The sequence below is a fragment of the Chelon labrosus genome, assembly GCF_963514085.1.
Source record: "Chelon labrosus genome assembly, chromosome: 19".
Taxonomy (NCBI): Eukaryota; Metazoa; Chordata; class Actinopteri; order Mugiliformes; family Mugilidae; genus Chelon; species Chelon labrosus.
Genome location: NC_140352.1, coordinates 17,950,278 through 18,093,293, shown reverse-complemented (window position 1 = coordinate 18,093,293; position 143,016 = coordinate 17,950,278). Strand labels below are relative to the sequence as shown.

At 41.9% G+C, this 143,016-nt stretch overlaps 10 protein-coding genes across 15 annotated transcripts in view; 6 read left to right on the top strand and 4 right to left on the bottom strand.

Annotated features, from left to right (window-relative positions):
• Positions 1-10,362, bottom strand: part of tex2l (testis expressed 2, like) — a gene marked incomplete at both ends in the record, with an annotated part of 12,305 nt that extends 1,943 nt beyond the window's left edge. The window contains 8 exons of the mRNA XM_084567159.1: positions 1,048-1,185; positions 2,341-2,476; positions 3,083-3,182; positions 3,273-3,422; positions 3,515-3,771; positions 5,197-5,527; positions 6,107-6,307; positions 8,965-10,362. Of these exons, the coding sequence (XP_084423285.1) occupies positions 1,048-1,185; positions 2,341-2,476; positions 3,083-3,182; positions 3,273-3,422; positions 3,515-3,771; positions 5,197-5,527; positions 6,107-6,307; positions 8,965-10,362 (2,711 nt within the window). The remainder of the gene's footprint in view (positions 1-1,047; positions 1,186-2,340; positions 2,477-3,082; positions 3,183-3,272; positions 3,423-3,514; positions 3,772-5,196; positions 5,528-6,106; positions 6,308-8,964) is intronic.
• Positions 10,363-16,901: 6,539 nt separating this feature from the next.
• On the top strand, positions 16,902-18,855 carry neurl2 (neuralized E3 ubiquitin protein ligase 2). Its single transcript, XM_084568208.1, has one exon. It carries the CDS (start codon positions 17,880-17,882, stop codon positions 18,705-18,707), a length of 828 nt encoding a protein of 275 aa, XP_084424334.1. The 5' UTR covers positions 16,902-17,879; the 3' UTR covers positions 18,708-18,855.
• A 942-nt stretch (positions 18,856-19,797) lies between these two features.
• msrb1b (methionine sulfoxide reductase B1b) lies at positions 19,798-21,437 on the top strand. The gene is made up of 3 exons (XM_084567937.1): positions 19,798-20,177; positions 20,956-21,098; positions 21,199-21,437. The coding sequence occupies exons 1-3, from the start codon at positions 20,123-20,125 to the stop codon at positions 21,349-21,351; spliced, it is 351 nt and encodes a 116-aa protein (XP_084424063.1). The 5' UTR covers positions 19,798-20,122; the 3' UTR covers positions 21,352-21,437.
• A 22,668-nt stretch (positions 21,438-44,105) lies between these two features.
• LOC311504520 (heparan sulfate glucosamine 3-O-sulfotransferase 6) lies at positions 44,106-63,596 on the top strand. The gene is made up of 2 exons (XM_084567676.1): positions 44,106-45,001; positions 61,942-63,596. The coding sequence occupies exons 1-2, from the start codon at positions 44,529-44,531 to the stop codon at positions 62,558-62,560; spliced, it is 1,092 nt and encodes a 363-aa protein (XP_084423802.1). The 5' UTR covers positions 44,106-44,528; the 3' UTR covers positions 62,561-63,596.
• Positions 63,597-85,407: 21,811 nt separating this feature from the next.
• On the top strand, positions 85,408-91,156 carry meiob (meiosis specific with OB-fold; the record flags this gene model as incomplete). Its single annotated transcript, XM_084567021.1, has 13 exons — positions 85,408-85,470; positions 85,701-85,758; positions 85,952-86,083; positions 86,339-86,411; positions 86,558-86,753; positions 88,516-88,616; positions 88,843-88,895; positions 89,071-89,166; positions 89,370-89,462; positions 90,158-90,302; positions 90,382-90,568; positions 90,719-90,805; positions 90,889-91,156. The coding sequence occupies 13 exons, from the start codon at positions 85,408-85,410 to the stop codon at positions 90,994-90,996; spliced, it is 1,392 nt and encodes a 463-aa protein (XP_084423147.1). The 3' UTR covers positions 90,997-91,156.
• Positions 91,157-91,680: 524 nt separating this feature from the next.
• mlst8 (MTOR associated protein, LST8 homolog) lies at positions 91,681-95,639 on the top strand. Of its 4 annotated transcripts, none has more exons than XM_084567673.1 (9): positions 91,681-91,853; positions 92,121-92,280; positions 92,478-92,529; positions 92,612-92,774; positions 92,858-92,933; positions 93,143-93,295; positions 93,386-93,510; positions 93,627-93,790; positions 94,181-95,639. In XM_084567673.1, exons 2-9 carry the CDS (start codon positions 92,152-92,154, stop codon positions 94,297-94,299), a joined length of 981 nt encoding a protein of 326 aa, XP_084423799.1. In that variant the 5' UTR covers positions 91,681-91,853; positions 92,121-92,151; the 3' UTR covers positions 94,300-95,639. The 4 variants fall into 4 exon arrangements, with proteins under 4 accessions (XP_084423799.1, XP_084423797.1, XP_084423800.1 ...); XM_084567671.1 differs by having other exon boundaries at positions 92,093-92,280; XM_084567674.1 differs by having other exon boundaries at positions 92,090-92,280.
• Positions 95,640-95,683: 44 nt separating this feature from the next.
• bricd5 (BRICHOS domain containing 5) lies at positions 95,684-100,872 on the bottom strand (the record flags this gene model as incomplete). The annotated part of the gene is made up of 6 exons (XM_084567675.1): positions 95,684-95,778; positions 97,498-97,648; positions 99,234-99,341; positions 99,425-99,574; positions 99,677-99,814; positions 100,819-100,872. 6 exons carry the CDS (start codon positions 100,870-100,872, stop codon positions 95,684-95,686), a joined length of 696 nt encoding a protein of 231 aa, XP_084423801.1.
• A 379-nt stretch (positions 100,873-101,251) lies between these two features.
• On the bottom strand, positions 101,252-103,598 carry pgp (phosphoglycolate phosphatase). Its single transcript, XM_084567370.1, has 2 exons — positions 102,742-103,598; positions 101,252-102,392 (listed from the first exon to the last, which is right to left on the bottom strand). Exons 1-2 carry the CDS (start codon positions 103,334-103,336, stop codon positions 102,067-102,069), a joined length of 921 nt encoding a protein of 306 aa, XP_084423496.1. The 5' UTR covers positions 103,337-103,598; the 3' UTR covers positions 101,252-102,066.
• A 713-nt stretch (positions 103,599-104,311) lies between these two features.
• On the bottom strand, positions 104,312-107,191 carry zdhhc4 (zDHHC palmitoyltransferase 4). Of its 3 annotated transcripts, none has more exons than XM_084568205.1 (7): positions 106,850-107,191; positions 106,446-106,639; positions 106,267-106,340; positions 106,005-106,183; positions 105,336-105,461; positions 104,831-105,075; positions 104,312-104,739 (listed from the first exon to the last, which is right to left on the bottom strand). In XM_084568205.1, exons 2-7 carry the CDS (start codon positions 106,566-106,568, stop codon positions 104,440-104,442), a joined length of 1,047 nt encoding a protein of 348 aa, XP_084424331.1. In that variant the 5' UTR covers positions 106,569-106,639; positions 106,850-107,191; the 3' UTR covers positions 104,312-104,439. The 3 variants fall into 3 exon arrangements, with proteins under 3 accessions (XP_084424331.1, XP_084424332.1, XP_084424330.1); XM_084568206.1 differs by having other exon boundaries at positions 106,446-106,575; positions 106,891-107,191; XM_084568204.1 differs by having other exon boundaries at positions 104,313-104,739; positions 106,891-107,190.
• A 777-nt stretch (positions 107,192-107,968) lies between these two features.
• Positions 107,969-142,742, top strand: grid2ipb (glutamate receptor, ionotropic, delta 2 (Grid2) interacting protein, b; the record flags this gene model as incomplete). The annotated part of the gene is made up of 26 exons (XM_084568300.1): positions 107,969-108,047; positions 111,676-111,929; positions 112,675-113,004; positions 113,626-113,780; positions 123,620-123,901; positions 125,975-126,060; positions 127,573-127,642; positions 130,010-130,162; positions 130,254-130,409; positions 131,240-131,391; positions 131,583-131,717; positions 132,694-132,779; positions 133,025-133,175; positions 133,754-134,055; positions 135,871-135,915; positions 136,414-137,166; positions 137,964-138,116; positions 138,450-138,537; positions 139,015-139,092; positions 140,711-140,907; positions 141,001-141,156; positions 141,246-141,332; positions 141,421-141,550; positions 141,720-141,838; positions 142,150-142,314; positions 142,584-142,742. The coding sequence occupies 26 exons, from the start codon at positions 107,969-107,971 to the stop codon at positions 142,653-142,655; spliced, it is 4,434 nt and encodes a 1,477-aa protein (XP_084424426.1). The 3' UTR covers positions 142,656-142,742.
• Positions 142,743-143,016: the final 274 nt, after the last annotated feature.

The window sequence follows — 143,016 nt, the reverse complement described above, 5'->3', positions numbered from 1 at the left end:
GCCTTTGGGTCCTCTGGGTTGAGAGGAGGGGCCTCTTTGGATCATGCCACAGATACTTGATCAGTTTGAGATCTAGTGAATTTGGAGGCCAGGTCAACACCCTGTGCTGTTCTTCATGTTTTTTGAGTTATTCCTAAACCATTGTTTTGTGTGTGTCTGTGTCAGGCTGCATTCTGCTGGGGATGGCTGCTGCCATCAAGGGGTGTCATTGATATGGGGGTGTCTGGTCTGGTCTAGGCGGGTGGTACATGTCTAAGTTACATTCATATGAATGCCAGGTCCAAAGGTTTCCCAGCAGAACATTTTATTGTCACAAAGATGATTGTGACAATACATTGCTGCAATGCTTATGCAAGGTGGATACTGTCTGCTATCGAGAGATAAGGTGTTTTATCTTAGGTCTATTAAGCTCACATAGACCTAAACACTGGTATACTCTTTTCTTGGTCTGCCTCTATATTTCCTTCCAAGACTTGTTCCTACTACCTGTCCCTAAAATCCATGCTGAAATGGGTGAATTTGGGTGTCTTTTACATACTCTAAATTTCAGGGGACAGGTATCACTAAATGCATTTAAAGTACTTTTAAATAATTTGGGAAGCATGCAGACGTGGCTGTAAATCTTGTGATTGCTTCATATCTTCCCTATTATCTCTGATCTCTACTTACTGATGTGTGCTATATTTGAGCAGCTGCCTGTCTTTATAATGATAGCCATAGAGTGTAAATAAAAGACTGACAGGGTCACAGCCACAGGGTCTGAAAATGAAGCCAACGCAAAAGTGACTTGAAGTGCAATAAAATGGGTGAACACTAGGTGCTGGTTCCAAAAAACTCAGCAAGATGGCGATGGCCAAATTCCAAACTCTAGACCTCAAAATAGTAGTCTACATATCAGTGGGTGGCATCACTGTGGCTACGCCCATCCATTATATACAGTCTATCTACGAAGATAATATACAACCTTTTGTATTTAGGACATTTACACACATATAGGCAGTTATTTCATTTTAATTTAATACATGACCTAATATGCTCAGCATTTACCCTTCGGTTAATGGTGTGGATCCCTTTTCCCCAATCAGACCCTGAGGTTCAGAGAGAAGAAGTTCCTCTTCATCAGAAGAACCGGCACTGGAGGACTCCTCATCACTGTCTGCCAACACACTGAGAATGGGCCTGCAGCTAGAAGTGTAAGTCAGGGATGAACAGATTGTTAAAGAAATAAAGATACTGACAGAAACATCAGCACTTCTGAGTAATTTATACCTCCATGGACTTACATATGAATGTACAAAGCTTGACCTTATTATTATTGGCCTGATCCACAGCTTCTGTGTCAAGCTTTAGCAACACAAAGAGAGCTAATGTGCTGCTTTGCCTGGACTTTAATCCCAACCACTCGTGGGTTTAAGAGAGGCAGGTCTACGCTGATCAATGTAACGTGAGGCTCTGTAGATCACAGAGGGATTAGAGGAGAGAGAAGCGTAAGTGTGGGAGCTGTAGAAAGGATAAAAAGGCAAATCCCACATTTGCTGTTATTTTAGACATCGCTCATGCCGCTTGGCTACGCCATGGATTTCACACTTTAATGGGCAGCCTACTCGCCATGATGAGTTCCTCTTTGGCTGTAAAATCAAATGTGAAATGTCTCCCTTTCTAGAGTCGGAAAGGGGGCAAATATAATGATGCAGTTATGTTGCATTTTAGGCTCTCAAACCTGCCATAAAATCCCACGGCCTCCTTCCTTCCTTCCTTGTCTCTGCATGTATTCGGTTGTTGCAGACAGCGTCACAAGTCATAATTTGAGTGATGCGAATATTGGATTTATACAGTCATATGCTGTAGATCTACATACATCTATGTGAGATTATAGGTACAGTAAACTTTGTTGATGTTGGTTACACCTACAGATACTGATGCTATCATTAGCTACTGCTAATGGCAATATCACAATCTATTGTTGTAGGAAATACTGTGTGACAGATTAAAAGAAATGATGGAAGTATATTGTACATAATCTAACACGGAAATATAAGTTAAATCAAAAGTGAAGTGTGCCTTTATAACATGTTTAAGCTACATTAACATTAGACTGTGAAATACTTTTTAATAAAATGTAATCTTAAACCCACTGAAAATATGTTCATTGGGTTTGAAGCAGAATGTGGCCTTCATAGAAAAGTGTGATAGGACATTTCCAGAAGTTGGGAAACCATTAGAAGATGGTTAGAGTGCACATACAGCACAGGTGATGCTACTATAACTAGAACAATTAAGGAAAGCATTCAATAAGTGTCACGTGTGCGTAGTGTGACTGGCTTTGTGTGTAGAACTGACCGCGGGCTGCCAGTTTCTGTCGCACATTGCATCGTATCCTGACCGCCCTCTTTCCCCAGCTTGGAGAGGTTGAACTTGGTCTGCAGGGTCATCTGCAGGTTACCGGTGTAGACCATCTGCAGCTCCAGCCACAGGCCTGCAGGGGGCACCACAAAGAGGTCAGCAACGGAGTGCCAAAACTAAGATAAAGCTGCTACACGCAACCTAATCTGGACATGCACTGCTCAGTGGGAAGATTAAACAGCTTTCCCTGCGATTATCAGGCCTTGAAATTAAATTTATAATAAATTACGACGGACTGTTAATCCCCTTTAGGACCTGGCACATGTGGGCTGAGCAAGGAAAAAAAGAGGGAAAAGCTGAAAACAGGATAATTTGTGGACGCGAGGTTGTGTAACAGTTAAGTAGGAAAGAGAAAAACCATGACGTCTCACACTTGCCCTTATGCAGGTCACGCACCTGCACCTAGGAGCTGCAGAATTGCTTGAGTTTAAAGCACACATGGGTCAATAATAAACCCAACAGGCTGTAAATGTGGACGGTAGATGTGTAATGGCCACCTCTGTGATATTGGGACAGGAATAGACTTGCCGTTGCTCTATATTACTCAGCTACCATCATATGCAAAAGGGCATTTTCTCCCTCACCTCTTGCACATACTGCTTTTGTTCACTGGTGTATATTTTTACGTTATTTAGGTTAATTATGTGTAATCTAGCATTTAATCTCAGTCTGCACTCACCTCTGTGGTTCACCTCTGGTCTGGAGGTGGCAGTGATTTGCGGCATAGAGCAGCCCATGTCCAACTCAGTGAGAGTCAGTTCATTCATGAAGTAAGGCAGCTGTAGAGAATATAACATACTTCAAAATGTTATAAAATGTGGTATATTTATAATTCACCATCCTGTGACTTCCCCTGTAACTGCACTCACTCTGATTTTGCTAAGCTTCTTTTGAATTTTGTGGGAGACGGCGTCGGCCCAGTGCTTCTCTTGCAGGAAATCCCAGAAGATTCGACCAATTAGTGCGTTAGCCCATGCTGTCTGGCTCTTCCCAGGATACTCCGCTAAATCACAGATGCACTAAATAAGAAGCAAGGGTGAGAAAAATGCATGTATAGAGCAATTTAGAAATAAATTGAGGAAGGATTGTTCACAGTTGCACTTTCTCTTACATTTCCTCTGATGGTGGGGCTCGCCTCTGCACTGCTGGCTCCGGGACTAGAGAGGGGGGTTGACTCCTCCGCAGCCAGGAGACGAGCCATGTAGCTGGGGTAGTCGAGAACTGAAAGGCCCCTGGTGCTCGTGGATGGAGCGGGGATGCAAGAGACTGGAGGTGTGGTGGGGGCGTCATCGTCGCTGCTGCCCACTCTGCTGGGGCCTCTGCTGCTTGGGAGATTGACTTGTGCGGTAGCACTCGGTGTCGGGTCAGCTGGAAGAACACAGGAAACATTTACCAGGCTGGTTGATCCTTCAGTAACCACTGACAGAAAACATAAGAATGGGGACTTAAGAGCAAGGTAGGATGTTAAAACTTGAGGGTGCACAAACTAATAATCTCTATGACTGCACACGTTAAAAAGTGAAATAATGCTTTCTGTAAGAAGAAACTAGCTCTGAGTTGTTCAACTTCCTAATCAGCATGTGATGACTATATATTTTTTTCACAGATAACAATGTAACACTGACAATGGGCTGGCTCTCTAAGTGTCAACAGAACCTGCAAACAAAAATGATCAGTTCACCTACGAGGGCTGCTACCAAGCTAATCCACTAGCATGTTTAGTTAGCTGCCTTGTATTAACTTCACGAACAATGGGTGTGACTTTTCCACCTTAATATAAGGTAAAAGCTTGGGAAAGTCGTCCTCTAGCTAAATTGGCTAACTACAAGAATTTTATAACTTTGCAAACATTTTTTGAGATTTTGTGGAACAGTTTGTCGCAAGCTGATGTCAAATATTATGCAGCGGGTTGATTTCCAAGCTTGGCATTCTTTCTCTTGCTGGAGAGTTTCACAAATTTTCCCTGCACGGTTGTGCTAACTAGCAAGACTAATGAAAATTAGCTGCCTGAAGTAAAGCCCTCGACTACACATAGCAACTTTCATTTCGTAAGGCTAGCTGTTTTCTCTGTCCCAATCGGTAAAGCTGTCGTAATGCTAAGCTACTGCATGCTAACTGTCTCTGTAACTGTATGCACAGACATCAGACCATTATCATGCTTCTCGACAAGCTCTTCATAAATGTGAATACACATATTCCCCAAATTCCAACAGTTCCTTAAAATAACTAAAAAAGGAAACAGCCTTTCCCTGGGGTTTGACAGGACAGCTATTTTTATACTGCGTCACTAATGAATGACATAAGTACAAGATGCATAAAAGTTAAAAAGAAATGTGACAGATGACAGATCAATGACAGATTTGTCTGTGAAGGTTCTCAGTCATCCAAGTCATAATATATCTAAAAAACAAGCTGAAACAAGGGCAACTGTGTCTCCGAAGAAGAAGTTACTTGGATGAGTGGATGAAAAGCTAAAAAAGTCTGTTGCCCTAGTTTCAACGTATTCTTTTCTTGGAAATTATAGATTTGTTTTAGAAAAGAAAAAGCCTGTTCAGTATTATATATCTGCTCTTCCAACACAGCATTTTCTCCAAAGCAAGGCTGGTGTTTTTTTCTGGTGCCTTTGCCCCATTAGATCAAACAACAACCATGAGATCTGTGTGTTTCCTTGAAAGGCTTTGTAATGCAAAGAACTGGAGCATATAATCCATAATCCACACATACATGGCATTTGTGTGGATGCCTTATCTGGAGGCCTTCGCTTCTCTAATGCGTTACTGTCGTTCCTCATACCCGATTTGGACGCACATCTGCCAGGCCTCGGTGCGCCCCCCTCCTTTTCCCCCTCTGTGTCCATGGACGCAAAAAGGAAATGGCGAAACCACTCTTCTTTCTCTCTTCCTGTGCGGCCGAAGAGGTAAAGAGTGGCGTGAAGGTCTTGGGTATATTTGGAGGAAGTTTGATTTGGACTTGTTGGCTCAGCTCCTTGGTCTTCGTCCCTGGGTTCTTCCAACCTTCCTCCATCGTGTTCCTGGGACTTTGCTCCACTGGCTAGCTGGATGCAGATGGGATATTTTGGGTTCCACACCCTCTTCCGAGCCAACCCTGATGGCAGCAGGAATACCTTTGGGGAACAGCGGTGTTTAGTTGAATTAAAGCAAAGCAGAACTGTTGAATAGGCAATGCAATCAGATGTTACACCTTTGAATTCATAATCAACACTGAATAAATTATTTTCCTTGCCAATTAACCATCATTTCAAATGTGTTTTTTCTCCATCTTCGGTTCTTGCAGGCATCACCAGCAATGACATGCTCTGCACTACAAATGCCGGCGTAAATGTCACTCTCACATCCATGCATTAATAATTCAAAATCACATGCACTCATTAATTTGATACTGAACACTTTTATACAAAGCTCCTGCTCACTGTTTATCCTTTTAGCCATGCTGGAAAAGGGGCTCCAGGGATTTCACTGTCACATTCATGGTGGCCAGAATGTCCCCTTAATTTTCTTCTAGTGCCACCACGAGGCTCCTTCTTAGGATATTTTTTTTGTAAGTATGATCCTCCATCAATGGTTTTCCATCAATGGCTTAAAAGCATGAACAGAAAAATGTAAATCCCATTTTAAAAAAAGGCAATAGTATCAGACAGGACACAAATATTCCTTGAACACTGTTACTTAGGGAGTCATCATACCTTGCTATTTGCGAGCTGAAAGGAGCGTGACTTGACAAAGGTGGCCTCATGCACTCTCTCATCAAACGTGGCCCTGCGGCTGATGTTGGTGCGCGGGGAGTCCAGACGGAGACAGGAGCCCTCCAGGGTGGCAAACACGGAGTGAGTCAGAGCTGGATGGCACGTTTCTGGGTCGTAATCATGTATCTCATTCATCCAGCCCTGGAAAAGCAGAAAGTACTTAAAATCAACACAAGTGTGACGGGGTAAAAAAACAACAAAAAACACTTCAGAGTCTGGAATAGCTCCAGTCGTGATGACTTTAATGAGCCTGAGAGAAGAGGTACAAAGCAAAAAGTAAATTAGTTTTTTAATGTTTGTTTCTGTGAAAGTTTAAGTGAGTCCACAGCTCTGGAGGGTTTCAGAAATATGGTAAAAAATAACATGGTAAATTTAGCGATTTTATTATAACTGAATGAACAGTTTAGTTCAGTGAATACTGCGAGTCTGGAGGCTTCAGAGGAATAGTCATCCATAACGAACTTATAAAGTCACTGTAGAATAAATATGCATTAAATATGACAAAGGCTCTGTCAACAAACTCTACTAACCAGGGGCTTTAGGATACAGATGTTAAGAGCTAGAGCTCTTATTAAGAACTACCTGGCTCGGCACATAACACAACTTTGCTTGGAAAATAACCTCCTCTTGCTCTTTAATTACTGTACAAGAACCTGGAGGGTATCAGCCTTCTTGTCAATTTTTTTGTAGCATTGTACTATTTTTTTTAAAAAAATCTGAAAATAGACTTGATAGCTTGCTCCCTCTTAATGGCAATGTACCAACTGAAATGTCATTTTGTCCTTACATACGTAAATGGTGTTAATGTTGGAGTCACCCTCTGCCATCACTTTTGATGTGTGCCTGCAGTCAAACACAAGAATTGTTCTCATTCTGTTGCCGGATCATCAACTGATCCTTGAAAACACCTCACAAACTTTGAATCTCTGACGTTCCCTTCTTAACAGCCAAACCGCTAATGACCAAACGGGGGAATTATCTCAACACTGAGACAGTGATCCCCATTTCCACCACTTCACACCCCCAACCTGCCAAACTCCCTGACAAATTACAGCTTATTCCAGCCCGTATTTCCCGGCTAATTGCCTCTGGAACTGGCAGTGTCTTGGTTGTGGTTGTGCTCTCTGGTTGTCCTGTTTCAGACCTCAGTCAGGAGGAGAACAGTAATTACCACGGCAGTTCCAGGATTTCATTATTGAAGGTTTTAATTGCATCCTGCATACCTCATGTACTGTAGTTGCAGGCCACTTTCAGAGGCTTTAATCAGCGGGAGAAAAAAAAAAGATGCTGAAGCGACTCATCAACTTGATGCTGTTCTGTTTTAGAACAAATTAGAACCAGAGGAAGCTAATAACAAGCACTCTGGTTAATTAGTAGCTTTTAAACAAGCATCGCTGTAACTTTCACTGAGTAAGTGAGGTTTTCTTGGGAAGTGTTTTATAAGAAAGGCTGCAAATCAGTATAACTCGCAAGTATGCTATTATAGAAGAGGAGTGAGAAATATATTGAATATACTGATAAGAATTTTTTTTTAAACAAAGTGCCTCTCTAAAAGATTATTTCAATTTCTACTTTTCAAAGTGAATTTAAAGCGATGCAGCTCTGCACTGCAGCTTTAAGCGTATTTCACCCAAACTATTTTATGTGCATTTTCATTTTCCACATTGAAAAACTAGAATGGAAACACCTCATTTTAAACATGTCAGGAAAATTGGATATGGTGGAAACATTGGGGATATCAATGGGGTCACTGGGTATCAAAAATAAGTATAATAAGAATAAGTAAATGCAATAAAACAGACTAAATTAATCCTTATTCACATGACATATGCGACAAGCATTTGGAAAGCTTCCAGCCACTGGATAGCTAAAAAGAAAAACATCACATCTATGCAGACTGATAAGGAGGTTGTAATCTTGCTAAATTTAATACATGTAGCAAGCATAAATGCCATATCTTACTAACGTTTTCCCCATTGTCTCAGTTTGACTGGTGCTCTTTTTAAAATGTCATCATGTCGCCCTTTCTTCTTTTGCAACTGCTTAATGGCTCCCGACTGGATGTTGTGCCACAATTTATTTATCTCGATGAGTTCACTCCTCATATTTGCACAGTCGTGAATGGAAACGCACAATAAAATTAGTTTTCTTTTCCCAGTTTTCATGACATTGCATTGCATGAAAAACTGCATGAATTTCAACACTGGGTAAATAGTTCAACAATGGGAGTTGCTCCTGAACAGCATAAAAAGCCATTCTTCTATTTGAAGATACACCTAGCAGCAGCAGTTATCTTAGCTTTAAGCATGGAGACTAGAAACATCCATGCTTGGTCGGAAGGTAACAATATCTGATCACTACCACCAGCACCTCTAAAGATCACTGATTAACAAAGTATAAAACAGAATGCCATAGTCTGCAATAAGCTGCCAGGGACAACAGTATGCTACAACTTAGGCTAGCTACTTCACCATTCTCCAGTCTGCTAAATTAAGCCAACCAGACTAATAGGTGCGACAAACAACGACCAGAAATATTAGGGATGCTCTGAACGTTAAATAGTTTTGGTGCTCTTTTTTTGCACATCACCGGTCTTTGTTTGGTTTGGATGTGCATGTAGTTTGTAATCAACGCAATTCCTTGACAAAGAAATTCAAGTCAAAGTGTGATGATTCTTTATTGCACCTACAAGTGATCTTTAATTGGAAATCATTGTGAGAATGTGTGAGTTTTGGAGTGCGACTGAAGTGACTTAAAATAGGGTGGCATTTTTCGCATTAACAACTCATATATTTTACCTTAAGGGTGTCGGACTCCGTGCTGACAATGCCACCTGCCAGAATCCCTTCTTCTTTCCCCAACAGCGTCTGTGTCGGTCTGCAGCAGCTAGACCTGGAGGAACCCATCCTAATGAGCAACAGCCCTAGCAAGAAGCCCAGTGCCAATCCCAGAGCCAGGCCAGAGAAGTATGGACTGAGAGGTAGGATAAAGTAGCCGTAGGACAGCACCGCCACACAAAATAAACTCATTCGTGGCAGGGGACGAGGGGGCTGAGGAACACTAGATGTCCTTCCCGGGTACGCTGCTAAGGCCTGAGAACTAGGCGACCTTCTCGTCTGTCTGTGAGTCTCGATGGCAAACACTTGCATCATATCACCATCTGTGCATATCTCCAGCTCCTCATCCTTGTGATGCTGTCTGTGGTGATGCACGGGGCAGGGGCCTCGCTGAGTTCTCCCAAGATGCTTCACAGAAGGCCACTCAAACACAGGGAAAACTTCCGCATCTGTTTTTCTAGCGGTTCTCACAGGAGACTCCGAAAGAACAGTGTCTGTACTACCTTCCCGGCCCAAACCTCTGGAGCTCATCTGGTGAGCCCCCTGGGTCTTACACTGGTGTTTGGGGCTGCCCGCACTTTCCTCTCTCATGATCTTATTGAACATGCTGCTCAGAGGTTCGTGCACAGCCTCCGACAGCTTCCTCTTGGTGTCTTCCAACTCCATTTTGAAGAAGCCCCCTTTCGGACCCTCTCCACTTGGGGAGAGTGAGCTAGGGGATGGGGGAGCAGTACGAGAGTCCCCATTGCTGCGGGATTTAGTTTGTTTAGGCTGGGTCAGCTGCTTCCACAAGTGGATATTAAGGCGGGAGTCTGATTTTGACTGCGACACCTCGGGTTCTGAGCGAGAAATCTCCGTGGAGATTGACTTCACGAGACTGAGGAAGGGCTTGGGTCTGAGCGTGGAACCCTCTTTCAATTCCAGCTCTGTGGAGAGAGACTTCACCAGGCTAGCCAGGGGTCGGTGGCTGGGTGAGGAAGGGCCGGGGGTGAGGAGGCTAGGACCTGCAGCGGAGCAATTACCCAGCGATTCAGGGGAAGAGGGAGAAAGAGGGACATGGAAAGCTTGGGACAGCGACCCTCCATCATCCTCAACGGAGAGCTGCCTCTCCTTAGAGAGTGATATAGAGGGGTAGTCCTCATCATGGTCAAGGGAAAAGATGAGCTCACTGTCATCTGGGCTGTCCCACTCTCCCTCTGTCCCTGTCAGCTGGATCACAATCCCTCGGGGGAGATGCTTCTTTGTTCCAAGAGAGGTGGCTCCTACTGGGGACAGGCTGCATGGGTCCTGGAGAGGTCGGCCACCTCCTCTTCCTTTGTCCTCTCTTCCTCTTTCCCCATTTTTTCCACTCTCTGCCATTTCTTGACTTTACATGTCTAAGCCAAGGCAGCAACGTTTCACTGAAAGAGAACAAATAAAGAACACGGTCAGCTACATTATCAAGCCCCTGAGGCAGAGTGAGTGAGGGCAGTCAGGGAATGTGCTGCAGAGAGAGAGGGGTAGGACATATTTTCTATGCCTGTGCCTCGTTTTCAAAGAAACTGCTTACGCTCACCAACAGCGCCTTAATGTGGAGTTGTGGAAATGAGCCCGAATCAAAGGCAAGCATGCACCTCTCCCATAGCTGTCGCTCCACATACTGAGTGAGTTTTAGAAGCTTGCAAAAATAGACAAGACAGACTTTCTCCCCCATATGTTGCACAAACTAGGACAGCTCAGGCTTGGATCTAAAGTATTTTGGGGCTGACTGGATGTCTATATAAAATTCAGAAACAATCTGGGCACACCCAAGTATAATTTATAGATGTAGTCTTACATATTACAAAACAGCCAGAGTATATTTGTAGTACTGACTGTTTTTTAATTCTCCTTTCTGGATCAAATGCTCCATGTCTTAACTGAAAGTAGCAAATTCTCAAACTCACTCTCTAAAGTAGTATTCAGCCCGTCATCTCCCCAAGAAAACAACTACAGTGTCTTCCGGCCTCTTCCCCTAAAGAGCCGACTGTCAGCTGTAGAAACCCGGAGCCACAACGCTCCCTCTGATGTCTTCTCGAGCTGCTTAAAGAGTTACTTATGTAACCATGAGATGAATAGTGAGGGGAGTTCAAAGATGTTCTCTGTCATTACCCCCGTGTGGCTGTGACGCCAGCATTGCGTGTTCCTTCATAACACTTCCACCATACATCCACCACCTACTGACTCGTCAAAATGACACTTAGCAGAAGCCAGCTCAGAGCAGGCTGCCGTCATATTATCACCTGTAATTCTGCAAAAGAAGAAAGTAGTTTTGCATCACTGGACAAAAGCTGGGGCCCGGCACAAAGGCCCAGTGGGAACCCTTTTCTTTGCTGCCTCTTTGGGTCAAGTGCCCTGCTCTTTATGCAAGTTAAAGCCTACCTTTCACTGGTCAGATTTACGTAACTGTATTACAGCCCTGTGTGGCACAATTTCAACCAATTCCACAGCAGCTGGTGGATTCTGACTAATCTGCTCTTGCCCAAAATGGACGACGGGGAGATAAATCTAACAGACACACATGCAGCCAGACGGCATAAGACCCTCCTCACAGCTTTTCACAGGATGGGAAAATTGACCAGAAGCTGCAAGGTGCCTAATGCGTTCACTCATATATTAGACTAGCAAAACCACATCTCTAGCTAACAATTTCCAGTCCAAGCTGGCTGTAGAAGGTTAACAGGACAGCCCTGCCTTATTGCCAGGCATTTTTGAAACTGATGCACAGTATATGATCTCCAGATGCTGCTGCTTTTTTTTTTTTTTTTTCCTAATCCAGATATTTTTATATCTATCACTGCGGCTATAAATCGGCTTTTGTGTAACCTCATTGTGAAGGGATATGAAATAAACATTTTCTGATACTGAGAGGACTAAACCAAGAGGTGCATCTTTTGGTTGAGAAGTATAATATTCATCGTGGAGGGGTTTGGCTATCAAAGACAAACACAAAATAAAATAAATAAAAGTCTTAACAGCACTGATTGCTCTTGGAAACTCTATTAATGCCATGTTAACAGTAAAAATAAGAAAATTACAAAACGCTCAAATAAGGCTAGCTAATTTGTTGGCTATTTAACAACGTCCTACTCTTGTGGATGTTGTTATTTCATCACTGATTCAAAAATTAACATGTGAAACAAATAAATATGACTGGTTGATGCTTCATCTCATTATTGGATCCTAGTTGCAGTCCTGCAGTGACAGGGATCAGTAAGTTTCATAATGCTAGCTTCCACTGAGAATAACCTGCTGCTCTTTCACCGGTAGTGTGAACACACCAATTAGGCAGAGCTGTGCTTTACACCAAATACATCAGCTAATAAGTTTGCAGTTACAACATGTAGCAGGTGTAAGGTTTATTACGTTCACCTTCTTAGTTTGCATGTTAGCATGCTGACATCTGCCTAGCAGCAGATAGCACCAAGTCCAGCTGTACAGATATCTCATCACAAACCAGAGTAGCGGACGAATTAAACTTTTATCTGGATGATAGTGCCAGAATAACAGTAATCACATCAGAAAAGGAGGATTCGTTCTCTGGGAGGATCCATCAATGTCTGAACAATTCCTATGTGGCTTGACTGATACGGGTAAAAACCTGATGCCAATGAATTTCTCAGGTTTTTTTTTTTAATAGGACTTATGTGTGCACTAATTATTTCTGAAACCAGAAAAAAAGTGTGACTTCCCCTACTCTGTCTGTTGTGTTGGTTTAACTGTGATGTTGGAAGCATTCAGCTGTGACAGTCCCAGAGGCCTCAGAAAGCTGGTTAATGAGTACGTGGTTTAAAGAATGACAAGCCAAGAAAACAGAAGGATGAATGCTGTTAATGGTCCGGTAAAAACATAAGGCAGATTTTTTTTAATCAGTATCTGCACGGCTTCAAAGGCAGTTGCCTTTTTAAAGTCAGCAAAATGCTTGATCATAATCTCCTGCGGAATAAATAGCACACCAGAACTGTTAAATCTCTCATATGGTTGTGTGTGAAACAGAGTGACCGTGTGATCACTGTAACGTGAAACATGGAACAAATCTGCTCTTAGTGCAAAGTGTTCAATCAGTCTCTTACGATGTCAGTTAGTGAAAGTATCAGTCTAACCCACATGTCTATGATGCTGTCTGGGTGCGTCTGTGTGTGTGTGTGTGTGTGTAGGGGTTTGTGTGTTTGTGTGCCATGCACTAATCAGACACAAACAGTAACAATCTCAGATTAACATTAATGCAGGGTTTTACTGTGAAATCTGACAAATCACACAGCTGGATTACGGGCTAAACCAACATTCGGCGGGTGCGTTTCCAAGATAGCTCATCTTAGCCCAGTGTTGATTGTAGTTATTAGTGGGCATCCCAGTCCTTGCTACTGGTGAGCTTCTTCTTAGGAACCAGGAATCAAAACTATGAGAGGCAAAAGGCTGAAAGTTGTCTGAATCACATCTTGTGTAGTCTCCAGATTGAACATATATAGGAGAATCAGGTCTGACATATAGTTGTTCTGGAAGCTTGTAGTGATACTAAGATACCTAACATCTTTTACATTATAACCTCCACAATCAAAGGCAGCATTAAACTTAGTGGAAATACATCTTGGTACCTGCAATATAAAATTAGCCCCATTTTCACATCTATCATCTCTGCTCTTCTTTAGTGACAATATTTAAGGTCTGGGCTGTTAAATTTGTCACCTTTTCACTGCTTTCTGACAATGATCAAACATGATTAATCAGTAAACTGGGGAACTAACTGACATAAGTGTTGACACACTAATCTGGGCAAAACAAATGTCTAAATGGAGTTGACCAAAATCTATAAACAGCTGTTTCTGCTGTAAAATATAAAAACACAAAATGCAGCATGTGCAGCAGGTGATTAAAATTAGGTAGACTTTTCTTTCACATGTGCACAGGACATGTGTAACGCGAAGACGTGACAACAGAAGTGGATGTTGAAGTGATGGAGAGTGCGCACCGAAAGAAACCAGTGCCAAAGAGCGAATATTCTCCACGTATGCGTCGCATTACTTTCGGGTAAAAAACTGCACGTGTCTGCAGCTATGGTGAAAAGCAGGCAACATAAATGTAGACGAGTGATGTTTACTTACCGGGAAAATGATTTTGTGCAGCAGTTCGGGCTAAATGCGCAGGTCGGTGCAGTCTTCTGCTGCTTCGCTCTCCATTTGTGCGCGCAAAGACAGAGAACTCTCTCGCTCTCTCTCTCTCTCTATCTCACGCAGTCGCTAGCACGCTCACCTCCCCACAACCGACTGCCCGTATCCAGATGTGTCATGCGCTGCCGAGAATCACAGCTCACCAAACTGATTATGAAAAGCATGGCCACGCTGCATGATAATCCAGATTAAGAGTCGCGCAGCCCCAACAGAGGCACGCACCCACACATATGCATGAGTGTAAATGGCACAACAACAATGTGACAGACATTAAACTTCAACCTGAGGGTTAAATACCACACTCTGCTGCATTAGAAGGCAAAACTGAATTACTCACATTACAGTCAAATGCTGCACCACCCTCAGACCTCTAGCACCGATCATCCCGTGAAACTGGGATATATATATATTTGTATGTATATATATATGTGTGTGTGTGTGTGTGTGTGTGTGTGTGTGTGTGTGTGTGTGTGTGTGTGTGTGTGTGTGTGTGTTTTAGTGCCTTCGTTACTTTGTCCTGTGGCAAAGATGTGGTGACATACCAAGAAGGAAAGAGGAGGATAGAAGAATACATTTCCATTCTCCCTCCTCCCTCCCTTCCTTCTTGGCCTACATAAACTACAGTGGAAGACCTAGAAATGACAGTGTGAGGAAAAGGCCAGAGTGGATAGCTGCAGCTGAGGTGAGAGACAATGACTCTCATCCATCACGGACTCAGTCAAGGCCCGTGTTTATACACTTTGGTGAATTTAATCATTTGTAGTTTAATTTCAATCTGCCAGCCTTCTCTCACATCTGTTTTATGTTTCCTTATAATGTGATGCTGTTTTGTCCCACTGTGTCGTAGGTGGGTGCTACATGTCTAAGTAACAGCCACATGAATGCCAGGTCCAAAGGTTTCCCAGAACACTGTATTGTCACAAGATGTTATTCAATGTTATTTACTGCTCCTGACAGTGGTTTTAATGTTGTGGCTGATTGGTGTGTCATTGTTAGACTGACTGTTTGTGGCAGCACTAAAGCAGAAGGCCAAGATGAGTTCCAGACCAACCAAGCGTTTCAAGAGATCGCACAATTAAAATATTTGAACATTAACTTGGATATGTAGTCAAACCTTTTGCTTTGCAGGATATACATTCAATGTCTATATCTGTGCAGGTATTTCTTCTGACTTAGCATATTCATAAATAACGAAGTACAGTTAATGTGTTGTGGTTTAATGAATCAGAGTAACAAACAGGACTTTCATTACATTCATTATATTGGACCTGTTTGAGTTTTCTTCTAAATGACATCTGGGCAGTCTCATTTTTATCGTAGATGCCATTTTTGCACATTTGTTGTTAGTGCTTCATATCATTGCTCAATTCAGTGTCTTATTCTGCACATACTGTATATCCTTTTACCTTACTATCTACCAAGGCCTCAAAATGTTTCCGATTACAGTAAAACATTAGACCCTCCATCACTTAATAGTAAGTCTTATCAAAAATATTGTAGGCATGTATTAAACTGTGTGTTTATTTATTAATAGAGCAAGTAGGTCAGATCTAGGCCCAGATCTTTCAGCTTAACCACCAAGATAATGTAAACTAGCACATAGCAGTTGTGAAATGATCATTTTCATTAGGTTAATACGCAGTGTGTTCATGTCCCTTTCTAATGACGCCATTATAGGCTTTGGTATTTCATTACAAGGAGAAAACAGCGTAATAGCAGAGCAGCTGCCGCGGGAGGCGTTCAGGCACATTGCTGAGTGTTGGTCGTCGGCACGTTTTGTCCCAACACACAATCACTGTAAATGAGAGAGAGAGAGAAGCACTGGTTCAGATCGCAGCAGGGGAGGAAATGCAAGGCAAGCAGAGATGAGATGTAGCTGAGCTGATGACAGAACTGCACCTGGCGACGGAGACTTTTGGACGAGCATCATTTAATTACTACAATAGTACTCCAGTGGAGGAGTTGGTAGAACTGATACTTTACTTGATTATTCCTACTTTGTCAACAGACAACAGACTTTGATGTCACTACATTACATTAGGAAACACTGAAAAAAAAATTGAGACTAATATCTCTGTTAAAGCCCCAACAGAATAAACTGATGCTATTTAAAGTGCTCGTTCAACACATTTGACATATTTACATGAAAGAAATAGTGTTTTATAGTAAATCATTGTATTTAGTAGCAATGCAGCCTTTTTGTATGGGACATTTATTAGTTAAATTAACTTTTCACCCCTAAGAGATTCTCATATCTCTGGTAAAGAGCAACTGGTGCTATTGAAACTGCTATTGTCTCATTATGTAATGTGAACTGTATGATAATACAAAGTGACCCAAGTGACCCAACAGTGTAACAGCAGGAAGTAGAGAAGTGTCTAACGTGGTTGTGCTTGTCAGTTATAAAGCAATAAACTACTCACTGTTGGTAACATTTGCTAGGATTAGTCACTATTTGCTCCCGGCCATACCAAACTGAGTTTTTGTTTTTTGAAAGCTACATAGTTTGTCTTTAAACCGCTAATTGTGGTCAGATATTTATTTCAACTTATACCTTTTTGTAGGTTTGGCTAAGATCAAGGGTGTGAAACATAAGGCCTGGGGGACAAAACTAGCCCACCAGGAAGTCCAATGTGGCCTGCCGGATAAATTTGCGAAAATTACACAGAAGAACCTTTGGCTAATATGTCCACTAGCGGTCAAACTGTTTTAGTCAGAGTGGTGGACATAACACAACGCTGAGACCCAGAACTAAAAAGCAGATGACATCAATGCACCGACATTGTACTTATTTTTCTCAAGACCTTTCAGGTAGTTCATAAAATGTTTTGTTATAGGATAGTTCTTTCAATTTAAACATTTTCATAACTTACTTTACACTTTGAGTTTTTGTTATTTCTAGGATATTATGCTATAATGTTTCTAGTCCGGCCACCTTGTAATCAAATTGGTCTGTATGTGGCCCCTGAACTACAATGAGCTTGACAATCCTGGATTAGATTATTTAGACTGAAATGAAATGTATTGTAAATCTACAGCTGGTAAAAGAGAGTGTTTCTAGGCTCAGGTATCCATAATTATTATAAAGATTAGCTGCTCATAAGTCACAATATAATTCCTCCTCATATTTTAAAATGTAATAAATCTCCGCAGACCTCTCTATCTGGGTGACTTTAACTGCTGTTTTACATAAAAATGAAATCCAGCCAGTATGTGGATGGGCTATATTTAGAGCGCGGCTGTGAAAGGTGTGCGGTTGAATATGATAATTACGTTGTTATTACTTCAGTACATGGCTTTGTGAAATTAAATGAGCACCAAGGGCCCAGTGAGCCTGACTGCTTCAACTCACCCCAATTCAGTGGGTGTGCAAGTCTGATGTGTGAGCATGTGAATGCTGGCCACCCCCCACAACACACACACGCATACCTTGCCATCTGTTGACACACTATGCAGCTGTTCAAAAATAGTCCTACCAGAAGCTTCCCTAAGTGGCCCACAGATAGGCAGAGCAGAGCTCCTGTCGTCCGTGTGTGCAGGTTGTTGTGTCTCTACACTGAGCACGTGTTTGCCGGCAATCCTACAAAACCACAGCGAGTCTGTTTGATTGGAGAGTTTCCTTTACGGCTGTCTGTTAAACACATCTGACTGAGGACTTGACGGATTGAACTGGTGCAGACAAAGTTGGAAATGGAGCCCTATCCCGACCAGTTCATGGAATTCCATCCGATCCATGGTACCAACGTCAGACTTGACTACTCAGGTACCCAGGCCACTCGGGTAGAGAGCTTTGCGAATGGCGTTTGTTTCAGCAAACACCCCCTGAAGCCTGGGGAGATTTTCCTCATAGAGATCGAGGACAAGGAGCTGGGCTGGTGTGGCCACCTCCGGATTGGCCTGACAGCCAGGGATCCCGGGGACTTGGAGGTGGTACCTGAGTACTCTCTCCCAGACTTGATAGACCTAGGGGACAGCTGGGTGTTTGCCATCACTCGCAACCACAACAAGATCATAGAGGATGCTGAGGGAGCAGCAGCCGGGGGTCAGAGGCTTGGTCGAGGAGAGGCAGAGGACGGAGGTCAGGGAGATGAAGGCAACAACACAAAACCTAAAGCTTTCTTCACTGACACGCACTTGTTCATTGACAATGTCCGAATCCCCAGAGACAAGCTGGTTGGTAGGAGCCGTCCGGGACGCTTCAGCCACATTTTGGATGACTTGTATAAGACCAACGCTCTGCCTCCCACAGCCAGGCGGAGCAGGATAGGAGTACTGTTTGTGTCTACAGGGCAGGGCCTGGGTGATATGCACATAGTGATCAACGGTGAGGACATGGGAGCTTCTGCAAAGGGGATACCCACCATCCAGCCGCTATATGCAGTGGTGGACGTTTTTGCTGCCACCAAGTGTGTCCGAATTGTCCAGGTGGAGTACGGATGTGAGTGTCACGATGATTCTTCAGATCATGGAAATGTATTTATGAATAAAACATATGAAGATGTTACTGTCTGTTACTGAAAGAGATGCAGAACGACTAGAAATTACTCATTGTAGAGTGTCTGGCAGTGTTATTTTGCAGGCGAACTCAAGTTTCACAATCTCTGAGACACAAAAAAGTAATTTTGCTTCTTTTTGTGGCCATTTTACATCTCTATGCGGTTGTTAGTGCCTCCTTGTGATAATTTTGTGTCTGTCTTTAGATGGTTTGTGTATCTGTGTTGTTGTATTGGATTTATATGTATTTTTTCTTTGTAGTTGCTGTCTCTGTTGTTTAGTCAGTTTGCAGTCTTTCTGAGCGTCCCTGGCTCATAGCCCACAGAGCTTGTGGACGGTTTGCATCATTGCACCATTTATGCTTTTAATGCACCTTCTTTCATTTCATTTTTGTTCCATTTTTATTCTGCTAATCCAAAGTCTGTTTGTCCCCTCCTCTCTGTCGCTCCAGTCTCGTCCTTGCAGACGTTGTGCAGGAAGGCCATCCAGAAGCACATTGTCCACAGGATGGCCATCGACTGGCTGGAGCTGCCAGAGGCTCTCAAGCACTACTGCAAATACGAATGAAGGACGCAGACCTGCAATAGAAAGAAACATCATTTCTGACCTGTCTCCCATTTTCTAACAAGAAAATTTTATTTATTTTCATGATGGAACTCATGGTGTGTTCATTTGTAAAAATCAAAAAGTATTTTGTTATATCAACTAGATAAACTAATATACAGACACTTGTCTTGTGTATCTTGCTTGATTTAACTATCACAAATCCAATGAGCCATATATATCTATTTACAGTATGCATCATTGCAGTGAATAATTCAAGCTTTTGTGCAGCAGTGAGGGTGAGAGGTTGGTTTGGTCACAGACGGAGAGTTTGGGCTTTCACAAAATAGGCTGGGAATAATGTTATAGCAGCTTACATATCCCTGTTTTCAGAATAGGTAACCCTTAAATAGAAATGCCATATGGTAGGAAATATATTTTTGTTTTTTCTAACATTACTAAGATTAGACAGACTGTGGAAACAAAGTGATACATCTTGACGCTTCTCCGCGGTCAGTGAATAAACAGCAGCCACGGTGATGTTACCTGGATGTGGGCACATTTACTGATTTCCTGCACAGTTTAGTCTGTGGATTTTATTTATTTATGCACTCAAGCTAAATCTGTTTTTAGTTCTGTTTGATCATCAGGCTTATCAGCTATAATGGAGACTAACAGACTTTCAGTAATGGACGTCCACCTGTGCACCTGTTGTAAGACACTGACATCTAGTGGTGGCGCTGATAACAGCAGTGGGCGGAGTTCCCTTTTAAATCTCCAGCCAAACTCACTTCACGCGAGAGGAGGGAAACGAGAGGTCGTCCAGTCATCTCTCGCCAAAGAAAACCAGATTAAGATTTATTTTGGCTGCAGTCGATCTCCGAAGACACTTCACTATGTCTTTCTGTCGGTTTATTGGCAGCGAGATCTACAAGGATCATTTTAAAGCAGGTGAGCAGGCGGTGGAGAGATGTTATCCAGGAAAACCGTGATGTGATGTGATGTGATGTAACCTGCCTTTAGTCTGGATTACGCAGGATAAAATTAGCAATTTATTTTTATTTAAGGGCTTGTATAAAACTCATTATGCGGTTCGTTTAAAACGTCTTATTAGGGATTTTTATTTTATTTTATTATTATTATTATTATTATTTTTAATAATTGTAAATAATGAGTTAAATCTTGTGTGACATCCAGTGGAAAGACATGTGACAAAATAATTTTATTTACTCCTTCAGAATAAAAGCGAACCCTCACAAAAATACGGAAGTGAAAACAACAACAACAATAATATTAATAATAATAATGGTCGTGGTAAAATATAAACAATAATACATTTTCAGGATACAATTAATTTGAAATCCAATTTTTAGCATCAATTTAGCATCAGTAAAGTTACAGCAACCACTTTAAAACATCACAGTTTGTTACTGGCCTTAGATTAAATATAAAACCTGAAATTGAATGCTTAATTTTACTAATGTGTTAGTTTTGGTTAGTGGGCAACTTGTTCCACATGCCATGTACAATATGATGTGTATCAGCTGAAGTTTCCAGAAAACAGGAATAAGAAAAGAAAGGAAGGAACTTTTTAGTGTGTCTACTTTAATCTTGAACCACCTCTGATTTACTCTTGCAGGTTGTCCATCTGGTAGATTATTAGTAAGTATAAGTGTCCTTTTCAGGTTGGAAATGTAATAAATGACTGACTTTTCACTGTCCCCTGCAGGAATGTATGTGTGCTCCATGTGTAACCATCCCCTGTTCTCCAGTCGGTCCAAGTTCCCTCACTCGTCTCCCTGGCCGGCTTTCACGGACACCATGAGAGAGGACAGCGTCACCAAGATGATGGAGACGCTCACGGCCTACAAGGTCCGGATCACAAGTTGAACGGTTGAACGGTTGTTGAGAAAAGACAAATAGATCTACGTATCAGCTATGACAGGAGTCTGTATGTGTTGCGTGTACACAGGTCCTGTGTGGAAAGTGTGGCAGCGGACTGGGCCATGAGTTTGTGAACGACGGGCCGAACGAGGGAGTGTCACGTTTTTGAATATTCAGCCACTCGCTCAAGTTTGTCCCCAGCAAAGGTACGGTGAAGTGTGGGCTTTCTGCTGTTTCATAACAATTTAATTTTAAACTTCCTGACATGAATGTCTAAAGGGTTAGTCCAAATAATTTAACATGCCTTTCCACAATGTATGCTCTGGGTTATTGAGGACGATCTACAAACCAGAAGAGTTTCTGCTCAAAGTAGAAAATAATTAAACTGTCCACAAAGAGGTCTCTTGATTGTCGCAAATAAGTAGGACATTGTTGGTTTTTAGAAAGTTTTTGGAAGTTTTTTTTTCTTTTTACAATGCTACGAAGAAAATAGTAAGCTAAATACATCCAGAGAACAGATTTAGAGTGGAAACTTGCAGTGTTTTGCTGCGTCAGAGTTGCTTAATTAAGGGCAGCAACACGCCAAGCTGTTGATCTGGTGTCAGCCCACAGAGTTGGTACTAGTGGCCTTTAGTTTTGATCGCCATTGTTACAGGTAAAGGTGCCACACCAACGTGAATTATCTTGTGGCAACAAAGGGCGGCTGTGATGTCAGCTCACGTTGCCTGTGCCTGGACCAGAAAGGAAACTTTTAGCTGGGAGGCTAGGAAACCAAACGTCACACAGAGCTGTCCTCTCCTGAATCATCAGCTGGTCTGGAGTTTATTACTTCTAGATGATCATGTTGTTGTGAAACACAGGGTGGTGTGCACATCAAAACAGTGTCCAAGAAGTAATTTAAAGAGTTTTTTTAAAAGAACAGTAGCGACATGAATGGTGATGGGTGTTTGGATGAACAGGTGGACATGTTTGAAAGATTTTTTCTGAATAAAAGTAGAAAGATAAGTTATGACAAACTGAATATAATTCAACTCAAAAGGTCAGCGTTTTAAAGAGAAACTGAGCTGACAGCTCACTAATGCATCAGTTGTCTTTCAAATCTTCATGTTAATCTTTGCACAATGCAAGAAGCCAAATTAAGACAGAAAGATCAACAACTGATAAACACCATCAAACCAAATAAACAGGTTACAGGTTATTTGTTCCCTTGAGGGAAAAGGCTTAGTGGGCCACAGGAGGTGCAGATTAATAACCTCCTGGGGTGGTGTTTTGAGGCTGACCCGTGATTTCACAGTTAAGTGCGTTTCTCGTTTCGCTGTCTCCGCTCCAGGCAAGGACAAGCAGTAAAGAGCGAGTTGAGGGGCTTCCACTCCAGCTGCTGTATCTGCTGCTCGGTCGGAGTCCAGCGAGCGGGTCGGGTCAGTCAATGACGTGGACAGGAGCAAAGGCCCGAGAGGGACGTCCTGTCTGCTGAAGGATCTTTGGCCTGCCTGTGACACTGGGACCAGGCCACACCTCTGCAAATAATACTTTATTAACACTTGGTCTCATTACTTGAATATCTTGCAGTTAAACACACTGACCACACGATTACTAGCATGTCACCCTTAATGAAATGCATCAATAGATGCATGACGTTGTAGCATTTAAAAAAAAGCTTACAAGAAATAGTGCATCATTTAATCAGCTGCACTGGAACATGCAGAGTACTTTATATGCATATTTAACCATATAAGCTATGCACTAAAGTCCAGATTGTCAGTCTGCTATTTTATTTTAAGATCTTATAGTTGCAGAGAAACTACTGTACTTGACAGCTAAACATACTGCAATTATTTTTTTTTTTTGTTGGTTTGTTTGAATGACCATATTGTCATAACTTTGCATTTCTTGAATAGCATAGATGGGACAAATGCAATTCTTTTTGTATTGTCTAGATTTTGATGCTCATTTGAAGGAAAAAAAAAAACCAATAAATTATATTTGATAGATATTACACTTGTGTTTTGCCTTATTTAAAATTATGCTGAAAGAATTCAAAGGGAGGACTTTATAACATTTACATAAAAATGAATGCTATGCCAATGAATTTGTTAGGTGCACTTGTTGAAAATGTCTAAACAAAATTCAATAAAATTCAACATGATTATATTTAAATGTGATGTTTTACTGTATTTGAAGTCATTTGCCGCCTTTATATGCATGGGCACAGCAGAGCACTAAATACGATGCAGTCCAGCGCAGCATGAGCACAAACTCTACCCTCAGTGCTAAAACATCCAATAGAATTATCTAAAAACCTAAAAAAATAAATAAATCAGACACAGGCTGCTGGACTTGTTTGAGTTGTCTTGAAGGTGTTTCACCACCCATCCGAGCTGCTTCTTCGGTTCTCCTGCTCTGAGCACTGGGGGTGGACACAGTTTAGAAACCATTTACAAGCCCATTCATGCATTGAGTGAACATTTGTGGCCATTAATGTGTCCTCATTGTAAACATGTAGAAGTCACCCAGGTTAATCCGAACAACTGTCCTCTAATTGCAGGTAATATTCCGTTTCAGGTGGGCAGATGTTCCAGATAAAAACCTTAACTCCCCACCAGTCACTTAGAACGGAGGAAGCTACATGGATGAGTGGTGAAATGTCTTCAAGAAAACCAGCTGCCTTTGTTTCAGCTTTGTTTTGGAAGGACCATGACATGGATGGCTGAGAATCTTCATAGACATAGACCAGAATTAACATCCCTCTGACAGTGTGGACGGAAATCTGCAAATAAATCTGTAAATAAAAGTCGTTGTTAATGTGGATTTTATGGAACATGAGTTGGGTTGAATTGCATTAGACTGTATAGTCATACAGATCCTAACTCAGTACTTAATAATTGCAGTAGTACCAAAGTGAATAGTTCTCCTTTCAGAGAAGCAGAAGCTCTGATGTTCCCTAGATTGACCTCTAGATGGCGAGATCCTCCTGCTTGATCACGTTCACTTTGCCTCCGCTAAAGTTTCCCTTCTTTTCTCATAGACTGAACCGTTGCTGTAAACAGTTCGCGATACCATCTCTTCAGTTGTCCTACCTGCATGTTTAAAACGGATGCGTGTGCAAAAATGTGCTCGATATAAATACAGACGCGTTGTCTGTTGCCTGGAATTAATCATGGAGGTCGTCTGCTTCAGTAGCCAACAGGGACTTAGGCGCTCTCTGTGGCCCAGCTGCAGGCCATATTCTCTGGGCTTCCAGGGTTGGCAAAGACCCTGAGGTTTAGAGGAGTAGCCTGGCCGCCTGGTGAGAGACCGAGGCCTATCATTACAAAGGAAGTAAACACACACACACACACACTCATAGCATAGTATACACACAATACTAGAAAAACATGCATGCCAGTCATCACTCTCCTCTTGCACTTCCGACTCCAGAGGGGATCTCTTTCCACCTTGTGTTATCACATGTGCTGATGCCTCACGCACTTCTTTCACGTACACACACACGCCAGAACACACGCAGGAACACGCACACTGTACTCCATTTTATTGGTTTCACCACAGACAAGTTGAGCTCGAAACGTATTTTCTTTCAAAACATCACTTATTGTAGTGTGCAATTACGAGAGGTCACGACAACATTCGTAGATGTCGTTGAACTCGGAGAAATTTAAATATTCTGGGCCGCTTTGACGCGCCGCCAGGGGTATTCAAATGAATTTTAGCCATCAGTGTGGCGGAGGAGCCTGACCTTGCATTGAGGTTGTTATGGCTGAGTTAATTTCCTCTTGTGTTGTATGTGGCGGGCAAACGCTCAGCAGCTTACGCTCTCAACATAGTTTATTTGGTGGATGTTTTCACCCGAGCTGTCGTACTGTAGTGCATTTTTAGCATTGGTGTTTCCACTAGTAGTCAAACCCACAACATTGGCAGTGGCTCCGTTTTGCTCCTGCCCATCGTACTGTACAGGAGTGGCTATGTCCGATAAGCACAAAGCAAATACGGAGAGAGGAGAATGAGATAGCCAAGGTGAAGCTTGTAATTAAAGAGAAACGCACCCCTGGATCATGTTACTCAGTATTATACTCACTGCGCGTCAGCATTTCATTAATATTATATTGACTTTGGCTTGTGTTTTGAATAGCTTTCCTCGAAATCCTTTCAGGCTTTTTTTTGCACAGTCTTTTTTCATTTCTTTTCTTCTTTCTTTATTTCTTTCTTCCATGCTTACGTAGGGAGCCAGGACCAATAAAAAAAAAAACACAACTCTGGGAAGTTTGCTTTGAAATGCAGTGCACATACTAACCTAAATGTACAGATCCTCTCAAATCAGTACATTTACAAATTAGTCATTCACAAATATCCTCTTTTAAAATCATCTCTTCTTGTAGTGTGCGGTAACAAAGCGTCATCGTAACCTTCACAGGCGTAGTTGGACTCTCGACAAATTGGATAACATGTAGCGTCAACTTCGTTCAACTTTAATTCTGGGCGCTGTTAAGGTACTGAAATGAATTTCAGCCTATATTTGTGGTGGCCCCTTCTTATTTGTACCTCTATAAACTGCTGAAAACTTTGTGCAGCCTTTGTTTGCTCCAAACAGCCAATGCGCCAAGTACACAGATGCTAACTGGGAGCTAGCTAGCAAAATGTGCACCAGTTGGGCTTGTAGTAGTGGAGGTGAAGTTCCAGTCTATCGCCTTTTATCTCTTGAATCTATGCATTCATTTAAAACATCACTTCATGTAGAGTGGTGTGCAGTTAGAGTTCAAGTGGCCGACACATCTCAGCTTAACTGTTCAGAGGCGACTGCGTGATTCAGGCCTTTATGGTCGAACTGCTGCAAAGAACCCACGACTGAGGAAGAACTACGAGCAGATAAGTGCCTGGGCATCAGTTGAAATCTGTACTTTTGTCTGATAAGATTTTTGGTTCCACCTACCTTGTCTTGTGAGACGCAGAAAAGGTGAGCGGATGCTTTCTGTATGTGTGGTTCCTACCGTAAAAGCATGGCGGAGGTGGTGAGACGGTGTATGGCTTCTTCGCTGGTAACACTGTTGGTGAGTTCTTCAAAATTCAAGGCACACATAACCAGCATGGCTACCACAGCATTCAGCAGCGACACGGCGGGACCACCAACAGGACAATGACACCGCCAGGCTATGTAAGGGCTTTTTGACCAAGAAAGAGAGTTATGGAATGCTGTGTCAGATGACCTGGCCTTCACAATCACCAGACCTAAACCCAGTTGAGATGGTTTGGGATGAGTTGGACCGCAGAGTGAAGGCAAAATAGCCGACAAGTGCCCAACATGTCTGAAAACTCCTTGAGGACTGTGGGGAAAACCATTCCAGGTGACTACCTCTTGAAGCTGATTGTGAGAATACCAAAAGAAAGTTTGACGAATCTAAAATATATGACATATTCTGACTAGTTTCACACTTTTTTTGTTTAGTTCTTTGTTCCATATGTGTTCCTTTATAGTTTTGATGTCTTCAGCTATTAAACTACAATACAAAAAATAGTCGCTAAAATTCTCAGTTTGAATTTTATGGAACACTACTCCAACTTCACATTTCATCTCTTCCAAAGGTATTTCATCCTTCGGTGTGCTGTTACCTGCCCGAAATGGACTGCTGAAAACTTTAAATGCTTCAAACAGCCAAACTATACGGATGCTAGCCGTGATGGTAGCTAGCAACATGTGCAAGAGCTGTTCATGTGGTAGCGTACAAAGAGCTTCTGTTTCCTATCAAAACTATATATTTACTAATTATCTACCATGTTGTAAGCGTGGTTAAAGCCTTTATCTTTACTTGACTAAATGTGTATCGTACACTGTATATCTAGACTTGCTTCACTATATGATTTTGAATGCTTCCCAGAATGTTAAACCTTTCTCTCTGTTTATTTCTTTGTTCAATCATTTTTCTTGGCCTGACTGAACACAGCTGTATTTTAATGATATTATGCAATCTAACCTCTGCCGAATATCCTCAGGAAAAAGAAAATGGATTTTGAAGCGTTGTGCAAACATGTTTTACAAGGATTTATTCTATTAGGCTGGCGCGGGTAAACAAACGCAACCTTCCCGTCAGTGCTTTACAGCGCTACTTCCCAAGAATTCAAAGGAGTGTCGTGAGAATAACAAAGTGGCATGAGTCTAAACCACAAGTCTCTTAACTACCGTACCGGTCTGAACAGCAATGTGGTTCACAATACGCTTCCTCTTGGTGTTTTGTGCAGAACTAGTAGACAGACACATCAGCAATCATTTATCACCTCATTACTGTCATTCCCTCTGTATGACTCACATGCATCATATAACATTTAGTTTTTTATTTCCTTGATGAAATGAAAGAGGCTACTGAGAAGAAGTGTTTTCTTGTTGCAGCATGACCTCAGGACATGTTTTTCACCACTGAATTTCAGGTAAATGGTGAATCTCCTCAAAGGACAGACAGTACACTGCCGGCCCACATTAACTTGGCTGCCCTGAGACATAAAGACTGGGTTAATGTTTGATTCAATGAGAAAAATATCGGCAAAGGCATGAAAGGGTTCAATTATTATTGCTTCTGCAGTATGTTAGAAGGAAGGGGCATTTACAGGGCTGCCACATCTTCAGAGCCTTTTCCTTTTGTGTTACATTCAGAGACCTGCAGTTTTCTTTTTACAACTCTACAGGTGAATCTTCCATTAAATATGAACAGCATGACTGAAAGTGTAAATGAAAGCTAATCAGAGTGCTTCATGAAAGAAAATGTTTTGGTCTACAAAGCAAACACCCTTCAGACGCTCCAAAGATTATCTTAGAAAAACACTGAGAAGAAAAACCTTTCCCCCGGCGTTTTCCCAAAGTAGATAAATATATTAAAGTGTCTTGGAATAGGCGACTTTTAACGTCTGCGGTTCGTGTTTTCTCTGAGTTTTAGCTTGTTAGCTCCAGATCAGATAAGATGATTATTCAAAATTGTCCCATCAGTCATCGCTGGCCCCGGAGACAAAAAAACAGGTGGATGACATCATGATTATTAGGGCCTGTTAAGAGCGGCCCGCGGTGCCAAAACACACACAAACACTGAGATCCTCATGCACACACAGGTAATACTTCTGCTGTGGGACGATGAAGGACCATTGTCTCGATCTAGATAAGGAGCTGGGTTTAACCGTTAAACGTTCAAACGGCAATGCCTTTTCTGATAGGGGCGGCTGTTTCACACGGAAGGATTAACCCCACCAGCATCATGGTATGTTTGTGGAGAGCTAACCTCCTTTTTTCAGGAAAATTACACCAGCCTGATTAAAGTGTAATGTGCCTTTGAGTGCTTTATGGAGGACACAATCAAGATTATTGATGCTGTATTTTCATGGGCACTAGTATTCTGTTAATAATCCAAAATAAGGTAGAAGCGGACACACAGGTCGCTAAAGCTGTTGATCGCAATAAATTATTGTGATCAACAGCTTTAGTGCTGAGAACCGTGTGAGAGGCGTGTCCTAGCAATATATGCATCAATGTATATGCATGCTATCTGTTGCCTGTGTTTCTGTTTATTATTGTGACCAACAGCTTTAATGCTGAGAACCGTGTGAGAGGTGTGTCCTAGCAATTACCTGCAGACCTTCAACACTGATTGTCAGCACCTGTGTGTCCGCTTCTACCTGTGTGTCTTTGCCCTTATAAGATCAGTTTTCTATCTGCTTCACTATGCCCTGAAGAAGGCCCCATGCCGCTACGCATGGGCATTTTAAAGTTGTCCAGTTAGGACATGTCATTTTTGTAATAAAGACATTTTAATTAAGGAGTGCCTCGGCTATCAGAGAATTCCTTCTCTACACTGCCTCTTAGATGTTCTACCTTGGACCGAAGAGCACCCAAATCAAACTCAAAAGGAATTGAGCACGCCATTCATCTTGAATCTGAATAGTACTATTTAATGCATTTCCCAGAACACTTCACTTGGTGTATGATCTCAGCAATAACCCAATAATAAATATATGGTAGGTGAACACTGCTGTAAACGGTGACATTATGGCAAGGTGGAAGACATCAGAGAACAGATGTACAGTACATTCATTTGGACTTTTGTCTGTACATTTTCTATTTAGTTCTGTACCAATTTTCAATGGCTAGTAGGTAAGTAAGGTGACTATAGGACTTCTGCATTGTTGGTGGTCAAAACTGTCCAAATGAAGGCAGCAGAGGCTGAGAATCTGGCATTTGTTCTTGCTCTAGTCGTTTCCAGGCTGGTAAATACCATATACCTCAAATTTGCAGCACAAATTTTCTGAAGAAATTTAAAGGATTAATGTTTAAGATTTAGGGGGATCCATTAGCAGAAATGGACCAGTGTTCATGATTAGGTTTTTATTCACCTACAACTATGATTGGTTGTGTTTTTTATAGAATTAACTTTTCATATCTACATCTCGTTTCCTCTGCATCTAGAGAGGGCCTTTAAAATGTTAAAGTTGATGGGGCAGTTTGAATTTGGTGACACTATAGAGACAATGACGGAGAGGAGATACTGGCACCTCACAGCTACTGTTCTCCTACACGCTTGAGAAGAGCGGGATGAGGAGGTGGTTGCAACCTGCCACCTCACAACTAGAGGCCACTACATCCTGGACACTGGAACTTTAAAGTCTTAATTTTGCGCTAACCTTGGCTGTGTCTTTAGTGTAATTTTCCTAAACAAAGCTCCCCCAAAGCCAGAAGACAACATACACAAAGGGGGGTTGCACAGAGACAAGGAATCTGAAGAAAAACTGTAAATTAGTCTGAAGATGTGAAACCATCTGAGTGAAAATAGACAAAGTGCGTTTTAAGGCCCATTGCTGCTGGGTGAAGGTGGTGTGGCCGGCTTGTTATCTGCCATGGTATGATTTAATACCATGGCAGATAACAAGCCGGCCTGTGGAACAGGATTCACTGAGTATCTGGGCTAAATTATGCCCCATCATCTGGACACGGAGCAAATCTCCACCATCCATCTTCATGTCCTGACGCGCAGCGCCTGTCGACTGCAGTGCCCGGCGCACCGGCCCTGCCGTGTGTCCCCGTTGTCAGCGGCATCTCTCAGATCCCTGCGGACCCCACACATATATCCCCATACATCATACTCTTAAGGTCCAGAGCATTGAGCTGCTACTCAATAAGTCAGCGGGCAGGCGGCACAGACAGCAAGGTATCGACACCTTTCAGCTCCAGATGGGATTGGAGTTAAAAATGCAAAGGGCTTCACTGACTTATTGTTTTTCTTCCCTCAAGTCTCACAATGTCTCTGACTCTGTAAAAAGTGTTTTTCTAGTTACGTGTCTGTATACATGTAATGTCCTGGTGTGACGCTCGTAAATCTACTGCCACACTATTCTACATTATTTCTATCAGAGAGGAGTTAAAAAAGATGTTTTGGCAAAAGAACTACTCAGTCTGGCGAACTAAAGCGGAGGTCAGTGGTTGACACAGGCTACTTAGTGCAAAGTGTCACCCAGCCACGTCTAAAGGCGTTATTATGCCTCTTTGAAATGAAAAACCAGCAGTTCAAATGGGGATAAAGAGTACATACAGACTGTTTTCAAAATTTTCACCTTTGTTCACCCAGAAAGTGACAGAACTAATGTACACCTGCATGGCCAATCATTGCATGTGGGCATGCTCTTTTTCAAAGAGGGGGGGTTTCATGTGCTGTATGACAATCTGAAAAAGCACTTTACCTCAATCACTACGGCATCTCAAAGCCTTCATCGTGACGATACTGCTTCAGATTTCAGTCTACACCATGTAACAATGTGATGAATGAAAAAAAAAATATTAAAAACCCTAAAATTATAATCATATCATAATTTCATATGGTTAAACCATCCAAATTAATACAAAAAAAATACATACATGCTCTTCCTGTGCTGCATTTTCTGGAATTTGTGTTGGACTAGAGTGCCACAAATGAACTTCCATTCGCCTCCAGTGTTTTGGGACCTGGGAGGTGAGCGGAAATAAGGGAAAATTGGAGAGCATTCACACGGGAAAAGTTAGATTCATAACCCTTGTCCGACTTTACAAATTCAGGGACGTGTAAATACATTTGGGGGATATTAGTGAGAAAAAAATGTTTTTGGGAGGGGGTAAAGTACAAGTTTTTGCAAAGTTTTACTCAGAAGGGCTTTATGGCATGTCTTGCAGCAGCAGGTAGAAGCATGTACAGGTTTCAAGCTCCACAATCGCTGATCTTCCTCTTGCTTCGCCGTGGATTTTCTCCTGACAGCGCGGATTGCTGTTTGTAAACATCGTCTCTGAGCGATGTCTAACTGCGTTATCTTCAGGCTGAGGGCAGATAGAACAGAAACACAGAGGCTGGCTTCAAAGCAGCCGAGCTCCCTGGACCAGAGAGATACACACCCCAAAACTATTTAATCAGGCACTTTTCTCCTGGCCTCTGCTGCAGACCTGAACTCTGTCGCTGGCGTGTATGTGAGTGTGTGTGTGTGGTGGAAGTGGTTGAGGGGGTCATGTTTGTTTAGGCTGCGTGACTCTTTCAGTGGGTTCGGCCCAGGCTCATAGAGGTATAATTCTGTGGTAAAACTGCTGAAGGTCTTACAAGTTTTCTGAGTTTTCCTGGGGCGCCACATGCTCCAGTCAATTGATTTCTGCTCAACTTGTCAAATAAAGTCAAGCTGATGAAGTTCCGCTCCGAAAAGCTGCTGTATTCAAAAGGCGGGCATCACACAAACACCATGGCCAAGCCCAGTGCTAGCATTAGTCATTTTTATTTTGTCCCAAAGGTTCTACTGCCCCTATAAGATGGCCTCGTAGTGCGGCCTGTCTCTATATTTACAGTCCTGTTCAGCTTCTTGATATACCATCATCATCCTTTGAGGAATTTCATAGCAGAGAGAAGAAGTGACCAGAATGATTATAGGTCGCTTCTCGTGGCATGAATGACATCACGGCTGTAGATCACAGAATCGTATGGTTTTGGAAATCCTCTCCGCAAGGCGCAGTAAATCCAACAGTAGCTGTAGCGTGCAAATCCAAGATTTTCGCCTAAATGTCTAGATTTGATGCAGAGAAAAGTGGAGGGTCAGCGGAGGAATGCCTGCATGCGAGAGTGCACAGACAAACACATGAAATGGACTCGCGTAACCTACGAGCTGCCGTGTGACTCTAATCGGAGCATTTTGCACGGTGGTCTTATTACTTGGAGTTGCGTTTTTCAGATAACTTATCAGAGAGGCTGATTGCTTGCTGCTGTGAAGTGCAGCTCAGATCAGTCGACTGCTCTGCTGTCATTAACAGCCCCTGACGCCACCTTTAACTTCAAACCTGTGTTGACTGTTTTATGAAGTTCTTTTTGTCTTACAGGTTGCTTTGATGTTGGCAAGTCGACCAGAAGATCAATGCATCTCTCGTAGCTGTTGATGATATGACACTTGTTAGCTTAGCTTAGCTGTAGAGCCCCTAGGCACATTTACATAATATTTTACTAACTGTTTACTATTTTTGGAAATGTGTTGGTTTGCGTTCTTGCCAGATGTTAGATGAAAAGCTCAGCAGTGCTTTTGGTAACAACTGGAAATGTTGGTACAGTTATTGTTTGCTAAAAATACTGTACAGGCTAATGCATTGTTATGAACTGGTGTTGCTTACAATGGCTAACCCAGCAAGTAATCTTACTGTATTCCGAAAAACTGTACGTTGGTTTGCAGTCCAAAAGCTCGACGACACTTTGTATGTCTCTTGGTAAACATGAAGCTACTAGCAGCAGACCATTAGCTTAGCTTAGATTACCCAGTAACCCAGGTCTGTTGGTGACAAAGTCAACAACACGTAGAGCTGATTGGCAAATTATTCATTGTTTAAGAGAATAAAACATTTCAAACGAGGTTGAGAACTCTTCAATTTAGGTTTTGTGTTTAAATGGCTTTGTGCTATTTATGAATTCTGCACATGGCAGTTGACAGAGTTTCACTCCTGTTCCTCAAAAGATAGCTTTTTGAGCCTTTCTTATGCTAATAACACTAATTATATATTTAGACATGACTCATCATCTCCTGAAAGTCTTTTTCCAGCCACTTTCCTCTCTTGATCTTGTAACAACAGCGATGTCGCATGTCAGCAGATAAGCTGATCTCTCCCTGTGTTGTTTTGTCTGAATCTGAAAACTGCGTGGCACACCTGAAGCCTTATCTCATCCTGTATTGTTACTCGCCGGGGTTATGAATGGGCCCAGAAAGCTGGGAGCGTGCGATTGGTCAACATGCTGTCAACACAGCTCAACAGATCCTCATGGATTTTCCCCACTCCTATTATGCAGAGAGTACATTTATAATGACTAAATGAGAGGCAAAATATTTGTCTTAGAATAAAACCAGAATGTTTCCGCTAAGCCGCCATCTGAAGTTCATTTGGTCCCTTTCAGTTTTTCTCTCAAACCAAGAAGCTTTTTCTTTTTCACAGTTTATACAAGCAGGAAATAAACCTACATAAAATTGAAACAAGTGTCATATTCAAACTGATTTTATTATAGATAATGGCCTCTGTTTAATCATATTGCGCTGTAGTAAATCTTTAAATTTATTAAGGCAGACAGATATACAGTTGCATCGTTTTGCCTGTCACCTTTTTCCTTCTGTAATAATTAATCTTTTAACTGCCAACCAGCTTTAATTGTTGCCCTCGGATTACTCCATGTCACACAGTGAGGCAGCAATCGTGTGCAGGCATGCCTGGCACTTTACGTGCCTTCTTTACTCCTCTACTGAAAACATTTTTTTGAGCACCAGTGCTCAAAGCCACACCCATGTGATAATGTACACTGCTGTCGTGCCCTATACTTACCCAGCTCACCGCAGAACTCTACCCTGCAGTTATGGCTGAGAATATGGCCCGGCTGCCAATGGCTTTCACGCAACACACAAGCTCCCCGTGCGCAGATGCCGAGACTGTTGGTGTCTGTGCTTTGTTTGTGTGTGGAGTTTTCTTGGTGACATCTTTGGTGCTGAACAGAAATTCCTCCACTTTTCCTGTGATGAATGAGAATGCTGAAAGCTGGTGTTTTCTTTCTTTTGTTGACGGTGTAAGGGGTGCGCCCAGACCAGTTTATCTCACAACAACAGACTGTAGCAGCAGTGGGTGACGCACAAATATATTAGCATGGCCGGATACAACTAATAAACCACCGGGCTGCAATTTTTTGTCCCAATGCCAACCATGCAACTGCAAAAACAAATCCCTGGAGCTCCAAAAGCCCTTTTCCCATACATTCCCATTGTATAAGAAACATCTGGAAAACTACTGCACATGGTCCCCAGAGGATAAAAACCTAATGTGATCACCTGATGTTAAATCTCTTAAAACTATTTGAGAGAAAAATACATTACATTAAGTACACTGAGTCAAATGTAAACAATAGATTAAACTAATTAGAACAAGCTACACACTGTTAAAGAACTCTTTTCTCTCATTCTGCCTGTGTGAATACAGCGTTGAAGTAATTTATTCTCTTTTTCCACGAGGGAAAGTAGCTAACATCTCTTCAGACGAGCTACCAGTGGAGCAACATGCTAACGTAGCATGCCTAACCTAAACTTGTTTTCTTTGAACAGATGTAGCATCTCCGTTTTTTTTTTTTTTTTTTTACCTCATATAAGTATTTTAAGGGCGTTCCTCAGCTGATGTGGGCCTGATTTGGGTGTGTAGGAATTCTCCTGGGCCTGCTACTTGAACAGTATCTTCACACTTGTCCTCTCAGCTAGCTTTGTCGTTGTCATTCACTGGTTCTGTTTTTAAATCATCCGATTAACCAGCAGATAATCAGATGATCGTTTTTAGTGCTATTGTCCTCAAAATCTACATCTACAAGTTACTGTGACTCTAGTTTTTTTAAGGATTTTGTCTTTATTTATTCACAGTAATAATCATAGACCGTATATAAATATGGATAATGCGTCTCCACATCCTTGCATTGGTCATACGGACATTAGAATTCCAGTGATATGGGCGATGCCATACAGTTGCCATACTCTTTATACAGTCTATGGTAATGATAGACAATGACCTGGAAAACAGTTTGAGTAACATAAGACAGTCTTTAAGATAATTTATTATTCCTATGTTATTAACCCTCATACCTGATATGGACAAAAGTGTCCTTTTCTGATTTTATTTTTTTGATTACTCAGTGTTGGTTATGCTTGCTGCTATGATATTTGGTCAAGGTGTGTATTTTTGAACAAATTTTGATATTCCAAAAACAAATCCCATAATACTCTATTTTTACAGTGTAATCTAAATACTTACGTTGTTACCACTAAGGGACAAAAGTGTCCTCTTTTAAAATGCCATAAAAATGGCATATGTTAATATTTTTTTCTGCTTTTTTTTACATAAATCTTTTCATCTACTTCAGTCCTAATCATAAATACCAAATGTTTGATTATTTTCAATATTTTAACCCTTTATATGCTAGTGTTTGTGATGGCATCCAAAATTTATCGTAAAAAAACACACAAAAAATGAAATATTTTCAATAATCTGAATGCAAAACTGATTTTTCTTGGGGGGATTATTAGAGCCTTGGATATGACAATGAACAGTAGCAAGATTGATTTTGATGGATTTTTAGTTTTTTTGTAGTGTCAGATTTACAAAAATAGTTACGTTGTTACCACTAAGGGACAAAAGTGTCCTCTTGTAAAATGCCATAAAAATGGCATATGTTAATATTTTTTTCTGCTTTTTTTTACATAAATCTTTTCATTTACTTCAGTCCTAATCATAAATACCAAATGTTTGATTATTTTCAATATTTTAACCCTTTATATGCCAGTGTTTGTGATGGCATCACAATGCATTACATACAATGCATTTCAATTAGGAGTGCAGTGTCCAACAACTTCGACCTCTAGAAGTAAAACATAAATACATAAATATTTAAAAATGTGGAACAGAAAAGTACATGAATGGCATCAGGAATGTTGTGTGTGTTTGTGCGTGTGTGTACATGTGTATGAGTTCAGTTCACCCTCATACACAGGAACTGCAGCAAAAGGATGTGTGAACTTTGCAAATGTGTTTTCCACAGTTGCTGTGATTTGCAGCTCCCAAGTTTCTTATGATATGAAAGTGATGTTATTGGTCATGAGGAGAAAGGGATCCTTGCATTGATTGTGTGTGTGTGTGTGTGTGTGTGTGTGTGTGTGTGTGTGTGTGTGTGTGTGTGCGCATGTGTATGTTCAAGATTCAAAGAGTTTATTTTCATGTGCTCAGTGTAGAAACATGTTTCCCTGTACAATGAAATTCTTCTTTTGCCGTCCACCCAAATGCCTACGAATATAAAACAATCTTACAATTAGAATATAAAAAGATACATATAATACAAAAATATAAGATAACTAGTGCAAATATTGTATCAAGTGAAGGTAGGAGGGAGCAGGAGATCACCAGGCGGATCGGAGCAGTATCTGCAGTGATGTGGATACTTAACCGGTCGGTCGTGGTGAAGAGAGAGCTAAGCCGAAAGGCGAAGCTCTCAATTTACCGGTCGATCTACGTTCCAACCCTCACCTATGGTCATGAACTTTGGGTAATGACCGAAAGAACAAGATCGCAAATACAAGCGGCCGAAATGAGTTTCCTTCGTAGGGTGGCCGGGCTCAGCCATAGAGATTGGGTAAGGAGCTCGGACATACGGGAGGAGCTCAGAGTAGAGCCGATGCTCCTCCACATCGAGAGGAGTCAGTTGAGGTGGCTAGGGCATCTGGTAAGGATGCCTCCTGGATGCCTCCCGGGAGAGGTGTTTCGGGCATGTCCCACCGGAAGGAGACCTCGGGTCGGACACAGGACACGATGCTCCTCCCCGCCTCTCGACGTGGAGGAGCATCGGTTCCTCTCGACGTGGAGGAGCATCGGTTCCTCTCGACATGGAGGAGCATCGGTTCCTCTCGACGTGGAGGAACCGATGCTCCTCCACATCGAGAGGAGTCAGTTGAGGTGGCTAGGGCATCTGGTAAGGATGCCTCCTGGACGCCTCCCGGGAGAGGTGTTTCGGGCATGTCCCACCGGAAGGAGACCTCGGGTCGGACACAGGACACGATGGAGAGATTACATCTCTCGTCTGGCCTGGGAACGCCTGGGGGTTCCTCCGGAGGAGCTGGCTGAAGAGGCTGGGGAGAGGGCTGTCTGGGATTCCCTGCTGAAACTGTTGCCCCCGTGACCCGGACCCGGATAAGCGCGAGAAGATGAAGACGAAGTGCAAATATCGATATGCAAATGAAATGAAAACAATGTACTGAAAAAATTTAAACAAAAGCTGGAAAGTGAACATGGCATGATTTTAGTCTGTGATTGTAGACTTCTGTCAGCTCTTGAGGACTCTGATGGCAGTGGGGAAGAAGAAAAGTCTCGAGGTCTTATATTTCACACTCCTGTACCTCCTTCCTGAAGGTAGGGGTGTGAACAGTCTGTGTTGGTGGCAGGTGGGGTCTTTAGTTATGGAGGCAGCTCTCCTGCGGACTCTATGCTTGTAGATATTCTGCAGAGAGGGCAGTAGAGTCCTGGTGATCCTCTCTGCAGGCGTTTGGGGTCCCGGCCATAGTGCTGCCATACCACACGGTGATGCAGTATGTGTCTAATTGAGGCGTTTGATCTATAACATGTGTCCTTTTACTTCAAAGACACACAGGTGCAGGTGCAAAGTACAAAACAGTAGGTTCATTGGATTTCAATGGGAGTTGTTTGTACACAGCACAAAAAAACAATACTAATACTACTAATAATAATCCATCAAAATCAATCTTGCTTCCATTTATTGACATATCCAAGGCTCTAATAATCCCCCCAAGAAAAATCCACTTTGCATTTAGATTATTGAAAATATTTCATTTTTTGTGTGTTTTTTTACGATAAATTTTGGATGCCATCACAAACACTGGCATATAAAGGGTTAAAATATTGAAAATAATCAAACATTTGGTATTTATGATTAGGACTGAAGTAGATGAAAAGATTTATGTAAAAAAAAGCAGAAAAAAATATTAACATATGCCATTTTTATGGCATTTTAAAAGAGGACACTTTTGTCCCTTAGTGGTAACAACGTAACTATTTTTGTAAATCTGGCATTACAAAAAAACTAAAAATCCATCAAAATCAATCTTGCTACTGTTCATTGACATATCCAAGGCTCTAATAATCCCCCCAAGAAAAATCCACTTTGCATTCAGATTATTGAAAATATTCCATTTTTTGTGTGTTTTTTTACAATAAATTTTGGATGCCATCACAAACACTGGCATATAAAGGGTTAAAATATTGAAAATAATCAAACATTTGGTATTTAGGATTAGGACTGAAGTAGATGAAAAGATTTATGTAAAAAAAAGCAGAAAAAAATATTAACATATGCCATTTTTATGGCATTTTAAAAGAGGACACTTTTGTCCCTTAGTGGTAACAACGTAACTATTTTTGTAAATCTGACACTACAAAAAAACTAAAAATCCATCAAAATCAATCTTGCTACTGTTCATTGACATATCCAAGGCTCTAATAATCCCCCCAAGAAAAATCAGTTTTGCATTCAGATTATTGAAAATATTTCATTTTTTGTGTGTTTTTTTTACAATAAAATTTGGATGCCATCACAAACACTGGCATATAAAGGGTTAAAATATTGAAAATAATCAAACATTTGGTATTTATGATTAGGACTGAAGTAAATGAAAAGATTTATGTAAAAAAAAAGCAGAAAAAAAATATTAACATATGCCATTTTTATGGCATTTTAAAAGAGGACACTTTTGTCCCTTAGTGGTAACAACGTAACTATTTTTGTAAATCTGACACTACAAAAAAACTAAAAATCCATCAAAATCAGTCTTGCTACTGTTCATTGACATATCCAAGGCTCTAATAATCCCCCCAAGAAAAATCAGTTTTGCATTCAGATTATTGAAAATATTTCATTTTCTGTGTGTTTTTTTACGATGAATTTTGGATGCCATCACAAACACTGGCATATAAAGGGTTAAAATATTGAAAATAATCAAACATTTGGTATTTATGATTAGGACTGAAGTAGATGAAAAGATTTATGTAAAAAAAAGCAGAAAAAAATATTAACATATGCCATTTTTATGGCATTTTAAAAGAGGACACTTTTGTCCCTTAGTGGTAACAACGTAACTATTTTAAAATCAGGTATGAGGGTTAATGCATTAAAGGACTAAACAAAAACTGGTTCTGAACTTTAGTGTGAATCATTCATACTGACTTAAAAAAAAGAAAAAAAATCCCTTGTGTGTAACTCATCCTTTAATCTGCACCTTTAATGGTAACGTCTGGGCGGGGGGTTGGTGACAAGTTTCTTTGTGTGTTTGTCCCAGACTTAGAGTGAATCACATTCCATCCAGGTGAGTTAACAAGCCGCGTGAAGAGGTGCTCTTCAGTAGCTTGTCGCTTGTATTGTATCTTCAGCGAACCGGTACAATACTTATACAATGCTCCGTATTCTTCTGGGGGATAATGTCTGCAACGCCCTTCGAGACAGTTTGAGAAGTCCGGTGACCTGACACAGTAAAGGGATTAGCTACTGTGAGAAAAACTAAAACACAAACATTATTAAAAGAACCCCCACAAAGGAAGTCAGAGCAAATACAGGCTTAAAACTAATTGTTATATCTCAGGGAAATCTATGCGACACATGCGTTGGTCCTGAATCAGGAAGTAAAGGGACACGTGAAACAGATCCCGTCTTTGAAGCTGCCGCCGCAGGTCGTCGCGGGGACTTTGTACAGCTGTCGGGCTTCCCACAGACACAGACCTTACAGAGGTGTGCAGGAATTTAACACAGAGGATGTCACTCACAGACACAGGTGTGTGTGAGATGGTGTGAATACCTCGGTTCAGATGTTCCCCCCTGAGCTGTCAAAGCGAGCCAAGTTCCCATACAGTAGACAGATACTGTACATGGGGCTGATACTGGCCCAAATATTTGACCACATACAGTATTACACATAGGATGAAGAGTTTTGGCCTTTAATTCAATTCTTTCCATGTTGTATTTTGGCATAAATCTCCACTGACATTAATTCCATTTTATATCACAAACTTGGCTGCAGCGAGATTTCTAACAAGAGGATGCAGGAAATGGTGTGTATTTAAAAAATCCAACTGAGGATTTTATGCATCTATATTGGATCATTCAAATGACGAAATATTTGAAATTGAAAAAATATCCCCCCCCCCAAAAAAGACTATCAAGCTAAAGCTAACATTCTCTGGCTAAGGCTAACTAGCCTAGCGAAGAAGCTGTTTCTGTCATTTCAGCTTTTGACTAAAGAAGAATTTATGTTATTCTGCGTTATAGACGAGATCACATATTTAAATGTATTAAATTGTCTAATATAATTTCAGTATATTTGCTTCACAGTTAGCCTAGTGAATGTGTCAATAATCTTTTTGCACAGAAAAATGTTGTAAATGGAAGAAAAATATTCTGTTATTTTGCAGTCAAGTCAGGATATTCAGCCATTAATTTGATCCAGAGTGCCAGCATTAGGTTAGACATTTTTCAAGTCACATATGTGTCCCTTCCTTTGCATTTCTTGGGTCATCTGCAGTTGGAAACTAAGGTCAAATTTTGTTTACAAAATTACCTCAGATTTGATGGTAGTATGAAGGTACTTCAACTACACACCAGCTGGGATAAGGCTGGTCCAGTCAGTCTCTAGCAAAGTCCTAAGTGTTGGGAGGTTGTCAAACATGCTGATGTCCACTGTCTGTCCCCTCCCCACAGCTCCAGTTTGGTTTTGGATGCAGACACTTTATCAGTCAACTTAAAAACAGCCTTTTAGTCTCCCCCCTTGAGTGAAATTTAGTTCATTCAACAACTTAAAGACGTTACTCAGGTAAGAAAGTTTTGTGCTCATCTCCCGGTAGCGCACCAGCAGTCGTGACTTTTTCTCTGAAACAAATAGCGCTTAAAAAGAAAAAAACGGTGAGCTCCCCCTTGTGGTGAGCAGAGGTGCAGCACAAACAAATCCTGCCAAGTTTAGTGTAATTATCGCACAAATAGCCTACAGTGTTGTATGTTTATTACTCAAGATTTGTTGCCTGTCATCTCCTCGCAGCCTGGTAGGAAATGCTTTGCGGGCAGCTACCACTCTGTGACCCAGATGTTTGAGACCTGTGGTCGAGCAGACTGTCAGAAAGCTCTGCCTACGAACTAGTGGTTCTAATTTAACTTTACTACAAACTGAAAGCTGACACAAAACAATATGTTTGTAGATTTGCACTCTCCCCTTTCAGTATATAAAGTACCTACTACTCTATGCTGAAACTAATCACATCCACTTTGATGTAAAATGATCAGAGCACAGTCTTCCTCCACAAATTTAAATCCTTCCAACCCACTACCAGTACAAGAACACTACTCTGTATAGCCCACATTAAACGACAGAAAGCAGGCCCGCCTTATTGATCACTTTGACAATGGAGTGGCACGTCTCTGATTGTTTTTCAGGATCACAGCAGATCAATATGAAGGAGTGCTTGAAGAGTACAGAAGGGTAAATGATGTCTTCTCTGTTTAGAGACTCGGGGTAATTGACATACTGCCAGGTTGGAGGAGGCCCGGGTCGATGGATATTGTCATCCCCTTCAGATTTATCATCCGTATGGATGTGCTGCCATGTAGCACCTCGCTTATATTCCAACATGTAAGGTGAAGGTGCCAATATTTCCTGATTTATGCAGTACATACAGTAATGTCAAAAACTATTTTAGGAAAATGGGATAAGTATCCAGCAGCATCCATCTTAAGTTAGGTTTGGTTTTTGGTGTAGACTTGTCTTCAGCCCAGATCAGCAGGATAGCTCCACTATGGCATATTGAGAATTGTTGTGAAAATGTCGGATGTCAAAGACTGATTAAAAAATGTATGAATGAAGAAATATATATTTTATATGTAAGATTACCGAAGCTGTGTTGCTGTCAGGTCTGGTTTTGGAACTGTTCCCTCTCTGATGTTAATCTTCAGTGTCAAATGGAAAAGATAAGTCTTAATAAAATGTCCAAGATTTTGAGACAGATGTGTGATTTATATTGTTTTTTTTTCTCGTTACTCTCCACCTTACATGGATTTCGAATAAACCAGTTCAGACACGGTTATTTGAATGTGTACCCAGAGATCTGATCACAAGTGACAAGCAGGAAACACTGTGTTCACATTACCACTGTATCAGGACTGCAAACGGTGTTGTTTGTTGTGTGTGAATCAAGAATTGAGGGGGAGGGTGACACAAATTTTGTGTTCACACCAAAGAAATGCAATCGAATGCGTGGCAGACCAGCTCCCAATGTGGTCTGAAATCAGATGACTCAAACGTGTCCTCAGTGCATCCTGGGTGTGTTCACACCAGTACCTCGATCTGGCCATTTTTGATCAGTTCAATAACCAGGTCTGAGCAGGGTCAAACATGCTCTGAGGCAAACAAAATGTTGCACACATGTTCTTAGAATGAGGGCGAAAAAATGCCTTTAGTTAGTATGTACAGTACGCTAGTCAGTGAACATTCAGTTCATATTAAAGAGAAGTAGTCGTCCTGTAGGAGCTTGTGTTATACAGACACACAACAGCAACACTAACAAAGACCACGTCCTAATAGATGCAGGCAAGTTTATTAATTGACAGGATCTGGGGCTGAGGGGAGAGAGGACTCCAGGGAATGTGATCAGTGAGGTCGGATGTGGAGAACAGAGACGGAGAAACCCAGGGAGCGACTAGCAAACAGGAAATGGCGCAGTTGATAACTGAGCCAAACAGAGAGAGAGAGAGTGACTTGTTCCTGAACCTGAAGTTGTATTAACTTCATTCATTGAATTTCATTGTTAATTTTGAACTCATGCCACTAAATTTGAGAAGATAAGCTGTGCAGGAAAAATGTTAAGCCACCCGACAACGCATCACAGTGCTTTGACGTGCACTGAAATGACTGCTAGTCGAAATTGTTCCACCTTTTTAGAGACACTCTGGCACCACGGGTCATAATTTGGACTGAAAGTGCTGTGTCTCAGAATGAAGAGCAAATCTGAAAAGAGCCTACTGCAAGAAAATTTGTGTAAATGAGTTGGTGGATTGGACAAACACAGAACTCTAATCTCTAATCTCTCTAAACTCTCTCTCTACTGTACTTCATATGTTTAGTTTTGAAGCCTCACCAAACTTCCAATCTGCAGAAGTGAAACAGGGCCGTTTTTAAAATTGTAACAAGGGTGAAGTGATACAGACGTTTTGAGCTGTCTCTGCGGGATTCAAGAACCGATCGTTCCCGAAATGCTAACCTGTAAATTTAAAACAATTCCTCTCATTCCAGTGGCCAGCTTCTACATTTAAAAATATAAACTGACGCTTTGCCTTCGCTGCAGAAGAGAAAGTAGACGAGGGAGAGACTGATGGTGGTCTGGTTTACTGCATGTTTCCCATAGTTTACAATAGTCTCACATATGCACACACACACATACACACTCAAGGAGAAAAGGAATAGAGAAAGCTGATGACACCTGTCTTGTCCCAGTCGCCTAGGAGTGACAGGGTTAAATGTGTGTGTCATGGCTGGCACCATGGGGGTGTGTGGTCAGCCTGGCTAGCAGACAGCAGGTGGCCTCTGGCTGGGCCATATACAGAGCCACAAGGTCTGACCAAAAGAGGGTACCTGGAGCTCAGTCAAATAAGGTTTCCAAATATGCAGAAAGAGTGGATGTGGTGATTTAAGGGGGAAATGAAGGGAAATTGCATCCTCAGTCTACAACCCAGAAATTAATATCCCCTCTTCATCATTTTCCTGCCGTTTTCTCCTCCTCCAGTGCATTAAATACAATTAAACTAACGACCATATTCCTCTGAAATTGCTTTCAAAATAATGCAACGCGGGCTTCTCTTCAGCTGGGAGAGGGTGCATTGTCAATTATTTTCGATGTTATTTTAGCGTGGCACGAGCTGAGGATCGAGGGGGGCGTGTGTTTGATAAACAGGGCGTGGATTTGAGACGAGACTGGCTGCTGAGGGTTTTCAATAGAGCCGCTGCCAGGGAGCGAGAGGAGCGCACAGGAGGCACGGAGCGCTGCGCCATAGAGAGCTCTGAGCCAGGGTCTTGCTTGGACTCGGCATAAGTTATTGAAAAAAAAAAAAAAAAAAAAAAAAAATCGACATGTTACCTTTGATGAGTTGACAAGCAGCATAAGGAGTAAAGGGGAACATGTGGAGCGTTTTGACGCGCGGTGGTCAAGTTTTGCGCCACTTGCTATTGTGGCACAAACGCGGCGATTTTTGTACAAGTGGCCTGAGTTTGAGTAACTGTTAAAAGACAGTGGTATGAAAACACTTGATATGGCATGTTTCCTGCGTTGTGTCCCCGTGCTCAGGATTGCGACCCATGGGATGTAGTAAATGGAGAGCTGCGTTCAACTTTGGACACCTGAAGGTGCAGTCCAAGCTGTCCGTCTTCTTTACCATGATCATTCTCTTCACTTACCTCTTCTACTGCCTCAACGGATACTGCGAGTCCCTGCCAAGGCCAGTATATGACCAACAAAGCCATCTTCACAACAAAATCATCTCAGATGATGGACGAGAAACGGAGCAGCTCGGCGCGTACGACGCGTCCCCGGTCTCGTTTGTCCGGGAGCAACTGTCGGACTTTTCGAACAGCGGCGGTACATCCAACAATATATCTATAGCTAATAATTTCGGCAGCAAAAAGTTTCCCCAGGCCATCATCATCGGGGTGAAGAAAGGTGGCACTCGGGCTCTGCTGGAGTTCCTGCGCATCCATCCGGACGTGAGAGCCGTGGGCGCTGAGCCGCACTTCTTTGACCGCTTCTACGACAAGGGGCTGGAATGGTACAGGTAAAGTTGATTTTCACTTTTCATATAAGAATTCGTGAAATGTTTTCTTAAAGCCACAAGTTTCCGTGCGGCCCACAAACCAGAAATTATCGGGATAATAATGATTTTGTAAGGTTCAAAGTCGAAGTCAGGAGTCCTGGGAGCCTGAGTGGAAGTTGTACCTGCTGTCATTTGAAATACACATCTCACTTAAGAGTTTAAGAAGCCTAAACTGAACTATCCTCTGAAAGATCTGTCTAAAATGTTGCTTTCATCTTGTGGTATATCTGATCCGTGGAAGGCATTGACTTATATGAATTAATAAACGGAGATAATAATGCACAATTCGTAATCCTGGGATAAAGGTAGCATATTTTCTAATTAATTGGTTAAAATACACAATAATGATGTATTCATAAGAGAGCATGCAGGGGAATTGAGACCGTGGCCCCTGAAAAAGAAGGGCCTAAACCCTTCTGCGTCCTCCTGTGGATTATTTTTCATCGCTTATATTTGCTCTGTCATCTGGTTTAATGCAACTTGTCTGACCAGTCTGAAGGGGTGGAGGCCTGATTAGGTGGATTATGATTCAGAGGAATCAAAACTAATTTTCTGTCGGACCTTTAAACTGAAAAGTACTCTTAGAAACACATTAATAAAAGATCTGAGATGTCGACAGTAATTTCTTTCTTACACCACCCCATGATTGGGCCGCACGAAATCTGTCTGAGCCGCATATCCACAAGCCATACTGTGTTTTACTAGTTCCCTATTGAGTTCCACTTATTAGTGCACATAAAGTCTGTGTTTTTAGTAAACATGTCCTATGATTCTGATATGATCAGACCCTCCTCTCCTCTCCCCTCCTCTCTTCATTAATATCTCTCAGCGCCAATAAGGCGCTCTGCTGATATCTTCCAAGGATGGCAGTGTATTCAGTCCCCTGCCAATAAATTGCTGTTTATTGAGCTGACACGCTGCTTCCTTAAGTGTCCATGTTGCTCCCCCGAGAGCCTTTGCCACTACTAGCCCCTGATCACACAGGGGGAGGATGGGTTTTTGCTGTGTGGTTGAGCCTATAGTCAGGTGGCCAATGTTGACAGAGATCAGCGTTTCTCTATTCACAAATTGCAGTTTTAACCTAAAAAGATCTACAGATAACATCATGTATAACCACCTCACACCTAATGATGAAAGAGAGGAGACAGTGAAGGAGGGAGCAAAGAGAAATATTTACAGAAGTAGAGTGAGGCTCTGCAGAGAAAATGACAGTTTGATGAAGAGATGTGGAAAAGACAGAAAAATACAGGGCGAGAGAAGAATCAATAGAGCAGGGTGATGACTGGATGGCTTAGGTGGAACAGCGCTAAGTGACATCAAACACGAATGCGCTTTGGTTTCGTTTCTTGTAATGCATAGGTTTCAGGAAGTAGAAGGGGATGGGGTTTTCCTGTTGCATACGAGGGGCCTAGGTTAAAAGTGGTCCTTGAGCTTCTTGAGGCAGTCTGAGTTTAAAAGCTGCACCTTAACCTATAATTACTAAACCTGAACCCCTGATGTAGTTTGACGTGCGTTGTATTGAAACAGTTGTGAAGCCTGTAAAATAGCTGTTTGCATTAGTTTTCATAGACAAAATACCGTCTTTCCAGAGTGAGAAGCATGTGAGTGGCGCTTGATTTCATCCTGAGTGTGTTCCCCGATAAACACAAGCGTCACATTTTTGCCGATTATAAAATGTGACGTTTGTGTTTATCGGGGAACACATTTTCTTCTTTAAATGACCATTTAAATGATTAGTGGCATCTTCAGTTGTTAAAGGGGATTATATAACTTGTAAAATGATGAAATATACTGTATTTGATGTAAAAGTGAAACTACAGAAAAGTGTATTCTTGCCTAAGAAACATAAAAATGTATATATTATTTTCAGTATATTCTATCAGTGTAATCAGGTTCATGTTACATGGTCAGATGTCATAGGGATTATAGATGTTCAAGAGGGCAACTGAGATATCAGCATTACTGTATCATGTGTACAGTTAGTTCTCATCAACTGTGAATGTATTTTTAAAGGATCAATCTACCACATGTGAAGTTCAGAATAATCATCACCAGGAATGCTGCAGTAGCACAATGTCTTAGTCCTGAGATACAAACTGTGGAGAAAGTAGACTGAATTTACCAGAATGATGGGTTTAACGAAGCTGAGTTGCATCATGGGAAACGCAGCGTCTGTGGGGCGCTATTTTTAACCAGATGACATATGTTAGAATTGCTGACAAGTTAAGGCATTATTCGCTCCTGTCTGCTGGTTCAAAGCCGGTTTCTAAATGAACACTGCTGGCTTTAAAGAACTGTAAATGTCAGGATTTGCACCAATGTGAATGGTGACAAAGCTGCACAAGATAAAAAGTGAGAAGACCAGTGACCTATATATGTTACTTTTACTGCTTTCTGTTGATAGGAAACTGACATTACCTTGTACTGTTTTAATGCAGATATGACGTAAAACACTTCTTTTTTCCCTTCCTCTTCTTCTCTCTTTTGAAGGTATAATGAAATGTGTGTTTTTGCTCCATCCTAATCTGCTGACAGCTCGTGTCAACACTGTGCGAATTGGACCGGTGTAATGACAGGTCAGGCATTAACACGGACAGCTCAGGGACATGCGAAGGGGCTGAGACGGATTAGGCCCCCGGTTGTAGTTAAACAAGGCCTTATGAATCATTAGTCAACACCCTGTTCAACCACCCCCTCACCTCGTAGTGCCGGTCCTTGATGAGCGCTTCACTCTTCCTACACCTCCACATTTTGTGCAACAGTATGGGGGAACGCTTATTGTACCCTAGGGCCGTGTAGTCCACTGGCGTTCAAACAAGCCATAAGAGCTGTAGGGACTTTTTTATGTGAGACACATCAATGTTTGAAGCCAACACAAGCGACCCCTTGTCCAATGAGGGCTAGGTGTACTCCTGTAGTTACCAGGGTGCAGGCCTACATGAACACACTGAAGTAGCTCAAGAAATATGGGGAAAGAAAATACAAATTATGATTAATTTTTAAGTAATAGCCACGTGTTGAATCAGCTTTACCACCAGAACCAGAGTGAGGTGATTACAGACAGAACACAGAAGTCTACATGGTTAGCAAAAGATAGATGTTCAAAATAGTCACAAAAAAAACTGTATCAACACATTTTTTTTATTTATTGGCACAATGTCAAACAAAACATTTCAGCTAAATGTTAGCAAAGTAGTTAAAAATAACCTAATGGCGGTTTAAAATACAACAAAAACCAATGGATAACTGGTCAAAATATTGAGCTGTAGGTGATCGATAAATGGGTCGAACAGCATCAGAAACAAATGTTAGCTAAATGTTAGCAAAGTGGCTGAAATAAGCTTTTAACTGTCAAAAAAGTAGTAGATGAAATATGTTTTTGTTTGTATTTGCACAACATCAAACTGAAATATTAGATAAATGTTAGCAAAGTAGCTAAAAAAGCTAGCGGCTGGTTTGCTAAAAGTAGGCTAAGTGACAAACATCTAAATCACTTAGCTAAAGGCAATAGATGAACGCTACAAAAACTGATAAAAAATATTAGAAAAATGTTGCTAAAAGTTGGTTAAGTAGCTAAAAGTACACGAATGGATAGTTAAATAAACAAATGGTTGAAAAAGATAGCCTAGCTAAAAGTATGCTAATGGAGGAGCATGAAGTGGAGACTTATCATAAAGTCAGTTGATGTGAAAATTCTAGTAATGTCAATTTCCTTTCCCTTCCCTTCCTTTCCTTTCCTTATATCTGTTTCTCATGCCAAACATAATTTTGAAAATATTCCTTATTTAATGAAATAACATACTGCTCATACACATATCTCAACTTCATTTTTCGAGGGCCTGAATGAATGATTACTAGACACACCGGTCTTCTTTGTCTCTTCTTCCTGTACTGTCTACTTTCCTGCTTCCATACATCAGAATATATGATCTATTCGCCTAAAAATTATTATTAATTTGATGTAATTACAATCAAAGTACCCACTGATTCACATATATCAATTTGAAACAGCATCGTTGCATGTGAAGCCAACAAAACCATCTGAAACTGGCCTGGAAAGTATCACTTAAACATTCATTCTCTGACAGCGCTCTTCATTTCAAAGTGCTGTCTTTGTCTCTGAGCTGGGAGAGAGGGAGCCCTGGCCCCTGTATTCAGCTGGTAACCAAGTAAAACACATGGACATCCTTAAAGGAAGCATTTGGCAAATTGTTTGAAAAAAAAAATGCTTATATGTGGAAAAGCCTTGGCTCAGCAATCCGCTGGAAACGATTCTGTGGTTTTGTGGTGGAGAATGAGGCTTCAGACAGCCATGGTGTGCAAGTGTGTGAGTGTGAGGATGTGCGAGCTCGGATTCATTCATGCTACCTGAAGTCCATTCACATTCCCCGTCTTCTTAACGTCGCTCCACCGTTTCTTGACACTATAAATATCCCGCAGATATAAATGTCATTTCCAAATATCGATCACCTAAAATAGGTTCTTTCTATTGATCCCCCTCTCTCTGCCTTTATCACGCTGTTGCGGCAGAAATGAATTAACTTCTGAATATTCAATCTTGTTGACAAGAAGCTGTCCCTCCCATTCCCAGCTGACATTTATGCCCCACAGTCTGAGTGTTGCAGAAGTGGATTTATTGGCTTGTTCAGGTCACTCAAACTGTGTAATGTCACGTCTCTGGACTCGTTCAGGCTGCTGTTAGAGACTCTCTCTCCTCCTCTGAGTCTGTGTTGTTTCTCTTCACCTTATCGACTCATTTCTTTTTCTTATTGTCTCAAGGAGGAAGTGTGTTGTATAATTCTGCCGAGCCCTGGATGCACTACCTAGACAAGAATGTCCAGGTTTTATTTCCTGTCAGACTTGTCTACCAATCACAAGGGATTCTCTGGTCAAATTCCTCTCTGCTCACATTCTTGGAAGCTGCATGTTGCAGAGAGTGTTTTTCAGACTGACAAAGGGTTTAAGGGAAAGGGAGGTTTTCGGGGAAGAATTTGGAAAAAATAAGAAATGTATTGAAGAAAGAGGGCTTTGTGCAGAAGACAGGGTTCAGTGCTTTGTGAGTATCTGAAGCTGGATCTGAGTCTGAAGTAAAAAGAACAGAGGGTTATATGAACAGGAGCAACGCTATCCAGCCTGTCTGTCAAAGCCCATACACGTAACATGACATTCCATTTACATGTAAAGGGATTTTAATTAGAATGAATGCAACATGTAAATTAAGATGGAAAAGCTATTATGGTTTAATCAGATGTGATCAGTTGTTAAGAAATAGTTATCATTTCTGACTGCTCATCATTGGACCCTTCCCTTCCCAACATGCCCTGTCTAATCCAGTCAGAAAAAAAACAGAATTAGACAACGAGAGATGAACAATGAGATGAAAGCACAAAACTCAGAAAGAGAAGTCTGTCATCACCATTGCTGACTTAAAACTCCACTGTTTAGGGTTTTAATCCCAGACTGTCAGACTCAGAATGTGCATTTTAAGTAAAAAGGAGTAATAAATCTAACGGCACACTGTCAGTTTCCTTCAGCCGCATCGAAATCTGCCCGTCTTGGTTTAAAAAAAATTAAAAAAAACGACAGAACACATGGTGAGGCTGCGGAAGATCAGGGTGACGGATGAGCTGCCATGTTTAATGTTCGACGGCATAATAATCCTTTACTTCTTCCAGCTTCTTTCCCGCACATCATTTTCCTTTACTTCCAACCAACCCCTTGCTTTGTTCCTCTTCCTTGATTCGTCTCATTAGAAACTCATTTTGATGAGTGTGCCTACAGTACATAGGGAAACATGAGGGGGAAACAATGAAAAGTGTGCGGCTCGGGTACATATATCATATTTCACACGTGACTGAGCCGCACGGCTGAGTCATAAAAAGAGAAAACGACAGAGGTATAAAAGAAGAAATTAAATTGATGACACAGTAATTAATTTACAGTTACAGCCGTTAGATTGTGCAAGGTCGTGGAAAGTAGTCACCTTATGCTTTTATACTTTGTGCTTTTTATTCCAAAACCCTCATGGAAAACTATGAATATATTTATTAATATGGAAGAGCTTCTTCTGCATAGTGTGCACTCTTATTTGAGATAATTATGCAACCAGTTATTTTAATACTGAGTGTAAAACTTTTTAAAAAATCAAGGTTCTCAGTCATTAAGGTCATGGTGTATCCAAAAAACAAAAATCAAACAAGGGCAACTGGACTTGTTAGGTTTCTCGAAGACAGTTTCACAAGCTTCTAAATGACTGGTCAGCATCTGGTAGTTACAGACCCCAGTCATGTAAGTTTCAGGTGGACAGCACTCACGGATGTCCTCTAAGTGCCACACTAGTCTTTCAGAACTGAAGAAGCCACTTGGATGAGTGGGGAAATTGTCTTAAAAAAAAAGGAAAAAAAAAGAGTCCAGCTGTCTTTCATCTTTATTTTAAATAATGGCCCCTATTAGTTCTTCTACCACCTGGTACAATATTATATTTCTTAATTGTAGCAAAGTCAGATGTTGTAATTATAATATAAGATTGAAAATGCCATACGATACCTTTGCTTCATATCATAATTGAAAAAGTGTGAATGTAGTTAGTAAAGTGAGGCTTAATAAAGATATTAAGAATTTTGAAAAATAAGAAATGTAATGAAGAAAGAGTGCAGAGCCCTGTAATAGATTGGTGACCTGTCCAGGGTGTACCCAACCTCTCGCCCAATGACAGCTGGGATAGGCTCCAGCCCCCCGTGGCCCTTCACAGGACAAGAAGAAGAAGACAGAAGATGAATGAATGAATGAATGAATGAATGAATGAGAATGCAGAAGACAGGGTTCAGTGCCATACAAGTATCTGATGCTCGATCAGAGTAAAATATTGTTGAGATTGCCATATGGACATTGAACATATTTTGCCTGCTCTAATCTTTCCTCCTGTTAATGTTGGCTATTAACACCAACATTGCTACTTGAAAGCAGCAGCCTGAATTTGACAAATAAAGTGGATTTCCTACAAATTAAGTTAATCTTATTTTAAGTGCAAACCTCCCCCTTTTTACTAGAGTTCACCTGCAGTTTAAAAGATTATATAAAAAATAAATGGAGAAATTTGCACCTGACAGACATTGACATTAACTGCAGTCAGATACATTTCTCTGCAGGACAAAACAATTATTTCCTTTCTTCCCCTAGTTACACCAGAAAGTTCAGTTATAATCGGGTATATATTTGCTAAGGATAATTTTTCTTCCAGCTTTACAGTATATATCCTATTATCATGTCCAGAAGTTCAGGAATTTAAGTCTCCTTTTTACTCCCCTCTTAACTCTTTCTATAGTATTTCTCCCCCATTCACTCATAGCTGCAGCTATTTGGTTTTGTTGAGCCAGATCCACCCATCCACACCCAATTTCCCATCACTGGTGCGTCTGGAGAGGCAGGTAATTACAGACTGTGTGTGTTTGTGTGTGGCCGTTGACTTCTCACTAGTGTCCATCTCTGTTTAATGTCTGACAGCCTGACAGGGTTGGGGGGGGGGGGGGGGGGGGGGGGGGGGGGGTCATGAGAGCTTGCAGCCACCCTGAGTATTCTGCAGAAAAAACACACCTTTCTTTGTCTGCCATAAAACCTTTGTGGAAAACTCCCATCAGTTTGACTTTAAAACTTAAAATAACCGGTTGATTGTCGGTGACGCTTGTGCTGCTTTTGACAGGAAATTAGGTTAATTATGCCTGAAACCCTGGCACAGAGAAGGCGAGCTGAATTGGAAGACAGGGGAAACATCAAACAAGACACGGTGATGGGAGGAAATCTGGAAACCAACACCAGCTCTCGCTTCATGTCCATCCAAACTCTACTCCGTCCTGTATGTTTGATGTGTGTGTGTAAAAGCCCGTGGAGTAGTCCACCCTGAAGAGCCTGATAGATGGCACTAATAGCAGACCGCTGAACGGACTGTTTCCAGTTGTAAAAGCCGGGCCTCTGCCAGCACCGATTTCCGTTTTTATTCTTAAGACAGTGCTAACAATGAGCTGAGAAACCACAAGGATGAAGGCTGAAAGTGTTCGGAAGTGGGGTTTTTGGAGATCGGACCGTATAGGGTGTTCTTATTGGCCGGGATCTTGGGAGTTGCCAGGCGAGCAGAAGTCCATATTGAGTCAATTACAGTGTTGCTGAGGTGTGTTTGTTCCACATGTGTCTGTAGTCGCTCAGAGCTGTTTAATTAGTGGAACCGTGTTTGTGTTCTCTGTCGCCCGAGCAGAGTCAAAGAGGAGGGTAAACATTACAGCATGTCCATGTTGTCACACGTTTAATCTTTAACCGGACTGACTGAAATAAAGGGCAACCTAACTGCAGGTCAAAAAATGATCTATCTATCTATCTATCTATCTATCTATCTATCTAGCTATCTATCTATCTATCTATCACTTGTATTTTAGAACACTGACAGATAATGCAACCAATATATGTTGTTTCTGCGTTTAATTATATTATATTATATTATATTATATTTTATATTTTCTCAAATAATATTTTAATTGCAAGTAAAATTTTCCAACAAAAACCTACATCAAGCCTTTACAGAAACCAAACTGGTCTATTCAAATATATAATATATAACTTAACATATTTTTATTCCATTAAGCATTCCTCTTGATTTCACATACATTCCCAACTGATCACGTCCCCCTGCTACTAGCCTAAATATGTAACCACGGACATCATGACATCACTGAGGTTAGGATGCAGGAAGCGTCCGTCTGTAATCTGTGCCATCTCTCCACCCAATCTATCTGTCCATCCCTCCCTCCATCCTGTGTTCAGGAGATCGGATGAAGGCAGGGTGGGACCCCTGAGGCCCCCAGCTGCTCCCAGATAAAGCCACACAAGTAGGCCACTGTGGGCCCAGCAGGAACACAACTGCAGATTTTCCCATTTGATAAGTCCGGAGGGGTGGGAGCAATCAGTGGCAGTGACACACACACACACTTCCACTCACTCATATGAGCACATACAGGACAAATACATTCAGACACACATGAAAGACCTTATTTCCAGGATCTGCCATTACAGCCAGTTGTGCTATCAGACAGATATAATCACAACATCCTTTCTTCCTGTTCTTCATCCTGTCTTTGTCCTGTTTTTATTTGTTAGTATTTTGATGAGTGTGATGCTTTATATATGGCAGGATAAAATCCCCCACAAAGATTGTCCGTCTAATATGTCTAATTTTTCTTTGTTCAGAAAAATTAGACATAGCCTGCATCATGTTTTAAGTGATAAAAAAGGTTTGGGGAAAAAATGGGCTTGCCAGCACAGGTGCTATCATTAGCTTATTGCTCTCATCCGCTTGGTATTAGACAGTCAGATAGCTATGTCATCATCCATCTCCGTTCCTGTCCACCTTCTTTTCGTGCTTCTTTATGCTTCTTCCCGTTTCCCACTTCCCAAATTTGTGAGTCATAAGCTGACGTGTACAATACACTTTCACGAGAACAAAGAAGTGTGCACTGCATAATGCCAAAAATAAGAGCCATTATGATCGACAGGAGAGGGTACAGACTGCTTGTGGGAATTCTCAGAACAACAGGAAGTCCCAGTATGCCAGACGGTATAATTTGGAAGTGGACGTACTGGAGCATACCGGCACACTTAAAGCACCGGATATACATGCCAATTAGTGACCTTTAAAAGTGCTCATATGCTAATTTTGCTTCCTCAAGCTAGCTGTTGCCACCCATTTCCAGTCTTTACACTAAGCTAACCGCCTGCTAGCTGGCATATTTCCCAGAATGTCAAAATATTTCTACTAAACTAATTACGTAACTCTGTAGTTCAGTAGCAAACAGCTCTTCGCTGCTAGCACAGGCACTATCGTTAGCTTTAGTGCTTTCAACCGGCTTTCTCTCGCTTGGTATAACTGTTCGAAGAGCTATGTATTATCCAACTCTGTTCTGCTCAACAAGTGAGTGTCGTGTAATGCCAGCGACAACAGAAAGAGATGAGCAACACACAGTGTAGTTTGTAGTTTAAGTGTCATTAGGAATTTTCAGGAGGGATATGGACTGCCAGTACAACAGGAAAAGTCCCAGGGTAGTGCATACTGGAGCATACCAGCCCACTTGGAGCACTGGATTTACAACATGTTAGTTAGTGAGTGCTCATATGCTAATTTTGCTTCCTTTTTGCTTCAATCTTTTTCCAGTTTTTATGCTAAACTGTCATACTGATAGCTGTTGTTATGCTAAATGAAGGGGCATATTTCCCAAAATGTTGTTTCTAAACTAAATGGCATCTGGCTGTAGCTGAGCGCAAAACACATCAGTCTGTTTCAACACTAACACTAAGCAAAATTCACACACAAAAGCACAGGCAGATCTTCCTCTGTCATTAGGACCGCCCCTGGTTTCTCAGGGGAAACTCTGACTGACCACTTCTCACTCGCCCGCCACTCTCAGGCCTTGGGATGTGTCTATTAAGTGTTACGCCTGTATTTTTCCCTTCAGCTAGGCGCATTCTTCAGCTCTTTTCCTACCGACCTACACCAGTGATGCAAACCTCCGCAGTGAAAATAGTCGTCACCACCCCGGTGCGTCAGCCAGACAGCAGCCTTCGCAGTGTGTAACGGTCCGCCACACACACGCTGAAGCAAAATACAGTAATGTGAGCTCTGACTGGTATAGATTTATGTCATGCAGATATTGTGTAAGAAGCTTGTGCCAACGTTTGCTGTAGGGCAGGGTATTTGCAGGTCTTGTGAAGTATTAAAAGCCGCCCACAATCCAAGTCCTTCAAAAAGGCCTTAGAAATTTCTTAGAAGTTGTTTTTTTTTTCCTCATGGAGACAGCAGCCTGGAAGCTCATTGTCTCCTAATGGGCAAGTGTCAGTTTTAATTACTCCAAGTCATTCAATTTTTTGCAGTTTATGTGGTTCCAGGTAACATCAATTACTTATACTGGTAGGAATTATTATTACATCCAGCCAGCACTAACAAAATACATTATTATTGCTTATTCTTTGATTATGAAAAAGTATTAAATTACAGTCTCTAAGGCATTCTTTCAAAAACTTTAATTACACAAACACTGCTGAAACAATTTAGAAGTTCACTTCTTCCTAAAACTGCCAGACATATATATTTTTTTTTACTTTACAGGAAAAGTCTCTGAAACCTCTACACAAAAACTCTTGCGATTACTCATAATTGATTAAGCCTACGACTTAATCTTGGCAGGCGGACAGCCAGAAATGTTAATACCTGCAGAAAGGAGAAAAAGTGTTCAGTATTTTTACATGGGATGGTATACATTTAAAAAAAGGCCATAAATTGGACAAAAACATCATCTAACTAATGCAGTGGCCCATCTCCAATCTACACAAAGAGAAGCACTACTTTACCTCCCCTTTTATTGAGCTGCTTACAGTCCCTGCTGACTTCTAATCAGCCCACAGAAACTCCTCAGCCCTGTATTTGCCAACAGTAATGACAAACCTCCTGCTCCACGCAGCAGCTCTTACCGGCCTTTGAACCCACACAGGCAAACTGTATCTGTCTTCATATGTTGTGGTTTGAGGATGTCAGTGTGTTTAAAAATTCCTTCACACGTGTCAAATGCGCTCATAACATTTTCACTTTGAAGGATACAGTGAGGGCCAAGTGGAGGCTTTGAAGCCGTAAGAGAAAAGATCAGGAGTCAGTCGGGAAAGTGGAGAAAGGAGAGGAGGTGAGCCAAAGAGAAACGGTGGGATCGGGAAAAGAAGCGAAACATGTAGGAGAGAGAAATCTGCCCACGTTGACATGTTGCATTTACTTGATCCCCGTGATCCCCGGTGGTCTCGCTCTCTGAATCACAACCATGTGCCGCTGACCTTAAGGGTGGAAGAGTCCATTTCCGTGCAGTGCCGGCTGGTGGGGATTAAGAGGGTCCGTGGGTCTGGCCTCGGGCCCAGCAGAGCCGGTACGGATCACAGCTTTAAGAGCCCTGAATCCCGGGACCAGAGGGAAACTTCCTAACCCAAGAAACACTTCCCTCATCTCCGCCGCACACACACACACTCACATGCGCCTGCACAAACTAAGAACTTCATTACTCCCAGATGTGGGAGTCCATCCTGTTGAGGGCATTTTCAGATAGTTACTTTATGCACATGTGTGCGTCGTGTTTACATGTGTGACAGAGGAGACGGTAGAGAGAGTCAGGCGGGGTGTGCACACGCAGAAACGAAAAGAGCTGGTGGATGTGCTTCCCTCTGGAAAAGTGATAATGGGCGCTTTGTTTACAGTACCTGCAGGTGTCATTTTTACTATAAAAGGTTAAACAGTTCTGGTTAGAGTTCCGCAAACACAGAAACACTGGGAAAAAGCGAGAGATTAAACAACTGGAATCATTTACTCTTAATAGTGTGCATTTCTGAATTTGGAGAACATACTGAAGTGGCATAAGGATTTACGCTACAAATTAATATTAATTAAGGAAGCAGGTTTTAAACTGGGAGGTAACTTTATGACTTTATATTTGTATCACAAAAACATTAAGTCAACTGAATCGAATTTGTAAAATCTGTGAAATGCCAAAATACACAGACCTTATAGTGTCAATTTGATTGTAACCAGACGGCCAGATACTGCCTTCATATGGGCTCATGTTAACCATGTTCACAAGAAAGGACCATATGAACATGCCCCTCTTCAGGTATCATTGTGTTCTGAGTTTACAAGTTCTGACATGTTTGCTGAACCTTTCTTTGTTATGTATAATATGGCTGAGAAACGTAGTATTCCCTACGGCTTAATTAAGAAACCCACTTGGTAGCTTCCTAAAGTGTGAGCCCCTGTGGCTTCTAAACGCCACCAGTTACCTAGCACAAATATTCTGACAACGGCTGATGTTACCACGTCAACTCCAACAATTCTTTACTCTTATGTCATAATCACAAGCACACAAGTTCCATTTGAAAACAGCACAGCTGCTGGTCTGCAAAGCTAGGCGAGGTACTGTGAACTTTGGGTTTCTTTTCACCATTTGATTTAACAACACTGAAGAAGTCAGGTCGTAAAAGTTCATACTTTTGATTTACACTTGGCAGCTAGTGGTAGGTAAAGCTACTAAACACATTTACAGTTTGTTGGAGCTGTTGCTGTGTCACCACTAGCCATCTTAAACTTGATATACAGTGGCTGTCTCTAAGAGACAGCGAAACCAGATTTTACCAAGACAGAATGGCATTGCGGTTTGGCTTCGCTTTTAGCTCCATTTTGCAAATTCTGCACAGTGTCCTCATGGAAAATGCACATTTCATGCAGAATAATCACATTTTATGTTGTAAAAATGTCAGATTCAGATTCAGGTATTAGCTCAGTTTTGCCCAACTGGGCTCGTAGAGCTGGGATGGAAAATGCGAGTCGAATAATGTGTTTGTCTACCACCCCCACATTAAGAAGCCCCTGCTCTTCTCTTGCTTTTTGAGGTCAGCACACTCGGCTCACTCATGTGTCCTCATTTTCTAGTGATAAACAGTAGCCTATGAGGGAGCAGTCCCTTAAACAGGGCCTAATAAACCTCAGCCCACCCACACAGGCTGCAGCTAAATGTGAGTCGGCCTTTTAGTGTGTGTGTGTGTGTGTGTGTGTCTACGAGAGTGAGAGGGAGAGAGAAAGAGGGACCGGGCGCATTTGTGTGCACAGATAGACGCACATCTGCGTACTTTCAAAACCAACCACATTCCTCCTCCAGATGCTAATAAAGGTGTGATGAAAACAAACATCGGGTCGCTAGGTTTCCCTAAACTCTTTGGCAGCGTAACTCAAACAAAAGTGCTATCAGACTAAAAGAACAAATGCTGCGTTTTGTTATCTTTTGGAGAGCTAAGGTAGATCAGACGCTTCTGAACGGTGACTCAAGTTTAATGAGAGAATTTGGTGCCTCATTGAGCTGCTGTGGTTTTCACTCCTCGCCTTACTCTTCTGCCCCCCCCCCCCCCCCCCCCCCCCCCCACACACACACACTTCTAGCTCCCCTTTGTCCCCCCGATCTCCACCGCTGTGTGGCCTCCTCCTGGGCTTTTTGTTGTAGTCGGTCTGTTCTGAGATTACAGACTAGTGGTCCAAAATGTAAACAAGATGTCAATGGAAGCCCTTCTAAGCCTACAATGGGACGCCATTGCTTCCATTAGCCTAACTGCATGGAATTAAACATCCTTTCAGCACTATAGACGCTCTCACGAAACGCCAAACAACCCGAACACACTGGCACCTCAGCTACCTGCCAGTGACTGAAGATCTGTCTCCTACACATTGCTCCATTTCGTCATTTCTTTCTTTGTATTCCTTCAGATATAAAACACAGATTACGTTCATTCAGGGTTTTCCAGGATCAAACTGTCAGGAAAGAAATTAATGGCTCAAGAAGCCGACTCCTGTAACAGTAATATTAAGGGGCCTAACTGCATTGCAACCAAAACTATGTTAATTAAAGGATGCAACTCGGCTTTTTTCTCTCTACTGGAAATACTTAATTGCTCACGCATGTTCTCTGTTGGATTTTTGAGAGTCACTCTGGGAAATGTAGGAAACACAGGTACTGCAGAGAAGGCAGGTTGTCAAGAAAAGTAGAAGCCCAAAACAACACAGCCACAAAATACCTCACAGATTGATGACATATATCCAAGGGTGGAATTTCCTCTCAGAGGCAGAGTTATTAAACTTTCCTGGGATACAAACGAGACATTTAGCTTTTTTTTTATTTCTAGGACCCAGATCCATAAAAACTATACTACCACTCACATCATGCGGTGACCAAAATTTGATCCCGTGACCCAGAGGCTCAGAAACCTGGCCACAGAGTTTGTAGTTTACGCTCTGGCTTTCTTTCATTGCGATATATCGAGGGGAACTAGTCTCCATTTTTGCTCAGTTCTGTTTTGCTCTGCAAAGCGACGACTTCTTATGAATACCATAAGTTGTGTATTTGGTGTTACCCTCATAGCTTCTTGCCAGGGGACATGCCGGACTTGGAGCCGAGTGTGTGTGTTGGATCAAAGAGAGAGAGAGAGAGGAATGGAGTCGGCCTCATCACCACACACCAGAGCCCCATAAGCCCTTCACTTAGAGACCAACCACGAAGACTCCGACCCAACCAGCACCACATGCCTGCTGAGCATGGGAAGGGGAAGCATGGAAATTAGCTGGGGGATCTCTCACAGTGGCAGCGCTGCTTAGATTTCTGCCATACATACTGAGCCTGTGATTTGAATCTCCTCTCAACCAGAGGAGCAGTATTTTGTGTTGTTTTTACAGGGGAGGAAAATTGGCAGAATATTTTTCACTACGGAGGTCATTAGATTCCATTTTAGCGTTACGGTAGCATTTGAATGAGGTAAACGACACGAGACAAATAGGTTTTCCTTTCCCTCCCATTTCCTTCAATTTATGCACGATCTGCCCTGGCACGTTACGAGGACCGTCAAAGACAGGCTTCGGTCAGGGTTGGTTTGTTGAACTTTTTGAGGTACTATGCTACATCCTCTCCATCTCTGAGTCATCTAAGTAGGGGTAAAGATCAAGAGGAAGAGGGCAAAGTGTGCCTAGAATACCTCAAGCACTGATGATAATAACAAGCAGAGGGCCAAAAGCAATAACCAGGCTTGGACCAAAACACATGGTATTCCATGTCATAGGATACGTCTGGCGTGTGTTCTCTGTAGGCATCGCTGATTAGACTGTTGCACCCAAAATATCCAAAAGATCCTATGAACAAAACAACAGCTTTTTTTGGGGCGGAGGGGAGGGGGGTTATGGTGAGGATTATGTTGATGGTCACACATGTTACAGACAAATGAGATTCTTGCAGACTTTTTAAATCGCGTTATTCAGAGGAATCATCTGACTATGTTTCCTTCCCTGTCAAACTTTATTTTTTGAATCAAATGTCAGCAGTGGGCTTTTCTCAGTTCAGTTCTAGTTCATCATCACATTTGTATTCCATTAAGCAGTTTCTGGGTTTGGTGGCTGTGCATGCTGACTTGGTGGCACAGTGTCAAGACCTGTGATTTTCCTGCCATGACAAGTCAAATTTCCTGCTGTAAACAAAGTCTAAGAACGAAGGGGATAGAATATTTTTTCATCAAAACGGTGCCAAAAGAACATTGTATTCAAGATGCTGTTTTCTGTACTGGTTCTTGCAGACTTTGTATAGCATGCTCTGCTTTAAATAAAAAACCCACTAGCACTAGAACAGTTTAAACCTTGTTTTAGATACAATAGCACAATAGTTAGGATAATATTAGGACTGGAGTTGTGGAGATGCACCTAGCCTATACCTGAAGACTAGAAATGGACCTCCTGACTTATTTCAATTAACTGACCCCGCACTATTTTCATTATGAGATAAGAATAAGGGGAAAATATATAGAAGCCGAGGCAGTAATCCAATGCTGCTGTACAAATAGTGGTATGACAGCTATGTGACTGTTATTTCAGTCTAGCGGGAGACTCTCCCACCATCAAGGAACACTGTGAGGAACGGGAGGAGCAGTTATGAGCTTGTTTAGGAGGAGGCAGCGGATGAGAGGAAATTACTTTTCTGAGGTTAATATAGCCTTGCGGTTTTCCTACAGTAGCCGTTCAAAAACTCTCTCCCAGTTTGGTCACTCCATCAATGCCAGCAGCTAATGTCATGTTTATCTCCCTCTAATCACAGATTTAGCCCTCTAATTACAAAGTAAAATTGAAAAGCCTTCAAGTCAGTTGAGGCATCAACAAAGGAATGTACTGACAATATTAATGTCTTTCTAAGATATACTCTAGATTATATTTCTGTAACATAAAGCGCATGTTGGCATTTGGTATACTGGAATGTTCAGAGTATTAATACAATAGTTTCTGTTTTCTTTTTCTCTCTTCATTCATTCAGGAACCTGATGCCTCGTACTCTGGAGGGTCAGATCACCATGGAGAAGACCCCGAGTTACTTCATCACCAAAGAAGCCCCTCGCCGTGTCTTCTCCATGAGTCGCCACACCAAGCTCATCGTGGTGGTGCGAGACCCCGTGACCCGGGCTGTTTCTGATTACACACAGACTCTGTCCAAATCTCCAGGGCTTCCATCCTTCCAGAACCTGGCCTTCCGCAATGCCACCACGGGCCTCATCGACACATCTTGGAGCGCCGTGCGCATCGGCATCTACGCCAAGCACCTAGAGAACTGGCTGCGGTACTTCCCACTCTCACGGTTTCTCTTTGTCAGTGGGGAACGCCTTGTCACGGACCCAGCAGGCGAGATGGGCCGGGTTCAGGACTTTCTAGGGCTCAAACGCGTGGTCACAGATAAGCACTTCTACTTCAACCAGACCAAAGGTTTCCCCTGCCTAAAGAAGCCAGAGGGGAGCAGCAGGCCGCGCTGCCTGGGGAAGTCGAAGGGCAGGCCCCATCCCCAGATACCCTCTGAGGTACTGCTCAGGCTCAGAGACTTCTACAAACCCTTTAATCTCAAGTTCTACCAAATGACTGGCCACAATTTTGGCTGGGACTGAACGGCTATGCACCAAAGCTCTTTAAAAACTCTCAGTACCAGTCTTATTTGACCAAGAACCAAACCCAGAAAGGGATATCATGTGTCATATTGTGTGTCACCAAAGCTTCTACTGTGCAAAATATGCCTTTCCTACATTTCTGTAATAACACAATGCCAACACATACTGTACAACTGCCTTCCACTAGGTTTACAGCCATGCTAAAAACGTCTGAGAGAGCTTCAATCCCATCGAGCCAGTTTTTCAATTAATGTTCAACTAAAGCCTGTGAGAGCTTTTGATTGTGCGTTCATACAGCTGCATTGAGACAAGCACAAGCCAGATTGAAGCATACTGCTTATTTGTGTAAAACTGGAACATGTAGCACCTTTCCGTCTGAGGAAGCCAGTGCTGCAAAGAGGCGTACCAAAGTTAAACCTACAGGCAAAATTGTAACAAGTCGTAGCCTTAGATAGGCAATGGTACAACAAACCAAACAACAAATGATAGCAAGGAAAGAAGCAAAAGGTTTTGAATTATGCACAGTGGCACTATCACAATAGACGTAAATGTGTGATGATCATGCAGAATCACACTGGCGTTGTTTGATTCACATCTGGATGAATTAAATGTCTATACAGTGTATGCTTTATCCCTTTTTTTTCGGTAGCTATTTCGTTATTTCAGTGGAAGCTCCCATTCTGAACTGTCATTATTTTTTATATTAAATCTGTTGCAACAGTGGAATACCTGGTACTGGTGAAAAAAGGGTACCATAAATGTAAAACAGTCCACTATACGCTGTAAATGTGCTGTTATTTATGTCACCTATGTGATGCTTGCATATTTACCGACCTGAAAAGAACATTAACTACTTGTAAACCTGTGACTTTGTTTCAGTTATTTCACACTCAACTCTACAAATGGTACTTACAAACAAATGTGTATTTCTAAAGGCCTAATTTATAAGAAAACAAACTGCTATTGAGATGTTTTCTCTGAGACTTTTGTATTTGATATTCCGCCGAAAATTCTGATTAAATCTTTTATTCTGATACACGCTTTGGGGTGATTAGCATTTTTTTTTTCACTGTATTTCCGAGAAGTCATCCTCCCTCTATTTATCTTGAACAATGCAACATTGCTTCTACCAGGAATACAACATACTGTACATCTGCTGGGCAGATTATTTTTCTTTTCTTTTCTGGAAGAGACCCGCCAGCCACAGGATAATTAGAAAAGAAAATGTTATCAATCCCTATTGTGTTATTTCAAAGGAGGGCTTGGTATTAAACTAACATTTATTTACAGCAGATGCTGTTGTGTTTGTTTAAGCTTTCCATATTCATTGAATCAAGTGCTGAGCTTGTGAAAACAGTCGATAAATTAAAGACATTTCTTTAATCTGGCTTTTTGCGGAAAAACCTCCAGGATTTATCTCCAATACTCTAATCCAAATTAGCTCACACCATCAGAGTTGCTAAACAAAATTAAAACCTGTATGTTTTTCTTATGTCAGTGGGATTTTTACAATTTCCTATACTTCTGGAACAGATGCGGCCCTCAAATAATGTTGTGTTTACCGTGTTCTCAAGTAAACTCCATAAAAATGTCCCACCCTTGTGAAACTCTCAATCTTTGTAAGTGGAATTTTTTTTTTTTTTTTGTATGGATAAGGATGTTGAGTTTACCAGTCGTATAAAAAACTTTCCATGTCATAACCATGAGCTCAGAAGTGACATTTGAAGGCAGCAAGAAACTGGAAGTTTCTGTTTTACATCCAGAGTCAGCTTAGACAAGATTAGCCTAGCATAGCCTAGCTTAACCTATCTTTAAGTTTGGAAACAGTGGTTAGCCTACCTCCCTAGGTGCATCTAACTATCACAGTAACAACATATCACTGAATTGTGGATAAATAGGATGCTACTTTGTGAACATTTGATATGTTATTCTGCTGTTTTTGTGGGTTATTTTACCCAGTTATATTACACACCAGTGGGTGAGGTCCTTCACTGAGACTACTTATCTTGATTTCACAGGTTACAAAGTGCTGTTCAGGGAATTTACAACAAAACTTTCCTGAAATTTCGTGCCATCATGTTGAGGTACGCTAATTGGTTGCTAGTCGTACCCTTATATCAAACAAATATGTGTGTAGTGTCTAAATAATAACCATGTTTGCTGTCAAGCTACTCTATTAAGCATAAGTGAGTGGTCACTTCCGAGCTGAAGTGTGCACAGACTGAATGAAGTTAGTGGGGAGAGAGGGCAGTGGTTGTTGGGGTTGAGGAAGGGTCATACGGCGGCAGGCATCCGAGGCTAAATCTGAAGTTAACGCGGGACTGTGGCTTTTCTGATGTGTAAGCAATCAATTCACTGGGGTGATTGGAGACCTTTTGGGAATGGCAATCTTTGACCTCTTTGCTCCCCCTTGACCTGTGAGCCTGGGCGCCATAAACTGCTGACCACTACGGCCACGCTGGTTAATGGAGTCGCCCCGCATGAGCTATGAGCACGGAAGCATGCTCTCACACACATGCACACACTCCCTCACAAATAAACACACACTCACAGGCATACCACGACTCCCCCCTCAATCCATTAATATTGCATTCTCAACCTCTGGGACCTCCACTGAAGGGAGATGGTAGGGATCAATAGCTGCCTATTTAGTTTATAGGTGGCGGGGATATGTGCTCATAGGTACCATGCTCCAATGTCATTTTGATTTAACTCTGGGGTCCAGCATGGGTGGCTATCATACATTTGTAAAATATTATTTAACAGCTGATATATCTCCCATACACATGCAATCGATGGAGGACCTCAACACAAATACACAAGGGGGGCATACGCGAACGCTGGACCAGGTTATAAGTTTAATCTTTCCAGAGCTACACAGTCAGTATAGGGCATCTGTGACATTTATCTTTTTTTCTTATATGTGCAGTTCTTATTTAATTTCAGCTGAGATCAATAGTGGTATCAGTTTGTTCAAATTCCCAGCAAAGTAAGGCAAGATGGATTGAAGATGGCAAATGCACGGCTTATATCTTTTATTTGGTTTTGTGGAAATTTAACACAGTATGTGAACTTAAAGTTGCATTAAAAATTACTTTAGCAGCGGATCAAATGACTGCATGCAATGACAAAGGAATCACTCCCAGAGACAAACGTATAATGAATCAGTTTCCTTTTGCCTCTTTCAGCTCTTTCTTATGGTTTTTAGGCCCACAACTTTCAGTGTCGGCTACATTTTCAGTGACCACCTACCTTCACAGATTTTTACTAAACGTTGCTAACATCTGACAGGTGGGTGGTATTCATTTTCCACCCTGCATACTATTCAGTTATAGAATATCTTCAAGTCACAGAATCCCATTCACGGGTGAGGAGTGCGTAAAGGGAACCAGCCAGCTGTGTCGTCGAGTTTCCCTCCAGTGAAAAGTTTCCTTTATGCCTGCCTCTGCACCAGAGAGCCCTGAGACCTGAGATAGCCGCAAATCTCTCATTCATCAGCTGACTGAACTTATTCAGGCCTGAAGGTATTGATATGCAAACAAGATGGTTCAGCTACAGGTCTGCAGAGCGGGCCTTTATCCAAAAAATCCCCGGCTCCGTTCCCGATACATTTCTCTGTCTCTCACACAATGGCCCCTCCTGTCAATGGTCCATGTGAGCGTCTGGCTCCACTGAGGGTGGACAGGCTCCAAACACACATGGATTAGGCCAAACCCGGATACCGGGATGGATGGACGAATGTCACTCCTTAAGATCTTTACACCAGTAATGAAAGTGACTGGTGACCCCTGTTGAGGAGGTCAAGTGTCCTCACTCAGGCGGAAGGGGAGACTGCATGAGGACTGCCTGCCAGTCTGCCAGCCTGCTTACTGGGCACCACGCAGGTTCAGTCAAGCGTTGAACAGCAGGAGGATGTAGGGATATACAGCTCATTGAAATGCTTAATGCATGTCTACACTGAGGCAAATCATTTCTTAGTTTGTCTGGTTCAACTTAAACTATTTTTACTTTTTGGATATAATGTTATTGGAGATTGTTGTATATTCTTTGAAAGCTTATTTAATCATGCATTATTGAGTTCCATTTTCCAAATCCAAATCCAGAAAGAAAATGTGCAACCCCACACATTTGCAACCTAAGTCCAGATTAGGTCACAGGATGTCTTAACATGGCCTTAAAGACACAAACTTGTTCCTTATTACATACATTATTTCACACCAACAGAGGTCTGCGTATAAACCAAACCATGAGCATGAGCTGCAGGATATTGACACTGTTTTTTTTTTCCTGCTGGTCGCACACAGCACATGGACAAGAACAAGATGACTATGTTGACATGCCAGTATTTTGAAGCACGCTCATCTCTCTAATTTAGCCTCTCAGTGGGCTAACATTTACTAATTAAATTCACTAAACACAGAGTATACAGGGAGTTCATGGAAATGTCACTGTTTTTTTTTATTTTAACCTAATGAGAGTGATAAACAAAAGTCAGTGATTAATGGCACGGTGCCTATGCCAAATTGTTCGTACTAAATTCTGTGACAATCCATTCTGTATACGCACATTAACTTTACTGAATAAATGAATACTTTGACCTGCTGTAGAGGCAATGTGAGGTGATCGCCAACATACGAGGAAATTTTCCTGTGAGAACCATGAAAGTCTGTAAGTTCATGGGATGACATCTAAAATATAAAATTGGGCATATAATTAGCAAATAAACCCAAACAGAGTGACAACAGCCTCCGGTAAACCAAGTCATTCATACTCCTTAATAGGATGACCAAATCCTGCCATTGTTGAGCTCTATAAAACCTACTGAATAATCACTAAAATGTCCAGGCTTGTTTGCCGCAACCAAACTGAGAAACAAGCCTTTTCTGTTCCTACAGCAGAATACTGACACACACACTGACCGTCTACCATCCGCATTCCCCCTTAATCACCCAAACAACATCTCCTCTCACTCCAGAAGTGATTGGAGCAACTGGTCAGCGCTCCGTTCTGCACCATGCTCTTCTCAGTAGGGGTCACGATCGGCTCTCCGGCCTGCCCGGAGGTCAGAGTTCAAAGTGCATTCCCCCACTAGGGTCGCTTATGGTCCTTTGACCCTCATATGCTGAGGGTTATTCTCAGACCAATGAGTAGAAAGTGATTAATCTGTTACAACCTTCGTGTAATGGACTCATTTACTGTGAGTGACTGAGCTACATTGGTCATTATAGCTCGGGGTTAAACCTTTCGTATGACATGATTATGTATGATCCCGTATGTTTTGCCAGATTGTGGTCGGGTGCGATAACCTGAGACGGAGCAAAAGAAACAACTGCCTGCCGAGTGATTTCTCTGTGGTGGGTGTGTGTCCTGGTGGTCATTTGATAGAGGAGTCATCTGTTGCCCTTTGACCTCAAAGTATTTAAGTGTGAGGAAGAGAGAGAGAGTCTGCTGTCAGCCAGACATACCTGAGTCTGACACCTCAACTCAACCACTCTCAACACCAAGAATTTTTATTAACATGTACCACATCGTGTTTGACTCTTTTGGCAAAGGCTTCAGTGCTAAGTGCTAACTAGGCCATTGTTATATGTATTAATGGACTCCAGAAACCAAAGGATACATCTCCAGACATGGAATGTTTAAAGCTGGCCACAAGTGGCCAGTCAAATGTAAATGGTAATGATGCACATAACAAGCAGACTTTATTATTGCTACAGACATTTTTAAACCGTGCAATCACTCCCTCGATTCTTTTTTAAACTCACCTCTCGAGGGATCGTCTTGACTTCATAAAGAGGCCCAGTTTGTCAGCAAGAGAGGGCTCGTATCTGCTAACAAGATCTCGGTCAGCTTAAACAGGAACTGGAATCAAAGCCTTGAACAAGAAAAGAAAAAAAAAAGTGTCCTTCAAACCTTCGCTCCAGCTGTTGTGTGTTTATCATAACTGCCCGAATCAATGCCAAATCATACAGCGTGTGATTGGTTTAATAGGAGGCTTTCCCCACTTTGACGAGCAAGCTTCAAATTAGGAGCAAACACTCGGGCCCTGGCTGCAAAAAGCTGCATTCCTCCGGCAAAGCAGAGAAAATTTGCACCCATGTTTCCTCTCTAATTAGAAGATCAAGGGAGGAACAAAGTTGTGCAACGTGCATTAATGGGAATAAATCCAAGTTCCTGCGTTACATGTGCTATGTATGTGGTAGTTTCCACTTGAATGGCCTCCTGATGACAGTTTGCTTAATGAATGGACCCTCACATTGATTCCACCATATGTTCAGCAGAGCCAGGTCAATGAGGTTTTGTGTAGTTTCAGATCCAAGACTTTTTTTTTCTTTTTTTTGTGGTTTAGTCATTCTGTGTGTTTGGAAAGAACAGAGAATGCGTCAAAACGGCCAGATGAACAGTCTCACAAAGCATGATTTGTTAATGGCGTGGATTAACAGGTTGTAGTTTAACGTAGAAGAAAAGGGGGCAGAGTTAAGGAAGAAAAGCTAGAAGCTGACAACCTGCCCTAAGGGAGGATCATTACCCCCTGATGAAGCACGCAGTGGGTATCTATGGATGACCTATGACCCTTAAAGTGCATGTCAAGCTCCTGAAACAGTCAAATTCTTAGAGACAGGACAGTTATTCTTTTGGGGATATGCAGTTATTTATTTTAGTGTGGCTATTAATAGTTAATAGTTTATTGATGATTTCTTAACAAAGCTGAAATGAGACAAGTGTTTAAGCTTTGCAAATAAAGTTTATGTTTAGTCTCTGTGAGCTCCATTTAAAGATACAGTACAAAAAAAGCATGAATACTATTAGAAATGTTCTAATTGATCTACAATAAGACAATACAATAAAGAGCTGGATCACTTGACTTTTACAGCATACATAAGAAGCTAGAATCACACCCACACCTCTCCTGCTGACTCTTCCTCTTGAGTTAGTGTGCAACTCTGTGAGAGCGACTTGCTATTACACAGCTGTTTGTGGATCCTGTGCTCTGTGGCTTGCACCCAGTCAGTTGGTACAAACGGTGCAAAGTGCACTTAAGCATCTGGTACCATGTGCTCAGACATGTGCAGCTCCACTGTAAATTAGTGTGTTTAAGAGTGTGTAATGTCTCTGTCATTGGATTGTCTTTTTCCCAAGTTTCTTATTCTGTATATCCTAAAATAGCAGATGAAGATTGTGGATGCCTATTGGGCTATTCCTAGTCAGGAATGGGGAGTAAAAGAAAAAAAAAAAGGACATCTATTCTTATGAAAAAGTCTTTTGTCTTGTAGTAATCCTCCCATTCCCAAGCCTAATTCTATACTTCCCTTCCACCTCGCACCTCTCCCCCTGTCCTTTGTTTTTCCCTCCGCACCAAAAGGTAAATTAGATGCCATTCTACATGACAGATGTCTGGGGAGTCAAGTCTCCTCTTGTACACTAGGGTCTCTCTCTGAAGGCTCTCTTAGGTCAGATGGAGTTTCTTCTCACTCCCACCGACGAGACGGAGAATGTCTTCGGGGACCCGATCATCTTTCAGCAGCTTGGAGGACGATGCAGAGAGGAAAAACAGAAACACATGGTCATATGGAAACAAAAACCTGCTTTCTTTATTAGTAACTCATCCCTAACAACAATTAAAGTTGCTGCCTCTTTCGCTCTCGTGTAGACATTCATTTATTGATTGGTTTTGATTAAGAGAACAGCTAAACCACAAGCATTTCCATTTGTTTGTTTTTATTTAATTCATTTTCTTAAGGTTTGTTTCACTTTTTGTGAATTTGGTCTACCGTGATGCTGTTTTTTGAAGCTCCAAAAGTCACAAAATGTCATAGTTTAAATAACTCAGGTCAAAAGTATAAATGAATATGAATATAAATAGTTCTATTTATTTAGGTAGATAAATTAGTACAAACAAAAATTTAAAAAATACTTCGTTTTCTTTAACCTCCAAACTGTTTTGTTCCCCTATCACCAATAAGATCAATTAAAACATTTATTTTGCTATTATTTTACTCTTGGATTTGGGTTTGGGGGGTCTAGCACTAATGGTGCTTAAAATATGTTGTGTTCACCACGTTTACAGGAAAAGTCTTTCCTTTAGCAGTATTTACAACTTTGAAAACTGACATTTTTGTTCAAGTGGACATGTGGTGACATCTTAGGAGCTGGACGGTAAGTTATGACATTGTAATTTAGTCCTATAAAGCTTTATTTATAATTTTAAGTTTGTTCAAATGTCATAACTGTGAGCTCTGAAATTCCATTTGAAACCTGCATAAAACTAGGTAATGCTACCTTGTAACAGTAGCCTAAGGTTTTTAGCTACTAAGCTAACGCCAACAAATTTAGCTAGCTCGTCACTTTCACAGACAGGGTCTTTTTTTTTTTTTAATGCCATCATTTGATAAAAATTATTTCACACAAAATTTGCACATTGAGGCCAACACATTTTATTTTCTGTGAAAATTCACAATATTAGACAAAATGGAGTTGTCAAGCAGCAACATTTCCTGCATTAAGTTAAATGGTCATTAGCCTGTTAGCTGTTAGCCTCAATGGCTTCTAGACACCAATGGTTGCCAGCAGGGTTGTTCTCATGACTTACAGCTGATGATAGCAATTCAACGTCAAGCATTTTGTGTTCACAACTTCTCACGTCATAACCGCAAGTTTACGAGTTCCATTAGAGCGCAGAGCATTTTTAAACTTGAGACAATTTTGAACGATATATTTGTAATTGGTGTAAACTATATCCATCTTCAGGTGGATGTTTATTGTTTTCAGCAGAATAAGTCTTAAGTTGTCATAGAGGGCTTTTTCTAAATGCATATTGTCACTGCCTTTTTAAAACTGCCTTTTCATTTTTCAATATAAATTCTTGCAGTGATTCAGTCCAAACAAATGTGAGATGATGGTGTCCTCTTCTTGTGTACTGCTGGGAGCAGGCTGCAGTTAATTCCTACTTTGGAGGCAGAGATGGGAACAATATCACATCTCATCCCTCAGGGGCCTGACAGAGTACCAGATCACCTCCCAGAGTCTCATTATTTAATATCAGAGCGCTTTACTCAGAGGCTGCAAGGAGGTCAGAGATTTATGGTCAGTGTTCAATAAGAAGCATGTCACACACACACACACACACACCAGAAAAGTCGAACACGAAGACACACCAGCCCAGGATTTACAGACATTAGTTTTGCTGCTGAGGGGGCAAAGATATGGAAAGATAAAGAGACAGATTGATGCAGATTCAGGCGGCGCTGACATGTAAACAGTGATGGAGAAAGAGAGTCAGAGCAAACAAGACAAGGCTGGAGAGAGAGGGAGAGGGTCCAGTGTCCAGGTCAGGCCTTCAACGCCGGCGAGAGAAATGAGATGGGAGAACCCAAGAAAAATAGAAATGGTTGGCCACGTGCATTTTCCATCTTTCTTTTCCTTTCTCAAACACTGAAATAGGGGATCGCAATCTGTAACTACAAGCAGATGTGGCTGTCATTTACAATTTAAATCGCCAGTAACAAATTATCTGATATCGACGCACTGACAATGTAGTTATAATTACTCTTCATCTACTATACATCTACATCTAAAATATTACGTTATTTTCCGACCATAATGGCCGCTTTGATATGTCTGTTACTCTGCTCAGACATCATGATGGCTTGGTTAAGACAAACCAGGAACTGACAAAAAGAAGTCTGATGAGGAAGGAAATACAAAACATTACCACCAGAATCATTATCTTAATTGTATGAAATAACTTTTCTAGTGTTACTGGAGATCCTGATAGTCAAAACAGACATCAGAAGTATCGTCTTTAGTATTTGGATACAGACACAAATGGTCTAAAGAAGAAAAGACTGAGGTATATTTTTTAAATATATGTTGTTCCTCACTGATGTGATGGGGGCTCTGAACTTATTTTTTTCTTCATGAAGCCCACACTCCGTCCAGATGCATCAGTATGATCTGAAATTAGAATTTTAATCTATAGAGAGATTATTTAAAACTAATCTGTATTGTTATCATAAGAAAGATATTATCACTCTTAATAGCTGTTAAATTCTTATAGCTGTTAAAATCAGGTGCTAAAAGATTTGACGCAGTTGTAAAATCAGGTGCTAAAAGATTTGACGCAGTTGTTCGGTCAGCCACGTTTTTGCCTGTTTTTGTCTGTAAATCATAGTCATAGTCGTCCTGTTAAAATAGTCAAGAGGTAAACTACTTTGTAACATGTTTAAATATCTAACCTGACTACTTAGAGTCAGAGTCTGCTTCTGTGAAAGTGGCCCCGGACTGTGATGAAAGTCAGTCCCTCCTTGCACTGTTTTCAATCATTTCACTTGGGCGCTGGAATGCTGGTGCAAAATATGAAACCACAGCAAATGTAATGTCAACAGGTTGTCCTTTGTCTACAAGTTTATTTCGCAGACAAAAGACAAACCCCCTAACGTCAGTGGTTTTAAACCAGTGTGTGGCAGCTATTTTTATTTTTTTTCACTGCCATACACTGTTTTTCTCAAAGCAGCCACGCCTTAATTATGCACAACTTTAGGCCTTAATACAATTAAAGGGATGAGTTATTTAGTTGGCATACAGTTGGCATGAATGGGGAAATTAGTTTTAACAGATGAACAACAGCCAGTAAACATGTTTATTTCTGCTATAAAGTTTTATTCTTACATGGAGGTCTATGGTTACTGACTCGCTGCTGTTTTTGGCTCGTCCGCGTAGGCTTCATTTTTTATTTTTCATTCTTCAAGGGCAGGCTGATGGTTTAGTTTCATCATGATATCAAATCTATTCATTTGCAATAAAACGATTCCAAAAAAATAAGATTTATATAACTTCATTCCGCCTTTAGAAATTGGTCAGCAAGTCACTGATAGTTTGTGAGCATGCTAATGTTAACCTTTCGCTCAAAGCAGCTCTGAGCTTAAGTGTGCAACCCTGCAACTGTCACTGATGGTGAAAAAATAATTGTGATTGTAAGTGTCTGAAATCTCAATTTACTGCTCACTACGGCCTACACTGTTGCATGTTTATTGTGGTGGGAATAGTGAATGACTATTCACTAGGAAGTCATTTTGAACATGGCTACAATCAGTGTTGCTTTTGGCATTGTAATGTTCTGTTTAAGATACAATAAATGTTAAAATTGAATGTCATCTTAAGCACAAATCCATCACTTTTAGTATCAGCCTGTAGAAATCCATACTGTTTAAAACCCACATCCCATACCGGCCACTATAACATGTACCATAAAGTGTCCATCTGAGACAGAGGCACTTCACATTCCCGGAGATCAATGGACAAACCATAATCCTCCCAACCCTTTGATTCGTCTGCGATGCACAGCCAGCCCCTCCGCCTCGTTCTGAGGGGCTGACACTAACGCGCAGGTAATAGAGCTCATCATAACCGGCGCATGAACGGCTGCAGGCTTGATCAATAGGTAGCTGCAGGAACAGGTAATATGATATTGACGGAGCCACGATTACAAGGATGGTGAGCAGATGTTTGCGATTTCATGTCTGTGTGTGTGTGGCTTCTCTGCGACCGGCCATGCATGCATGTGTGTCCGGGTTAATATATCTTCTTTACAACGCAAATGTATCTTTTGACATGCCTTTGCATTCGCAACAGACACACTCCAGGCTGCAGCTCGCTGAGGTTTAATAGTCAGACACACTGGAGTAGTCATGAGGCCTAAAGGAAATCAATTCCATAGTGACTGTGTTGTTAATATCAGGGCTACATTGGCATTTATTCATGAATGCTTTTACACATATATCAAATGTTATTGAAAAATAAACAAGCAAGGGAAAATCACATATTTTATACTCCATATTATTTTATCATCAAAATAATATGTACTAGCTGACAGGAGTGATCAGCAGTGAGCCCCTTTTAGCGAAAATCCTTCTGGATAAAATTATTCTTACATATAGCGAAGGTAACCCAAGGCCAGAGTGGAATACCAGAAGCCCAACTCTGGTGGTCCAGAGTATAACGTCACTGACAGTGAAGGGGAAAACGACTCGGAGGCCGAAATAAATGTCCCAAAAAGAAAGAATGAGAGCGCAAATCAGGCGAGCTGATGTCTTCAAATCCAAATATAACAGACATGTGTGTAGATTCAATAAAACACAGCGGCTTTACAGACAGACCGTATTTAAGCACCAGAATAAACCGAAGCGCAGACCTCCGCCGGGCAAATATAAGCCGGGTGCCTTTACAGACTTAATCACGCGTTGAAACAGTGACATACAGGTCAAATTCAGAGGATGGCATGTAACATAACAGACTGTGCACTTGTCCTGATGGAGCCATTAGGATTCCCTCCATGCTGTAGGTCTGAACTAACCTGCACCCCCTGCACTGGCAGCTGATCTAAGGACAGACATGTCACTGCATACAGAGACAAGGGTTAGGCCCAGGTCTGCCCACCCATATAGAAAAAGCACCTACTTTTACTGTCATCTTCTCTGTACGTCTCTCAATCAAGCTTGAAATACATTTCACATTTGCATAAACAGACAGTCATTAAGAAAGTGATCACTGAGGTGAGACTATTCTCAGCAGGGCGAAGATCCCTGTGGTGAGACTATTGTACATTACAAAATTAGGAACACAGCTCTTTGGCATAACATGTCAGTTTTAATAAGTGCGTGATATTTTAATTGGAGTTTTTCTGAAGGACAAAAACAAGCACAAAGACGCCACATCGTTTTTGCTGGAATATGGAATGTGAAAATCTGTCAAACTGAGCAGTTTGCTTCGGAGGGAGAACGTCTGGTAGATCATGACAATGTGTGCCAGCCAACACATGGAAAACATCACCAGAGTAAAAGACATGTTTCTAGAAAAGGAGCCACTTTGGTCCAAACATGAGACGTGGTTACGTATAGACTCTCTCAGCTATGCAAAAATGAAATACATTTAACAGGATTTTTGATTGCCACAGCTTAAATTTATTCCATGGTCCTTAGGCGTTTGTTATTTTGTCTACTTCGCTTTTTGAGCGGCCATGTGGCCATACGCAGACTTTAAATTCAGATGTCACAGAGTATTATATCAATTCACAAACAATAACAGCCGCTTGCATTTACTTGCATTTATCCTGTTTGCAAAAAGCCCACTTGCCGGTGAGCTGGGAACCACACTGAGAAAGGGAGAAGCCACATCATCTGTGTTTGTGTGCGTTTGAGTGGACAGTTGATTTAATAAAAACAAATGTTCTAAGAGATTTTTGAGTGCTTGTCCTTCGAACTATGAGAGACTATGTGTGTTTCTGTCTCGTTCGTGTGTGCAAGTAAATGGATTGACGGTAATTTTACTGACGGCAAAATTACAGTGTAAGTGGTTACCCTACTTACGTACATGTTAATTCGGTCAATTGCTTAGTACATTATATATTCAAGGTTTTTATACTGTCAGTCTACAACGGAACAGTGTTTTTTAAGATCCCACATTTCTTTGTATTGCACACACACTATGAAGATGATATACGCACATGTGGGAGGTGTGATTCACACCTTGCGATTGGTTTCATCATTGGCTAGTCCAATGATCAACATGTGGTGGCGGTGAGGTGAAAATAAACGCAGCTACATGCTAACAAAGTCAATGAAAAAGAATGGTAATACTGAATGTGGATGGGCGCAATGTGGGATTTAAAAAAATCCAGAAACATCGTAGTTGCAAAAAAGAAATACGGATTGGTGAATGTACTCGTCATGTCCGTCACCTTAGGGATACTGTGTTTAGGTTGGATTAAGAGGTCCAATTGCAAAACTGTCTTTGATTCGTTGTCCAAACCAACTTGTGCTGCTTCAAAAGTCTTTAAAATTTGAATATAAAACCAATGAGCTCACTGCTTTCTGCTTGTAATTTAAGTCACTAACCGGATCAATGACTCTGGAAATTAATCACCTGCCTTCAATAGAGTTTCCCTTCAGTTTTACATTCCTTTAGCTGTCTCTGTTTTTGTCTCGTTCTCATCGCAGACTCCTTGCATTCCCAGTATTTCAGTTATTTAGCTGAGCATGACAGTTTTACCCCCGTTTTAATAAAGGCTCAGTTCAACCTTCGTCATGCTGCCGTTGACGTCTCATTACCCCTGGCACAGCCCATTTCTGTGCTGCCCACAGACTCTACATCTCTCTGTGTGTTCCCCCTCTATACCGCAGCACTGAGCCCCAAGAGTTGGACTGGTTATTGCTGCGAAGCCTGGCCCTTCCCAGTCAACCTCCCATCCTCAACTCCCCCATCTCTCCTCTCAGTCTCGCTGGTCTGGACTGGCTGCTGAAGCTACGCTAATGTGCACCAGTACATGAAGGCCCTGACTAGGATGGGGCCATAATTCGTTCCATTCCTTTTTATTAAAGCCATAGCCGCACTGTTATTAGTGCATGTTGAGGAGAGCTGCTCTGTAACAGCGTGATGTCTTCCATATGTGATGTTACTACCATCCCCAAGGAGAGAGGACTGAAGAGACAGATGAGGTGGAGTCTTTTCCCTCTAATGGTAGAGTTTGGTTTGAAGAAGGCCTAAATGACATCCAATCGGATTTGGGATCAGAGCGGCACAGCTTGCTATTACATACGTCTGATTCTTCAGCAATGCAGGACCTATTATAGCCTTGTAGAAGAAATATCTTCAATGCCTACATCTTGCATGTCTTAACATAAATACAATTTTGCGTCCAAATTGGTTTGCGCTCACTCAGTGAATTTCCTCCAGAGGATCCTCCAGAATATTTTCTATATGAGATTGCTCCATGCCATTTCTCCATGCAGTTTTGACTTTAACCTTTTATGTAACTGAGGGGCTGCAGGTCACTCATCTCATGCCAAGATGCAAAGATGAAAATGTGCACATTATGTTGAAGGGACATAGTTCGCATAAAATAAAATTAAAACAATGACTGGTCTGTGGTGTGTGTATTATTTTATTTTATTTGTATTTTGTGGTTTCAAAGCTAGTGTTAAAAGTGTTTGCACTCCTCTGAATTTTCTACATTTCTGCATAAAAGTTTCACACAAGTCCTGAAAGTGGGCAAAGAGCACAAAATTAAAGCAAAGAAACAACAGAAATAATAAACTTGTGTATTTGTTAATTCAGGAAAATGACCCAATATTACATATCTCTGAGGTAAAGTCCACCCCAAGGATTACAGATTAATTTCAAGACCAAATTAGAGTCCATCTGTTCATAAGTGTTTCCAATCAATGTAATGAGACTCAGGTGCCGTTCAGTGCACTGTTTAGCTTTTAAGAAATTCAGAGATTTGTCACAGTCTGAACTCCACAACATATGTTTATTGAAGTGTACGATGGCACGGACAAAAGGAGCTTTCTGAGGGCCTCAGAAAATGAGTTGTTGTTGATCATCAAGCTGGAAGAAAGGGATTACAAAGCCATCTTTTAAAGAGTCTGGAAACCACAAATCCACAGTCAGACTGATTGTGAACAAATGGAGGGAAATTGAGAGTCTGAGAGGCCACAGAGGAACCAAGGGTAACTTCTAAGCAACTAAAGGCCTCTCTGACACCGGCTAATGTTAAGGCTCGTGGGTCCTCCTCCTGGAGAACACTGTGTGACAATCTGCTTATGTTTTTAATCCTTTTTAGAAAATTATGAAGGGTGCCAAAACTTGTAAGCGGCACAGTGTGACAAGCTAACATGCTACTGTCATATATGTTTGAAATACAAAGATTAGCCTAGCTTAGCATAAAGATTAGACCAAAAAGGAAAGATCATGATGGTAATAGTTTGCTAGCATCACATTTAGGGATTCGAACAATGTATATACAGGGATATCACACTTCTAATATAAATCTCTGCAAAATCTAATCACTTTACTTACCCAAATGTCAAACACTGGAAGAAATACAGATATACAGACCTACAAACTGTAATATTTCTGGCAGAGCAATGGATTTTGACAGGATGTGATACATCGGCGCGAGGAGCAGAGAAACCTAATGAATCCCCTCAACATTGTTTGCAGAGATTGTTCTTTGGCAAGCAGCAGAGCACAGACGGCAAATATCTCCTATGGGCAGAACAACTGAGATCAAGAGGATTGAGAATATCCATGGATTTGTTACTCTGCATATTAAATCCTTCATTAAACATCATCACAACTGAGTTACTTGACAGAGAACAAAGGAATCGGAAAACCGGAGGCGCAGTGGATATAAATTGTAGATATACAGAAAATATAATGATGTAATGTTGTTTTAAATTGTTACAGTGAGATTCTCCACTGAGCATTTCTAACCATGGCACCAGTAAATTAGAGGACAGGAATTCCAGTGTTCCGCTTTTGGAAAAAAAAACTAAACAAATGATTCATGCTTAAATCTCTTTGGAAAGTCAAAGTCTGACAATATTGCAAGTCCAGTAATAACCCTTGATGAGTTTTATATTCCAAACAGTAAGTATTTTATTAGACTTGATGTCACTGTTATTCAAACGCCGCGTGTAAATCGTCCCGTATTATGTTCCATTATAGATAACAGACAAATCAGTTTATCTGCCGATGTTGACGCCATACAGATGTCGCTTTACAGAGATCATCAGTCCCACATGCAGTAAACTCAGCACCTAATCAAAGCAACACTGAGATCATTTAACAATCAGCTCATAAATGGCACAACTGTCATATGGCATGAAACTGTGTCCTGCTTTTTACCACTTTTAGGGTCCGATGCTCCAGAATATAATGATTTCATTGTTCAGGGGAACACATGCGGCAAAGAAATGAAAGCTTCTGTTTCATATATAACTCAGCGATAATTGAAGAAATGTGTTTCTCTCCTCATTTGAGGAAGAAAAATACATACTTCAAAGATTTTTTTTTTTTTTTTAATTTTTGGGGGGAAAAAAAGGCAGTTGAGGTCAAACGTGGAGCCAGATATTTTTGTCAGGGCATGTCAGAGGGGAACTACTTAAACAGTGGATGCTGTGAAGACACTGGTGATAGACTAGGGCAGCAGGGCGGGCTTTGATGTAGCTGAAATACAGCTCGGGGTCTTTCCACAGTTAAAATGATGTATTGATGAAAATCTCTCTGGCAACATTAAATTGCCAATGGCAGTATATCAGGTGGGATTTTTGTCCTATAGTGGATAAAAAGTTTGAACCGAGTGATGCCCTTTCACCCGCAAGCACACACTCATACTCACTCACACATGGAAAATCTAAATCAGAATGAATAACGCAATGCCCCGCTGCTGTTCATACTAAGACATGTCATACCAGAGATCTTGTATCTTCCAAATTCAGATCTGAGAGTAATGATATACAGGGAGCTGAAGGGTGTGCGTGTGTAGATGTCTATACACATGTGGAAAAGGTTTTAGCCATGCATAGGAGAGACAATGATGATCTGTTTGGCGGTTGGTTGGTCAGTCAGCAACTTTGATGCGCACGGAAGTAATTTAAAAGCTTTTGGACAACTTGTAAGGAAATTTACTACAACCATTCAGAGAATGAATCGTGCAGATTTTGGTGAACTCCTGACTTTTCCTTTAGATGCAGCATGAGGTTGCCATCCAGGATAAAACGTCTCAAGAACACTACTGGTGATCTCCTTAAGATGAATTGCAGTTTTTTTTTTTTTCTAGTGCTATCATCAGGTAAATTAATATTTGTCAGCTGCTTGCCGATTATCTGCAAAGCTAAGGAGTTTTGTGATTCATGCTAACTAGCAAATGTTAACTTACATGGCAAAAAAAGGCAGAGAACATTAGAACATGTCATGCTGAGTACATTGTCAATGAGCCGTTAGAATTAAGTAAAGTTGGCCATATAATTCTGTAGAAACTTACCCTCAGTGGGCCGATGAGGATGATAAATTTCTGTGCAATGACTGGTGGACAAAATGTGCCATTGGCATTAAGACTAGAAATAGTTGAAAGCTCAGCTCAAACCTCTGCTGTCAAAAGGAGTTAGACTGTCCGCCAATAAAAAAAGGTCCATGGATTATCACTGCATGCAGCTTATAATGACCCTGTGTTAATTCTAACTGCCACAGCAGGAGCAAACAATGAAGTGAGGTGGTATAGTTATCAAGCCATAGTCAAAGAATGAGGTTTGGGTGGAAGGATGGATCAACAGAACATTTGCATTTAACAGGTGAAACTACTGCTTTAACATGCTGGTCAAGATTATTTTTTATTAACTTTCTCATCTGAGCTGTAAATACACAGCAGGGACACATTCAGGTGGAAGGACTTGTGGAAAAGTACAGTCTCACAGAACTGCTACAATGAGTGTAGAGAAGAGTGTAGATGATGGGACCAGACATGGTTGCCAAAAGATTTGTCAAGATGCCACTGACTGAATTTGTGTATGAGCACACACTGCAAAATTTGGATTAAGGCCAGACAAGCAGCATGATAGAAAGCATGCCTGATCTGGGTGTGTAGGTGGCTGTACCTGTTTTGTGTAAATGCTGACATAAAAGCATTTGCCGCAGGATTCTCTTTCAGATTGAGTAAGTTTTTAATCTGAAATGTCTTTACCCACATTTAGTTTTCATTTTAAGAATTGTTTCGGAATGATTCCTGTCGAACTTGTGTTTTTAATCAGCCAAACAAGAAAACACTAAATCAGCTAACAGTACATCAAAAAGACAGTTGTAGCACGACCATGGCATATGCCACAATGTTCCTCCCATTACCTAAGCTTGGTGGCATAATGATGGGAGCTGACATCATGCACGCATGCCACTGATGCCGCCGCTTTTCAACAGCATGTTATTAACATCATTTAAGGTTTCCTCCACAGTCACATACCCCCATCTTACTGGACATGTGGATGAAGAGACAGGGTACATTGTTCTACCAGAGCACAGCTGGTTTCAATGGCTTTGAGCAGTCCCAGTGCTGCGGCAGCCACAGTATAGTCAGTCACACAGGTGGCAGGGAAATTACAGTGTACACATACTTGTAGTTTGGACGTCTTCCACTGGTGGAAGCCAATAAAGTCTGCATAGTCTCCTGCCAATGACTGCAAAAGCTATAGTTGGATGTAGACGTCTGGGTTATGCCAAGATATTGCTCACTCTGCACAGAACAATATGTTTTAATGGTCTGATTCAATAAAATAATGAGAATTGGTTCCATTAGATCGTCACAGAATATCTCATTCAGGAGTCAGTCCACTGAAACTAACTTCATTTTTAACAATAGGCCCAGTGTCTTTGCGTATGTGTGCTCCTACATATGTGTGCATGCTTGCATGTGGACTGAAACCAACTAAATACTACAACTTGTCTACCCACTTCCTGCAAAGCAAATCACAGCACTATAAAACCCTGTGGAGGATTTTTTTTTGGGAACATCACATATTCTGGATGTAGTGTAAACACCAGCTGTTAGGCTTCCTCATCACAGATGGTCATTTAGAAATAAAAACACATGGACAACTACAAAGGAAATATGGAGCTGTCACATCCTTTCGGTCCCTGCAGCTCAAAAAGAACTTTCGGTTGTCTTTTTTTTTAGCCATGTCTCTGAGCGGTCTACGCTGTCCTTCCTTCCTCCTCTGTGCTCATGTTTTACCAGTTTAACTATAAATCTCCTGTCTGGTGCCATCGCGGAGGTCCACTGGACTGCTGCTAAATTAGAACAGCGGTGGAAGTAATATTCATTTCTTTTACTTTAAAGTAGCTAAAGTATATCATTATAGTGACTACTGATGTGTTTAAAATGTGAACTGTATTTCAAGGTTGTAGGTGGTTGAGGTGGCTTTTTTATTAACACGGAGCAGTTTAAATGTTCTGCACAATGATTCATATTTGATATGCTCAGGTACTGCAAAGTAACGATGAACAGGTTTCTGAGCCAATGGCTACAGGAAAACCTACTTTTAACAGGCTTTAGAAAATTAGAAAAAAATACAAAGTATGAAAAAAAAATATGAATGGATAAAAAAATATGAATGGACAAAGAGAAATGCTTCAGTATATTTTAATTCTACTTTAGCTGCAGTGCATTTGTTCTTGTTTTTCATTTTAAAGGACTCGTGTGTACGATTTTGTGCCATCTAGTGGTGATGTCGCAGATTGCCGCCAACAGAACACCCCTCCCTCACCTGCCCCTTTCACAAGTGTGTAGAACTTATGGTGGGCACAGAAAATGTGTCCCTCTTCAGAGCAACTGTTTTGTTTTGTTTTGTTTTTGGTTTGTGCATCCTGGGTTAGTTTAGACACATGGTGCTGGATTATGACCACTCCCTATATACAGTAGATATGAATGGGTGATTCTAGCATAACAATGGCACCATGATTCATAGTTACAAGTGATTATGAAGTGCTAAGTGAAAAATAACTAAATGTTTTTCAGTTCAGAAAATGGATAAAAAGCAAAACATTTTCGAAAATGTAAAGCATGTTAGGTTGGAGAAATGCCAGAGGCTACAATGAATGTAGTGTCTGAATGCCCAGAGTCTTCAAATTAAGTTTGTCTTTTCATTTTGTTGTATGGTGCACGTGGAGCAGAAATACATTTTTCTTTAGAAGTAACATAATTGTTCACAACAAGACATCTGTCTGACAAGAGCTCTGTAAATCAGAAAGTTTGTGATTGTACACTGTTACGGCCACATGGAGCACGACTATTTCAGCTATTTTCTTTATTTCTTTCCGCTTTCAACAGTTCTTTGCTCCACCTGCCTTTATGACAACAGCCGCGGCCTGTATACACACACAGACACACTTGTACGCACGCAGTGAGATGATGGATTAATAGTCGAGGAGTGGTCAGACGACTGCGGGCCCTCCGGGGAGCCGACCTGAGGCAGAGAGGCCACCGAATCACAGCACATTCCTGCAGCGACCGTGTTTGCAACCCTGTGGTTATGACACCGTGCAGACATAGTGCTTCCTCCTTGGCTCGCTCCGCATGAGGTCATGCTCTCGGAGCTGACAGGCATACCTTATCTGATACAGACATAGAAATAATTATTCAAATCACCTCAAACGAGCCAGCCGAATATTGGATCAAAGTGTGATTGATGACAGCTTAACAGGAGCTGTAAATTCATTATGAATAAATCATTGAACCGAAAGTAAGTTTCGCCTGATTTATCTGATGATACTTTACAGTGGCGTTGTGATTAATGGACTCACAAACTGTAGTCAGAAAAAGCTAATGAAATTAGAATTTGAAATTTAGTTTCATTTGAATGGTCGGCCACTGGTGCAAATAGCAAATCAATTCCTCTGCGTAGGTAAATGTTCAATGAATGTAATCACTCCAGTTTCACATTATACAAAGCACATCAATACATGGATGGAACATCAGACTGTAGGGCCTACAGTCTGATGTTCCATGGTAAGATTATTTCTTAGCCTACACTGTAGGCCATGCTGACTTTCCAATACAGTGTGTATAAAACACATTTATGACCTCTACTGCACGTATTTTATGTTATGTCTTTATCAAAGGTTAAGAACGCATTGCCTGTAGAATCACATCAACTTATGTAATACCTGAAAATCAACATTAGTCACAGGGATAAGGTATCTGATCCAAAGGCCCGACTGTGAGGATTAGTCATAATGGTGGAGGAACGAGGCAGTGTAAAGCTGAATGAGGGTTTACTGTTACATTGTCTGATTCCTGCTTAGGTGCGTGTAGACAGTATCGCATGTCAAATACAGCTTTGTGCTATCAAAACAAACCGGGAAACTGTCAAATGAATCTCAGCATAGCTGTCTAAGAACAAACCCCATGCTGTGAATCATGGCTGGTATGGATATCAAAGTCTGGGGTGCAGGGATATGTTTCACAGTACAAAGAGGTGGCTTATATAGTGTACAAATATAATATGTCAGTGTGAATGACTGACAGCTTCAAGTCAGCAGCTTCATCAGTGACAGTGGCTGTACTGCCAAACCGTGTGGAGGTCTACCATACCCTAAGTGAGTTGAAATTGTAGTTTTTATCCTTGAAAACATCACAAAAACTCCATCAAAATATAACGTCTCAATTCAAGACATTAAAATTTAACTGATCACACTTTTGTAAATTAAGGAAAATAGCTAGCAAGCAGAGTTTTTACTGATTACCAAAATTACCTTATTTTATTAGTAGATTAAATTGTTAACTTGTTTATGGAGTAAAACATACTTTTCATACATAAAAAAAAAATAAAAATAACCTTTCTCCAGTTAATGAACTAAAGAGTGTGTGTATTCAAGTGCTTCTCATAAATTTCTGTTTCCATGGTTGAACACCAGCTTGTTGTGCCACAAGAATAATAAGGGAAGGGCAATTTCACATAAGTCATATTTGGTGGAAGTTTTTTTTTTTTTTTTGTTTTGTTTAATTATTTATTTTTATATTTGTTATTTGAGTTTTGTTTAATTTTTCCTTCTATTTATCTTGTCTTGTTGTAGTTGGGACAATGCGTCAGCGGTAAAGTTTGAAATTTCCGACAGCAGTAAAGGCAGCATCTGAAAAGCTGTCAATAACTCTTAGCAACGGCGAAAAGAAGAGACCTAGCTAGGTAAAAAATAGTGTTTAAAAACACTTAAAACTAATTCAAATAGTCGTATGTCTCAGGTATAACTGAAATAAGGCTGTTTTAATCAAACTTGTCTTTAAAATATAGAATGAAGTTCCCCAGGTAGTTAACTGAGTTTTAGCTAATAAAGTTGTCTGTTAGCTAATGTTTAGTAATAGCTAATGCTGAGAAACCGGAAATACTTAGATAAGTTTCCATTGCGGTGGATTTCATGTTAATTGTTATTGTTGTGTTTGGTTTACTTCATTTTACAGAGTCTGCTGATGTGATACAAACTGGGCTGGACTGGCATAAATAAAAAAAAATAAAAAATAAAAAATGAATATGTCTGCTCAGACCTTTATTGCCATCTCTGAGCTACATCCTAACTTCTCTCATCCAGTAAGTTCAGATCATTTCCAGCCAGTTACTGTTTCATTTAATGTAAATTCCTTCATGCTTTAGACCTTAGAACAAAATCATCCTCTAATATCCTGGGATATTTCCTTCATTTATAGTTGGGCACGGATGGAACATGGTCTATTATCAGGCCTGAGATAGTCCTGAACTGTGACGAATTTAAAATCCTCATGTACCGTTACAGTTCTCATTGTCCTTGTGATGTTTTTCAGAAAGTGGCTGGGATTATCATTGGAAAAACTGATGTCAGAAGCTTCCCTGACAGAAAAAGTCAGTACTAATTTCCTTTTCTTTGTTGGTGGCCTTAAACTACTTAGTGCTAAGTTCATCTGTCCTCATGGTACCTCAGTATCTTGTACAGCAGCGCCCTCTGTTGGTGATCATTTTAGATCTTTCCTGTCTTCTTTTCCTCACTCCAGCTTTGAACTGCATCACTGAACAAACCTCAATATCTGAATTTCAGACAGTGGTGTGGACAGATTCACTTTTGGCTTCACCATTAAGGACTCACCTGACTTCTTTATTAACGTGACCGCCTGGGGAAACGATGGATATGTCAACGGGCTCGCCAACAGCTTCAGCACTGGAGACTGTGGTGAGGAAGTCTCTTTCAGAGTTCCCGCAAGTCCTTAACATTAATCAAAATATCTAGATATGAGGAGAATTAGATTTAATAGGCGCTTTATTTACTCCAAAATCAGCTTGAATGTATCAATGTAATGTCGTCATGAGACGATTAACTTCCTGGTACCTTTAAATCTAAAATTTACCCATGGAAATTTTATATCCTTGGAAGCAATGTACAGAATGAAATATCAGTGATAAGAATTGTTTCTGTTTATTTTTCCAGTCACAATTGAAAATCCTTTGGTTACCAACAAAGACCTGGAGAAGGGAGACAAATTCTGCCCTACAACACCAAGGTAATTAACACTTGCTTTTAGATGGCTGGAGGAAGTGGATGCAAACCCTATGTAATTCTATGTAATATGTGATGTAACAGTGTGTAATATATAATGACGGTGTCAAAGGAGTCCCTTGTTTAAAAGTCCTGTACCTGCTACCTCAGCAACTACAGGCTGCTGGTGACGGAGGCTCATTCCCAGGTGTTTTTGTGCGCTGACATGGACACTACTGACAGGCTGCTGCCGCTGCTTCACCTGCCTGTCAAGGACTCCAGAGACTTCTACTCCCTGGGAGACATAGTGGCCAACGGGCAAAAGCTGGATGGATCTGTGATTAATATACTGGCTGCGGTGAAAGTGGTAGGAATCATTAAGGCCGCAGTCTTTCTGTAAGAAAAGTTCATCTTAGAATATGGTTTTTAAGCATTTTCCACATGGTATTGAATATGCTTTTGTGTTGTGCCCGGATATATCTAAAACCTACCTCATCTGCTTTTGCTGACTGCGGAGAACGGGTTCGATGGGAACTAATCTGACAGCAACACTGTAGCGTGCAGTGAAGAGAGTCTTATCCTGGCAAGAGACTGAGGAAAATATCAGCATCACTTAGATGTCTGTATGGTTTGCTAGATATCAAGATCTGGCTCTGTCCAAAACAAATAAAATCTATCTGTCTGCAACTCTAAAACTCGCTAACGTTTTTAGTCAGTAGAAAAAGTGTAAAAAGGAAGTTTGTCCTACTGTTTTCCAGCCAGGATGACATTTAACATGTTAATTATTGAGATTCAGCAGTTCTGGATTTTGTCACCTAAACGAACGCTGGCAGTGCATTCATACAGTAAGATAGGATGAGATGAGATGTACATTTATTGTTTTACTGAGACTGAGAGAGAATGTGTAATTGCAGCACATGGAGTTATTATTAAGAAAGAAATATCCATAGATGAATCAAAATGTCATCAAATTGCAGTAAAAGAGACAGAATATATGTAATAATGCAATAACAGAAACACTGAAAAATGGAAATCTGTTGTGTGTGCAGAACATGTGCCAGAAAAAGGTCGTATTTATCATGTAATCGAACTCCCAGAAAGAAAGACATTAAACACATTTCCCAAAAGTCCTTATATTAGAAAATAATGGTGCCTGTACATCTATCAAGAGGGAATCTGGAAGTATTCAAACTCTTGTTACTTTGTTCAGATATTCTCCTCCATCTAATCTGAGTGTATTGTTTTCCGATATATATCATTTTCTGAATCCCCATTTTTCCAAAGGTTTTTGTGGTCATTTCTATAGTTAAATTCATTAGCAAGAAATATAATATGTTCATTCACTTATAGCGTATTTATATGATCAACGGAGCAATGTAAAATAAAATGCTTCTAATCCGACTGAAATTATCTTTGTGGTCTAACAGCCATGATTTGAAACCCAATAAGAGTTGGTTAACGAGTCAGTCATGGTTCAGACTGGTTATTAAATTTGTAGGATATCATCATTTTTAAGAGGTGTTTTTCCAAACATGAATAAAATTGATAAACTCATTTTGAAACCACAGTATATTTTCCAAATCTTCTCTCGCACACAGACAGTATGATGTTATTTTCTCCGCAGTTAGGTCGGCTATGGTGGAAAATCGGTTGTTAATGTTTCCAGAGCTGAAAAACAACATTAACAAGAAGGGAAGGGCTGTTAAAGAAGCGGTCTAATGTCACATTATGAAAGTGGAAAAAGTCCTGGAACCTGTCAGTGACGCAGTGAAGAGAAGGCCGATAAGCACGAAGTTGGACGTTTTGGACAATGACTCTGGATACAGAGCAAATATTTCATGTGTTGAGACAACTTTGAAAACCAAATATACCAGAGCTTTCTAAATTTACCCAATTCATGTCTTATAAATTTCTAAATAGACTCCAGTGCGTCTGTTTAGACTGTGTGGTTTCATGGTGAACGCTAGTTGTTGGCTTGGAACATAGCAGCTCTCCATAAAGGCCATAAAGACTCGCTCTAGAGTTCACGGAGAGGCCAGACCCACCCTGCGCTTAATGTGTCTGAGTTTCGTGACATGAAGGGATGATGCTGTGATAGGAACTTCACATGATTCTGTTTACGTTTTCAGATCGGAGAGACGAAGCATTTTACCACTTCAGACGGACGCAAAGGGCAGAGACTGGAAGTGAAGCTCTTTGATGACTTTATCTCCTCCTTCCCCCTCGTCTGGTGGGTCACGGTCTTTTATTAATTTGGAAAAGGAATAAAGATTTATTACATTTGTTGCTTTTTGCGCCATTTTCCATCTTATTGCCTCTTGGATTGTGTGTCTTTAAGTTACCGCAAATTTACTTTGGTGACACGAAGCTTTAAATTAACCCGCTGCCGTGCATGTGTGTTTGATTTTCACTGTGCTCTCCCGTGAGTGACTCCCTGACCTCCGTTTCACTCACAGCTGGGACAGAGAGGCCATTCAGCTCGTGCAAGCTTTGGTACCGAGGGAGACGGGTAGGTTAACAGCTGCTGCTCATTCTCAGTCACAAAATGAATCTTTAATTAACTGTTATTCCTGCCTGTCAAGTCCTATTAACATACTGTACCGAAGAGAAACGTGGCCGAGGATATCTGAGAAGCGACTGCATGTTTATGTATAAGATAACTTGATGTTATTCTTCATTTAAAGTGCTCTTCATAGCCGACGCAAAGATCAGCTTTGACAGCTTTCGCAGCGGCATGGTAGCGACCGTTAACTCAAAAAGCATTATCACTGTCAACCCTGGTAAGAGATCACAGCAGCATTTGCAAAAAAACTGAGAGTCTGATAGATATCCGTTGTGCAGCTAATCAAAAACAAGACTGAAATGCTCTTTTAGGGTCCAGCCATGGTGCATAGTGCAAGATAAACATATCACCGTCCTGCTTTGCAAGTACAATATTTCCAGTGTGGGATACATTTCAACGTCAGTCTTGGTTTGTTCTCAGACACCAGGGAGGCCAGCTCGCTGTTCAGGTACGCCAAAGAACTGTCCGAGTCTGGAGCTCTGGATCAAGATGAGATGGCAGAGGATATGTCTGGTAGGTTGTGGTGAAGTTCATTTTTATCACATCCAAATACTGTTGTACCTTAAACGTCCTTTAAATTTGAGGCATTATTAGCTTGATATTCTCTTCTTTATTCTTTTAAATTTCTTCTTGGATCAGCAAAGGACTAAAATAAATTTCACCACTCATCCAAGTAGCCTCTTAAGTTCTGCATGACTGGTAGGGAGTTTTTATTAGGAACATCTATGGGTGGTGCCTACAACTCACCTGTAATTAGAGGACTCGTTCAGATTAATATGGGTGGTGTCCTGTTAGCTCACGATTAGTGGCCAGACACTCTAGACTCAAGCTTGGGGCGAAACTCTGTAGTAAGTGGCTCATAAATTTTGTTTCCGTCCACCTCCCCTGTTCTGAGACATCATTCACCCACAGACGTTCTGAAATAAAAACTTAAACCAGTCATTTAGAACTGAAGAAGCTACTTGGATGAGTGGCAAAACATTTTCAAGAAGACTCAAGCAAGTCCAGTTTCCTTTGCAGACATCATTTTGTAATTTCTTCTCTGCGCATCTCAAACTAACAATATTTTGATCCTACTAACCATAGACTGTATAAAGATACAAATACACAGTCAATGCCGCTAACAAGTGCAGTCAGTGTTTCCTGTGGCCTGGACGTCCATCACCCATGCTAAAACTGGGAGTTTGTTGCTGTTCCTGTCTCTGCAGTGGATTCCATCACTGACGTGTTCACAGTGAGCCAGCTAAAACAGAAGGCCTATGACTGTCCCGAGGCTTTCTTTGGCATCACTTACAGCTTCATCTCCAAGCTCGACCTGGACTCTTCTGTTTCAAAGGTCATCAGGACACGCTGGTAAGTTCATGGAATTATACAGAGAGTGAATGGATTGTAGTAGTGTTAGTCTGTATGTCCATTTTCTCTCGTGTCTCAGCTCCAGGTGTAAGTTCCTGATGACTGAAGACATGCCGAGCTGCACCAACCAGCTGTGTCCGGGGAGGGATCAGCCTTTTTCAGCCACCGTAGGCTTTGACCTTCTGGTGGACTTCACCGACCACACGGGCACCCTGCAAGCCTGCGGCCTCAGAAGCCCAGTGGCTGAAAAGACACTCGGCTGCACGGTGAGTACCACTTCACGGAGGCGTGATTATTCCACCTCAATTCTAAATGTATTGCACCTGCTGTATGGAGATGTTACGTTTGCATATAGATTTACAGTCATCAGTCAGGTTAACGTCCAATTCATGTAAGGAATTGTGTCTGCATGTCAGACAGAGGAGTTTACCAGTTTGACCGACGACGAGCGGACTGCAATGAAGTGGAAACTTCTCCTGGAGAGATGCAAGATTTATGTGAAGGTACTGTAGCTTTTGATTTTGTTCTGTTTGGGCTAGTTATAAAAACAAACCACATGCTTAAAATATACTATGTTATGTTGTAGATCCTCCCTTCTACTAAGACCAAAACTGGGGTGAGAGGAGTGATCCTAGCCTGCTCAGTGGCAGATCCAGGAGAGGTGAAACAGCACATGTCTGCCCTGCTTCGCTGACTGTGATCAGTATGCAGACTGAGACGGAGCAAATGTGTTGCAGTTGTCTGTTTAACCTGTTGTTTATTACAAAGTGTTCTGACTGAGACGTTTAAAAAGACATTAGACACTCATTATTGATGGCTTTGGTGTTGTATCGATTAATTCTCTGCATTATTTATACTATTTATGTGTTATTTATATTTAATGTGTAGGTTTATTTAATGTATTTATTAAATGCATTTCTTTTCAAATAAATGTATTCATTCAAAAAACATTATGTCAACGAGTTAGGCTTCAAATATTCATTCATTTTGTCATTGGACGAGAGGTGGGATACACCCTGGACAGGTCGCCAGTCTATCGCAGGGCTAACACAGAAAGAGAGACAACCATTCTCACTCACATTCACACCTACGGCCAATTTAGAATCACCAATTAACCTAACGAGCATGTCTTTGGACAGTGGGAGGAAACATAAAAACCCCACACAGAAAGGCCCCAGTGCGCCGATGAATTCAAACCCAGAGCCTTCTGGCTGTAAGGCATCGGTGCTAACCACCACACACTGTGCAGTCAAATATTTCTGCTTTTATTGGTTTTACATCATGTTTTTATGTAATTTTATTAACTTATTATGAATAAACTAAGATCTTGGCAGATATATTTTCTTATATTTCCATAATTACAGTAAATGAATCAACTCCCCTCCCAGTCTCACTATAAATTTAAAGCAACCAGTATTGTAGTATGAAGCAGACCAGTAGATGGCGGTAGTGCGCTAATTATTGAAACGGAACCTCTGACAAACCATTGTAAGTTGCTAACGGACACATTACGGAGGCGTACTGATTTGGCGTGAACTCCAACAACTGAAGGTAATGTAAACATACACATTTCCTCTGTTATCGTGATTAGTTAGAAACACTATAGTTGTGTCACAGTTACTACGTCTGGGTTTTCTTTTAAGTACAGACGTTAATTGTCTGAATTGCACAGCCCTTAAGCTGAGCTAGCTTGTTATGCTAACGTTAGCCCGGAGGTTAAAGTTAAATCTTACATTGTTGACATTAAACCACGTTCCTGTTTGACGTTTAACGGTGCCACTCTCCAGCAGATTATTTTCCTGGCACGTTTCTCTGCAGTGTCTGCCTCGCTGACAGCCAGCAGTCCAGCATGAATGTGAACCAGGGGACGGTGGGCAGCGACCCGGTCATTCTGGCCACGGCTGGATACGACCACACTGTCCGCTTCTGGCAGGCCCACAGCGGGATCTGCACCAGGACAGTCCAGCACCAGGACTCTGTATCCTTACTCACTTAGAGTCACTGTGCTGTGACAACAGTCTATACTATGATATTAAGATGGTAACAATCCCCCAACGTCTCAACAAAATCAGTCTCTTTACTGCTGTAGAGAGAGATTTGTTCATATTCACAAGTAACACCTGATCTTTAAATATTAGAGAAACGACAATAATCTTTCTTAACATTTACCTCCAGCAAGTAAACTCACTTGAGGTCACACCTGACAGAAGTATGATTGCAGCTGCAGGTTGGTCAAGATTTTCCACGTGGTTCTTCTTCTTATCCATTGTATTATTTTTGCTATATTTCACAATAAACTCTTTTTTAAGGTTATCAGCATATCCGCATGTACGACCTGAACTCCAACAACCCGAACCCCGTGATCAACTACGACGGAGTCAGCAAGAACATCACATCGGTGGGCTTTCACGAAGATGGACGCTGGATGTACACAGGGGGAGAAGACTGCATGGCTCGCATATGGGACCTGAGGTACTGCAAGGCAAGCTGCGTGTCCTTCAGTGTGTTTACCTGGTGATCGACGAGCTAAAGTGGTATCCCTGCTCCTTTTACAGGTCAAGAAACCTGCAGTGTCAGAGGATCTTCCAAGTGAACGCTCCAATAAACTGTGTGTGCCTACATCCCAACCAGGTCAGACATCCAATATACACTGATCCATATTACAAGATATGTTGGTGGTCTAAGATATATGTTACGCCGGGCTGTTATCTTCCCAACTTCCCTACAACCTACAACATCTACAATGACAGCTCCTTAATAAACTATTAATAAATTATTTTGAATGAGTGTTCTTGGTGGCTAAAACATCAGTGTACTTCCATTGTTTTTTTGTTTTTCAGGCGGAGCTGATTGTTGGAGACCAGAGTGGAGTGATTCATATCTGGGATCTGAAGACTGACCACAATGAGCAGCTGATTCCTGAGCCAGAGGTCTCAGTCAACTCCGTTCACATCGACCCAGACGCCAGCTACATGGCAGCAGTCAACAGCTCGGTCAGTGCCAGCCCAGTAGTGCAGGTTAATGAATAAAACATGCAGGTGTTGTGTTATTGACAAAGGCTCGTGGGTTGGTCTCCTTTACAGGGAAACTGTTACGTGTGGAACCTCGCTGGAGGCATGGGAGATGAAGTGACTCAACTCATTCCAAAGACCAAGATCCCTGCACACAAACGCTACTCCCTCCGCTGCAAGTTCAGCCCCGATTCCACGTGAGTGCCGTCTTCCCCTCCATCTACTGAGATGCTGGTGCGCGCGGGAAAACCTCTTTGCATTTCAGGATGTATTAACGTGATGAAAATGTAGTCTTCTGCTCTGATGTCTCCAGACTGTTGGCCACCTGCTCTGCGGACCAGACCTGCAAGATCTGGAGGACGTCCAATTTCTCGCTGATGACGGAGCTGAGCATAAAGAGCAACAATCCCGGAGAGACGTCCAGAGGCTGGATGTGGGACTGCGCTTTCTCTGGAGACTCCCAGTATATTGTGACAGGTCTGTACATTTTCCTTGGAAGAAATGATATCGCTGCAGTAGAACATCAATACATTTACACTGTTGTCATTCAGTAGTGTTTTGCACAGTAACTGCTATGAAGAATTAGGTTTGCAAAGGTTTCGTAACCTTACACACGCAGAATTGTGAAACTGTCGCGGCTTCAGTGAGACTGCAAACTATCAGCCAGAGGGTTTCAGCTTTGATGTGTATGTTGATATCTATGTTGTTTCCTGTTGTCAAAGTCCTAACACACATATTACCACACTTTGAATGTTTACGCACTGCTGCATATTTAAGCAGAGAAAAGAGATAGATGTAATTTATGCAGGATTAGATTAATTTGAGTTAAATTTAAGATCTGGGTTGTTTTTTTTTCTGTGTTCTCAGCGTCTTCAGACAACCTGGCTCGCCTGTGGTGCGTGGAGACCGGCGAGATCAAGAGGGAGTACAGCGGCCACCAGAAGGCCGTGGTGTGTCTGGCCTTCAACGACAGCGTGCTCGGCTGAGAAGGAGGAGGAAGTGGACTTAAAAGATGACGCAACAGGTGGCGGCGGACGGTTGTTGCAGATGTGAAACAGGACAGAAAAATCAGCAGACTCTTTGGTCTTTGGAGGGTGTGACTCAGTTCCCTGAAGGTTCGCATTTGTGCCGGCGTCAGTGGAAATTATTTAATAATGTTCGTCTGGAGAAACCGGAGGCTTGTGCTAGAACATGACAGTCTCCAGGAGGTGTGCAGCAAAGCAACAAAATATAAATTAAAAAAGGAAATATTCACTTTTCAGTGTACGTTAAGTCACTACATTTCCTATGGCTGCAGCTTCTCATTAAAAGCATTTAAGTGGTAATGTAAAGGTTGACTTTTATTGACTTTAAGTAGTCGCAGCAGTAAGCTCAGCACTTGCTGCAATCGATCATCAAAAATGCATCTACAGAAGAAGAAACGGTTCTTTTTTTTCCACTGCAGATCAGCCACAGTGAGCTGTTAGATGAAGAGCTGCACACCTTCAGCTTCTATCGTAACAGTTGCTCCCAGAAAGATGGAAAAATGCCAGTTACTGCCGAGCATCTTCATAAAAATCTCAACACTTTGTATGTTCTGTTACTGACAGTAACTACAGGTGCAGCCGAATCAACCAGGGCCAGGCACCACCTCTTTGCACCAATTTTCAGTGTTGCTGCAAAAAGAAATCTTCCCATAACAAGGCAGTCATAATTCTTTCTTAAATAGATATAAATCTGTTTTACCAAGTACAAGACGTATTGCATCAAAAGGACCACGTTGTTTTGTTATCACAGTGCTTGCATGTGCCGTAGGATTGATTCATCTCTTTTCTACTGTGCATTATATACTCTTTTTTTCAAGTTAAGTTCTAAGTTGTGTTATTCTGTATGATCACATCTGGTTTAGAAAGTGTTGAAAATAAGTGACAAGTCTTTTACTGCCACCTTTTTTCAGGTTAATGAAGAAGAATTGTGCAAAAAAAGAAAAATCCCCCCGGTAGTGTATTTATTGGACAGCTCAAACACATCACAACAGGAACTGTTACACATAATTACGCTGCAGCAGTAGGAAAAAAACGGAATCTCTGAAGTGTGCCGCCACAGAGGGTATTATACTGTACATGAAGAGAGTGACGATGGGGATTTGGCGATAACCGCGACAGCCTGTCTCCATCTCTTCTCTCTCGGAAGGCTGGAAATTGACTGGGAGCGCTGGCCGCTTCACTGGTTTACAGGCGAGTGTTCGGCACAAAGGGAACAGTCAAAGCTGGCTTTCGTTTTTTATTTTTTTTTATTTATTCTTTTTCAAAGTGGGAGCCAAAAAAAAAAAAAAAGGCAACTTTGTCCTCCCCGATCTTTAGCTGGGAGGAGGATACAGAGAATACAGAGTCACTCGGGCAGGTAGTAGAAACACACGGACACGCAGATGTTGCTGGGAAAGCAGATGTCGATGCAGAAGTAGACCAGCCTCTGTTTGCCTGGGCCTGAGAACGAAGACAGAGACAACAGTGACTCATAAAAATTCATAAAGCTCTTGATAAGATAGAAGGTCACAGTGGAAGATTTTCATAATGGAGACAGCAGAATTGTAGTTTAACTCCCGAAATCACTCTAAATTTCAAGAAAGAACATAGGTGTAATAATCTGTGATAGTTTGAGGACATTAGTAGTGAATTATTCAATAAACAGTTCTTAAGAATCTGTAGTTTTTAGAAATGAAACACTATTTATGGATTAAAAGTCAGCCTTTTTATTCTGAATGGTTTGAATTAGTCACCAGAATCACGCGTACACTGTCGAGCACATAATGTCATTTCATCTCGTTATGTACTGCAGTGGAAAGGTCAGTGTGTCACAGATTAGAGTTAAGTTTCAGCTCGACACGGTGCGTCATTATAGAGCGGCTACTGGACTCATTCAAAAATGTCTCTTCGTACAAGCCTTAGTTACAAAGATACATGAATTATGCCCAATACTTTCAATAGCTATAGCCTTAAAAAAATCTGTTGATTAATCATTTTATTGAAGAGGAGAACATAAATTGGCAGCTACCTCTACACCAGTCTAATTCAGTGCAGACTATTTTTATCTCACATGTGAGGATTTCGTGTGGTTATTTATTATTTATGATGTTTAGCTGAGTATTTTTCGGGGTGTTTTAGGCTGTTGGCCAAACTGAAATAGTTTGAACAAGTAATGACGGGCTCTGGGGAAATTATAATGGACATTTTTACAAGGTTTTCTGGTATGTAATAGACAAAACAATAAGATAAAGGAAATAATCATCAGATTATCTTAGTTGCTGCCTGACTGCAGGTTTGGAATTTGAGTGAAGGGTTCCGTGGTTCTATGAGGTACCGTTTCAGAAATCGATGTTTAAGCTAAAATCTGTTTTCCTTAAGTCATTCGATCAAGACCTGATCCATATATTTTATGTTGTAGACAAACCTGAGAGAAGTCCACAATCTTACTTTCCTTCTGAAGATGTAAATCATTAAAGACAAGTTAATTTATTTCATTTTAAAAAAACAAAAGTTAATTGGATGGAAGTCAATAGTGTTTTTAGTTGGGGACTACTTTCAGCTGCGGATTAACACAAATTTGGTGTTCTAGTAAATATTGCTGGCAGCAATCACAGTTTGTATGGAATTCATTTGAACTGTAACCAGAAACAATGACAGTGTCAGGAATATTTTAGGACAACAATGAACTGTGGCAATCCTAGGTTCACCCCAGGCAAAGATGCACTATATAGTCCAAGGTACTGAAATCAGTCAAAGGGAAAATAGAAGGCGGGGGGTTGTGGAGTATTGTTGATTCACTATTTAGGGCCTTTATAGGTTTGTGGAGGGTTATAGTTGTCATTGCAAAACTATGCCAGTAGGTCTGGGGGCCCCTTTTCTCAGTGTTTTCTCAGTTTTTTTTTTTCCACAAGGCCCCAAACATGTGTTAACCTGTATTAAGCTTTGGATAAATGAGTTCTTAGTTTTGTTGATACTATAACAAATTGTATTTCTGGTGTGACTTCAATATATAACTTTGCTGTTCCATATACAACAAGTGTTGCCGGAGTTTTGATGATAGTGATATAAGATAACCAGAGGTGTTCTTTAATTTGACAGACATTATTTAAGACCAGGATTTTGTCCTAACTCCCGTTTTCTTTCATGTGGTATTTGACGCCAAAACAGTTATCCTCTCACCCTCGGCCCTCCTGGTCCAGTGGAAGGATCTGTCCCGACACAGAGCCTGGAGCGGCTCCTCCAGCGACGACGAGTTCACCTGACTGGCCGCCAGCACTCCCAGGAACTCGGTCTGCCTCTGGGTCCCATTCCCAGACAGCTGAACCTGGCTCTGCTCGGGACAGTATCACAGTATCAGTATCCACAACAAGATGTCTGTCTCCAGTTGAAGAGAATAGAAACCCCAGGGCTGGAGCGTCTTTTGACAATAGTGAGGAATCATATTTAACTCATAAAGGGTCCACTGGGTAACCGAAGATGTTGTATATATGTCTGCTGTCTTTAAAGCCACCAGACTCCACCGACAAAAACAGCGATTTCACCTTGCATGACATGAGTTAATTTGTTTGTGTTATTGAGTGTCTTTGACTTGTTAGTTGGGTTAAAAAACCAAAGTCACACGTCAGAAGACCATAAACTACTGAGGTCTGAGTGTGGTGGGTGAAGTCTTTACCCAGATAGCTGGGTCTTGCTCTGCTGAAGACAGTATCCCAGCGTCAGTATCTGTACTTTTCAGGAGTTTTATCTTAGAAAGAATAGAAACTCCAGAGCTGTAGTGTCTCTTAACAAGCGTGAGGAATCATGGAAGACATGAAGAGGAAAACCATGATGGAAACTAAAGCTGCTATTAGCCTGATATCTTCGTGATGAGGTCACATTCGTGCTTTTATTGGTCACAAAGGCCGCGTGCAATTGGCCCACTTACACCTCTGATTGGCTCCGATAGTGAACCACTTAACGTACCGTTGTGTTCTAGCAGATCACGTAGCGACCGGTTTTCCTCGGCTGCGAAAGACCAAGAAGATCATTGTGCTTTAACACAGACAAAGCACGTTTACTACCACGGATTAAACGACCACACAGCAGCAGCAGCTAGGTCTGAATAAAGAGGAGCTGTATGAGATATGTGACACCGCAAGACGGGATCACAAAACCCCTCAGCAAATTGCAGCTTTTGATGCGTGGAAATGGAAGCATTGCCCAAAAAGATGATAAGCGCGCCAAACAAGGAGCTCCTTCTCGGATTACCTGCGAGGTCCAACATCTCATCTCTGGTCCCTGTTCGGCCACAGTGAGGCCCATTCTTCTGCTCATACTTTTAAAGTATAATTAAGTATCAGATATGTGCCCACACACATCATAGGTGAGGGTTCAGTTCAGTATTTGCGAACAAGCGGACACACACACAGGCCCTTTTGACGCATCAACCTGTATTTTAATCCAATAGAGGCGTCTTAAAAGCTAAAAAGCCATCACACAGAGTGGCCATTGTGCCCGGTCCAGGGCTCAGGCTCGCTGCGTAGCCTCCTGTAAAAAGATCCCGGGCACGGTGTGGGGGCTGGAGGGATCAGATGTGCTGAGGAATTCAGCGAGAGAGGGAGACTATGAGGCTCTTCAAGGCCCTGTGCGCTTCACCCCTCTCTTTGTGCAGGGTGGCCAGGAAGTCATGCAAAACGTATGAAACCCAGCAGGCCCTGGCTCAGTGGTGCAGCGCTTCAGGGATAAGGCTGTGGGTCAGAAATGCCAGTTTGCGCATTAGCGGGGCTGCGACTTTAGAATCTCCTGGCGGGGCTGAAAGGGCAACTTTTCTCTTTCTCGATATGGCCGGGTGAGTTTTGATGTGTCACATAATGCAATAAGGCAAGACCTATTATATAACACGGCCGCTCAGTTCTCACGCCCTGAGACGTCAATACCTTGAGGTTGGACTCGCGGAGGAGGGAGTTCACGTTGTCGTAGTCCGACTGCTCCATCTTTTGTAGGAAGCAGCTCTCCTGGCCGACAGGTTTGTAGCATATCAAACCCTGCAACACAACATCGGTCAGACGCTTTACTATATACGTGCAGAGTTCTAAACTAAAAGCTCACAAGAATTACCCGTACATACATGCTTTATATCAAAGAGGACGGTGGACGTCTGGTTTGCCGGCGAGGTCACAGAGAAGGTCACCAGGTCATTCTGCTGGTCCACGACAGCCGACTGGTTGATCTGAACGCCACTCTGATCCGGGACTGTGATTCTCACAATCTGTAAAGACTACGGAAACACATTCAGGGAAATCAGCGTGTATTCTGGCTTAAAAACACCAACAATCTACCATGACAATAGAGAGGATGGAGAGATAGATGCGGGTTGTACCTCTGAGCGGGGCTGAGACAGTCCGAGGTGCCCAGTCAAACCCAGGGCGACGATGACCAGGAGCAGAGAGGCTGAGACGCTGACCCAGAATGCCTTGTGTGGGAAGAGGGACCGGGGCGACGCGTCAGGACCCCCATCCTGAAAAGATGTTTCCGCGCACATGAGTCAGTTTGGTTTCTCTAAAGTTTGGTTAGCCATCACGTGTGTATTACCTACACTAGATGGTGGTTGTCATGTCCCCAGTTTGGAGAAGCAGAGGAGTGATGGTACAGAAACCAAGCAATGACAAGGGTCAGCTTCAAAACAGTCTTAAGGTACATTTTATCCACCTAAAATGAACAGTGTGTCCGACGGCCTTCTCCAGTGGAGAACTGGAGCCGTTATATCAATGATTCTGTCTTCAGAGCCACCAGATGCCACTGGCAAAAACAGCAACTGCACATCAGAGAACATAGGAGTTGCTGGTCCACCACTATCCCAATAATTTAGTTAGTTTGTGCTATTGTGTGACTTTGGTGCATCAACATGTACGTTTGAATCCAAATTCAGTGTTAGACTAGACTGTCTGTGAGGTGAAATGACAGTTTTTACCAATGGAGTCTGGTGGCTGTGAAGAAGGTGGTTGATGGCCTCAGTTCACCATGAGAAAAGTCTGTCTCACAGCAAAGTAAAGCAGTGAACATGTTGTAAATACTTCGACTGATATACATTTCTTTTTTAGGGCAGCCTTGTTTTACACACACATTTTGCTTTTCACAGCTTGGTTTCTGTGCTGATCTTCTTCTCTCATAAGGACCTTTTGGCATGTTGACCACCATGCACTGTACCATAAACTGACCATGAATGAGTACATCAAGCAAACACGCTTCAAAAACATTGGATTATCCCTTTAAACATCCCTTAACATGTGGAATTCAAGCACCAAACTGACACAAGCCAATCAGATGTATGCGACTGTCTGCTGAGATGTGCATATAAAGCTCTATGTGGAGAGACCCACTCAGTCCTACTGATGTTTCTGGCTTTTAATATCCCAAAAGTGACAGGATCTGCATACAGTTAAAATCAGGTCAGCTTCCTGTCTTGATCTCTTTGCCGGCTGACGTGCAGCCCTCCCTCAGTCGGCAGTTTCTGGCGCTTACCGTGCACCGAGCTTCCTCCAAGCGGCTTCCCGAACGCTGCCAACACCTCACCATCCTGTGTCCCTTGACGGCTCCTCACTCGGTCTGCTCCCTTCTCGTGGCTATCGGCATGGAGCTGTGGTCATGACCAGCGCTGGCTGAGGCTCACCTGACTGGCTTCTCTTTGTCCATACAGACCTCAGACCCCCGCCTTCTTCCTCCCCCTCCTCTTTCACTGCTCCCTCCCCAAACGGTCACACAAAACTCTCACCAAACTCAATTTTCAACTTTTGTCTTCCTGCAATTTCCTCCCCCTTTTTATGTCTCCTCTGCCTAATGTGGCTTAATACGCCTCTTTAACATGATCCAGCTTTTCATTAGGTCCCCCCTCTCGTCCTCACTCAATCTCAAACATACGCCTACACGAGAGGAATTGGCTGCACTCTGTTGTCTGGACAATGGACAAAGAGGTGAGGCAGGCGCAGCTTGGAAAGTCTCTCTCATCAGGTGAGAGGTGATACACTGGCCGGACTGCTGCCGCATCCAGCCGGCGATGACAGACCAAGGTGACTTTAAGGACAGGACTCAGAGGGGAAGTTAGAGCCACAGAGAGTTGAGGTAGGATTAGTGAAAACAGTTTGTTTTATTGTGAGCGTTGCTTTCATTGGATTCTGGGTGACAGAAGGAACTCTGTTCTTAAGAGCAGATCTTCAAGACATTAGTGTCATTCTCTCACAAACAGAAATGACATTAACAGAACAGAGTGGGACCACATACAGTACATTGCTTCTCAGTGCAGACATCAGCCCATTTTGTCCCACGTTTTAAAATACACAAAAGAACACAGAAAGCCCAGGTCTGACCTTTATCAGTCTGTAAACCTGGACACATATTACCAAACTGTTGACACTTCATGTGCTCATTTCCTTGCTCGAGTTGCAGTTGTTTAACGTGAGATTGCATCACAGATAGAACAAGGGTTTCGTGAAGTACATTCACCTCCTCTTAAAAACAGGAACATAACACTCAGCTCCTTTTATAGCCATTTAACACTTAAATACATTAAAAGAATACTTTGTTTTTATCATATTTAGTGAATTACATAAAATCTGAATAGTGTCTCTAGAGTCTTTATCTCCTCCATCATGGGGACGCTTCATTATACAGATGACTTTTAACATATTAATCTAGATTTAAAAAAAAAAAATATTCCCTTTTTAAAAGACAGTAGATCTGTAAGGCCTGCAGCCGCTGTGTCATTTCTCAGTCTCATCCCTGCAGAGCTGGAAGGAGGTCTGCGATGCTCTCCACGTAATAATCCGGCACCATCCCCTGCCTCTCCGCGCAGCCGCTCTCCCGGTGGGCCTCGGCGTCGGCCACGGTGCTGACCCCCGTGAGGGTGAGGAGGGTCTTCAGGCCGCAGTTGGAGCCCAGCATGATGTCCGTGTCGAGGCGGTCCCCGACCATGAGGCAGCGGCCGGGTTCCACGCCGAACTGGGAGGCCACGCAGTCGAACATGAAGTGGTTGGGTTTGCCAACGGTCTGGGACTGACGCTGGGCTGCTGTCTCTACGGCCTGGAGCAGGCAGCCCGTACCTGAGAGGAAGGAGGAGGGGATATACACCGATCAGGCATAACATTATGACCACCTTCCTAATATTATGTAGGTGGGCAGTTTGAGTGATCAGTAGATTCGTTTTTCATGATAAAAATGAAGGTATGGCTGGAAATGTTGTGCATTTTGTTAAGATAAGCTTGTTTGTCCTAAACTAACTATTCAAGAAGGAGAAAAACATATTTAATTTATATAAAACACCTCAGGTTGCAACAATAGCAACATTAACCTAACAACAGGTGACTTGTTTAGAGTTAAACAAGTCCAATATGAGGCCTTGAGTGGATTTAATGTGTGTGGAGTGTCTACTAAGTCAGTGTGTGTCTTTACCTGGGACAGCCTTGCCTCCCTCCAGGGGCAGCCTGGTGTCCCTGTTGGTTCCCACAAACAGACAGCCCTGCTGGGTCAGGTACTGCAGGGCTCTGTTCAGCTTCATGTAACTGAAATGTTCGTCGAAGCCCACCACCACCGCCTTCACCTCGGGGTCCAGGGGCACGTTGGCCCAGTCGGTCTGCTTCCCGGATATGTGGTCGGGTCCCACGCCGGTCTGCTGGATCCCCACCGCCTCCAGCTCCTGCCTCATGGCGTTGCTCCCTATCAGGTAAACTTTGCCCTCCAGCTTGCAGACGGTCTTCAAGTACATGGCGGAGCAGTACGCTGTCCCGAACACCTCGTCTTCCGTCACGTCGAAGCCCAGCGTTTTCATTTTCTCGGCGTACATCTTCCGCGTCTTGCTGCTGTTGTTGGTCACGAACACCACCTTCTTCCCGTGCTCCTTGAGCAGGTTGATGACCTGAGCGGCGCCGGGGATGGCCTGGTCCCCTCTCCAGATCACCCCGTCACAGTCGAACAGGACGCTGTCCACAGAGTCCAGGAGCTGCTTCACCAGGGCTCCGCTCAGCCGAGTGCATTTGGACGCAGACATAGTGGAAGACGGATTTACACCGAGCCGTTGGCCGCTGTGTGATTTAAAACAAACCGCCGCTCCTAAGTATCGTTACCACCCGCTGCTGGTTCCTCCCGAGCAGAGCCACGGACGTAACGGGCGTTCAAAGCCGGGTAGCGGTGAACGTAGAGACTCGTAGCTGTCCCTCCGTGACAGTTAACTGGTTCCGAAACCCGGTTTGGTTTAACATGTGATGACTGAATTCACGGGAGCACGAGCCTGACCTTCCACCGAGTGTTGCATCAACTCCGCAGCTACTTCCGCACCGGCTTAAAGGGACAGGAACCACAGGCAGAGGAGTGCTGTCTCACTTCCGGTCAAGCTACTGTCACTAAAAACTATTTAAATCCAGAATAATTATTACCCACAAAAATTTAAGGGAAAAAAAATAAATAAATAAAAATAAATCAGACTGTTAACTGCGTTCCTTTTTATTAGGAAGTGCAAACAAAAAGCTGTATATCTCCTTTAAGATTTAAACATTTTTTTGTCTTTTTTTTTGTTTTATTTATTTGCATGTAGAATTAGTCATTTTCAGGGCTGTATTCTGTATTGGTTTTTAAAAAACTGGATATTCAAGTCATTCACTTTTGTTTGTTTGCAAGTCTGTCTGTGGGTCCGCTAGTTTTTAAGGCTAGGTTTAGGTTACGTTAAGGTTAAAGTTAGGAGCTGTGTCGTGTAATCTTCAAGAATGTGGACAGTACCCTCTCAACCCTTACCAGTGGATTCTAAGCTACACACTCGCTGTAATTTTAACCAATTAAAACCCCAATGGTGGCTGTGTTCAATGCTTTGGAAATGCACTAAATAACTAAATCAGTCACAAGACAGGAAGCATCACAGCAGGCGGAACATGTTTAAAGGCACGATACAGAATAAGACAGAAAGCATTTTTTTTTTGCAAACAGGTCATTTCTGTTTTGTGAAATGTGACATGAGTGCACATGTTTGAAGAACCACTTATGGGAAACAGAAACCAGAGCCCATGTACAAATCACTAAACTTTATTTTTACAGTAGTAGTAGTGTTGTCTACTAAATAAGAGGTCAAAAAAGAAGGCAGTATCTTTTTTTTTTTCCTTCTCAGTTGTCTTTTTTCCGAACGGGTCGTGGAGGAAAGAAAATTTCTCCCAGGTTTCGAAGTAACCCCCGACTGTAGTAGTGTCTCTTAGAGTGATCTGGGACTGGGCTACACAGGTTATCAGCTGCTGCTGTTGGGTGGCAGTGCTGACAAACGAAACCTCGGCTTTTGTACCACTCATTGGAGGTCTGGTTGATGACAGCCAGGTAGGAGTGGAACAGGGAGTAACCGGCTAGCAGGAAGAAGACGAAGATGAGGAAGCCCAGCATGAAGATGATTCGGGGGAAGGTCAGAAACAGTTGCTGGAAAGTCAGAGGGGAATAGAACATTTTTCAGTTTACCACGCAATAGGACATAAAAAATAGAAACGTATATATGGTACATATACACTACCTGTACAATAAACACAGGTCCTGCTTGCTGCTGCTGGCCGTACTCATCTATATAACTGGCTCTCAGAAGTCCGGAGCGCAGCACGGCATGAAGTAGCATGTCTATTGTTAGCAGCGCAATGTCACCTGCCATGGCACACACGCTGAACAGGTAAAGCAGGAAGTAACGCGTATTCTGAGCACCGATGCAGTTGTTCACCCAGACGCAGTGGTGGTCGAAACGATGGACACACCTGTTGCAGACCCCTAAAATACAGACGGTGTTTAGTCAATGCCAAGACACATTTCTTTTTCCTTAAAATTGTGTGTTTTCTGTGAAATCTACCAGGCAGGCTTTGTTAAAATGATGACCCTCCAATTGACACAACATGAAGAAGAGAAGGAGACACCCTTACCTGTGTGAAATGTTTCATAAAGGGGACTAATACTCATTTAATTATCAAATTCTGAGAGAACAGAATAGCTGGTGCATTACGACTGGGTAGTATCTGTAAGACAGTACTCACTGCAGTGTTTGGAACGGGCTGGTTTGACAAGCTGGCAGGTTGGACAGGATACTCCCGGGTGAAACAGTCTCCTGTCGTAGGAATAGATGTGCATCTGGCTGGCGACTTTCTTCTTAGTCACTGTGCCTGGGAGATAGTGAGTTCGAGAAGGAGAAAGTTGAGGGAATATACTGTTCTAATAAAGCCCTACTCTGGGCGATTTGTCATTTTTAGCCTTTAGTGCCGTGGGAACTTCATCTTGTCAGGAACTAACTTGGCAGCGATTGGCTCTGGCTATTCTTGTTAAAATCAGCTGAAATCATTTAAATCCTATCATGCAACTGTTGTCTTGACATGTAATCATCTATAAAAAGCCTTAAAACCAGTTCAAGGAAAGAGCAGTCTCTCTCTCTGTTAAGACTGGATAGAATAAACTCTGTCTCCTGTCATCGTAAATAAGACAGTAGTGAACATGCAAAAAAAAAAAAATCAGTCACATAAGAAGAATAAAACTATAATAAATGGACAAAATAGCACAAGTATAAATTTCTCCATGACATGAAAGCACGTGAGGTTATTATACACTCACTTACCGAAACATTAGGTACACTTGTGAAAACACATGCATTCTACACAGTGTAGTCCACGGTGAGTATGTTTAAACAGGGCGCAGCTAGGATAAAAACTCACCTGGATCTCCTTTGACGCAGAGGTAGAAGAAGAAGGTCTTGACGACCAGCAGGATGTAAGGCACCGACAGGCTGGTCAGAGTGGTGTCCATGTCCCTGCAGAAGCCGAACACCTCGTAGGTGAACTCTGCATACACAGCTCCCTCCAGCAGGACATGCATATAGATGAACATGTTGTTCCTGCAATTAGAAACACATAATCACACTTAGTGATCGCTAAATATATGTAATAGAGGAAATTCTGTGAAGCTTTGATTGCAAACCTCTGGTGAAACAGTCTGTGCAGGGCCCACTGGGAAAACCTTTGCAGCCATTTTGGTGTAAACGGTGAAACAACCTGTAAAGAAAATAGTTGTAATAATATTACTGGATTGTGATAAACTAGTCCAGCAGCGCCACTTACTGTTGGTTTGCGGAAGTGCAATAAAAAAATGAGTCTTACCTTTGCTACAGAGTTGTAGAGTTTAGTAAAGGGAGTTTGCTGCTGGCCCGAGTATTTGCAGACTAGGGCTATACATGTCAGCACCACCGCGACGTAGATAGCGAACAGAGTGAGGAAATCCATTTCTCACCTGGCAGCATCACAGAGAGCCCAACAACAGGTGTTTGTGTTACAAAGTCACCACGAGCAGGTAGCTACCACAAAAGGGACAGTTGTTATGGTTGTGTACATATTTACTTTAAACTTTTAAATACTTTAAAATTCAAAACCATTCGGACAAGTACACTAAAACGACTCAAACAAGTTAGCATGCTAGCCTTAAACATGACGCCAACGGTTAGCAAAACTACATGTCGATTCCTCCTTCATTTTCTGAAGTCATTTTTAGTTCGTTTCCTTCTCACCCTCTTGTCGAGGTCACATATAGCCGCCTTTCAGTTTTTACCTCACGTCAGCATAGTTTCTTTGGTTCAAGCTGTGGCTATTAGCCTCCCCTTTTGGTCCATGCTCACGTTCTGCACCTGTAAACAATGCTACTTCCTTAGCATCGATGTAGCAGCAAGCTAACAGCTGGTGGGTTGTGCTACTGTGTTGTGCTAACGTCGCTGGCTGCTGCTTGCCTGGGAGAGAGAGGTGGAGATGATGGGTCAATGTCAAACTGTAGGCTCAAATAAACGATTTAGCATACTGTTAAGACGGCAAAAATAATGCTAGTTTGAGTTCAAACTTAAAAGTAAGCTTCACTTTAACAGAGACAGTATGTCCAGTTTTAAAAGTTCATAATAAATAAATAAAAAGAGGGAAAGGGCGTGCAGAAATGCTTTCCCCTTTCTATTTTTTTATGAGAGATCAGTCACAAGTTTAAATACTTTCCAGATTTCTGAATGTTTCAGGAGGTCATTAGATCAGATCGTATTAGATTAGATTCAACTTTATTGTTATTGCATACAGTACAGGTACATACACAAGGAAATGCAGTTTGGCATCTAACCAGAAGCAAAAAGTGCAAAATGAACCCAATAATAGAGAACAAGCTACAACTATTGTACAGGCTCTGATTGTTGTATTAGTAAGTAGTTTAGAATTTAATGTATAGAAAATGTAATATTAATATACAGATTTGTACATGGAGTATGGGCAGTCAGTATGCCCACACAGCATACATATGCACATAAATACACTCACAGTGTATCATCAAATGTATCATGGCTGAAGATCTGTGGTCCAAGTGTATGTAAAGTCCCCAACACTTTCTCCAAATCAGAATTATAGTCTGACCATTTGCAGCAGCCTTTGGGATGACTAGTAAAAATAAAATGTAAATAAGTCCAGTTTGGACTGGCTTTGTTTAACCCTTGTTTCAGAAAATCAGACCATTTAAAAAGGCTATGCTGTTCCAAACACGACTTTAGTGTCTATTTGATACTGCTTTCTGGCTGTGTCTTCCCCCCAGAGCTCCACACAATGCAGCAAGCCATCACAGGACACCCGCTGGATCTGGTTGCGGACACGGCCCGACGCTCATGTTACAGCTCACGGTGCTGGAGAGGGGAACGTTACTCTGGAGCTGTTTGTGCACATTTACGGATGCTGTTCAAAAAGGTACGTGTGGATGTGTGCTGTGGAGGCGTGTTCATCGGTTGTGATGATTCTACTTTTATTTATATTATGTTACATAGTTGTTTTGTCATTATGCATTGAGTTTATTTGCAGCTACAGTTTGGGTCTTGTAGTGATTCTACAAACCATTTGCATTAATGGATAAAGTACCCATTCTTTTCATAAAGATAATTCATTGCATTCAGTTGACTTTCTTGTTTTTTTTATTTTTATATAACACATCTAAAGTGTAAGTAGACAGATGCTCTCATGTATAAATGATATCTCTGAAGAAGAATTTATCGCAGGTTTTCATTCTGTTAGTTAAGCCTGTGACAATTTGACAAAGACTGAGAGATAATTGCCTGTGAAATCAGTCACTTTTCCGTCACATATATTGTCACACTCTAAGTTAAGTGTCTTGGCTCTAGTGTAAGGGGAGTGTTTGATTGAAGGCCACAGCGTGTGTGTTTAATTATTCAGTTTGTACCGTTCTACCTGTTCCTTATTGTGTCTTTGCCTCAGACAGTTTACACTCCAGTAGGTTCCCTTCTTCAATACTTTCTCTTTAGCTGGAATAAATTCTAACTTATTTTCAAATATTTTATATGTATTGAATCTTCGTTGTTTGTTAATAGTGCTAAGCGACACATTTTATCTTCTCCTCATACACACAGTTTTTCATATTAAAAATTACCTCTATTCCTCCATTATCAATAACACATATCCTTAGAGGGTTGTTTGCAGGTACAGGGAAAGGAAAGGCCACGGAAGGAACTTTCTTGCTGTAAGGCAGCAGTGCTTACCACTGCACCATATTCAAAAGTAGAGCTAGATAATTACATGTGTTGGTGTTATTATAATCAGGTATTTAGACCAAAATCAAAATGAAATTAAGTAAAGGGCCAGAGGGCCTTTTATCAGGAAGACATTTTGACTTTTTGATTGTAGGAAAACCACATGTGTTACTAATAGCACTGAAGTGAGCTAGCATCCACAATAGAAGAGTCTGAAACAACAAAACAAATGGATTTATCCATCATTGTGTTTTTTTATGTAAAATTGCCTGCAGATCCACACTGGTGTCTTCAGTTGTTCTGGCAGATTAATTAGACATCATCTGTGAAGAACTTATGGAAGTTGCATGAGGTCAGCACATTTAATAATCTGAACTAAACTACTGAGAATGATGTGAAAACATGAAAACTACCAGGAGGTTGGAAAAGGTGTCAATCAAATACTATACAGTCTGCATACTGCATGCCCTGCTCGGTCTTTGATTAGACACTAAATGAAGACGCCAGCGTGGATGTAGAATGGGTGCTCTAAAACAGTGATTGCAAGCGTGCACGCCGAGCAGACGTGGAGCAATGTTAGCTGTAAATGGAGTTGTGTTTGTGTGGCTTCATAAATGGATTAACTCTCCGGGCTCAGTTATGGTCCTCGCCAGTATGTCTGCATCTTAGCTGCTAATTCTTCAACTGTGTTCACTGGCTAGTTGCTAACTTTGCTTGCTCTGTTCGAATACAGTTTGTTTATCATAGCCTTTTTTTTTTGTTGTTGAAAACCACTTCCTGCTGTGACTGGAGAACAGGTTTATGAGAACATCAAGAGCTTTAGGATTGTAATTCTCCATGAGTTTGACACTTTGGTTCATTATTTGTGTGCATTATCAATTCAACTAACTGGGTAAATGTTAGTAAGGTTGCAGCACTTTTTCCAGAATTATAAATTCCAGATGAAATCCTCATCTAATATTACACATTTACTGCTGCTGGGACACTGGTTGTCCTTTTCACTCATTAATATTAATTACATACTGTATGATGGTGCGATAATCAGACTTATGGATACAAAAAGAATGAGTTGAAATTGAAGCACAGATTACAGTAATTTCCAGCTTTAATTCAATACTACTGTGGCTTTAAGCATTTGCTCCTGCTTTGTCCTGTCAACCTAAATCCTAAATATCACCACCAAATAATACATCATAAATCCCATTGTATGCACAAAGCCGGAAAGAGACAGTACACAGAGTCAGTGTAAATATTCATTAAGGTAAGGGAGCATATGTTCCTACTGTATTAATAACAAGGGGGTGGAGGAGAGCTAAAGATTCAGCTGATAATCCTACTAATCCTGCAGGATAAAGTCTTAAATTGCCCCCACTCCTTCTCAATGGGCCAAACATTTGTGTGTGCTCACACACACACACACACACACACGGACATGCAGAATTCCAAGCAAGCAGACGCTCCAATTAGCTCTCATCACGCTTTCTTGCATCGACGCAGAGTGATTCTGGGCCACGATCGGTCCCTCCGAGAGCCACCTAGCCAAGAGAGGAGGAGGAGGAAAAAGACACACTGGTGTATTTTTAGAAAAATGAGGCCTCACAATACCCTTTTTGGAGAGAGAATTATTAAGGAACCGAGGTGCGCGGGTGCACGCGTCCCAGTTTTCTGATTAACACTGTGCAAGCGGGCTGGCCCTAGGATGAATCAGGGATGAGGCGCAGGACTAACTCCTTGACACACTCACAGAGAGACTGCGCTCGCTTTTCATGCACACTCACCCTTTGCACATGAGGAGACTGCTGTGGTTTCAGGGTGGAGGAATGGGGCAGTATTTTGAGTGTGCAACAATTTCTGTTTGACTTTGGGTTGTGTGTGGCCAGTGAGGGGAATTATTTTTTTTATTATTATTATTTTTTTTTTTTACATTATTTTTGAAATTGGATGACAGCCTGCTAGCAGGCTACCTGACACTTGACTTTCAAGATGAAGAAGTTTTTGCAAAACAAAAAAGGCAGATACTCTTTTCGGCAGAGCAAACGAGGCCCCCGGTATCCGTCTAAAGATTTCTGTAAGTCTTTCACCGGCTCCGTCCACTGTGTGAAATCCTGCTGTGTTATACTGGAGGCTGTGCAGCACATCATGTGCCTCCAGCTGAGCTACAGATTTTATAGCAAATTATTTTCAGCTTCATTTTTGTAAATCTGTTTTTGTCACATTAGAGGCATTTGGTTAATTCTCTCTCTATTTATATTTTACTCCAGTTTAGTCATCAAAAGCCTTCATATTTGCCATTTAATTTAATTTCATCCTATTATTTCATCCTCATAATTTCAGTCAGTGATGTTCTGTGTTACTGTGTTGCATAGTTACCATTCAGCAGGAAAGACTCAAATGTGTGCTGAGTGAAAAAGAACCGCTGGAGGAACTTTTGTCTCTCAAACTAATTAAGGTCACAATCTCTGCAACGCCTCAATTTGATTGGCTGTGATGGAGTTTATGAACCAGGTCAGGGACCATGGAGTGTGTCACGGTTCAGAGTAGAGGGTTATAGAGCTAAACTTGGTAGTATAACTCGAGACACGGGAGGCAGTAGGAGGAAAGAGACGAGGAACAGCGGCGTCAAATTGCTTCTCTTTAGAACATATAGTTAGGTTGTTTTTTTTTTGCAATGTCTCTAAACTTGAATGCTTTGGCTAATGTGGGTAAGTACTTGAATACGTGTCTCTTTTTTTCATTTGTTTTTTAACATGCCGCCTCATCACTCCACAGATGAATGCCGTTAGACGTCGTAGCAGAAGACTTCTAAGCTCACTTTTCTCCCTGCTCTCCTCAAGTCCTCAGCATGCCGTCGTCCAACCAGGGCTGGCCCGAAGATTTTGGCTTCCAGCTGGGTGGGAGTGGGCCGAGCTTCATCTTGTCTGTCGAGGAAGGCAGCAGCGCCCACTTGGCGGGGCTGCAGGCGGGGGACCAGGTCCTGGAGATCGAGGGTCACAATGTGTCGACGCTGGGTCCGCAGGCCGTCATGGCCATCGCCCAGACTCAGAAGAACATCCCTCCCAGCATCGGAGTGGTGTCCCGCATACAGCAGGTCTTACAAATTCTAAATATATGATATAATTTAAGCTGCATTGATCCCTCATGGGAAATTATTCCTGCATTCGACCCATGCATTGGTTCACACAGCAGTGTGTACACTTGGATTAGTGGGCTGCTGCCACTTTCGTGCAGTGTTCGGGGAGCAATTTGGGAGTTAGGTGCTTGCTCAAGGCACCTCAGCCATTCGGTCCAAAAGCTGCTTCTCTAACCAGTACTCCACAGCTCCCCCTTACAGCTCTCGAATCTACACTCACTTGCCAGTTCATCAGGTACTAGATCTGGTACAGTAAATCTCAGTTTAATGAACGTTACGGTGTTCAGCATTAGTTTAAAATAACTGAGAGAGCTGTTGATTCAACTGTGTTTTCATTGTGGAGGCTGTCATTTGTAGTTCTATTAAAGTGTGTTGAGTTGTACGGACACGTTTCTATTATTTTGACAACCCCATTTCAGTCAGTGGGCTAGGCTAAATAATAGAAACGCTTTAACAGCATCACAGACTACATCCTCCACAATGATCATACAGTTTAATCACCACTTTTCTGACACTATTTCAGCATGAAGTCAATTTAGTGCAGGACTGTAACTTTAGAATGCACTAGTTTTCACTGGTGTACCTAATGTTTTGGCAAGTGAGTTTTAACAGCAGTATTGCATATGTAGGTTACTGCTCTGTACAGTAGGCTATCGAGCCAGAGATGTGTGGGCGTCTGTGGTCAAACTTGTGTCTTGTGCAGATGGACATCGTGCCGGGCCCAGATGGTCGTTTTGGGTTCACCATCGTGGGAGACTGCCCTCTGCTGGTGGAGGACTGCTCCCCTTGCTCCCCAGCCGGCCGCGCAGGCCTGAGGGCCGGGGACTACGTCATGGAGGTGAACGGCATCCCCGTCAGGCAGCACGAGATGGCCGCGGCGCTGATCAAGGCCTCGCAGGGGAGGACGCTCCGCCTCGGGGTGCTGTGCCTCGGCCCCAGGCAGAAGCGCAGCGTCAGTGTAGAGGACAGCCAAATGGGCGGAGAGGGGGTGAGGCTGGACCGCAAGCACAAGGCCCTGGAGTTCAACAGGAAGGTACGGACCGTCCAGGTTACTTCATGTTGCAGAGCCAGCTGAGTTGGTTTAATTTTAAAGGCTCCATCAGCTGCTCATGAAGAGAGACGTGCGTAAACATGCCGCCTGCCAAAGTTGGAACAGTTTTTGATTATTTCTGTTGTGTGTTTCTGTTTTTTTCCTAATGTTTTTAAGTGTGCGGAGACTAATTGGACGAAAGACTATAAAGCATGTGTCTGTGCACCAAGCAGAATTTAACTTAACTTTAATTGGAACTGAAAACTTCTGTTGCCAGGGAGATGCTACTGTGAATCAGGGTTAATATACTTTTCTTTTTTTCTACTTTTTAATTATTGCTCCAGTACTGAATGATTGTTTGAGAAATATGTATAGATGGAAACCCCGTTTTCAGGGCCTTCAAGACCAAAATGAAAAGAAAAACCATGTCTTTGTGAATGTTATAGTAAGGTCTTGGTAATGAGGACATGCTGTGACTTCCTACGCAGGGGTAACTCATGTAATATATAATCAATCGGGCATTATGTGAGAAAGGTCACAGCATCCGCCCCGACTGTCATTTTTTTACCGCCTCGTCGTCAAACCTCTCCCGGGCTCTGACCCGCGTTGTTGAATCTCCACCAGGTCGACCAGATCTTAGGCGACGAGCCCGAAGTGAAAGAGAAACTGTTCACTGTGCTGAAGCAGTACGCGGCAGAGAAGAGAGTTGAGTGGCTGGCCTCTGTCCTGCCGGAGATACTCACCACTGACGAGCACCGACAGCTCATCTCCAGCATCAGGTAGGAGCCAGGTTTTTGTTTTTGCTCACGTTGTGCTGGATGTTCCCTCAGGGAGAGAATAAAATACAGGTGGAAAGCAAAGATAGGATTTAAAAGATGACTTCAGTGCAGTTATTTGAAACAGTGGGTTAAACTCAGGAGGAGTGTGTTGAATCTGTCCATATCACAAAATAAAATGCCTTGACGCATTCAGAGTAGTCTAAGACTTACATCATGTCCCCATTTTGTGTCTGACTAATGGGCTCTCATCACATCTTATTCCCCTCTGTCTCTCCCTCTGTTTTGTCATGTGCAGTCACACTGTCCTCTAACTGTCCACTGAAACCAAAATACCATCAAAGAAATAAGAGCGGAGATGCTCAGTTTTGTAGTTTGTGCTACTTTATAGCTTTTACTGTTATATTTCATCCTTACGCCGTCTTTGCATTCTATCACACAGACTCAGTTTTTAAGCCCCAGTGAAAACTAAAATAATCTGCTGGGATTGAATTCATAACGACCACGTAAACAGGATTTTCCTGTTGCTCTTACTGTGGCAGGGTGGATTAGAGAGGTCTCGTCCACCAGTGCAAAGCTACGCTAAAGGTTTAGGTGGGCTCCATCTGCCACCCGGGGTAAATCCACAGTGACCCTGCAAGTTGCCTACAGCGTCACTGGTGTTAGGGGAAACTGAGAGACTAAACTGACCCTTAGGGGCCCGAGCCGTTTTAGAGCTTTTAGCGGTAAATGAGGACTGGCAACGTGAAGCGCATTCACAGCATGGAGGCGTCTGTGATGATGAGCCACAGACACATTTAACTGAGCTCTCATGGAAACATCATCCTCCGTCCTGCAGAAAACCTGGAGCTACATCCAACAGGTCTATCAGAAAGTGTGTGCCAGTGTTTTTCCATCATCCAGAATAACTGAAGGTGAACAATCTATTCTGGGAGCCACTGTTATGTGGTCGCATCTGTGCCAAAACAACCAGCATTTGTGCCTCCCTCTAAATCCCCAGACTGCTTGTCCACAGATTGCATTTCTTCCACAAGTGGAGCCAACCCAGCCGTTTATTCTCTGACTACACTGGCATCCTCTTCCACTACTACTACTACTACTACACCACTTTTAACTCACTGGTGCTTGTGTAATAAAGGAGACTCCTATCCGCATGAGCACCAATAACAACATGAATGCCACGTCTCTGTGGGCTTCCATCCCCCACCCATCTCACAACTCTCTTACCTCGCTCTCTCCCTCTCTCTGAAGGGGTTTTTGTCTTTTGCGCCGATGGATTTTCTTCTCATTATTCTGCTCAGAGCCCGGGCTGCTTCCTGCTCTGCGCGGTGACCGCTTTCCCTTGACATTTGCTAAAGACAGTCTCCTGCATGCACCAAGCTTCCACCACGTCCTTTATCCTCCTCAGAGAAGCAGCTCAGAGAAGTAGCGGAAGACACTTCTGTAGATGGTGTGACTTAGTGCCCGTGTTTGATTTTCAAGCTATGTTGTAGCACCTAAAACCATGAATTGTCTGGGGTGAGTATAACTTTGCATTCTTCTTGATTGACTCTGTGTTTATTGCTAAAGTTGAATGAAATAATCGTGGCAGTTTATTTTTGAGGACATTCATGCATTTTTTCTGGCTGCTTCACATCTGGCACCTGCACTGTGAAGGTGTTATTATGCATGGGAGGCGGGAGGTTAATGCAATCTGATGCAGGTGGCTGCTTTTAATGTGTTATATGCGGTGTATTTCGTTTTTGTACCGTAGAGTTTGATGTGACCACACTGGATGGATGGAAACTAGAGTCGGACCAATGCTGGAGTTATGGGGCCAGTGTTGATACAGATATTTAGGGAGTAAAAACATAAATTGTATATGAATAAGCTATGGACAGTCCATAGCTAGATAGGCACTGGATAATAAGCGAAATGATTTGGTCATTGTTTTGGAACTTTTCAGCAACGTATTTTAAGAACTAGTTCCCAGCTCATTGTGATCCCACTCCACTGTTTTCATATTGACACATATCGGATATTATTTACACCAGTGCCCATATTATCAGCCTGAACTGCCTACCATCACAGATAAAAATACAAAGACTGGGTATCGTGTCTGATGTTAAGTGATCAAAGTCATTAGGATGAGTGTCTCTCTGCATTTAGGATGTAATCTCTGGTCACATGTCGGAGGCTGTGTCTCTCTGTGGGTCTACATACATTCTTTTAAAGTGTAAGGTTCCCTCAGATTACGTAAAGATTCCTTTTAAACGGTATCTGCATTTTTTAATACAGGGTCTCTCTGTGTCTGCTCTCTGAGAATAGCAGCTTTTCTTGTAATACCTGATGTCTTCCTGTAACCACATAATTAACATTATGGAGAATAGTTTCAAAGCAGATGTTATTATCCAGCTGTAGAAAACGGCTCTAACTAGTCATTTTACCATTCATTACTACTGCAAAACAAAATAACTGATCTAAAGTTGATCACAGCACAGCTGGTCTTTTTAAACCATAGTACCGCAGTCGCCAGCAGCTCTTCTTCATCTACACTGCACGCTGTGCACAAAGCCTTCTTTTTCGGCGGTGTTGTTAATGATGGTGTTTAATCTTGACTGCAGGAGTCAGTGGCTGGAGCTGGTTTGCAACTGTTCCCAAAACAGTGTCTCAAAAGGGCCCCGCACGATGTTTTCATTGAGCTCTGATAGTACTAAAGCCATTAAATTCCTGCATTAAAGTGGAACAAGCTTTCGTAATATACAACATGTTCCAAATTAAATTGCAGATGCCTTTTTTTTTTATTTTTTTTTTCAGTTGGCATCCTGTCCAGCTGTATTATACTCTATATTATTGAAGTTATTATGTGAGATGGAGTTTGAAAAAGAAAACACAATTTAGAAAAATATATTCGCTGGTAAGCTAATTTTCTTGATATGATTTAAAGCCCTCTCCCGTTATGTAGGATGCAGGTATTTCCTATTCTGCCACCTGCCCTCGTAGACTTTGGTTTGTTTTCGAGCTGTAATACATGGAAAACGATTGCTGCTACAAGGTTCTCCTTTTCATATCATGGTAGGAAATGGCCAGTCAGGGACTCCTTCTCCTTGCTGAACATGGTGGATGTTCAGTACAGCATTGATCAGTATTTCTGTGCCCACCGAGCTTTGGTTGCTGTTCATGCGCTTTATGCACAGCTCCCAAGCTCTGCAGTATCCTGAATTGTTCTTGAGACTCCACTGACAACATCAGCCTCAACAACTTGTCCGAGACTGGTCTCACGCAGGCATCTTCGATAGCGACGGCCCTTTTTGTACTATTATGGGGAGCAGCTTTGGCTTAGTGATTTGAGAAGCTGGTCTCGGACTGGAGGGTCATCGGTTAGAATCCTAATACTGTTAGAAAGGAAATTGCGAGGGTAGAACTGAATGAGCTGAGGGGTCCTTCTTGAGCAAGGCACCCAAACTGCTTGACTCTACTGTGGCTTCATGCAGCTACCCAATTCTCAGAGTGTGTGTGTGTGTGTGTGTGTAATAAATGGATGGAATGCAGAGAACACATTTAGTTTACAAGTAGGACAATATATCTTCTTCTGTTTGTTTGGCTGCTGGAAACATTCCTTAATGAGCTTTTATCTGAACAAGTGTATATATGCTCTGAGTCACTAACAAACCTAACATTGAGCTCAAAGCCCCACCACCAAGCATATAGCGTATATATATACACTGTATATATATATGTTATTAGTAATCCTTTCATGACCGCGGCCCTAGTCTAATCTCATTAATGCTGTGTGTGAATCCCTGCTCTCTGGATCAGACGTGCCAGACATTTATTATTTTAACCATTGCAATTTTTATTTTTTCATTTACTCCTGACGCGTCCCTGGATACAGATCAGACACCCGTTAATGCTTAAAGCAGATTTGCAATAATTCCACGGGCTTTATCCTCAAATGTGTGACCCGTGACGGGGCTGTATTTCTGTCAGACTCTGTCAAACGCAGCCGCCATTATTACTTTTCTAATTATGCGTTCCCACCAAACTCCTGCATGAGGCACCCGAAATGAAATCAGGTCTGCTCTTTGTAGTTTCCTGCTTGTCACTCTTTCCCTTTTGAGAAATCCATCCAATCCTCCCTGCCTGCTTCCTCCTCCGCAACCCTCCTTCAGATAATTATAGATCTCTGTTCTTTATAAATGAGGTCGAATCCGAGCACTCATTTAGTTTGCGAGAGTTGACGTGGAAAACTTTTTTTGTGATGAGGTGGCCGTTTCAACAGATGCCTGTGCATGCTTGATGAACAGCTGCATTTGGAGGAGGGGAATGCTGTTTGCTGCAGCCGCACAAACACAAACCTCCTGCTTACATAGACAGGTACTATGTCTGTGTCAGAGACAGTGGCATATTAGTACTATGGCATGACTAAATGGCAAATAGCAGGAACGTGCACACAGAGAGGGACTGTGTGGGCCGCTACACCTTCGGCGCTGTAGAACATTTATTTATATCTCGGGAGTCTGCTTATTGTAGCCAGGAGTCTGTGCCTAGGCTGCACCGTCTCAGGCTGCAGATACAGTTACACCTCAAAACCGATCAAACTCTGCAGAGACAGTGACAGCAGGCTAAGAATATGCGGCCTATATCTGAACAGCAGCGTTTCAGAGCCAGGGGAAAAAAAGATTAAACACATGCTGTATGTTTTTAGAATAGCAGGTAACTTAAAGTTGCTGTCTGCAGATTTTAATAACAGTCTGGTAGCTAATCAAATACCTATTTCACTTACTCAAATCAATTTGTAGCCTTTATGTGATGTGTTTTATGCTGTTTTTTTTTGGGGGGGGGGGGGTTTTGGTTTTATATTACACAGAAAATACACCTACCATAAAAAGTATTCCATACTTCTCACGAATGCAGCTCATCAACTTGATCGGAAATCACAACTTGACCAGTCGCACCACTGAACTCTATGCATCATGAGGAGTAGTTCTCTTTTCAGCAACTAATCTGATCTTTATGTGTAAAATTTGTAAAACGCCCCCATCTTAAGTGTTTGATTGGCTTCTTTAATCTTATCACACTGCTGTGACCCATTAAATGTAAATAAAAATGTATAATTAAAACAGGAAGCAGGATGATTGTGCAAAAACCCGCTGTTCCTTTTGTCTATTGTGGTGCTGAACGGAGAGCTCCTGCATGGAGGGTTGAAGCATGTAATCTTTAGTCCTGCCACTAGGTGACCTCTGTATTTATTCAATTGAGCTATGAACTACACTGATCAGCCACAACATTAAAACCATTGACAGGAGAAGTAGATAACATTGACCATCTTGTAACAATACAGTGTTCTGCTGGGAAACCTTTGGACCTGGCATTCATGTGAATGTTACTTAGACATGTACCACTCACCTAAACCAGACCAGGCACCCCCACCCCATAGCAATGACACTCCTTGATGGCAGCAGCCATCCCCAGCAGGATGCAGCCTGACACAGACACACACAGAAACAGTTTGGGAACAACTCAAAATTTACTAGATCCCAGACTGATCAAGTATCTGTGGGATGATCCACAGAGGCCGCTCCCCTCAACCCATAGGACCCAAAGACCCCCACTAACAACATTCTGTTCCCAGACACCACAGGACACCCTCAGAAGACCCATGTCCATTCTCTGATGAGTCACAGCTGTTTTAGAGGCACAAGGGAGACCTGCACAATATTAGGAAGGTGGTCATAATGTCATGCCTGTATGAACTCTTTTACTCACAGACCTAAAGTTCAGCAAGTCCTCTGGGTATATATTAGTCACGCATTCTTCAGCTCAACGTTAGTAACTTTATCTTCCTCTGTTATTGATCAGAGTCCATTATCTGTAGAGAATACTTTTATTGTTTGGTGACATCTGTGTACCACCGTATACCACCTAAGGAGCCTATGTGTGTGTCCATAACCAACAGAAATTTGAAAACAAAAATACACTGTATGTTTGATTTAGCATCAGTGCTACTAATGATTAAAAATTTAAACTCACAAATTATCACAAATCCCCACTTTTAAATAACCAAATTCCTTTTGATGAATTGTTTTTTATGTATTAAAAAAAGAACAAAAAATAAATGAACTCTTCATGCAAGTGAGCAGTGTTGTTAGCAGAGATGACCTTCCACATGTAAATGAGACTTCATTATTCGCTACACCGCAAGAACAGAGCAGTGCTGCAGGTGCTCCGTATCCACAAGAGTAAATTTTAATAAAGTGCTTCAGCAGCTCAGGATAGTGGCATCAGCAGTGGCTAAGACACATGCTGTGAAGTTGCTGTTCTCTCTCCACCCCTCTACTATAACTATGTCCTAATTGCTTTATTTAGCTGTCAAAATTGTTGTTGCAGCTTAATTAGCTTCTCGAGGGCCGTGTACAGCGGCGGCTGTTGTCTCGTCCATGTCTCTGTTTGCGCGCTTGTTGCTAATTACTCGACTGGCGCTGTTTTTCACGCGCTCTACTCCCTGTCTGCTTACGGCTGATTCATCTGATCAGCCGGTCAGAACACAACAGACTGGTGTAGGTGGGAATCAGAAGGGTTGTTTGTGCAAGTCTGTGTTTCGGGCTCTGCTCTCGGTTGGATCTTAATGCCACTGTTACTCAACAACTTCTGGCTCGCTTAACGTATCAACGGGGGTTTCTCTTTTGCTGCCATTCACCAGTCTGAATTTTCTGCGTTCCCTTTGGGTCTGGTTTGAAAAAAAAGACATGTTGTTAATATACATGGCACGCTGTGTGTTTATTATGTGTAGGCTGCTGTGGTTGGCCTTGTTTTTCCCTCTTAAATGCACGATTAATTGTTGTGCAACACAGACAAATTGTCCAATTGTTTAGTGGGATGATTTATAGAAATTTACCAGCAATTTGTTTCATTATCAAATGATATAAATACTGGAAAAAGTTGCCTCACTGTGTATAAATATAACAGAATCCAGCTATGAGAGCCTCTAATCCCTCAGAGACCCACTTATATCCAGTCTGTACACTAAGCTCAGGTGCTGCTGGTAGCTCCACATTTACCCAAGACTCATGTTTTATATCTACATTGCATTCTTGTTTATTAAGGCAACCGACTTCATTTTCTTCAGTCATTCAGCAAACAAAAAGGATCCGGGAATACAACTGCTTTTGTGGCGATCCCAAAAACTTTTTATCTAAACTTAGACGGGCCTTCAATCAAAGGTAGAGTGTGTGAACATGTTTTGAGCGGTTCCAAAAGCTGTGTGCGTGTTTGGGTGTGTGGGCGGTTTTCTTGTCTCCTGGCAGCAGTTCTGATCACTCGAATGAAAAGTTGTTTTCGGTTGTCAGCGGAGTCCTTGTGTGCGCGCATTTGTTTTTGTTCTCACAGTCCGCGCTGTTGTTCACTAGGACTCCATATGAAACAGCCTGTACGGTTCCCACTCATCCCCCTCTTTGACATTTTATTTGACACAAATAGTATGTTCTTAGTCTGTTTAGCAGGACTTGGCACACGCTTAAATGGGTTTGACATTGTGTATCAAAAGAAATCCCTCATTCTTGCCTCGTTCTTGAATAGGCACTTATAATTAAATAACTAGGGGCGGCACAGTGGTGAGGTGGTTAGCACTGATGCCTCACAGCGAGAAGGTCCCGGGTTCGAATCCATGGGTTGACTGGGCCTTTCTGTATGGAGTTTGCATGTTCTCCCTGTGTCTGCGTGGGTTCTCTCCAGCTTCCTCCCCCCGTCCAAAGACATGCTCATTAGGTTAACTGGTGATTCTAAATTGGCCGTAGGTGTGAATGTGAGTGTGAATGGTTGTCTGTCTCTCTATGTTAGCCCTGTGGTAGACTGGCAACCTGTCCAGCGTGTACCCCGCCTCTCGCCCGATGATTCCTAAACAGGAATAAGTGGTTAAACATTAAATAACTACTCATATTAGGTCATTGGCAAGAGTAACGTGAGATCATTGGCTTTTTTGCTTTTTATATGAGAAGCTTTTGTGTCTATGTGCTAAATAGTATAAAGCTATACTCCCAGAAGCTGGTTAGCTTAGCTTAGCATAACAGCTCATTTTTATACTGAAGTTTTAAACACTAACATGTGGAATGTTGCCTCAAGAGCTTTAAACATGTGACTGGTGGACTTGGTTACCTTTAGACATTAGATTAGCTTAGTGGTGTCCCCTTGTTTCCAGTATTTATGCCAAGCTAAGCTAACCAGCTGCTGTATGTGTGCATTAGTGTACAGGCATCAGAGTGGTGTCTTTATACAACACCACAAGAAACACAAGGATGGTCTAGCAACTCATTTTTTATACATTATTGGATATGTCTATATTTGCAGCTTGACTATAAGTATTTTAACGTTTCTTTTTGAACATAGGTCCCCTATATTGCGATTCTAAATCTCCAGAGTACTCTTTGTAGAAAAGATGAAGTAGCTGGCCTTCTAACGAGGTGCTGTTGACATTTTTCACCTTGTTGTTGTTTGGGACAACATTGTTATCTGTGTGCTTTCTTTGTGAAGTATTAAAGCTGACAGAACAATACACTGTTAACAACTGACATGGCAATGAGTCACTTAGTTTGAAATCTGCCCACCTACTGTGTGCTGTTTTTGTTTCAGTTAGTTGTGCTTGTCTTTTAAGGCTCCCCCCCGGAAGCTAGTTAGCATAAGAAGTGGACATAGGGAAACAGTTAGCATGGATGGGCAGCTTTCTAGCACATAACCACTACAAAAACTTTATTTATAGTTTATTTAACACTGAAGTATGTGTACATCTTAAACACATAAGTGGTTGCTCTGTGAACTTTAAATATTCAGGTCAATGGACATTGTTAACGTTGGGCAGAGCAAATTCAGTGGTGTCTCCTTTTTTGCAGTATTTATGCTAAGCTAAGCTAACACACTGCTGTATGTGGCATTATCTCTAGTGTAAAGGCATGGGAGTGGGGTCAGTCTGTTTATACAGCACCATAAGAAAGACAAGTATGGTTCAACATGGGAAATTTTTGCAGCTTGACTGGAAACCTTTTGACTTTTTCTTTTACACTTTAGGTCCCCCATATTGCAGTTCTTAATCCCTGGACTACTCTTTGTAGAAAATATATTAAAAAATATATATAATTTATAAAATGTATAACTTCAATGTTTTTCCTTTGTTGTAGTTTGTCAAAAGATAATTAAACAACTAAATTAAATGACAATGATTAACTTAATTTAAAATCTGTCCACCTGCTGAGTGCTATATTGGTTTCGTGCTTAAAATCTAAAGTAGAACAATGAATTTCTTTGACAGAATGGGAGAACTGGTGAAGTCCTGCTCAGTGCTCACACTGGCAGAGTGACACAGAGGTGAGGTGTGGACGGAAGTGTAGGAGAGTGCGAGGATGAGTTGCTGTAGATGGAGAGAGAGAGAGAAATAGCAGAGGAGAAATCCCATGCTCGCTCACTCCCACACCTTTTTCTCTTGCTGTATTCTGGCTCAGTTGCCTCATGCTGCAGTCAGACTCCAGCAAGCATCGAGTGAAGATTTCCTCACTGGTTTTCTCCTCAGAAAAAGATCTTCTCAAAGATCAAATTCATCTTCTTTTTTGTCAGGGAACCTTTACCTTCTGGGGGAAAGACTCCCCACAGAATCTGAGAGTTAATGGGTGAAGTCTGCTGAGTTGATCGTCACTTTTTAATTCCTGGTGTTTACTGGAAACCCAACATTTCTGATTATGGACTGTTATGTTTTCAAAATGGACTGAGGTGGATCAGTGATGTAGACCCATCTCTTTTTCTTCTCTGTGGCAACTTGTGGACAAACAGTTAACATCTCCCAATCTATTTTCCTTACATGCCACCATGTTCGCCAGAATCTTCATTCCCAAGAAGCACCGGCAGCGCTTCGACGAGGCTGTCTCCCAGAACGTGATCAACCGCCTTTGCCGCAGTAAGAGCATCAGTGAGCCGCATGGCAGAATTCGACGCAGTCGGAGCGAGGATCACTCCGACCGGCACCGTGGGTCCAAACGGGCCAGCTCGGTGCCGAGGGATGGAGGAGAGCCCGGAGGGAGGGGTGAGGCAGAGAGGGACAGGGGCTTAAAGAAGTCTGCCTCTGGGATGCCCGCACATCCCCCCATTGGACCCAATCAGAGGTGAGAATCCTAACTTGTTTTCGGTACTGATACAGTGGTTTATGAGTCTCTCTGGCTCTGGTTTGAGTGTTGTTTACTGTGGAAATCCAGGCTGCCAACAGGTTAGCCTCAACACATAATGCAGCAGCCAAGGATTCACTCAAATATTTCACAGGCAAAATTTTTTTAAAAATGAATGTGAAACAGGGGACAGCCTGTCTGTTTCTGTCTTATTTTCCTCTTTGCTGATTCTCCCATCCTGAAGCTCGTCTTCCTCAGAGCCTTGTTACAAAACAGCCCTTAAGAAAACAGCTGATTACCATATGTATGAATTTGTTATGTCATTTAGCTGACAAGCACATCTGTAGCTCCTTAAAACCTTAAAATATCATCACCCATTCAACACGCTGATCCGTAGCTCTTGTAAAACCCCTCACCGTTCTCCCTCTACCACTCATCCTCCACAAGCTAACACACTGATTACACGACTGTCCAATTAATAACACCACAGTGGACTTAGTGCAGGGTGACAGGGGTGGCACTGAACTCCCACACAAGGCTAACTAACCGAATCCAGGGACTGAGCCACAGGAGAGTGAGAATGTGTGGCTGTATTTGTCGAATGTGATCATATCGACAGTTCGCAAAACAATAGGAGTCAGGCTGATTGTGTTAAATGGGAGGAAGCTGATGTCATGTGGCTCAGACAATAAGACATTTGGCTTCATGCCGGTGCCTAAATAAACCCCAGGAGTGTTGTGTAACACTGTTGTGTCTCCTTGAGATAGAAGGATAGAGATGTAGGTATAAACAGGGAAAGAGGTAAATAGAAACAGAGGTGCAGATAGACATGTAGAAAAACGGAGGTAAATATGGACGTAGATGTAGAGATGGGTGAAGATGGAGTGATGAGGCACAGGAATTATTGGAGGTTGCGATATTGAGCTGGAGATAGATGTAGGCGCCGTAAAGTCGAACAGATACATATTGTTTTGCATGACTCCACCCCCAGATGTGTTTAAAGTTTTGCTATAGTGTGCATTCTCAGTTAAGAAAATGGTCTATTGATATAGATGCTCTAATTCTATCCCTATTGATCGACCATTGTATTTTTGGTCCAGTATTGGAGCTTGTGTTCAATGTGTCAGTTTGCCTCTGTAGATTTCATTAGGTAGCGAGTGACTGATTCTCTTGGGGGGGACTTAATGTAAAATCGTACAATTGTATGAAGTGCAGCTAGACAAGTGGGAACCGGGGACAGGATTCTCGATCCTTGAGCAGCCTCAAGTAGCCACAGACACTTCTGTCAAGGGTTGAGGCTGTGTGGTGTTCAGCATCCTCACACACAAAAAAACACGCAGCACCCAGCGTTCCTAACTGCATTTAGCTTGTCTTACATAACAGCCTTAAACCGCTGCTATCAAAGAATAGATTTGTCCGTTTTCTCTCTCCCCATTCGTCTTCCCCCTGTTTATGTACCACAGCAGGGTTGCCTTGAGTCGTTTCCATGGCAACTCACTGTGGATAGACAGCATCTTTGATGTCAGAGGGAGGTTCTGCTGTGAATGTGAATATGAGAGAAGCACCACCATCAGCAAAAATGTCATAACAGTATTCCTTTATTTGAATGTTGAATTTATTGATTTATTTAAAGAAAAAGGTCGGAAACTGGTTGAGTAAAACGCAGAAGGGCGAGCTGAATTAAAGCAGAACAAGTTTGGATTGTTATGTAATAACACGTCATGCCTCCACTTGCTCGGACTCCCACCTACAGGAAGTGACAAATCAAAACAAAAGCGGGGAACGGACAGGCTTGTAAACAGCAGGGCTCGCTCCAGAGACAGATTTGGTCGCCTCTGCCATTCATAGAAAGCATCAGTAGAGCTGCATTGCTGTTAGGCTGTAATCTGATGTGTCAGACGGTCACAAAAAAAATTTGATCAATTGAATTAGAAACACTGGCAAAAAAACAACAATAAAAAACACAATCTGTTTGAATACAACAATTTAATTTTATTATTTTAACTCATCCACTCAAGAATTATTATTTTCATGACTAGTGTATGACACTTCCTGCTTGTGTCTCCTCCCCAGGGTCGTCCGTGTCTACAGAGGGAAGAAGACCTTCGGCTTCACTCTGCGTGGCCACGCTCCCGTCTGCATCGACTCCGTCATCCCAGGTACTGCTACGATAATAAAAACCAGCCCCGTAGTGTCCTGACACAGAGGACGCCCCCTCTATTTGTGCGACGCTTGGTCTGTGTTGGCTGGAGAGGAGGGGGGCAGGTGCATTTTCTGTGGGCGAGTCTGTTGTGGTGCCAGCCGCTGGGGGTTGAAGGTGATCTGGAGGTGTTTGTGTGTGTGTGATTATGAGTACGGCAGGAAGTGCACTCGACTGACTCACCAATGAAATGTTAAGAGGAAAACACTCAGGACAGACTGTGCTGTGCAGCAGCAGGTACTCTTAGCAGTCTGTCAATGCTACACGAGTACATTCAGGGATTTGTTACACAGATTTCTATTTATGGTTTTAGTGTTTTTCAGTTTCAGTATACAATTAAGTAATGCTAAAAAATTATCTCTGGCTCTTTCCAGGCTTACTAACTAACACGTTTTATCTGTTTTTTTATACAAACTGTAAAAAGGTTGTGGTTTTGTAGGCGGTTATGTGTCAGAAAACAATCCAGGCATGCTGCTCTCCTCTTTCCATTCTTTGTGTTACACTAAGCCCACTGGCTCTAGCTTCCTATTTATTATGCAGAATTTAAACAGTTTCTTTAAGTAAATTATCGGTACATTAATTTTTTAATTTCAAATCTGCAGCAGTGCAGATTTTTAAACAAAAAATGATAAGTTGCTTTTTACTGAAGATGTTATTAAAACCGGTAATTGCCGCTTAGAGCTTCTGTTGCGAATGCTGATCACATTTTTATTTCCTGCAGTAAAAGGATATTTAATTAACTGTTATTGCTTTTCTGAAATAAAAGAAGCAGCCGAGAGAGTCTGTGAAGCTACTGTTGAGGGAATTTGCCAGACTGCGGGGTGGGGAGGGAGGGAGGGAGGGAGGTGCATTCTTGCGCGTGAGTGTTATGTGTGTATTATTGACTGCAGGTGTGTGTTTGATGATGACGGCACTGTTCCCGCCCACCATCCTCTCCCACCGACATGTGCTGAAGCTGCATGAGCGGACTGACTCAGTGGGCCTTATGGAGGTTGACATGGAGATGGTGGGGGAGGATCTCTCATCGTGATCTGAACACGGATTCTTCGCTGATGAACAGGAAAACACAAAGTCCATAATGTTAGGTTTAAAAACCCGATCACCTGTATGAAGACTTTATTATGCCCAAAACATGACATGACAGTTCAGTGTGAAGAACACTGAGGAGTGAGTTGACAGATGAGGAGGCGAAGGGTACCGCGCTCAGTCAGAATATATTCCACCGGGGATTGTTTTGACAGCGCTATTTCCTTGCGTAATAAGATGAAGCATGGCGCTCGTCTCGTTTGTTGACGGGCTTTATTGGAAGTCATGCACAGATTGACAACATCACATTAGTCACCACCTCTCCTCGTTCTGCCCGTCTGTTTTGTGCACCTTGTTAGCTTGAGACGTTGTGCCAGGATCCTTCTTCCATCTCTGATTGATGTTTGATTTTCTGACACCTCTCTCTCTCTCTCTCTCCTCTCAGATAGTCCTGCCGAGGAATGTGGACTGAAACCAGGAGACCGTATTCTTTTCCTCAACGGACTCGACATGAGGTTTGTCTTTAATGCAAGGCACTGTCGTATTAGCCGTAGTAGTGGTTAGTAGTGTTTTCTCTTTGCCTGCTGTCCAAGTATATTTAGACATCAGGGCTTGTTTTTCTCCAGGAGAAGCCATCTGTTCCCGTTGATTCTTACTCAATATGAAAAACAGAGCCAGATAATCCATCACAAACACTGGTTTGGTCATAGTTTCTCATTCATCAGTATTTCTTAGCTTTGAAGCTGAGATTTTAAACTCTGAAGCACTATGAGTATGTGTGAGTCCCCTTGAGGAGAAAACGAAAGACTCAGACCTGAATTAAACTCTCAAAACTAACTTTCCAGCAATTATTTTCATTTATAACTGTGAGCCAATGGAAAGCACCAGAATGGTGTACAGGAAGTACAACTTGGGCAGCCTTGGGGCAACACAGTCATGACGTTAGAATCTCCCCAAGTCTGTGGTCAGTGCTAGCGTGTTCACAGTGCACACATTCTGATGTTTAGCAGCTAATGTTCAACATGTTAGTTTAGCCTGTTAGCATGCTAATATTTGAATAGCAAAAAACATTAACTCCCTGTCCTCTTTTCAGTAAATACAACATTTGCTAATTATGAATAAAACATTAAAGGTTATAAATGAACAATAAAAACAAGGCTATAAATTACCAACAAACACAAAGGTTTCAAATACACAATAAATACAAAGATTATGAATTATCAATAGACAATGGTCGGTATTAGCGATGGCAATAGTTATAAATGTTATAATTTAGTAATAAACACGACGTTTGCTAATTAGCAGTAAACACAAAGCAGGTAGGAAAAGCACATTAGTTTTGCAGAAATTGAACTAAATGCTAGTATTAGCATGCTAACATTCGGATTAGTTGGAAAACGCAGCCTTTGCTAATTAGTAGTAAAAACGAAGTTTAAAATAAACAGTAAACACAAACATTGTTAATCAGCATTAAACACAAATTTTACAAAATAGCAATGAACACAATATTATAATTACAAATAAAAAGAAATCCTTCAAGGTTATAAATGAATAATACAAACAAAGGTTGTAAATTAGCAATGAACACAAAAGGTTAAAGCAATACAGTAAACACAAAGGTTGTGAATTTTCATTATCAATTATTACTAATTACAGCAGTTATAAAGGTTGTAAATAAGAAATAAACAGGTTGCAAATTAGTTATTATTAGTATTATTTAATAAATGCTAATGTTAGCATCCCAACACATTTTGTTTTGTAGGTAAGCACCGCCTTTGCTAATTAATTGCTAATTAGCAATAAACGCAATGTTTATAAACTATCAATGAGCACAAAGGTTGTAAATTAGCAATAATCTAATTAGCACGTGTCTGTGCGGGTGGAGCATGTATGCATGGGGTGAGGTGATCGCAGCCCTTACGTAAACTGAACTTTTCTTGTGGGAGTCATCATAGCTCTTTTGTCAGGCGCAACTTCTTGACCTTTTGCCTTTTCAAGGAGCATGTGTGGGAGAGCAGATAAGAAATTCAGCGTAGATGAAACTAAATTGTACCAGTGTGAACTTGGCAAATACAATATACCAACCAATCTATCATCCAGTATATCCAATTCTGTGTGAAAAACAGTATTACTCACCGTGTCATCCTGATAGCCATGTGAAGGAAGCACTGCAGAGCTGTTCCCATGGCTGCTTGATGTAATGATTTGATTGGTGCTGTATAATTTTGCTGCGTTCCCTGATAACACGTTGTTGCTGCAGTGGTAGGAGGTTATCATGAAAACAGTGGGAGTTGTTCACCATAGAGACAAAGAAAATAGAGATACTCTATGTGGGTGTTCAGTGTTTACAAAAAGAACATGTGGCGTACAACATCTATAAAAATCTGGAAGCTTGAGATTAGTACATATACAGTAGATACAGTCATCTTAGGTGCAGTAAAACTAGAAAATAAATATTTTGTCTTTTATTCATTATTTGTATTTTAAAACTGAGCTGAATAGTTTGTTGAGGCCATAGAGTTTTGTACTGTCTCTAAGGACCATGCTCACAGTTTCACTTTTTCTCTGTAGATCTGTCAGTCTCCTCTTGGACAACTTTACTTGTTCACAAACCTAACCACTTTTGAATACTGTAATATAAAGGCTTAAATCCCACCTGTGGTTTTCTGACTACTTCAAGTTACATTATCTATTTTAAGATGTCACAATCCAAACTGAATTTTGAACCACAGTCTTATTACATTGTTAAATGATTCTGTTAGAAGTCATGCATTACCTCACATAACTTGGATCTGTCTGCTTTACATTTAAAAGCCAACAACTCTCCTTTATTTGCTTTTGTCCCGCTTAAATCCACTAACTAGCTGTCCCCTTTGCCATAGGAACTGTTCCCATGAGAAGGTGGTGTCCATGCTGCAGGGCAGTGGGGCTATGCCCACTCTGGTGGTGGAGGAGGGTCCGTCCGACTACTCTTCAGAACAGACGGAGACAGAGGAAACCCCTAGTCTGCCGCCAACCACGTTACCTCGCTCTAGGTGAGAACTCGCCGAAATCTAACATCAGACCTGTCATGTGGCATTGTTTCTTTCAGTAAAGATGCATTCCTCCATTTTACCTGCCGTCCAGGTCTCCGGCCCTCAGTTCTCTCCAGTGGGTGGCAGAGATCCTTCCGCCAAGCATCAAAGTTCATGGGCGGACCTTCAGCCAGCAGCTGGAGCACCTGCTGACCATCCAGGAGAGATACACTGTCTGCAAGGCCTTAGAAACCTTCTTCCAACACAGGTCAGTGATTGAAGGGATGGAAAACATAGAAGCTAAATGGTTATGGAGAGGTTTATAAACAGAAACAGAAAGAGAGGGTGGAAGGGTACATGAAACATGTAGGTCACATGTAGGACAGGAGTAGCTAAAAAGACATGAAGATGAGGAAAGAAGATCAGCTGGATTGTGCTGGATTGTGTTGCATTTTGTTATGTCAGACAATATATATATATATATATATATATATATATATATAAAATAATGAATAGTCAGTCTACTAAATGGAAGAAAATACTGCTTCCGTCAGCAACATTAGTTGGTTCCAAGTTCACTTCAGTCTTGAGCATCCGTCAAACCACCTTTGCGGTAATATTCTGTAAAGTTACAGTGACAAATACAGATAGAAAATTAGCTGTTGCCCAGGAAACTGTGTCAGGCTGCAAAACATTTCTTGGTACAGGCGAAAGTGAGAGATGGAGAACGTTAATGATGGATGATGCGAGGAGAGACGGAGACAGATGCACATAGCTAAGCAGGAAGTTTATATCTCCCCTCAGTGTCTAATAATGTTTCCTCAAGGATGAAAGGATGGAGAGAAGAGAAGGATGATGAATTAGCTGTGTGTGATGCAGCAAGATTTAAAGCAAAATAGGAGTTGAATATTGCTGCTCATGCATACAGTATATACCCCTAAATGCCACTGATGTTATCCTTCCACCTTTTAATCCTGTAGGTCATTCTCAGCTAAATGTATGACTATGTGCAAGGAATAGAAATTTAATTGCAATCAACAGTAAACAGGAGTTAGTTATATAAGCATATGTAAGGATGTGTTTTGTATGTGTTTGCAGGAACGTGGACACTCTGATAGTAGATGTGTTTCCAGTGTTGGACACTCCGGCCAAACAGCTGATCTGGCAGTTCATCTACCAGCTACTGACCTACGACGAGCAGGAGCGCTGCCAGAGCAAACTGTCGCGATTTCTTGGTTTTAAAAGCAGCGGTGAGCCAGAATGCATAATATGAGGATAATCTGCATCTGGGAACCTAATTTTAAAGCTTGAAACCTGACATCAAAATATGTGTTTTTTTAATAATAGAAAAACTCGTAAAGGAGCAGCCACGAAAGAATTTGCCTTTGAATAGCCTAGAATAGAAAAAACGTGACGCTGTATGTGTGTGTGTGGTTTGCAGCGGTGTTAGAGCCTGATGGAGGTTCAGAGCACCACCGGCGGAGCAGCTCAATGCGCGTAACAGGGACGTCGTTCCGCAGCAGCATGAGAGAGAGGAGCTCTGATGACTGCATCATCGGGACTCATCTGGGAATGGGTACGCGGCTCAGGACAACATCTTGGGGAGACTTCTCTAAATTATAATAATTTGCACTAGAGGCCAACCAGAATTTTTTTCTTTTTTAGAGAAGGTTCTGAAACTGTATTCTGTAGGATAACTTCATTGTTGGATTTATTGAGTTTAACCTTCTAGCTAGGTTGAAGTCAGTTGTATTTTAAAAATTAGGCACATAAAGAGCTAAATATTTCAGTCAAGCGTTGGTGGGGACCAAAAATGGAGCTAAAAGAGCGAGCGAAGTTCTCCCTAACTAGTTGATGTGTAAACAAGCAACCCTGTATTAACACGTTCACCAGATCAACTGAAAGCTGCCCTCAAGTAAACAAAACTAAATGCTGCTGCAAGTTTATCCAACTCTGTAAAGAAGGAGTTTTGCTGTGAACTCTTTTCCTTTTGATATCTCTTCCTCATTATTAATTCAGTATTATAGCATTGAAAACCGAGGTAGAAACAAATGAGAAAGCGTTCATTTAACTGTTATTACACTCCTGACATTCCCTTGACTAAAGTTTCTAACCTCTAGTTAGATACCTGAGCTTAAGACTAGTAATAATGCTGTGTTTGCACTGGTCAGCTCCCTGGTGTGTGTAAAAGCACAGTAGACTATTCCTGACAAAGATGCACGCTCAGCAAATCCTAGGAGTACTTGTTGGCTTCGTAATACGAGGATTGTCTTAGTTCATGCATTAACTCCATATCTCAGCTACCTTTGCTTCTAATAAGCTACATAAAGTGTTTATTTCCAGCTGAGGTCATTTCGGGCTTATGGTATTACATTTGCGGTTTCTCCTGTTTACCATTACCATCGCTAACTGCTGTCCTGGAAGCAAAGCTTTTGCCGTTTGCTCGTCCATGCTGTTCTGCTCTGCTTCATCCTCTCTCCTCTTGGCCGGAGGTGGACGGATGGAGGAGGCTTATGTCCATGTGTCACTGTTCATGCTTTATTGTGCTTTAGGAATTCATGTCGATGAATCTGGGAGCCCGGAGGAGAGGCAGTCAGGAGATGGAACCTCCTTCCCCGAGTCCCCTGACCTCAGTCATGTAGGTATAACTGCAGCTTTCCAGCGCTTAGCTCCTCAGAAACTGGCATTATGAATGCTGGTTATGTTATATGTGCTCTCTGGTCTCGCATTGTTTGAAGGTCTGCTCTCAGTTACTGCAATTCAAATTAGATTGGAGGCTGCAATTTGCACATTTTTCCCCAAAGAGCTTAGAAGCAGCAGACCTTCAAAGAAAATGCACGGCAGCGATTGTGCGCTAACAACCGATCATGCCTTCACCCATAGATGACAGGTGTGTACACGGAGCTGGAGAATGTGTACGCAGGGAAGAGTGTGTCTCCGCTGCAGGGTGGCTCGCCAGCAGAGCCCGAGGTGCCGGGACAGACTGAGGCCTACGGCCGCTCTCTCTCCCCCCTCACGCTCCCCCCTCTCAAAGGTACTCTGGGGCTGACACACATGCCCAAACACTCAAACACACAGATGAAAACACACGCTTTCAGAAAAACGCTTTCATCAGTGGTTTTGAAGCCACCTAGGTCCAATGTTTGCAGAAGAAATGATTAAAAACTGTTATAGCATGGTGATGAAACCTCATAACTGGGCCTAGATGGAACATGACTGATGCCATGTTCGATCTGTCAGACTTGCTGTATATACAAACTACTACACTGGGTTATGGTGCACATGTACCAGATTAGGTGGTAAAAACCTGTGCCTTTCTGGTCAGTCTGATGTGAACATGACTCAAGAACCACTGGTTTTTGAATGTGTTTGAGGTAGAACTCATTCAAATCCTACTGTCTATATGTGCATATAAGTCTGCAGTGCGTTGCCATGGTTACAGTGACAACATGGCCAAGGATGGCACAGATAATTTCTGTAGGGAATAACGGGCATCACGTGTTGCATAAAACATGTAGGTAAAAATTCTCAGCACAAGACGCCATAAACATGTGCAGCGTGTCATATGTTTTCAATGTGAGTGGCAGCCATCTTTAATGTCCTTCTTTCCAGGGAACCGTAAATCTGGCCTCTCCTTGTCCTGGAAAGAGCCTCTTCCCACTCCTGTGTATGAGATCCAACACCAGAGCAGCGTAGACTCCAACCCCTACGTCAGCCTGGAGAGTCCCCCCGCCTCCCCTGAACACCTGGACAGCGGTCCCAACACACTAAACCGCCGAAAGAAACTGTTCACCTTCTCCCGCCCACCTCGCAGCCGGGACACCGACAAGTTCCTGGACGCCCTGAGCGAACAGCTGGGCCACCGGGTCACTCTGGTGGATGACTTTGTACCTGGGGAGAATGACTACGAGGAGGTGAGGAAGATAAAACATTTTTCGTCTTAAGCTTACACTGATAGTACTGTAGAATCCATGTTTTCAAATCTCTGTGTTACTCAGGATATAAAAACATGAATTCCAGTTATTCCATCACTGAACTGCCAACTGTGAGAGTTAGACGCATACTACTGGTGTCTGTCTGATGTCTTTGAGCCATTTGGATCAATGAACAATGTGTTTCCATGTCATTTACCTGCCCTCTTTTCTAGGTGCTAGTTAAGTTTTCCAATTATAAAACCTCCATTTGCAGCCTATCCACACTTCTACAGTGGTGGTCCATTCGGAAAACAATTTTCATGCCTTGGAAACCATTTTATTACCACAGTGGATTATTTAGCATTAAAGCTGAGTGGTGGAGTTGTATCCATGCCTCTTAAGGTATGGACACTCCATGGACATCATAGAATTACCCTCAAAGAATTGTGTGATTCACCTCAAGTGAATCATTGTGTTGAGTTTAACTTGAACACACTGCAAACAGCACAGCCAAGGCCAACAGCCAGCTTACACAGGCTAGGAAGCTGGGAAGAGCTACAAACCCTCTTACAGAGCGGGCTTTTCCTGAATAATGCTGATCGGTTGATTTACATTTTATGATGTTGTTGTGAAAATACTTGTGTATTTGAATGATCAGATGAGACGAAAATGAAAAAGATGAAAATGAAAAACTCTGTAGTTTGGTATACTTTCACCACATCCATTTTTCTTCTCGCGCCCTACTTGAACAGCCAGACAGAGTGGTCTTTTTTTCCAACTGCTTATTCAACATGCTGAAGTGGCTGAGAAGCCAGCGATAATTGTCTAACTTGTGCCAGCGGTTCAAGGATTAAAGGATTCAAGGAGTTTTATTGTCATTACACACATGTTGGTACATGAGGTGGAACGAAATTAGTTACCCTGGTCCCGGTGCAAGCCAAACGGTGCGTGACACACTGATTTGAGTCACAGGTGCTCATTGACAGCCCGACACTGGAAAATGGCCACCATCAGCTTGGTGTGTTATGGCCCTTAAAGAACATATGTACAGGATGTTGGGGGATGTATTATAGAAATAGAATAAATATTATATATAGCTATGTTTTAATTTACGCATAGTTACCTAAATTTCTCAGATTAGAATGAGTCATGTTGTGCCAGGTGCCAGTTGGTTGCAGTCTGCAACCTCACCACTAGATGTCACTAAATCATATACTCTGGACCTTTAATAAATCTATGCTTGAAACTCTTGCAGTGAACTCTGTTCAGTGAAAGGAATAACTGGAAATTGTTTTAACATTTATGAGTGTCAGGTATTAGGAGGCTAGTAATAATGCGGATATTACCAATTGTATGTATTTCAAAGTTAAAGTATTTCTCCTTTTAAATGCAAATAGTACTAATACTTAGTTTAATTACTGTTACAGTAAGTAGTATTACAGAAAACACTGACTGTGAATAAAATTATGTGAAGGCTCTGTCTCTTCCCAGTAATGCTATTCATAACTTCACTGCCAAAACCTTTTTTTTTTTTAAATACTCACTGAGCCAAACATCAATGTCCTATTCGTACAGAATGTAAGATGCATCGTAGAAGCTGGTAGAGATTGTGGTCTTCCTTGTGTCAGTAACAGTAACAGTCAGCTAAAATATTATACATATAGTAGCATTAATATCTTATCTGTTTGTGCATTTGCCTATTAGTAAATAATAGGCAAATTCACATCTACAGCAGTAATGACATTGTAGTGTTGCATGTTTACATTAGAGCAGCTCTAATGTACGCTACAATGAACACTTGTGTCACATGAACAGATATATGACGGTGGTTATCATGGTTTCAGAAGAAGAGGTGTGCCTGTAAGTAAAACACGATACTCAGATATACAGTAGTTTCTAGTGATATTTGACTATTTCTGGCTATTTCTTCTCTAATAGCAGTTCATAAGATTTAATGTATTGCATAAATAGATGGCTTGGTATATTGAAGACATTTAAGTGCATGTTTTTAGAAACTTTATTCTTTATTATTCTTTTTCGTTTTATTTTTTTTAATAGAATTTCTCTTCTAGAAGTTATAAAAACGAAATAGACTAATAACTTAAAGAATTTTGTAGGTAGTATAACATTAGCAATTAAAACATAGACAACCAAAGCAAATGTATGTGTCTAGATTTCCAACAGCGTAAGTAACAAATGGTGAAAACCTAAAGGAAGCTAAAAATGACCCCATAAATGGTGAGCTTAAAACTAAGAAGAATGACATGCTTTCTTCATTTCAAGACAGTTGTGTATTTTTGTATGTGTGGGTGAAAGCTGTGATTATCAGGTCTGATGTTGAACCTCTCCTCCCCCCAGATGAGTTTCCCAGAGGACCAGGACTTGGGCTTCATGCCTCGGCGGCTGAGCAGTGGCAGTGAGGACCACAGTAGCAGCGACGAGGCCTCGTCTCCTTCCTACTCCTCTGAATCTGAACCAATCCCACCGCCTCCCACCCAGAGCCCCCCACCTCCCCCACCCTTCCAGTCTCTGATACCCCCTCCTGTGCAGTTTACTGACCCTCTTCCACCTGTCCGATTCTCTCCTGAGCACATCCCCCGCAGCCGGATGCCCTTCCATCCGCATCACCCCATCATTCCTCCTCCGCCGCCTCCTCCGAGGACCCTCTTGTCCAGTCGCTCTCCTCTCCATAAAGTTCTCCCTACGAGAGACGAAGTGGAGAAGACTCACCAGCGCTTCAAAACCCCCACTACCCGTCTCTCGCACGGCCACACCACCCTGAGCACCACCACCTTGCGCTCCTCCCAGCCCTCTCGCTACCTCCCCCGACAGCTCAGTCAGCCCCAGCCTATCCGACAGCCCTCACCACAGCCCTCACCGCAGCCTCTGAGGCCGAGCCAACTCGCCCTCCAGAGGCACCACCAGCTCCACCACCAACACAGCTACCAGGGCCCGATGCCAGCGTCCCTCCAGGATCATAGCAAGTCCCAGTGTCAGACCAAAGGCTCCGCAGGCTCCACGCTACTCTCCCAACCTCCAGGCTCGCACTCCACCCTCCCCAGTCACTCTAAGACTTATGAAACCACACGGCAGGAGCACAAGTCACAGCAGGTAGCATCTGTTTTTACACCACACCATACAGTAGTCTATTTTTTTCTCTTTTGTGTTTCTTTGTATGCATTTTTCCACCCTAGCTGCATGACAAAAAGGAGATGTCAGCCAGAACAGAAAAATGCCGCATCAGTGTCATAGTCAAGAGTACTTAGCAACAGAGGTGTCACATATAAATAACAAGAACTTAAACACAGTCTCACGGCTTATTGTCACATGCTCATAACAGTCATTGACATTGGACAAAACAGACACTATTTTCCATCTTTTGGCCATTCACCCAATTTTGGTTTAATTTCTTCTTAAACTCCCTATAAAACAGCCATTTGTTTCTTCATATTTATGTGTTTCCCATAAAATCGATGCTAGGGAAGTTGCCTCCCTTCTCTGAAAAGCCCAGATTGGTCAACTCCAAGGGCCTAAGCACGCACCACCAATACATTTTCGGGCCACGAACCCAAGCTCGCAAAGCTGCTGGTGAACGATGGACGCAGTGGGAAGGAGGGAAAAGAAAATTAAATGCAAACCTAGTACATGCCCCAAGTGCAGGATGAGTCATCAACATTTTTATACCATTTTCCAGGAAATGAAAAACAAAATACAACTAAGAAACCTTACAAAATTATTTTTGTCATTGGTGTGCCCGACACTGGTGTATAGGTGACATAAGGTGGATAATGACCTATTATATAACAAACAGAATTGATTTCATGGAACTTAAAAAAAAATAAATAAAAAGAGAGAATCGGTTATGAAATGTTGTATGCGTGCTATTCAAGTGTTTTTCCATCTCCAAGGCTCCACCACCTCCTCCTCCACCCCTGCCTCCACCATGTGATCCTCCTCCGCTGCCCAAGCCTGGCCACCACGCCTCGGACGCCAACCACATGAGTGTAAAGAGGCTGCGCTGGGAACAGGTGGAGAACTCCGAGGGAACAATATGGGGTCAGGTGAGCTGTGATCTTGTATTAACTTGTTGCATTAGCCTGTGGTAAGTTGCTGTACATGGATGCACATGTGAAAATCCACCCACTTTATCTGTGAGTTTTCACACTCCTCCTACATCTCTCCTCCCATATTTGGATAGACCTCCTAACGTGTCTCTAATGAGTCACGGCAGCATAGAAGAAGCGGTCTTGTTTTTGTAAACAGAATTTTGCAAAGCTTCAAAAAGTTTTTTTATCCCAATGTATAACCCCATCACCCTTTGATAAATCTGCTATCTGTTACAAACTTCCACCGAGCCTTCGTAGTGTACAGACTGTGTCCTTGTCTATCTTTAGCTCGGAGAGGATTCAGAATATGACAAGCTCACTGACATGGTGAAGTATTTGGACCTTGACCTGCACTTTGGGACTCAACGCAGATCCAGTAAGTTATTTTGTAAAGCTGTAACGCATTTATTACACTTCATCATCGTAAATATCATCTCATATATATTTGTATTGATCAGGCTCATCTTCATAGTCATTGGTAGAAGTGTACAATGTGTATGTGAAATCACCTGTTTTGTTTGTACCTTCACAGTTGTGATGTTATCCATATCCTGCAATGGAGCTGCTCCATTCTCCTGCCTCACATCCTTTCTCCATAAGGCACCATACCCCTCTCTTCTTTTTACTCTAAAGAAATAACACAGATCTGTCAGAGAAAAAAACACATCTTACTGTTTTTTATTAAACATAACGTATAACAGAGGGAGCATTTTGGCCCCCACTGGCAGAGCTGTGCTATTAACCCATCATCCTGCTATGTTCAGACTCTGTGTCTTGTTTCTGTGTATTTGACCCCCGGTGCCTGGAGAACCCATCCTTACCCTGTTGTTAAAACTATCAGTCTCTCCTCCAGAGCCAGCCTTCCTGCCAGAGAACTTTAAAAAGAAAGACGTGGTGGAGATTCTGTCTCATAAGAAAGCCTACAACGCCTGTGAGTACCACAGAAACCAGACAGAAGATGACGCATCTGAGCTGTTGAGGAGCGAGGCTGTATAAATAACAATAAAAATATGTTGAAACACAAAAGTCTGTTCTTACGTCCAAACTGTAAAACACTGAGAGCTGCATTTGCATTTAGAAACACAAATACAAACTGTTGATCTCGTGATTTTTCTGACACAATCTGCAAATATTTATCCAATTTCCCCCAAAAGTGCATCTACTTTATTCCTTTAACAGTTGGCCACAATGTACTGTATCATTTACAACTTGATACAAGTTTTATTGCATTTTGATCTTGAAATCCACCTTTAATCCAGCCCTCTGGTGGCTTCAGGAGAATCCATATGTTTTAGATCACAGAAAATTACATACTGAGGTTTTCATCTAGAGTAGAATCAAAACTGGATTTTCAGAGTCATTTTTCTTCCTTTGAACACTGTATTTTCAAGTTGTGATCCATTTTGATAACAGAAGTATGACGAGATTACCTCTGATATTTTTTTTTATTCCCCAAAAGACATTGAGATGTTCTATCCATATTGAGCCCACAAGATTTACTTGACAACAGAATGAAAAATATGGAAAATTAAAATAGTGATAGAATTTCTTTCATTGATATAAGGTCTTCTGTCAAATGTGGTCATTGCATTCATTAGAAAGTTGATTACATTTAGTTTATTACCACCAGTGACTGCCTAAAATAATAATTTGATGACAGTCAAATGGATTATTTGACCCTGAACCACATTTAATCCTGGATTAGGTAAACTGTCCTTAAAGAAAATGGCCCAGATGGGAAAGTAATAAAGAAATCTGACATGAATAAAGCAGTCAGTCACATAATAATATATACATGCACTGTTTATGCTGGATTCATTTGCATTTATGCATCCACTGTAGGTTTTTTCGTACAGGGTAAGGTAAAGGGTATTCAGTTGGTTGCAGTCTGCAACTTCACCACTAGATGTCTCTGAATCCAAAGTACTGGTCCTTTAATTCTGTTGGATAATTTGGGGAAATAACAACTACATTATATCTGTATTTGAAAATTTGTGCTGCAAAGGTGGTTAAAATGGTTACAAATGTACGTGTAAATCATTGTATTGCTCTGATAAACTTACTGCAAAGTGCATTATCTGAAATGGTGCAGACATTTGTGTTTTGTGATTTCAAGCACAAAAACAGCTTCTGTTTTTATGTATTAAAATGAGAACTATACAAAAAGCACTTAAAAGCAACCCGACTCCTTGTACAAGAAACAAGAAATCCAGCACAGCCTTTAGTCACAGAGAAGATAATTCACATAAACAGAAAACAGTTTTCTCTTCTATCGCCTATTTTTGTTCTGCCCTTTCAGACCCATGATAGAGGTTATTGTTTTTTTCCTGTCCCTGCTGTTAATTATCAGGTTTATGGTGTGGTTTTGGGTTTCATAATTAGATGCTACATCGTAAAAAATATGAATAAAAGAAAATTCAAAGCCCAGGGAGATTAAAGATTTGGGAGAAGTGCGGGAACACAGTGATCTTCTTCATTATGTGATAAAAGACCAGAAGCCTCCACATCTTCACCCTCTCCCTTCCCACTCGCCCTCCTTCTGCCCACAGCCATCCTCATCGCACATCTGAAGCTGTCCCCCATCGAGCTGCGGCAGGTCTTAATGAACATGACCACCGACCGGCTGGAGCCGGCCCACATTAAGCAGCTGCTGCTCTACGCCCCCGACGATGACGAGGTCAAGCAGTACGAGCAGTTTGATCAGGACCCAGTCAAACTGAGCGAGCCCGACCAGTTTATTTTCCAGGTACTGTGCGACTGAAAAAACCTGTGAGACCACCAAAGTTCTAAAAAGCGAGTAGGAAGGATTTGCATGAGTGAACGTTGTTGTGCGTTTCAGATGCTAATGGTGCCTGAGTATAAGACTCGTCTACGGAGCCTCCACTTCAAGACAACCCTGCAGGAGAAGACGGAGGAGATGAAGGTGGCGTACGATTACATCTACAAGGCTTCAGTGGAACTGAAGAGCAGCAAGAAGCTGGCTAAAATCCTGGAGGTAAAACCTTCCTACAGGCAAAGTCAATGTGAAGCCATCAGTCTGTGTGTTAACAGAGGATATTAAGAGCCTTTTCTTTTGGCCAACAGTTTGTTCTTGCGATGGGAAATTACCTGAACAATGGGCAGCCTAAGAGCCACAGGACAACCAGTTTTAAGATCAACTTCCTAACCGAGGTACGGCATGGACACCTGCGCTGTAACTGTGTTCTGATCGTCTTGATTAGGTGTTTTAAGTCATTTATTATTTCCTGCTCTCCTGCAGCTAAGCACGACCAAAACAGTTGATGGGAAATCCACTTTTCTCCACATTCTGGCCAAGTCTTTGTGCCAACACTTCCCCGAGCTGCTAAACTTTTCCAGAGACCTTACAACGGTGCCTCTGGCAGCTAAAGGTACGATGATGTTACTGCAGCTGAGCTCTTTAGCTCTGCCTGATTCGGAGAAAACCCTTTAGGAGCAGACTGCAGTCATTTCCATGCAGCAGCTTTCTAATCATTACACCAAGTTAAGTATGAGTGTTCATGCTACAGTTTCAGTAACCCTCATGTTTCCATGTAACAGTGAACCAGAGGGCCATCACAGCTGAGCTCAGTGACCTTCACTCCACCATCCAGGACATCAGGATGGCCTGTCAGAAGATCACACCCACCCCAGAGGACCACTTCGCCTCCGTCATGAGCGTACGTCAACAGCTTTTAATGCATGGCGATCAAATGCTGCTGAGAGTTACACTCTCAGTTAATATGAAGCTACAGCCAGCAGCCGTTTTAGCTTAGCTTAGAATGAAGACTGGAAACGGGTAAACAGTTCTCTTGGCTCTGTCCAAAGGCATCGACACCTTGCCTACCAGCAGTTCTTATGCTCTTTATGACACAAGTCTGTTTTTGAATTTGCACAAATTGTTGTAAAAGGGGCAGATGTCCGGAACATGCCACAGAAAACATCCTCGTCACAATATCACTTGAATTCATTTAATGTTTTGCGCCCGCAGAGTTTCCTCGAGAACAGCCACCCTGCCATCCAATCTCTAGAGTCCCTGCAGACCCGAGCGATGGAAGAGTTCTCCAAGGTGGCCTCCTACTTCGGAGAGGACAGCAAGTCCTCCAGCACAGAGACTTTCTTCGGCATCTTTTCAGAGTTCATTTCCAAGTTTGAGGTGAGCTACTGATCTGCTTGAATGTGTCGACAGAGTGAGCTAGGCTGAATGTGACTGGTTCAGAAGGTTAGCAGCTCATATTTTTGATATATGCTGCAGGTGTTTGACAGTTTCAGACCTGCAGAACCATAAAGCTCTCACGGTGACCTGTCTGCCTGCAGCCACAAAGCGACTAGGCTGCAAAGTGCTGCTGTCTGTGGAATGAATAAATGTGCTTTAAACGTGAAAGTAAGTATAAATCCAATGAATTTATGGGGTTTATCTTGCAGAGAGCTCTCAGCGAGACGCAGACTCCAGAAAACCCCAGAAGCCCCAGACTGTCTTCCCCTCTGGCCTGGTAGGAGCAGGACATGCTGGCAGGTGTCGAGCTGAAACCGAGAAGGCTCCGTTTTTCACTCTGCTCTCCACAACCAAAGTGCCAAGATCACACACACACACACACACACGCACAAAAGAGACACTCAAACCAACGGGAACAGAGACCACGTCATCCATAGCGAACCGAATGGAAATGCACTGCGTCAATCTAGAGTTAAGGAGTGCCCCGTGTGCAGCAGTGCTGTTATTCCAGGTGCTGGGTAGAGCAGGAACATTCAGGTGTCCGCAGGTCAGCAAGAACTCACCACACACTGACTACTCACACCAGTTACTTCATTACTTACGACTCTTTTTAATGCACATAAGTCAGTAGACAGTAAAGGA

Coding starts and splice junctions, on each gene's coding strand:
- LOC311504520 (XM_084567676.1), top strand. CDS start 44,529: ATGGGATGTAGTAAATGGAGAGCTGCGTTCAACTTTGGACACCTGAAG. Junction 45,002..61,941: donor AAGGGGCTGGAATGGTACAG/GTAAAGTTGATT, acceptor TCATTCATTCAG/GAACCTGATGCCTCGTACTC.
- pgp (XM_084567370.1), bottom strand. CDS start 103,336: ATGTCTGCGTCCAAATGCACTCGGCTGAGCGGAGCCCTGGTGAAGCAG. Junction 102,393..102,741: donor GGGAGGCAAGGCTGTCCCAG/GTAAAGACACAC, acceptor CCTTCCTCTCAG/GTACGGGCTGCCTGCTCCAG.
- zdhhc4 (XM_084568205.1), bottom strand. CDS start 106,568: ATGGATTTCCTCACTCTGTTCGCTATCTACGTCGCGGTGGTGCTGACA. Junction 106,184..106,266: donor CACAGACTGTTTCACCAGAG/GTTTGCAATCAA, acceptor TTCTAATTGCAG/GAACAACATGTTCATCTATA. Junction 105,076..105,335: donor AGCCCGTTCCAAACACTGCA/GTGAGTACTGTC, acceptor TCTGTATTTTAG/GGGTCTGCAACAGGTGTGTC.
- mlst8 (XM_084567673.1), top strand. CDS start 92,152: ATGAATGTGAACCAGGGGACGGTGGGCAGCGACCCGGTCATTCTGGCC. Junction 92,934..93,142: donor TGTGCCTACATCCCAACCAG/GTCAGACATCCA, acceptor TTTGTTTTTCAG/GCGGAGCTGATTGTTGGAGA. Junction 93,511..93,626: donor AAGTTCAGCCCCGATTCCAC/GTGAGTGCCGTC, acceptor TGATGTCTCCAG/ACTGTTGGCCACCTGCTCTG.
- neurl2 (XM_084568208.1), top strand. CDS start 17,880: ATGGAGCCCTATCCCGACCAGTTCATGGAATTCCATCCGATCCATGGT.